Source organism: Xenopus laevis, chromosome 1L, assembly GCF_017654675.1.
Source record: "Xenopus laevis strain J_2021 chromosome 1L, Xenopus_laevis_v10.1, whole genome shotgun sequence".
Taxonomy (NCBI): domain Eukaryota; kingdom Metazoa; phylum Chordata; class Amphibia; order Anura; family Pipidae; genus Xenopus; species Xenopus laevis.
In genome coordinates, this window is record NC_054371.1 from 208,930,375 (window position 1) to 209,074,553 (window position 144,179).

The window sequence follows — 144,179 nt, forward strand, 5'->3', positions numbered from 1 at the left end:
ATCAGTTTTTTATATAGTATCAGTTAAAATATATTTCAAAAGTTCTTAAAAGACTGAATTAATGAAGATGCCAACTCTTTATTTGTCAAGTCAATTATCTGTTCAGCACCTCACAAATCTTAATTTTGACTGACTTAACGGTGCAGTGATGTCAGCCATGTACTTGGAAACATCCCTGAAGCGATACATGTGTTGACATTGAAATTAAGCATTATGCCTTATGATTTATGTTCTTTTAAATAGGATATGCTTGATTTTTGTGTTTCCTTTAAATTATTAAGTTGCTTTATGTCACATGTACATGCTTAATTTTAATGCTTAAAGGAATTGTTCAGTGTAAAAATAAAAACTTGGTAAATAGATATAAAAAATGTTTCTAATATAATTAGTTAGCCAAAAATGTAATGTATAAAGGCTGGAGTGACTGGATGTCTAACATAATAGCCAGTTTTTATTTTCACACTGAACTGTTCCTTTAAGGCTTTTAACTTTGATACTTTTAATGAAAATGTTGGATATGGATGCCTTGCGCGTGCTTTACAATATTGACAACATGAACACAATGACATAACACTGCAGCTGACAATTAATAAGACATAACAAAGAAGCTGAATAAAAGAAAGGTGAAAATGCATATTACAGAGACTAAATGGCTATATTTAATTTTTTAGAGGTAGGTTTTATTGTTTTAAATGGGAACTATTGCGAAAATGGAAATTTAATATAAGCTTCAGCATACTGAAACAAGAAACTTTCTAAATACAATCAATTAAAAATTCTATATTGTTTCTGAAATAATCAAGTTTATCTTCACTATCCCTTTCTCAGCGTCTGTTCTCTTCATTCTGTCTTCATGCAGCAGTTGGGTGTCAGATATTCATTGACAGTTAGATCATATATATCTTATAAGGGGCCTCCTTTTGCCTAGAAGATGTATTAGAGCTCACTCTATTAAAACCACCAGACATCATGTCTCTCTACATGCAGGATTTGTGCAAAAAAATTTTTTTAGATTTTGTTTTTGTTAGATTTTGTTTCTACTGGAATCAGTTACTTGAGTGAGCTCTAATACATCTGCTATGAAAGGAAGCCCCCCTATAAGATATACTGGATCTAACTGTCAATGAATATCTGACACCCAACTGCTGCATGAAGACAGAATGAAGAGAAACAGATGCTGCGAGAGAAATAGTGAACAAAAACTTGATTTTTTCAAAAATGATGCAGAATATTTAATTGATTGTATTTACAAAATGTCTTATTCCAGTATGATGAAGCTTATATTAAATTTCCATTTTGGCGATAATTCCCCTTTAACGAACACAAAACAGAAGATAGCACAGCAGTTGTGAGCCGTTACAATGGTTTAGATTTGGTGCTGGTATAGATATAGTATCTTGCATACAACAAGTTGCTGTGACTGATGGTTGTTGGTGCCTAGGTGGAGCTGGTCACTTGTACTGCAGGAAGTCTGGGTCACACCAATTTGTCTATTGCCCCCGTTTCATACATCAGTTTGATTAGTAGGAGAGCTCAATCTACCAACTGTCTCCAGAAGGGTATGGTGGGGGGGGAGGGTAATGCCTATTCAGTGCATGATCACTGACTTCTCGTCAATCACTCCCAATAGGCAGACCACTGGGTCTATCTGTGATGTACCCATTTCGGTGGCTAAAGTCTCCATTACAGAGGCCCAGAATTCCTTTACAGGGTGGCAGGACTAGATAATGTGGATAAAGCTGGCACCTGGGGATTTAAATCGGGGGCACAAATCATCCTGGCTTTTGCTAAAATTTTTCAGTTTAAGGGGGGTGGGTATATAAACCTGGTGGAGTAAATTGCCAATATTTTTAAACAAATAAAAACATGAATGTGAATTTCAAAAGAGCTCAGGGTGTTTAGTTCCCCTTTATATAAGAGTGGATAGCATAAACTAGATGCAGGATGATGGCATATACAGAAAAAGAGTTAACGTGAGAAAGGTTTAGCAAATGGGCCATGAGGCTTAAAAACTGGGACGGCACGTATGCAGCACTGTACATTTAAACAATATATCAATAAAATAGAAAGACTACAATAAAAAAAATAGAATATAAATAACCACATATTAAATATGCACAATTACTGCAATTTCAAGAACATTCCTGATTAATCCCAATGGCTTTACTTGGCCTGCCTCTAGTTAGCCATCAAATCTTAATTATATTAATATGTCATTGACCAAATATACTGTACTTCACAACTTGTTATCCTTCATTGGCACACCTATGATTTTTAGTAGCTTGGGGGTGGTTCCAAATTGCGCCCCTTTGCCCACTAAGGATTTTTTTTACAGCGTGGGTAACAACTGTAATGTCTGATAGAGTTCTTTGTGCAAGTGTTTTCATCAAAAAACCTTTGCAAGGTCTACAATCCATTTCTGGTTTTAGACATTACCTCAGGAATGTAGAAGCTGAAGTACTCCAGACGAGCAGAAACTAAATTACTTCTCCAAAACTCTTCTGTATTATTATTTATGTCTTACTCTTTTTTTATACAGAGCTAACATCTTTCTCAGCGCTTTAATGAGATGTAAGCCTCCTGCAGAGCTTATACTCGTGTGTAGACACAAGGAGCACATTTTGGTGCAAAAATGCAAAGCTCTGCATTTTTGCACTAAAATCCACTCCAGGTGTCTGCACATAGGTTCACACCATGCCTGTCAGTGCAGATACAGGAAGGAGCATCAGCTTGCCTGCATACAAAACACAGGCAGAGAAAAGCTTAGCCTCAGTGCTGTGCAAATGGCGTAAATACCAGGGGTGTTGCATTGCGGGCAGGGCCGCCATTAGAAATCACAGGGCCCCGTACAATAACAATTTCTGGGACTTCGGCAGGTGAGCTACGGCTTCGGTGCTGCCAAGAGGGGCCTGGCTATTTTGAAAAGTGCAGCACAGCTGAGCCCCCCTGTAGGTCTGGTACAAGAGTACTAGGGATGCACTGAATCCACAATTTTGGATTCGGCCAAACCCCCGAATCCTTCACAAAAGATTCGGCAGAATACCGAACTGAACCCTAATTTGCATATGCAAATTAGGAATGGAAAGGAGAAAACATTTTTTACTTCCTTGTTTTGTGACAAAAAGTCACACGATTTCACTCCCCACCCCCAATTTGCATATACATATGCAAATTAGGATTCGGTGCATCCCTAAAGAGTACCCACTGTGCCCTCCTGATGGCGTACTAGGCAAACAAAATCACTGGCACACGTGGCAATTCAGGTGCCGGGTTACCCCGTGCTCTTTATTGTGCGGACGTGCAACGTTTCGGGGTGACAACCCCTTTATCAAGCAAAATCATGCTTGATAAAGGGGTTGTCACCCCGAAACGTTGCACGTCCGCACAATAAAGAGCACGGGGTAACCCGGCACCTGAATTGCCACGTGTGCCAGTGATTTTGTTTGCCTAGTACGTATTCCTGAGGGTTGCCGTGCCCTCTACACTGTGCACCGGGCTCAAACTATCAAACTGTGAGGAGAGGAGTGTGCGCTGCTTCATCCGAGTCCCTCCTGATGGCGGCCCTGATTGCAAGTGGCAGGGCTGAGAGAATTTTTTAGTCGAGCGGGCTGGAGCTTGATTCTGTGGGGAAGGGGGCCTGGGTGCACATCCTGCACACAGGTCTGTCCCCCGCTAGCAGGGTTGCCACATTGGCGGTTTTTCAGCTAAATTGGGCTACTAATTTAAAGACCACAGTCTCTGTGTATCACCGATCAGCGATGGCCCATTCTCCACAACAGGAATCGCTACACAATATCTTTGAAAAGCGGCTTTTATTTTGGCTCCTTAAATGATAACAGGCAGTGGGTAAGTGGTACAAACTAACGCGTTTCATGCCCTTCCTATATGGCACGTCATCAGAGTTCAAAGTGAGTCATGTGTTAACCCATTTAAATAAACTATCTGGTGCATATGTTATCAAACACATGTGTGTCTAAATTTGCATAAGTCATTCTATTCAATTTGCATCAGACGTTCCATTCAATACGAGTGTGTTCTGAATTGTAATACAAAATGAGTAATATTAATCAAATTCTAAGTGCTTTTTAAAAGGTTATATATAGTAAATATAAAAAGAACAGTGAATATAAAAATAATGAATTTCAGCAGAAATCAAAGGCCAGGGCTGTATCAAGATCCCACTCATGACAAGGAGAGGAAGCTCCAGTCAGTCCTAGTAGCCCCCAAAAAACAATTCTGCAACCATAGTTACAGTACAGTAATGCCACTAGGTAAAAAAATATTATTACAATATCTTCCATCCCATTTACATCCCTGTTTCTTTTATTCCCAGTTACTTAAACGCTAAATACGGGGTTACCCGACCTCAGACAGAATCGCGCCACGCCGCACCCATTACCTCAGCTCGAGCTCCTCTGTTGCTTGTTCACGTGACGCGCGCGCGTGGCCTTATTTGCCGCCACCAGCCCGGCACCCGCCAGTCCCTCAGGCAGTTGGCAGTTGAGCGCTTGTTGTTTCTGTGGGTCACGTTACTGTATTGTTGTCACAGGTAGGAGACCCGCTAATGAGAGCCGTAGGTAGGCGCCTTATTAGTAGTCATGGAAACGAGGGAAAGCTAATACAGAGGAGAAGCCTTTCTGGTCCAGCGGGCCAAATTCAAGCGCCACAAAACTGTACATAATACTGAGATTTCATTTCATCGAATTGAGTCTAAACATGAATCAGGGTTGCAAGGTCTAATGTTAAAAATCAGCCAAAGTCAGCTACGAAACCAGCCCAAAATTTGCCAAGAGGCACTTGAAAAGTACCTCGAAAATAGCACAATAATAATTTGTGCAGGGAAAAAAATGTCTAAAAAAAAGAATATATGTGAAAATATGCCCTTTTCAAATTTTAACTGTTTTGCGAAATTTTTCCATGAAGTAAAATGTGACGGACCACCAGGGGCGTAACTACAAAGGAAGGCCCTAATACATATACAATTTCAATAAATATTGGTAAAACTGGTCAACCTCTAGCTATTTTAGTGGCCAGACGATTTTTGCGCCAAAATTGTCTAAAATTGAGGAAAGTCACCAAAACATGCTAGAATGGCAGCGCTGTTTCTGTGTACATTGCCTCTCCAGTAATGCCGCCCCTTCCCCCAGCCCGATTCCATTTACGGGGGGGAGGCAGCAACGCTAGTGAGGAGATCTCGCCCTAGTAAAGTCGAATTTCCGGTTTAAAATCCGGAAATTAGGCTTTTAAAGGCACCTGAAGTGAACACCCTTAGCTCGCCTCATTGGTGGATCGCCCCTGTAGAATGGGATGGTAAACTGGGGTGCAGAGCTCAAAAACTGGTAACTCCCGACTTCTACAATAGTCAGTACCATTGCATGCTGGGTCTTGTAGTTTTACATTAAACTTGGCAGTTGGTAAATTGTTAAACAAAAACGACGTTACCCAACAGGCTTGGCACATTAGGGCAAAAAAAATCTTTGGCTGGTTTCCAAAGTACAAACCAGCCAAAGGCCCACAAAGTAGCCCAAATCCATACCTAAGCTAATTTGTACTTTCAAAACCCGACTGGGCTTTCAATTAGTAGCCCAATTTGGTTGGAAAACTGCCAACCTGGCAACTCTGGAATACATCAAAAGGTGAACTTCTTCAAAGCGAATAAATATAGCAATTATTTATTATTAGTGCTATTACATTTGTATTTAGATTCTTAAAGCCAGTCGGCGCGTTACAGTGATGCATGTGAGTTATTATGTAGCTATTAGACTACACTGGTGCCTTATTAATCATTGTAATAATAACTATTGATGCACCTAATCCATCATTTTTTGGAATCCAAATTTGCATATCTAAATTTAAAAGGGGAACCATGGCGAAGATGAAACTTCATCATACTAAAATAAGAAATTGTCTAAATAAAATCAATTAAAAATTCTGAACCATTACTGAAATAATTGAACATGTGACACCCGACTCCTGCATGAAGAGAAACAGATGCTGAGAAAGGGATAGTGAAGATAAATTTGATTATTTCAGAAACGGGATAGAATTTTTAATATTTTTCGTTTTAGTTTTAAATTTCGCTATGACAAAGCTTATACTAAATTTTCATTTTTGCAATAGTTCCCTTTTAAGTAAAAATGTTACAAATTGCATCAGTTATAAACTTCCTTCTGAAATGCTTTATAAACATGCAGTGGCTCTTCAGGGGCTGCTGCCGCCTGAGTTGGTTGCCCCGTTGGCGCCTCCCTTCCCACTCCGTGAATGGGCAGGGGTGTTACTTGATGTCCATTGGGTCCCCCCAGCAAAAATGATTTCTGTGTCCCTGTGCATAATTCTTTTGTGATGTGCCTTCCTCTTGTGAATAGAAGGCATAGATTCTGGGGGTCGTTAATTATGCAAATATCTGTGTTTATTCATGCGAGTAGGGTGGTTTTATTTTGACAAGATCCTGTACCAAACTGAAAGAAAAAAGTATTGTAAAATGTTTTCCAGGGGACCACAAATGTAAGAACTGGAAAAGAATAATGCAGCAATAAAAGACAGTGTCATTTCTGGGAAAACGAGGTTCTGTTGTATAAAGCATAATGCTATGAATAATGAATATAGAACTTTTGTCCCTGGGTAATATTCTCCCACTCAATGTGGAATGGGCTGGGCTCATCACTAGGCTGCCATCTCAGAGCCCACCATCACAGAGATAGGGGGGGCCCTTCCTTCCTACCTGCAGCCTCCGGAGGCAGCCACAAGTTTATCCCCCAGTCGTGGTCCAGGGCAGGATGTGGTCCTACATAGTAAGTTAAACAAAAGACATCAAGTTTAACCCTTTATTTCTATATAAAACATACCTAACTGCTAGTTGATCCAGAGGAAGGCAAAAAACTCTTCTGAAGCCTCTCCAATTTGCCTCAGAGGGGGAAAAAATTCCTTCCTGACACCAAAATGGCAATCGGACCAGTCCCTGGACCAACTTGTACTATGAGCTATTTTCCATAACCCTGTACAGGGTCGGACTGGGGGGCCCGGGGCCCACCGGGACTAAAGTCCAGGGCCCCCTCGACCCCCCTGCCTCCCTACTGTGACGCACTGAACATGCTTGAGCGAAGGCCTGCGTGTAGGCGCCGCTTCTCACTGAAAGGTGCCGCGCGCATGCACAAATGGCGCTGCGCGGCACATAGAAAAACATTTTTTTCTTTAAAGTATGATCGGGACGGGGGACTGGCCCGGCGGGGGGGGGCCCATTAGGAGTCGGGGCCCACCGGGTTTTTTCCCGGTATCCCGCCGGGCCAGTCCGACACTGACCCTGTATTTCTTTACTTGCTGAAAAAACATCCAACCCCCTCTTAAAGCTGTCGATTGTATCAGCCTGTACCACTGATTCAAAGCTCTCACTGTAAAAACCCTTTCTGAATATTGTGATGGAACCTCATTTCTTCTAATTCGGAATGGGTGTCCCTGTATAACCTGGAAGGTCCTGAGCCCACAAGGGCCAGGACCCATCATTTTTCTCCTGGCACCTAGTCTAATGCTGTCCCCACCACAAACTTTGTTATAAAATGTCCCAATTTAGTGTATTTTTCAGGATTTTTTCAGAATTTTTCAGTATCATTTCTAAAAGACAATTTTCAACATTTTCTGGCAGGAACCATATGAGGGATGCCAGTATGAGAGCAATGTGCCTTCTCTGGGGAAATTAATTGCATTAAGCAAATGTAATTTGTAAGATGAAAAAATTATTTTTAAGAGGAAAAAATGTGTGGCGCTGACCTTTTGTGAGAGTGGTTTAAATGGGGTGAAGTGAAAAAGGTTGTGGTTATGCTACTCGCTCACTCCTTCGTATGTGTCCACAGATTTTGCTTTGAAATTCTGGCAACCAGAAGATATCTAAATTACTTAATAGAAAGCTCAGCAAAGATGGGTGGCCACTGAGGGTGCCGATTAACCATCACAAGGAGTAGCAGGTAAAGGAAGAAAGTATAAAACATTTAGGTTGCTTTTTTTATTTTACCTTTTATAGCAGGTGTCTGTCACCTATTTATCCAATAGACTCTGTGCTCACAGACTCCAAATTGTGCATACTCTGGGACAGAGTCCTATTTTGTCACTGTTTAAGCTTTCTTCTGAGCCAAGCACACAGGACTCCAGAATAATATGCTTTCTTTGACCAGGCATCCAAGCTCAAACAATGATAAAACACTGCCCTCTGCTGATTACACTGTTATGGAAAAATGTTTAATGTATGTCGTATGTTGTATAGGATCTATTATCCAGAATTCTTGGGACCTGGGGATTTCCGGGTAAGGGTTTCTTTTCTCTTAAATTGGATCGCGATACACTTAAGTCTACTAAAATAAAAACTTTAAATATTTTATCCAATAAAGTTATTTTGCCACTGGTGTGGATTTTTTCTACCTTTGTTTGGATCATGTGTTTTATTATTAAAGAGAAAAAAGAAAATTATTTTTAGAAATAATTATTTGCTTATGGCATATTGCCTTCCTGTAATTTGGAGCTTTCTGGATAATGGGTGTCCCGAATAAGATATCCTATACCTGTGCTCAAAACCTTGCAAGATCTTTATTATTTTCTAAATCGTGAACTAGACTAGAATCGTGTAATTATTTTTTTTACTAAAGTCTTAGATACTGGAAATGAAGAGGGCTAATGATTTCTTACCTGGATTATTAATTTAAGTTTATTTTTTAAAAATAGCACCCTTAATAACACCATTGACATCTCAGGAGGTTCTGTGATAGGCTTCATCCTAAAGTATGACACTGATTCTATATAACCTATGGCCAGCAATACACTATTATTTTAGCATTTGTCCTGCAGCAAGCAAGTATTGCTCAGGTAATGCATTCTGCAGAGATTAAATACAACCTTGGGGCTCATTTACAAACGCGTGGAAAATTTCCACCATGGCAATAACCCATGGCAACCAGTGTTGCTTGCTGGGCCGTCATCAGGAGGGTACATTCGTACCTGGCCTAAAGGGGGGCCCAGCTGTGCTGGTCTTTTTGAAATTAGCCGGGCCCACTTGACAGCACCGAAGTGAATCGCCGAAGTCCTGAAGATCCGAATCGACAAAGACCCGAAGCTTTGAAAGGAGCAGAGGCTACGAAAAGACCCGAAGCCACAAAAAGACCCGAAGTTGAAGTCCTGAAACTTCAAAAAGACCCAAAGCCACGAAAGGAGCCAAAGCTGAAGCCGCAAAAAGACCCAAAGCCACAAAAGGAGCCGAAGCAGAATCCGCAAATAGGCCCAAAGCCACAAAAGCTCCTAAGGTAAGTTTCACTGAACACCAATGTGTTTTAATTTATTAAACCCCTGGCCTCCAATGTATTATTTTAATATTCACAGTGCTGTTCAACTTGCAACCCGTGGTCTCCCACACGAAAATCTGCATGCTGTGTCTACTTACCATGTATAAACTTTAAAAGGTAACACCTGTAACACCTCTATTATTCACACCCTAAAGCTCTTACTTTTCACACCTGAGACTAGGGATGTAGCGAACGTCGGAAAAAAAGTTCGCGAACATATTCGCGAACTTGCGCAAAAATGCGAGCGGTTCGCGAACGGTTCGCGAACCCCATAGACTTCAATGGGAAGGCGAACTTTAACATCTAGAAAAGACATTTCTGGCCAGAAAAATGATTTTAAAGTTGTTTAAAGGGTGCAACGACCTGGACAGTGGCATGCCAGAGGGGGATCAAGGGCAAAAATGTATCTGAAAAATCTGCCTGTGTGTGCTTGGAAGAGATAGTGTAGGGGGAGAGCTGTTAGTGATTTCAGGGACAGATGATAGTAAGTTTGCTGGCTAGTAATCTGCTTGATACTGCTCTGTATTGGAGGGACAGAAGTCTGCAGGGATTTGAGGGACATTTTAGCTTAGGTAGCTTTGCTGGCTAGTAATCTACTGTTCTCTTTAAACAACTGCCATACGTTGACCTTGTAGGCATTGTTTGGTGTTTTTTCTGGAGACGGTAATATTATGGATATTTAGACAGAATGTGAACAAGGTCACACAGCTCGATGGCGGGTTGAAGAAAACAGTGTGCAAATAATGCCTACAAGGCCAACGTATACACTACTACAGCGGTGGATACGGATTACGTAAAATATATGAATGCTGCTTGAAAAAAGTGACTCCGGTGTTTTTTCTGGAGACGGTAATATTATGGATATTTAGACAGAATGGGAACAAGGTCACACAGCTCGATGGCGGGTTGAAGAAAACAGTGTGCAAATAATGCCTACAAGGCCAACGTATACACTACTACAGCGGTGGATACGGATTACGTAAAATATATTATGGCTGCTTGAAAAAAGTGACTCCGGTGTTTTTTCTGGAGACGGTAATATTATGGATATTTAGACAGAATGTGAACAAGGTCACACAGCTCGATGGCGGGTTGAAGAAAACAGTGTGCAAATAATGCCTACAAGGCCAACGTATACACTACTACAGCGGTGGATACGGATTACGTAAAATATATTATGGCTGCTTGAAAAAAGTGACTCCGGTGTTTTTTCTGGAGACGGTAATATTATGGATATTTAGACAGAATGTGAACAAGGTCACACAGCTCGATGGCGGGTTGAAGAAAACAGTGTGCAAATAATGCCTACAGGGCAAATAATGCCTAAAAGGTCAACTTATACACTACTACAGCGGTAGTAAAATAAAAAAAAGTAAAATAAAAAAAAATGAATATTAAAAAAAAAAAATTAAAGTTGGTGCTGCTGAACTACTAGGAGCAGCAGATTAGCACACCAGTCCCACTCCCCAACACTGCTAGACTAATAGCACTGGGCTCTTATAGTAGTAGTAGTAGTAGTAGTAGTAAAACAACAAAAAAATAAATAAAAGCAGTCCTTACAAGGACTACTGTTATTGCAGCAGTCAGCAGATGAGATCAGAAGCAGGACAGCTGCCCACTGCAGCTACATACAGAGCACTGCAGTAGAAGGTAGATTACTAGCCAGCAAAGCTACCTAAGCTTAAATGTCCCTCAAACCCCTGCAGACTTCTGTCCCTCCAATAACAGAGCAGTATCAAAACGATTACTAGCCAGCAAACTTTCAACTGTCCCTGAAATCACTAACAGGCAGCAGCTCTCTCCCTACACTATCTCTTCAGCACACACAGGCAGAGTGAAAAAACGCTGCAGGGCTTCGGTTTTTATAGGGAAGGGGAGTGGTCCAGGGGAGAGCTTCCTGATTGGCTGCCATGTACCTGCTGGTCTGGGGTGAGAGGGCAAAAAAAAGCGCCAACAATGGCGAACCCAAAATGGCGAACGTCGCGCGACGTTCGCGAACTTCCGGCGAGCGCGAACACCCGATGTTCGCGCGAACAAGTTCGCGACATCTCTACCTGAGACCCAGACTGAAACTGGCCACATTGTTCACCTGTTCACCCTCATACACTTATGGGGCACCAGCACTGTGTCACTCTATGTAGTACATCTTAGAGTGGTCTTAGAGGTTTCCCTGTTTTCTGTTCTGCCTGCCCTATGCTCCATGTGTTTGCCATACTCTGCCTGCCATATCCTCACTGTGTGTGCCATACTCTGCCTGCCCTATGCTCCTTGTGTGTGCCATACTCTGCTCCCTGTGTGTGCCATACTCTTCCTGCCCTATGCTCCTTGTGTATGCCATACTCTGCCTACCCTATGCCCCTTGTGTGTGCCATACTCTGCCTGTCCTATTCTCCCTGTGTGTGCCATACTCAGCCTGCCCTATTCTCTGTGTGTGCCATATTCTGCCTGCTCTATGCTCCTTGTGTGTGCCATACTCTGCTCCACGTGTGTGCCTAATTCTGTCTGCCCTATGTTTCCTGTGTGTGCCATACTCTGCCTGACCTATGCTCCCTGTGTGTGCGCAATACTCTGCCTGTCCTATTCTTCCTGTGTGTGCCATACTCAGCCTGTCCTATTCTGTGTGTGTGTGTCATACTCTGCCTGCCCTATGCTCCCTGTGTGTGCCTTAATCTGCCTGTCCTATTCTCCCTGTGTGTGCCATACTCTGCCTGCCCTATGCTCCCTGTGTGTGCCATACTCTGCCTGTCCTATTCTCCATGGGTGCAATACTCTGCCTCCCCTAAGCTCTGTGTGTGCTATACTCTGCCTGTCCTATTCCCAGTGTGCCATACTATTTTCCGTGTGTGCCATACTCTGCTTGCCCTATGTTCCCTGTGTGTACCATACTCTGCAGCCCTGTTTCTTGTCTCTGATGTTCTAACAAGCTATCACATTCAGTACTGTTGCACTGTTTCCATATAGTGGGCCCATTAGTCACAGCACTTTGTGACCAGGGACAAGATTATAATAAAATAATAGATAGTGAAGAATGACATGCTTATTTTAGATATACCACATAATTTTTAACTGATTGTATACGGTCTCTTATTTCCGCAACATGAAGTTTGTGTTATTTTTTTTTATTTTCATGATAGGTCCCCTTAAGCTTCTATGAGGATAGTATGTCATGTTAAAATAATCAGGTTTAAGGAGAGTATGTAATGTTAAATTATTTGTCAATATTTTCTATCCAAGGTAAATTTCTACCTCATGGCAGAAAGAGACCATCAGAAAGGTAAAATTGGGATATTCTAGTCTGCAGCCCTACTTGTCCCAGATACGCCAGTCCTCCATCAAAACTGCATTAAGCCCCATACAATTTTACGTTTTTAAACCCCTCACATTTGCAATATAGTGATACTATAACAAGATGTAGTTTTTGAAGGTGAAATGTAGTTGGTGGAGTTTGGGTAAAATGAAAGTTTCAGGTGATAGGTTGCTAATACCACATGCATTGGAAGAGGGATATTAGTGGATAGTGGGTACGGCTCTGATAATCTGGGAATACAGGTGTCTGTGCACAGTAACACAGGGGCTCTGTCCAGCTGTAACATTTAGGCTACCAGGCCTTTGTCTACAAGATGGTCATATAGTGTCTTCAGAGATCTGAGTACAGTTCCACAACCTTTACCTACTTATTTTTCCCATATGAGTACAGTTACCAGAGAGGTTGCACACTCTTCTTTAAAGAGGTTGTTCAACTTTGAGTTAACTTTTAGTATGACAATATGTTGAGACAAATCTTTTTTTTTATTTTCTGTGCTTTTTTAATTATTTAGCTTTTTATTCAGCAGCCCTCCAGTTTGCCATTTCAGTAATCTGGTTGCTAGGGTCCAAATTATCCTAGCAACCATGCATTACTTTGCATAAAACCATGGAATATGAATAGGAGAGGCCTAAATAAAAAGATGAGTAATAAAAAGTAGCAATTACAATACATTTGAAGCCTAATAGAACATTTGATTTTTTTTTAGTTGAGGTCAGTAGCCGTGATGAGGGGGCGGGACCGTTATGTATAGGGGCGTGGATGTGATGCGGAGGGCAGGGCCCTGCCGTCGAGGGGCGGGGCTATGAGTTGGTGATCGGCCAATTATGGGGAATCCTGCTCGGTTTTCCTTATTTGGAAAACCGGGCAGGAAGTTTTGACCCGGGCAGCCCTTCAAAATACCGGGCTGTCCGGGTCAAAAAAACTGTGAAGAGTTAAAATGGATTATGTTAATTGATTGGACATGTGGTGGGGTTAAATAGCTATTGCACAATATGAACTGTATGCTTGACAAAGGGGTTTTACCCCGAAACGTTGCACCTTCGCAAAATAAAATTAGCACGGGCTTGTCCCTGCTCGTATTAACCTGTGTGCCAGTGAAATTTTCTACTTACAAGTTTGGTGGTTGCCGATGCCTCCTTCACCGAGCACCAAGGATTAGATTTTCGGAGAGCCAGGGAGTGCAAGTGTAGTGATTTTCCAGTACTAGGGATGGGTGAATTTGACCCGTTTCGTTTTGCCAAAAATTCAAATTGTCGCAGACGGGCATTAAAGTCTATGGGCGACAAAAAAATGTTGTCGCGCGGCGAAATTATTTTTTGTAACGCACGCCGCCATACAAGTCTATGTGCGTCATTTTTTCGGCAAAACTAGGCCAAAAAATTCGCCCATCCCTATCCAGTACCCAACAAATTATAATGCATTTCAATTGGTGCATTTCCCTGAATTTAAGTAATGTTTCCCAGATTTTACATCAAGATTTTGCTGTTTGGATGTTTCCAAAAATTACTTTTTTTCCTCTATGAATGTTATCATTTGTGAAATGAAGAGGTTTAAAATACTAACCAGATGTATATTTTGCCATGGTTCTGCCTGTAAATGGTCAATTGCAATTAGTCTGTTCCTTATACAGTCCTGCACCAATCACTTATTGCTTTAGGTTGTGTATGTGACTGACAGAGAGTCTTGCACATAGTGTAACATTAATGCTGCATTACTTAACCCTTGTTAATAACACAGTAAATATATTGTATCTCAAAGTAAAACGGACACCTGTGCTTCTATCCTTTCAGTAATTGATGAAAAAGTTACTTTAACACATTTCCCTGATTTTACAGTTTCCTGGATTTCACTGTCCTGTTTTTTCCTGGTCCCTTTGAAAATGTAAAATGGGGGTTCTACCATACCTCCTGTTTTTAGAGGGACAGTCTCTCTTTTGAGTGCTCAACCTGCAGTCCTTCATTTGTACTGGAAAGTCCCGTTTTTTTTCTGCACTGAACAGCCAGAAAAAGAAATAAAGTTTATAACTTAAGTGGCTTTTGGCAGAGAGCCCAGAACAGCCACAGCAGCAGATAAGATACCTTTGTAATAATTTTGAGATAAGCAAATGAGTAAGATAAGATAACAGGTCCCTTGGGAGAAGTTAGACTCACAGCTTAAAGGAAAATTCACCTTCATTAGCAAAACTGTAATAACTGAAAACAACCACAGAAATATGTTCAAATTTTAATAACCTGTCAAATTTTGGAGTCACAAAAATGGGCGTTCCCCTCTTTTTACTTGCAAAATGTAGGGAGGTACGGTCCTACTGTAATTGAAAAAAAAAACGATAAAAAATGAAGACCAATTGAAAAGTTGCTTAGAATTGGCCATTCTTTAACATACTAAAAAATTAAGTAAATGTGAACCACACCTTTAACATTCCCCCCTTCCCCTTGAGCAGGTGTCCAATGTGGCCCTTGGGCTATCTTCTTACTAATGACCTAGGCACTTTTTTCCCAACTGCCCCCCATGGTTCGTGGTTGAAAGGCAACTTGGCGGTTCTAACAGCGCCAGTCGCCACATGGCAAGCACATAGTAGGCATCCTGTAAGCAAAGGGAGGGGCAGTACGGCATCTCTACCCTATTGACTACAACCCCCACAATTCCCTTCTCAGCAGTGGCCCGCTTGGCCAAAGCGGGAGATTATAAACACAGCCTGGCTCCGGGAATAAGGAATTCCCTGGTAGTGACGTCACGAGCCCGGCATCAGTCTGATGAATGAAGTCGTGTTTCCCGCTGCAGCAGCCGCTCCGCTCGTATCCAGGGACGTGAAACAGGGAATCCTAGTGATGTCACAAGGCCGGCCTCATCCCCTCGTGCTCCCAACTCATTCACCAATCGGATGGCAGCACAGGTGATTCCCGCTACAGCAGCCGCCCGATCTCCACCTTTATATAGAAGAATAGTACCCAGGGGAGCATCACTGAGCGCTGGAGACAAAGGGACTGGCTGCACCGGGCGCACAGAAAGGAAATCCAGCAGGAGCCATGGACTGGAAGTTAGAAAAGATTTCCTCCCGGAGAGTTAGAGGAGAGGAGGACATGATGTGGGTACGTTGTGCCATGTGTATATATATATTAGTTTCATACAGGTGACATCACACCCTTCCCCTTTTAATGCATCCTAAACGTGTCCTGTCTTTCTAGGAGAGTATCATGAAAACACTCGGGAGAGACCTCAAGTGGAGCAGAAAGTACAACATGCAGAAAATGAACAAGGTGAGTAACTTGTCCTACAGCATAGTTTGCCTTCAGCACTCTACATGCTGGAAAACTGCAACTCCCTGCATCCTTACAAGTGAGCTTTGTGGCATGGATGGAGTGTAAGTTTCACCGCTCCACTGATAAAGTTTGTCGCTGGGCACTGCATACACAACTTGCCTACTAATACAGCGTCTTAGAATTCACATCTTATGGGGCCATGGGTGTAAATGTTTAAAAAGCAGTCCTGCAAGTGGGGGGAAAGTGACTGATGAGCAGTTTCGGTACCTGAAAAATATGCAAAGTTTATGGGGCCCTAGAATGACTTAGCTGAACATCCAATAACTTCTAGTTATGCCACCTGCGACCAACTGTAAAATAATTTATTCGCCAAGTATTTGGGGTCCCTATAATAATGTTGCTGTGGGTCCCGATAACTTCTAGTTACACCAGCTGACACAGCGTGATGCATCCAGTCCATCACTTTGCCAGTGTTAAGGTGGCCATAGACGTAGAGATCTCTCTCCCCGATATGCCCACATTGAAGTGGGCATAATTCAACAGAAACAGCAGCACTCTGGTAGTCTGAAAAAAAGTGAAACTTTATTTCTGTTGAATTGTGTCTAAATACCCTGGCATGGGGTACAGCGCGCACCTGGGGCTGAAAAGAGCCTATTCCTACTCTTGAAGCACACATGAATTGAATCGATTGAACACATTGAAGTGGGCGATATTGGGCTGATCCGATCGTTGGGCCCTCAGAATGGATACGATATGGGTGGTCAGATCGCAGGACTGCATAGACGCACAGATGTGGGCGCGATCCGACGGGATTTATTATTTTTTTTATCCGTTTATTTTTTTAACCTGCCCGATCGAGATCTAGCCAACTTTTGGCCAGATATCGATGAGGGAAGCCCTGATCTAAGGTAATGCTTAATGGGAATAATGCACCCCTGTTGTAAATTATATGAGAATATGGGAAATCACAGAGGAGTTGCATGACTTTATATAGGCACAATGCCACGGGCTTAGTACTTTAATACAGATCAAGGAACTTAATGTTTCTTCTGATGTCCTCATATTTTAAAGTAGGTGGTTGTAGTCTGAAACACTGTGCACTACAGCAAATCCTGACAATACCCAATTGCCACATAATATGGTATATAAGATAATTTAAGAATATATATTACTTAACTGCTTCATAATATATATGTCATCCCTAGGGTATTTGCCCTTTCTCCCATGAAAACTGTCCTACCATAGAAGCTTTTTTACCTTACCCTACTCGTACACAGGATGAGGCGCCAACAAGGGCTGCAACCCTCCTCTGGAACTCTCTCCCACGGTCTGTCCGACTTTCTCCCAACCTCTCTGCTTTCAAGAAATCTCTTAAAACGCACTCTGCTTAAGCCTACCCTCACTCTGCTTAAGTACCAAATGCAACACCACATACAGTACCACATTTCTCACCCACTTAATTCGATCTTGCCCACTGTATGTATACTCCTTCCTCACCTTTTGTACCGGTATTGATTGTTATGTATGTAACTACATATGTTCTATGTATATAATTCATGTGATTTAGTTGTATAATCACATTTACTTTACAGTGCTACGCAATATGCTGGCGCTATATAAATACATGTTAATAATAAAAGGGCAAAATTGACTGCTTTTCCACATTGAAAAGTGGACAAGGAAAATTTCAATGGAACTGAGTGAGAATGCAAAGGTTTAGTAACTAGAAATCTGTGCTAGTAATTTTGTATCACTGTTATTTGTGATGTCCAGGGCCAGGGTTATGTCCTTCTGCTTTTATTGTAACAATTCCCAAATAAGTACTTGCTTAATTGTGTACATAATGTGATTTACTATAGGCTGCTTTTAAAATAACTTTTTTTTATCATATTCTGCCTGAACAATGAAGCTACTTCATTGTAATATGAAGTGTTGAAGTAGTAAGAGCACACATCCGAGACAGGTGATAAAAGTTTGGTTGGACCAGTGAGGCAGTGCACTTGCTAGCTGGCTGTTGTGTTCTGGAAACTTACAGTTGTTAGCTGCACTCCACATTGTTTCATTCTGAGCAGCGTTCGGGTGTGAAACAGCACCATCTTGTGGAATAAATAGGTGTTTGTTTTTTTTTTACTGGATATTCCTTTCAAACATTTTGAATTTTGAACAGAAGACGTAAGAGTGCATAGCTAGTTACCTGTTTCGGGTAGGCAGTGTAGTTTAGCTGGCTGCTTGCTATTAAATCCAGCAGTCGCTAATACTCTGCCACTGGCAACAGGGAAAAGCTTCAGCCACTGTATGAAGATGAAATATAATCTTTTCACTAAGGATCTGTGTTTAGAGGGAAGGCAGTGTAATGTTAGCTGGTTGGGAAGTAACAGACACCGGTTAACTTACACCTGCCCCCCTTCTTCACATTCGTTCGTCGGATCATCACTTCTGCCCATTTATTGACTGCTTTATTGAATCAAGAACAGATCTATGGGTTTGCAAGGCTTTACAGATCAATACAGATTGGATGCAGGTCATAACAAAAGTTTATTGCATTGCAAAGTTCCACAGATTTTAAAGGGGAACTATCAAGAAAAGAAAAATGTAATATAAGCTTCAGCATACTGAAATAAGAAACTTTCTAAATACAATCAATTAAATATTCTGTACCTTTTCTGAAATAATCAAGTTCATCTTCACTATACCTCTCTCAGCATCTGTTACTCTTCATTCCCTCTTCATGCAGGAGTTGGGCGTCAGATATTCATTGAGTTAGATCCAATATATCTTATTGGAGGGCACCTTTTGCCTAGATGATGTATTAGAGCTCACTCTATTATAACCAGCAGAAATCCTGTCTCTCTACGTGCATGATTTGTGCAAAAGGCAGTTATTTTGTTTGTACTGGAATCAATTATTTGAGTGAGCTCTAATACACCTACTAGGAAAGGAAGCCTCCCCTATAAGATATATTAGCTCTAACTGTCAATGACTATATGACACCCAACTGCTGCATGAAGACAGAATGAAGAGAAACAGATGCTGAGAGAGGGATAGTGAACATAAACGTGATTATTTCAGAAATGATGCAGAATATTTAATTGATTGTATTTAGAAAGTTTCTTACTTCAGTATGCTGAAGCTTATATTGAATTTTCATTTTCGCGATAGTTCCCCTTTAAAATTATACTGGCTACTAAAGAAGCACTAACGTATAGTGTTTTAACTAATTCTATAGATGTATTATACTCTTTACATAGACTGAAGCCAGTGCAAGAGTTGTACAATACATATAATATGCACTGGGCAGCTACACCAAGTATTCCAGATGATTGGCTTATTGTACGAGGCTGCTGCTCATTCTGATCTGTACAGCTTTTTCCCGTAGAGTGCAGCTAGTTAAAAAAGATAGACATGGGTTAATTTAGGACTTTAGGGTTCTAAAGAAATCATAGTTTATGGTAGGTTTTCAATATTTTGTATTGTGTTGATAATTTGACTTCTTTATTCAGTGTTTCATGTGTGTTGTATCTGTGAGTATCAAATATACTTAAATACCTTCACAGGCAGCCCAGGAAACACAGAATAAACAAAGTTTTGTTTGTGTGGTGATTAGGCAGTGTATTGTTAGTTTGCTGTTGAACTTAAACCAGCAGCTACGTACACTACCACATCAGCACATGACGTGTCATCTTTTTACATCACACTGTTTAGTTGCACATGGTAAAAAATAGCCTTAAAGGGATACTGTCATGGGAAACAGTTTTCACATCAGTTAATAGTGCTGCTCCAGCAGAATTCTGCACTGAAATCATTTTTCAAAAGAGCAAACAGATTTTTTTATATTTCGTTTTGAAATCTGACATGGGGCTGGACATATTGTCCGTTTCCCAGCTGCTCCCAGTCATGTGACTTGTGCTCTGATAAACTTCAGTCACTCTTTACTGCTGTACTGCAAGTTGGAGTGATATCACCCCCTCTCTCACCCCCCCCCCCCCAGCAGCCTAACAACAGAACAATGGGAAGGTAACCAGTTAGCAGCTCCCTGGTAGATCTAAGAAGAGCACTCAATAGTAAAATCCAGGTCCCACTGTGACACATTCAGTTACATTGAGCAAGAGAAACAACAGCCTGCCAGAAAGTAGTTCCATCCTAAAGTGTTGGCTCTTTCTGAAAGCAAATGACCAGGCAAAATGACCTGAGATGCACCTACAAACCAATATACTTGCTGGTTCAGGAATTCAATTTTATATTGGAGAGTGAATTATTTTTAGTGTAAACAGTGTAATTTAGAAATAAAAACTACACCATAAAAATCATGACAGAATCCCTTTAAGGGCATATTTATTATGGATTGAACTGGGGAATCCAGAAGGATCCCCAGCACTCGAAAGTATTTTGAGATTTAACAATACTTTTAAGAACATTTTCTTAACTGCGAGCAAACAAATTGTTACATTTACCAAAGCTGATAGATGTTCTCAGTTTTAGTGTGTTAGTACTCTGTGCCGAACAGCATCAGCACTGCATGCTAACACCTGTTCAAATGATTATTCACCTAATCAAAGCACATGCAGAGATTAACAGTTTGTACAGTTTATTTTAAATTTAAGCCTGATCACCGATTCTTTAACACTGGCAATGAGCTTCATGACCGAATAATTATTTTCCTCATTTTTATTACTGTTGTCTGTTGTAAGAATTATTTTGACAGTATTAAAGGGGACTCATCTTAGATAGCACAGGAATCAGTTTTGGGTCCTGGCCCATAAGTTAAGAGTCTCTGCTCTAGCAATTTGATATGCTACCTCAGCCCTACTCTACTTGCTCTGCGACTGGAAGTATTACCTACATTAATATCTTTGACTGAATAGTAAAGTCTCAAGTAGGGCAGAAGCTGTTACTGCCAGCAACTAAGATGTCAGACTGTAATAGTTTAGAGAGTTGGTGACTAGGCTTACTAAGCTACTACTGGTCATAAAAAGGTATAACACAAAGTTGGAAAAAAAATAGAAAAAAGTAACCATTTGTGGTGTAGTATGTGAAAACAGTATGTTTTGTGAGAGCATACTATCTTTTTGAAGCACAATTAAATGGTAGAAATGCTGTGCCTTTTGCATAGGAGTTACTGTACAAGCACCCTGTAGTACTTAGCATCTGTGCTTTATGATTTGCCACCTAATACAGTAGCTGCATATCAAGTTCTTTTTCTGGAAGTCCCTTATCCAGAGGTTGGTGGCCCTGAATGCTCTCACTGGTTATGATGCTTAAAGGAGAACCCCCCCCCAGCGATGTGAAGCCCCCCTGCACAGTCTTACCCCAGAATTCTGTCCCCTCTTGAAATAGTGATCACAGCAGAGCTTATGGGCACCATCTTCTTCTCTTCTCCTTATCAAAAAATATCAAGGTGAAATCATAATGGTTTATTTGTCTTCTTCACTGCCAAAGGAGTGGTGAAGTAAATGCTGTATCTACTTCTTTGCTTGTTCTTTCCCTTTTATCATTTATCTTTTCCCTTTTATCATTTTATCATTTCTTTGCAAAAGATCCAGTAGCACCAAAAAGGTAAAATGTATCAAGCCAGCAATCCTTATTTCGTACCAGAAAGAATGGTATTTTTCAGATGTGTAGCGACACAAAGGACATTTAACCACTGTTGTCACTTAACTCTTTGTGTGATGCATTTGAGGTTTCGACCTGCTCTTTATATAGTCTTAGTTGGATTGTATATACATCTGGATCACACACCTAACATATTGCTTTCTTGTATTGATGTGGTATTGACTCTTAAGGCCCCCATAGACGCAAAGATTTTTTTTTGATGAAAGATTTTAGTGCAATCTAACCAATCCGTCAAATTATCTTGAGGTTAGTGGGAATCAAACGATTGTGCATCTAACGATTTTTACGTCCTACATCTTTAGAAAATTGATCGGCCAGGTTAAAAAAAATTTCATCGGTGACAGTGAAATCTATCTTTGTTTGCAGGGCCAAGCAGGCAGCTACCCTCAGATTTCCTGGCTTCAACTAGACAACATTGCTTGAAATGGTCTTTTTAGTTGATGGACAAATCATACATTTAAACGATCGTTTCAAGATAAGCTTGGTCTTATGATAGCGAAAAGATCTTTTAAAAATCTTTACATTAAGAGACCACGCTTAAAATTGTGGTATAGACTCTATGGCCAGCTTAAGGGCCATAGAGTCAATACCACAATTTTAAGCGTGGTCTCTTAGTATGAAACTAAATGGGGTGTATAAATGAATACGCGTAAGACAATTTGATCAAAATGTTTTTAACTTTGGGGGGGGACATTATAGGTGAACCATACACTAACCTTTTCTGTGACAAAATAAAAGGTAGATAACTGCCAACATGGAAAATTGTGTGATACATGCACATCCGGCAAGATATACAATTTCTAGATCTGAACATATTTCATAAAGCCTTGTGCTGCCCAATGATGAAATCCGTAAAATGAACCCCTTTTCAAGTTATTGGGCCAGATTCAATTCAAAAAGAAAAAGGTTTATCACGAGAAAAAGTCCTGGACGAGATTCAATTTGAGATGCAATTCAGTTCAGAAAACCTTATCTCACGGCTTATCACATGAAAACTCTATTTAAGTCTATGGGGAAAAAACTGGAACTAAAATTTCTCCTCGAATGGAATCTCATCCATGAGTTTTAACTTGATAAACCATGAGTTAACTTTTTTTCACTGAACTGAATCTAGCCCACAGTTTGGTATGAAATGATGTGCATTTTCTCTCTTCTTCTCTGTTTGCTCTTTTCATACCATGGGCCAGATTCACTTCAGTGAGAAAAGGGTTTGACGTGAAAACTCATGGATGAGGTTCAGTTTATGGGAAAAAAACTGGAAGTGAATTAGATCGAATTGAATGTTGTCCATAAGTTTTCTCGTGATAAACCATGAAACTTTTTTTTCTCACTGAACTGAATCTGGCCTAATTATATATAGCATTCCATCTTCAAGTCAAGGAACTCACTCGAACTGAGCCCAAGATGTGTTGGACTGGAAGTCCTGGGGCGTAGCAGTGTGCCTGACAATCTAATCAAATCTCAAAATCATGAGATGTACAGTATAAACGTTCTAAAACAATCAAGTGGTAAATAACCCTTCAATGGATAGAATAAAAACCCAGGCTTGGGGTTCAAAAAACAAGGAAAGGAGGGGAGCCAAAAGGTAGTCACCCCACAGGGATCATATTCACTAATCCGATACCCCGGTTCTTCTCAGAGAGTGATCTTCTTCTAACGCTTCTTCTTTGTTTGCTACCTCAGGGCTGATGCATGCACAATAAAGTGCTTTTTTGTTAAAACTCCGATTTTACTCTAATCTACTCTACTTCTACGCATGTCCAAGTGAAGAAAAAAAGCTGGAAACCCCCCCAGTGATTTCACCTTTCCTTCTCCTTTAACATAACCTTGCCCTATTGCTAGATGCTTTGCTGGGCAAGTCCATGTAGTGCAATGGGGTCCAACTGCTGCAGGCCCGGATTTGTGGAAAGGCCACCAAGCCCCGGGCCTAGGGCGGCAGCATTTTAGGGGGCGGCATGAAGCCCAACCACACATTGGTTCGGAAGTTCTGGGGCTGATCATGAGATACAATAGTTTTTTAAATTTCCCATGTGCCAATCCCTGAATGCTCCCAAGCTCCTGAGCTGATAATGAAAATTTGTGCATGTGCACAAATGAAGGGAAGGGGACAGGGATGACGAACTGCAGCGGGCCTAGGGGTGCCCGCTATGTAAATCGGGACCTGAACTGCTGTACATGTACATATACATAGCATTTGTATTTAATTTTGGGATTTACTTTACCTATGTAGCCTATAGTATATGCAGTCATCTGTGGAGAATTGGAGCTGTATTGCAGGGAAAACAGTAAGGATGCACCTATTCTTGGATTGGGCCGTATCCTTTGTGAATTGTCAGAAACCCTAATTGCAAATTAGGGAAACAAGGGGGGAAAGAAAGTTAAAAAACATTTTTTACTTTCTTGTTTGTGTGATGAAAAGTCATATGAATTTTTTGCACTCGGATTTGGTTCGGCCATTCACTTGGATTCGTCCGAATCTGAATCGTGCTGAATAAAACCGAATCCCGGATTCGGTGCATCCCTAGAATACAGGGAACATATCAAAGTTTTATGACATTGTACGTCTTGCTTACATGCCCAGTTTAATGGTGCCCACACCATGTCAGTGACATACAATGCACATGCTCTTATCAGAGGGCAGGGCACAGGTACATCTCACATTAAAGAGGGCTGCTGTACTTAGGAAAGATGCACTAGCCCTATGCCCAGAAAAAGTTGAAGACCAACGCATCATGCTGGACATGACTTTCCTGTTTCTAGAATCCGTTCTTGCCCGCCTACTTAAAATAAGATTCTTGAGCATGCCTTCACAGATCTCGTGAAAACAAGTTAATGAAATGTTACATTTGTAAAAAGGCATTTACAATGACAAGTGTTTGGTTGAAAAAAGGATTTACAAACAGTACAAAATTACCACAATTTAACCCGAAGAAATATAAACAAATCTGGGGGGAGCCTAGAACTGAAACAAGTACAATTTTCTTTTAAGAAGAGTCCAGTGCCAATGGCCGCACATTATTTCACAGGTCTTCTTTCTTCTTCATGATTATTTGTCTGACTAAAGAGGCCACTTCAGGCCGGATGCTCTCAGCAGTCTCATCAGGCCTCCAGTATTTCACAACTTGGCCTTGGGGGTCAACCAGATATTTCCAGAAATTCCAACGTGGTTCTTTTTTAGTTGAATCTGAACGAAAGCAAAAATACATAAGTTAGTTTCAATGACCTTGGGTAATTAAAGAGCAATATATTGAGGGGGGGGGGTAGCACTGGTCTAGTCACCTATCTGAAACCAAACAGCTGATTGGACAGATGTTGCACCTTTTATTTAGGGATGCACCGAATCCGCTATTTTGAATTCGGCCAAACCCCCAAATCCTTCGCAAAAGATTTGGGTGGATACCTATCTGAACTCCAATTTGCATATGCAAATTAGGGGTGGGATGGGGAAAATGTTTTTACTTCCTTGTTTTGTTACAAAAAGTCACGCGATTCCCCTCCCTGCCCCAATTTGTATATGCAAATTCAGATTCGGTTCAGCCAGGAAGAAGGATTCGTCCGAATCCTGCTGAAAAAAGCTGAATCCTGGATTCGGTGCATCACTATTTTTATTACATTACCCTTTTGGAGCTTTGACATCTGTCTTAGTGCTCCCTATTTATGAAAAACGGAACTCCGAAAGAGCCCTAGTAACTCTAATGGCTAACCATCTACCCTGGGCTGGTACTCTTATTTAAAGGGAGAATAGAGTGGATTCGACCAGACTGTTCAATCACTTTGGGGCCGATTCATGAAGCTCGAGTGAAGGATTCGAATTGAAAAAACTTCGAATTTCGAAGTGTTTTTTGGGCTACTTCGACCATCGAATGGGCTACTTCGACCTTCGACTACGACTTCGACTACGAATCGAACTAAAAATCGTTCGACTATTCGACCATTCGATAATCGAAGTACTGTCTCTTTAAAAAAAACTTCGACCCCCTACTTCGGCAGCTAAAAGCTACCGAAGTCAATGTTAGCCTATGGGGAAGGTCCCCATAGGCTTGCCTATGTTTTTTTGATCGAAAGATATTCCTTCGATCGTTGGATTAAAATCCTTCGAATCGTTCGATCGAAGGAATAATCCTTCGATCGTTCGATCGTAGGATTTGCGCTAAATCCTTCGACTTCGATATTCGAAGTCGAAGGATTTTAGTTCCTAGTCGAATATCGAGGGTTAATTAACCCTCGATATTCGACCCTTCATACATCTGCCCCTAAGCCTCCGTCCAATGAAGCCAATATCAAATAGAACAAGAAAGTGATGAATTTCAGTCCAACGCAGTGGGTTGCTGCAAAATCAGTGCTTTTATTCAACACAACATGTTTGACAAAGAGCCTAGCTCGAAACATGTTGTGTCGAATAAAGCACTGATTTTGCAGCAACCCACTGCGTTGGACTGAAATTCATCACTTTCTTGTTCTATTTCTTATTTAAAGGGGTGGTTCACCTTTTGGTATGTTATAGAATGGCCAATTCTAAGCATCTTTTCAATTGGCCTTCATGTTTTCTTATTTTTTTCCTACAGTTTTTGAATTATTGGCCTTCTTCTTCTGACCCAGCTTTCAAATGGGGCTCACCAAGCCCAACTAAAAAACAAATGCTCTGTAAGGCTACACATAAATATTTTTTAAAGTTTTTAAATGATTTGCCTTCTTATTCTGACTCTTTTCAGCTTTCAAATGGGGGTCACTGACCCCAGATAAAAACAAATGCTCTGCAAGACTATCAATGTTTGTGTTATTGCTACTTTTTATTACTCATCTTTCTATTCAGACCCTTCCCTATTCATATTCTAGTCCTTTATTCAAATAAACGCAGGGTTGCTGGGGTAATTTGGACCCTAGTAACCAGATTCCTGAAACTGCAAACTTGGAGGGCTGCTTAAAAAAAGCAGAATAACTCAAAAACCACTAATAATATCAATCTCTACATACCAACAGTTAACTCAAAGGTGAACCACCCCTTTAAAGGAGAAGGAAACCCTAAAAATGAATGTGGCTAGTAATATCATATTTTACATAGTGAACATATTGCACTAGCTTGTCAATAGCAGCAATGATCCAGGACTTCAAACTTGTCACAGGGGGTCACCATCTTGGAAAGTGTCTGTGACACTCACATGCTCAGTGGGTTCGGAGCAGCTGTTGAGAAGCTAAGTTTAGGGGTTGCCACAAATAAACAAGCAGAAAATAAGGTTGGTCTGTAATATAAGCTAAAGCTACAGGGCTGATTATTAAAGTCTGATGCTAATTGCACTTGTTTCTGTTCTGCCATGTAGTAATTATCTGTATTAGTTACTAATCAGCCTTATATTGTGACATTTCTATTCTATGTGTACTGTATATTGTACTGTATATTGTGAGTGGGTCCCTAAGCTCAGTAAGTGACAGCAGCACAGAGCATGTGCAGTGAATCAGCAGAAAAGAAGATGGGGAGCTACTGTGGCATCTTTGGAGACACCAATCTTTACTGCTAAAGGGCTGTGGTTGCCTTGGGCTGGTACGGAAGCACAAAACATCATGTACAACATTTCGAGCTACTTCTTTAGTTAGGCTTTAGTTCTCCTTTAAAGACCACACTGGCCTACTCCTTTAGTGTAAAGTGCGCTGCCCCATCTTGCTGCCTGCTGGATACATGGACAGTTGGCACCCAAGAAGTTCTGTACTACCATGCCTACCAAGGGCATCACAGGGGTTACTGGGATGAGTCAGCAAGATGGTGGCAATTTGCCTATGTACCCTGGGCTAGTGCAAGTGTTAGCCTGGGCTTGGAGGTTAGTGCTTAGATTCACTTGTGAGTGTCTAATAAATTGGCACCCCTCGTTATTTGGTGTTTCATGTGATATATCTGACCCCAGCTTTCGTCTCTATATTTTCATTGTACCATTATAAGTCAATGTTCAATATAAAAAAATGTAAATCTTGTCAGGCAATTTGCCATTGACCTTAGTCTTCCTGTTGCTTAGCTGCTGCAAACCTCCACTGGCATAGAGAAAGCAGATATGAAATGGGGTATGTACCAATAATATAAAATACACTTTTAGCATTGTGACATGTCAGAGCATTTACCATATGAATAAGCTGCAGATAAAAGCTTATGGAGCTGTGCACCTCCTCTGCAAACAGTTTTTTATTCATCCTACAAAGTTGCATCACCTAGAAAGCAGATTTAAGCCACCATATGTCAGAGACCCAACGTGTATCCAGGGTTCATTTTTAACATGAAAACCAACACACTGGAAGATTTCAGCAGTAACAAAAGCTCGTCTTGGACTGTAATTATCTTTTTGGGTGTTTAGCACCCATATACAATTACACAGGAATGCTCTAGCCATCTGCCACCTAAAAAAACGAGCATTTGTGGTTAAAAGGTAAATCTAGTTTTGTATGTGGATTCAAAATGTGAACTTTAAAGGCACAGGAGCTCAACACACCAAAAACAAGAAATAAAACCTGTGCATTCCTCTCAATGCAACTTAAAAGAGCCCTCCACCCACAAAATGATATTTGCAGTAATGCAAGAAAATATAATTCTAAGCAAATTTCCAAACATTAATTAATTCATTTATTAATTTTCAATGGTTTAAAGTTATTGATAATTGCATTTCCATTTGAAAGCAGAATCTGTTTATCCCTTTCTGTTCTCTGGGTCTGAAGTTTAAAAAAATGTAACAGGAGTCAAGTCTCTTCTAGGTCTTATAATCAGCTGGCTCGTAGCATTGTTTCTGGACTTAGAGCTGGTGCAGAGTATGTAATTGAAGGGGTTAACTTTTAGTATGATGTAGAGAGCGATATTCTGGTACAATGCTATGCAAAGGTACAATGTAGCTCAAAACATTAATTACATTAATAGCTTTTTAATGTTTTTATAGTAATTTGTAAGTGTAAATCAAACCATTAAACCTACGGTATTTCAATATTTTTGGAATTGGAAAGTTGCTTAGAATGACAGTCATTTTGCAAAAAAATAAATTGATGGGCCCTCAGTAGCAGGCTGTCTCAGGGCAGCCAATAAAAATCCAGCTGTATATGTATAGCTTCTTCTGGGGATGGGGGTAAAAAAGGACATATCATGGGTTGGTAGAAGTGTTTTTATCCCTGCTACCAATAACATTGACACAATGCTGCTTGTGCCATAGCTCTAATGGCAGGAGAAAGCTTATTTACAAAACAAAACTTGCATTGTGTAAAATGCTGCTCACCAGGTGCCTTCAGCTAAAATGTTGGCTGCATCTGCAGTTGCTGCATGAAGTGCAAAATACAGGGTGCAGTAACACAAGGGCCTTTCAGCTAAGTGTTGTATCTGTTTTTATCAGCTAACGTCAGTTCCGGCACCTTACCCACTGAGAGAACAGAGAACAACTTGGCTGAGGCTATGGGCTGGAAGGCTTTGCTTTGAAGCCCGAGCTTTTTTTGCGCCCCATGCTTTGCACCCCTGGGGTGCCTTACTATTATCTGTGAGCACAGCACTAGCGCACTTTACTCTAGCACTTTCAATGCAACACCTTGTTCTTGATCCCCCTTGTGGCACCGGGATGGACACGAATTTTAAAAATCCGGCCATTAGCCTGGGGCTTCTTGTGGTCATGATTTTCATGATTTTTAACTTATTTATTGTCACTAAGGCACTTTTTTCTTTTATACTTTTGGATCTTTGCACTAGACCTCAGGGTCGAAGCACTGATCTGGGGGGGAAGGTGGCCATTAAACTCCTTCCCCCCTAAACTCCCTGACCTGGAAGAGGGAGCAAAGTTACTGAGCCCTACCATTGTTTTTCTGGACCTATTATAGGCCTTTAGGCTTGAGGGAAAAGGAGTAAAGGGCCTCGCTAGCCTTGCAGTAAAGGCGGTTTGAAGACCCTTTCCTCCTGTCTGTGCTGGGGGGTTGGGGATAAAGGGGCTCCCCCTAGATTCAGCGAAGGGGAGTCCGAAGACTTCTCGGTTATTTTTGTGCCTTTTGGTCATGTGACCTTGAGGTTTTAATGGACTTAGCCTTTTTTATTTTATTTTTTGCACTGTGATTTTAAGCATGCTCGGGCTTTAATAAAAAGAAAAGGGACACTTGGAACTAACACCAGCCTTTCAAGGCTCCCTTTGCCTGTTGCATGTTCTTGCACCTAATGGATCACATGCAAACACTGCTTCTGGCCCTTACATGGTTGCTGTACCAGAAATCACTCAGTTTGCACTAAAGCTGATGTCATCAAAATATATCTTGTGCAATATTTAGCATGCTGGCTCACTCACACTGCTGAATCTCACACCATTGCATTAGCAATGGCTCTTACAGACCTTTTTCCTGCATTGTTCTGTAGTGGGTTTTTCATGCGCTCCGCTGCAGGGGAATGCAAAAATGAACACAGCCTGTTCTGTTAAACGACTTTGCACTTATTCTGGCACAGGGAAGCGGTGAACACAGATGAATAGTGATTTGAAGCATGCTGAGCAGTAGGTGCATGAAGTGCTGCTCTTATGTCACAGCTCAATTCAGGTGTAGTGTGACCAAGTGTGGGCGGTCATATCTTTCTAGGCAAGGTGATGGCAGCATTTTGACAGGGAACACACAAAATGTGGCGCACAGTAAGCACCACACAGCAGATTAGCTTTTGAGATGTCTCCCAACAATTGCCATTAAACATCTTAAATGACATTCTAGAAACATGAGTACGGGTTGAGTGCTGATTTATAATATTTATAAATATTATAATATTTATAAATTTAAAAAATTTAAATTTAACATAAGAAATAAGAAACTTTCTAAATACAATCAATTAAATATTCGGCATCATTTCTGAAATAATCAAGATTTTGTGTTCCCTATATCTCAGCATTTGTGTCTCTTCATTCTGTCTTCATGCAGCAGTTGGGTGTGAGAAATTCAGTTAGATCCAATATATCTTATAGGGGGGCTTCCTTTCCTAACAGATGAATTAGAGCTCACTCAAATAAACGATTCCAATACAAAGAAAATCTAACAAAATAACTGCCTTTAGCACAAATCCTTCATGTAGAGAGACATAATAGAGTGAGCCAGTAGTGAAACAAGATGTTACTGGGCCCCACTATTATGGGTATATATATATATGTGTATATATATATATATATATATATATATATATATATATATATATATATATATATATATATATATATATATATGTGTATATATGTGTATATGTGTATATGTGTGTATATGTGTATATGTGTATATATATATATATATATATATATATATATATATATATATATATATATATATATATATATATATATATATATATATATATATATATATATATATATATATAAAATCAAAGAGGTAAATAAACCGCACTGCCAGGACTTCCATAAAGTGTGAAAAAGCAAAAATTATTTTATTTTCTGAAAATAAAATAATTTTTGCTTTTTCACACTTTATGGAAGTCCTGGCAGTGCGGTTTATTTACCTCTTTGATTATTTATAATTTAACCAGCACCTAGGCAGTGACGATCACTTGGGAGTGCTCCAGATTGCGACTATATATATATATATATATATATACCTCATGGTGCCTCATGGTGCCCCCTGTACCTCCTGGAGTGAGCTCTCATACATCTTCTAGGCAAAAGGAGCCCCCTATAAGATATTTTGGATCATTCATCTGACACTGAACTGCTGCATGAAGTCAGAATGATGAAGAGAAACACATGCAGAGAGAGGAATAGTGAAGATGAACTTGATTATTTCACAAACAGTACATAATATTGCTACAGGCAATCAGATGAATTCTCCCAGTACATAATATTTAATTGATTGTATTTAGAAAGTTTCTGATTACAGTACGCTGAAGCTTATATTAAACTTTCATTTTCACGATAGTTCCCCTTTAATAATACATTGCTATAGTCTCAATGTACGTTGGGTACTTACCAACAAGGAACCTATAGGCCGGCTCTGCTTCCGAACCCAGGATCTTTATTTTGCTGAACACAGGGAAAGTCACTCCATAATTCCTTTTGGCCATAGCCTCGATCTCCTTGTTAGTGCCGGGCTCCGACTCGCCAAACTGATTGCAAGGGAAAGCTAAAACGGTGAAATGGGAAGGGCCAAACTCCCTGTGCAACTCCTGCAGAGATCTGTAGTTTGCCTCGGTGTGCGGGCAGCCACTGGCCACGTTTACAACCAGAGATGCCTGCAGGACACAAAGCAATGAGATTTAGAAAGAGCAATAGGATTTAGTAAGAGCAGTGAGATTTAGTAAGAGCAATGGGATTTAGTAAAAGCAATGGGATTTAGTAAAAGTATTTATTAAAAGCAATTTTCTCTTCTCATAGGGAAGAGCAGCCGTTGCACACTGGAAACAAGGGCACTAGAGCCCTGTGTTGCGACTGCTTCCCTATTCCATAACATGCAACAGATGCAAATGGTTTTGTAAATAAAAGCTAATAATCAACTCAATAAGGATATAGAACATACATAAGGGTTACATGATAATGGGGCTGCTAAAGGAACCAGCCAGTGCAAGAGATTACATAGAAATAGCATAGCTGTGGCACTACAACTCCCACAATCCCCTGACAGCCTTTGGCAATACAACATGCTCTGACACCACCCTGCTGTTGCAGCTGAACTCAATAGTTACATGTGATATGTATAGAACTCCCTGCATCCAGATGTACAGCCCAATCTACCAGCCACCCCCCTACTTTGCGCCAGTTTGCTTTGCTAGGGGTGTGTGGGCATGCTGGGAAATGCAGGGTTCAGATGATGCCCTTATTACTGTGACTGAACCAAAGTTTATTCAGAGGGAGTAGTAAATCGTATCTGCCATATAGACTTCCCCAGTGATACACAGTGAGGCCCAGTAAGTACTTACTTTGCCTCTGTACTTGGATAGGGCCACAGTCCTCCCCTTGGCATCAGTCACCTCGTACGAGTAGAAGTCTCCCCCTTTGGCCCTGAGGAACTTGAGCTGCAGGACACACAGGATCCCCGTGCACAGAACCATGGAGAAGAAGACGAGGAAGACTTTGGCTTTGGGGGAAGAGCACTTTAAGGGGTAGGGAGAGAGCGGCTCCATGTTGGAAGACTTAGCGGGGCCGGGGAAGCCTGAGCAAGTCCCAGGAATGCGGTTGGGAGGAGCAGCCTGGGAGCTCTGTGTGGCTCAGCCAGTGACACGCAGGGGAACAATGATCAGCTGGGGATCTTGGGAGTGATGAAGTAGGTGTCCCTGCTGCAGCCTGCGGGCGGGGACCACTTCACTTCTTTTGTCAATCCAGCGGTTAGACTACAAGTCCCAGCATTCCCCGACAAACTAGTGTATTGCTCCTGAACAAACGAGACTGTTCCACTTAAAGTTCCAGTGTAGGGGGGGGGGCGGGATGCTGGGATCGGAACTTGGGCAGCTGAGCAGCAGCTGGGGGACTCCGAGCTACAGACACGTCCTCTGCGACGGGCTTGTCCGATGTTTGCCGATTCCATAAACCGGGCAGGCAAGGGTTAAATAGGATGTGGCATGTCGTGGCGGCGACTGGCCCAGCTCATCCTATCTATTTCTCATTTCCCATAATTCCTTATTAAAGTTGAATTCTGAAACATGGAGCCCCTCTCTCTCAGCCAATAAAACAGTCATGACTGAATTTAACTTGTCTATCGCCTAAACAACTGGTGTGTGATCCAGCAGAGCCTGCACTTTGGGATGGCAACAACAATAGTATTTTTAAGAAAAGACCCATATTGAGCACTTCCAGTGCTAGAGGTCATAGTGAGGCCCACATATGCACATAATATATTGCCCCAGCTCTGCACATACTTGTGAGGAAGCAGAAGGGTTTGTGTTGCACCAGCCAATCAGCATCACACATATTCCCATAATGAGCACTTGTATATTATGTGCACACATGGGCTTCAACCTCCTGGTGTCAGTCAGTACCAGACAAAGCTTTTCTTAAACAGATACTATTTTTTCCTCCATCTGGAGGGTGGACTCAGTTAGTCTGCACTTCCACTTTGGGAAAAAATTTTATACACAATTTTTTACATACACAGGCCGACCCTACACATTATCCGTCTGACCAGCCTGGCCATTAGATGTGAACTGGCATGACTTTTTCTTCAGTCATCCTATTTGTGATTGGAGCCTGACCAGGGATGCAATGGCATGTGGCCAAAACGGACATGAAAACAAGATCCAGCGAAGCACCACAGCTCCGCTTTTGTTGTTCCGAGCCATTGTGCTCTTTGCCCAAATGATTGGAACAACAGAAGGGCAGCCATTTTGAATGTGACCCTCACACACTCTCAGTCTTTACACATAAGCAACAATAACAGGACATTTTGTTGGTGCTGTTTCCAGGATAGATCCTCTGGGGCAGGGTTAGGTTAATCTCATCAAATTAAAGGAAAACCATGCATGTAAATAAATCATTTTAATAATAATATCATTTTTAGTAGTATGTGCCATTGGGTAGTCCTAAATAGAAAATTGCCATTTTAAAAAATAAGGCCGCCCCTTGGGATCGTAGGATTCACGATGCACAGAAACCAAACAAACCATACATGTTAGGTCACACGAGCCAATTAAAAGACAGACTTAGGATTGTTACAGCAGGAAGAGTTGGGGTTATTTGTGCTAGAAAGAATTGATGTAGGTCCCAGTACTTGGGCAGGTTTGAAAGGAAACCTGCATGCAAATATGCAAAATGTTACAATGGGGGGCACATCAATGTTCCTGGTAACTTTAACTATTTTAATTGTTTTTTTAACTGTTTGGCTTTTCTTGTGCAGGGAGTGCAATTGTATTTCAATAGATTCACTATACACTGCTGTTCATATTGTGTTGTTTGGCATTCAGTTTCTGACACTATTCCTTTTTTTTTCAGTTTCAAAATGTTTCAAAAAAGCAACATACGATACTGTGCAATTTAGCACAGTTTTGTGAAAAAACATTAATTTAAAAGAAAAAGTTTTTACGAATTATTATCTTCAAAGCTGTTTAGAGTTTATTCAGTGGTATAGTTTTTAGATTCTGTAATCTGCCACTAGGTGGGGCTGGCTTCCATAGAAATTGCACTGCTGAAAAGGTTTTTAGAAATAATTGAAACCAGCATTTACATATCTCCCTTCCAGATAAAATAATTGTGGAGCAGATTACCCCCATAGCCAGAATAAAGCAAAAAACAAAGCAAAAAGAACCCCGTGTACATTTATAAATTGCTTATTTACACAAGGCCACACCTACACTCAAACTAGACAATATTATTTATTGCAGCTTTTTACCTCTTCTCTGTACTAATTAAACAGTAATGACTTGTACTTGATGTTAGGACTTCCACTGGGGGGGGGGGGGGTATTTGCATAGATCTGGGGTAGGGTTGGGTGAGTGGGAGGCACAAGACACACAGCAGCATCAGTTACTCCTGTCTGGTGTTGACCCGGACAGCCCAGTATTTTGAATAGCTGCCTGGGTCAAAACTTGCTGCCCGGTTTTTAAATACGGAAAACCGGGCAGGATTCCCCATGATTGACACGGCGATTGTTTCATCATAGCCCCGCCCCTGATGTCATGGCCCCACCCCTCTACAGCACTGACCGCCCCTCCACATCACAGCCCCACCCCCCTGCCTGGTCTCCACCAGTTGGAAAGGTGGCAACCCCAGGTTGTTTATATCTTCTGCACTTTGACCTGGGGACATTTACATTCAATTTAGCAAAGTAAGTGAAATAGAGAAGAGGGTAATTAAAAAGGCCATGATCAGAACGGGCAAGAGCACTAAGGGACACTAGGCAGCACAGTCCTTAGCCCGTGCCATAGGGCAGGTGGTGAATACAGGGCTCCGTTGCACCCTATACCTCCTGGCACTTGCATATATAAATGACACCTAAGTACCTTAGCTGTACCTTTCATAATATTTGATAATAGCTGAAATGTACTTTTCTTTAGACACCTGATGGAAGAAGCTCATATTCAAGATTCAAAAGAAGCATCATGAAGCGACGTGCTTGCCATGTTCCTTTTGCTAGTAGCCCTGTTTCCACAAAATGGTGCCAAAACATGGATCAAATGCAGAGAACGGGCATTTCTTCCTCACCATCTGAGGAGTATTGCCAGATACCTGACCCACTGGTTCTACTTCCATGTAAGTATATGGGGCTTTCACTCAAGTCTTAGACCTTTACCTGTAAAATTTAAGTCTACCTAATACTTGATATTCAAGGTATTGGAAGGTGACCGAGCCAGTGAAAAGCCTTTCTAAGGATGGGATCTGGAGTGATGCTGAGTTAATTTAGTCCCATTTCAGAGCTGGATTGAAATATATTGTTATGGGATTTCTTTTTCAGAACTCATTATAAAGAAAGCTCTGAATTACGGGAAGGCTGACTCCTACATTATCCCACATAGTCTATTATAAAAAAAACCAACTAATTTTTAAAAATGATTTCCGTTTTCTCTGTAATAATCAGACAGTACCTTATACTTGATGGTAACTATGCTGCATGACTCCATATTGGTGGCAAAACAATCCTATTAAGTTTATTTAATGTTTGAAGGGATAGAGAGTGATAGTTTGAAACAATTTGAAATTGGTTTTCATTTTTTATTATTTGTGGTTTTTGAGTTATTTAGCTTTTTATTGATCAGCTGTCCAGTTTGCAGTTTCATCTGGTTGCTAGGGTCCAACCATGCAGTGATTAGAATAAATATGAATAGGAGAGGGCCTGAATAGAAAGATGAGTAATAAAAAGTTCCAATAACAATACATTTGTAGCCTTAGAGAACATTTGTTTTGTAGATGGGATCATTGACCCCTATTTGAAAACTGGAAGAAAAAGGCGAATAAATTAAAAACTATAAAAAAGAAAAAAATGAAGACCAATTGTAAAGGTGCTTAGAATTTTACAGAATACTAAAAGTTAAGTTAAAGGTGAACCAACCCTTTAAATGATTTTTAGTAGACATGGTATGGAGATATAAAATAAACCTCAATCATTCTAACTAATAGATCCTGTACCTGTATTTGATTAAATGACTGGGTAATTGAGGGCATTATAGAACCTAGGTAGACATAAATTAATTTATCCATTGTCACCTGTTTGAGAGCCAATGTCAGTGGGTCCACCAATTGCCAAATACCCACAAGATGCTGAAAAATACTGCTTAGGTGCTGATCCACCGATCATAATTCTATGTCTCACCAAAAAAATAGAGTAGCCAATATAGTATTATAGAGGATGGGCTTCTCCTTCCTGGGACAGTAGGTATCTTCTCTTTTGTCTGTTACAGCTGTGGTGTCATTCTGCTTAGCAGTCTCAGATTGCTGAAGGACAGGGAAGGAGAATCCGATCCAAAGAAAGGTAGTGATTTTACATGGCGACTGAAAGACAAAAATGACAGTCTTAGCTAGAACAATTATTTTATTGCTTTAAAGAAGGACTAAAACTTAACAAAGGTGTTGGATAGAAATGCAGCAGCTTATGTTATGGACATGTGTGCCAACCTTAGGCCACCACAGCCCATAAGCAGTCTATTATAGAACTGCTGAACCTCTATGGCATTTCTAGACATATTTCTTTTAAGGGTTTAATTCTCCTTTAAATGCTTTACCAGCGGCTTGGAGAAATTAGAATATTACTTTATTTTGGCTTTTGAGATAGCCGTACTGTTCCATGTTTGTGTTGTGCATAGTATAAGTAATAACCTTATGATGCAATTGCATGTTATATGTATAGATCTGACAGAAATCCCTGTTGTGGCCATCCGTGACTGTGATCAGAAGCTGGACAGTTTGAAGGACATCTCTACACCAAAACGTACACAGAAAGTGTTGAAGAAACTGCTAAGTAAGACCAGGCTAAGGTTTCTTCAGGAGCAGGTATGTTAGTCCATGCAATGCCAGTAGTAAGTTGAAGACTTATATAAATGATAAATACAATGCAGACATTGCAGGCTAGTCCAAACGAGAAGATGAGTAAGTGGCCACTGTCTAATAAATATGGATCCCTACATGGTTCCCCTATCTGAATGCATTGTAACCATTATCTTCAATTAGCTTGTTTTAAATCCCTTAAAGGAGTTGTTCACCTTCCAACACATGTTTCAGTTCAGTTGGTTTCATATAGTTCACCAGAAATAAATAATTACTTCAGTTGCTGTTTTTCAAATTTTAAAGTTTAATTTTTCACCTTCTTACGTGTTTCTAAACCAGCTGTGGGAGGGTGGGGTGCCTGAATCTGTAACTTTTTTAAATTGATACGTGAGTTTAAAAGTTTTCTTATTTTTGTCCGTGCTGAGCAGAATCACTGAGTTTCATTAAAATAGTTTCCCCAAGCAGCACTCAGGTTGGGGGAAACAATAGTTTTACAAAAATGCCCCCGCCAGCCCTAAGCAACCAACACCAGAAGGGAGCTTCCAGTGCGAGCTGCCATATTGTTTAGAGTGCATGTGTGTAATGAGTGTCTGATGTAGGATCAACACTTGCTCATTATGCGCATGTTTGTGCCCCAACATGGCCGCCTGCACTTGGAGCTCCCTCTCGGTGTAGGTGGCCTAGTACTGGCGCGGCAATTAAAAAAACTAAAAACTATTGTTAAACTAAACTTCACTTTTGGAGAAACAGTAAAATATAAAAAATGGAAAGGAATTTCAAAGAGTCTTTATTTCCGATGAACAATGTGAAAACAACTCAACTGAAAAAAGTTTTGGAGGGTGACCAAAAGGGTCACAACAAAAGGGACCAATCTGTCATAACAAAAGTCATATCAAAAGGGACCAATCATGTCAGTAACATTATTGGTAGCCCTTTTCACATATACTGTATGTAGTTCAACTACAACTCAATACAGACTGGGCTTATGAGGCATATTGACACCCCTTTAAAGACCATGCTGTACCTGCTGCCACTTGTCTGAGATGCAGCACCTCCTAAACTTGATTACTTTACTTTCCAAAGCTTGCGGTGTGTGTAGTGCACCCCCCCCTCCCTAGTTTCTGAAATACAAATACAGAGACATAATAGTTTAACTGGATATATTACAGAACATCCTACAAACCGTGGAAGAGCACAAACCTGGTCCGTCTATTAGGTGTGACAACAACATGCAGATCTGTGAAAAGGACACATGTACATGGAAAGGTACTAGCAAATAATATGCTACAGAATTACCTCTCTTGTAAAATATAAGGATGCTATAAATAACCAAGGAGTTCCATGAGCATATAAAAGCATGAGGCTGAAGGCTGAGTGTTTGTATAGAGGTCATGGAACTCCGAGGTAACTTGTAATATCCTCATATTTTGTGACAGGGGGTACTTTATTTATTATAATACATACGTTTCAGTCGAGTCATGTGACAGAAATGACATCACTAAACTCCGATTATAACCGAAGACATCACTAAGCAGCGATTATAAGGATATAACTTACAGGATATTCATGGCTCTTGTGTGTATATATATATATATATATATATATATATATATATATATATATATATATATATATATATATATTGTGAGACACCAGCTGGAAAAGTTATAAATGGTGTCTATATTTCACCTAGGTTTCTTACCTATACATGGTGAGGGGCTCCAGGGAATAGATATAGGGAGAAAACCAGCTTATGGGTTTTCTCCGAGTTGTTTTGAATCTCTGGTCTGGGTCCTGGAGTCCAGAGGCTTTGTAGAGCATTGGGTGGGATGAAGCTTCCATTCCTAGGTCCATTACGGATTTTGTGCCAGGAGCATGTTCAGCTGACTGAATGGTAAAAGGTGTGTTACAATTCAGAACAGTGAGAAGGGGTAAGCACTGAAAGGAGAGATCAGGCTCCCTAAAACCAAGCCAGCCACACTCATTGGGAGAGGTACTGGGGCTTGTAAGGAGGCATTCGAAGTTCCTGACTGTTTGGATTTATGCCATGCTGAAGTAAGCTGTTTTCATTTTACACTTGAACTGTGTTATTTTGCTGAATAAACGAGCAGGCCCAGTCCTGTTTACAAACTCCACTTGCTGATCCCTTCATGTTAAGCAAGCACTGCAGCCACCAATTGAGCAAATTCCCACAATATATAGCGAATAAAGTACCCCCTCTTGTAAAATATAAGGATATTATAAGTTACCGAGGAGTTTTATGACCATATAAAAACACAAAGCTGAGGTAACTTCTAATATCCTCATATTTTGCAACTGGGGGTACTTTATTTATTAAAATACACAAGTTTCAGTCATGTGACAGAAATGACATCAGAACTCACCGTTTATAACTGATGACATCAGAACTCACTCTTTATAAGGATATAATTTATAAGATATTCATGGCTTTTGTGTATATATAAATATATATTTCACACAAAAGCCATGATTATAAACGGTGAGTTCTGATGTCACATGACTCACTGAAACTTGTGTATAATAATAAATAAAGTACACCCAGTTGCAAAATAGGAGGATATTAGAAATTACAGAGGAGTTCCATGACCTGTAAAAAAAAAAAACCCGGCCTTCGGCCTCGTGTTTTTATATATCTCTTTTATTTTTCAAAAACAGAAGCATAGACAGAGAATAATGCACACAACATTTTCAGTACAAAATAGTTCAACTGGTTTACATCAGTACAACTTCATCTAGTATAACATACATCAAGGTACCGTTTCAATCAAGATTGTAGAAACACATTCCATGGGGCCCAAATTTGTGTGTGTTTCTCCACCCTGTCTGCTAATAAAGCCGTTAAATACAACAGATTCTGCGTCTGGGTAATTCTTGCATGTACAGCATGAACATCTATAGTATTCTGCAGCCAATGTCTCGCTAAATTGGTTAGTGCGGCAGCTAAGATTTGCGCCATTAAGGTATTCTGGAGCTTCGTGAGGACTTTGGATGGGCAGGCTAAAAGAGTCGTAGTGGCCTCAGGGACTATAGGTGTATGAAATACTCGCTCAAGTAAGTTATAAACTTCTGTCCAATATTGCTTAGCCACAGGACATGTCCACCAGATATGTAGATAATCCCCAACTGCTGTACAGCCCCTGAAGCAAGAATTGGGAGTGGAAGGGTCAAAGCGATGTTTCCTTGCTGGTGTGAGGTGCCAACGCATCAGTACTTTATATGTAGATTCTTTAATGGCCGTATTAGGGGATATTTTGGAAATAGAGTTCCAGATGAGTGACCATTCTTGCTGAGATATAGAACGCCCCAAATCTTTCTCCCAATCTAGCATATATTTAAGGGGCTTTTCCACATCAGCGGAGACTAAATATTTATATAACAAAGAAACAGTACCTTTCTGTTTCCCAGCCCGTTGAGAACAGGTTTCCAACAGAGTTGGAGGTCTAGACTTGAAGGATGGGTCAATAGAATGAAGGAAGTGCAGTAGCTGCGAATATCTATAGGTTTCGCCCTCTGGCAAAGATTTTACAAATTGTAAATACTGAAATGACTTAATACCTATAGTCAATAACATATCTTGTATTCTATTGATGCCATTTACTTTCCACCATTGAAACGCCGGAGTAGCGTAGCTAGGGAGAAAAAGCGGGTTATTATGTAATGGAGTGAGAATACTATGAGATCCGGCCGTTTGGAATTTCCCTCGACTGTCATGCCATATCTTAATGGTATGTTTCAGCACAGAACTAAGTACGGGGACAGACTGAAGTTGTGTCTTGTCTGCCCATAAATAGAATGATAGGTCCGTGGGATGAGCTAAAAGTGTCTCCAACTGGACCCATCTGTTCTCATGAGGTGGTAGATGCCATTGTGTGGTCTGGGAGATCCTCGCAGCCTTATAATATAGCAATAAATTAGGTAAGCCCAGGCCGCCTTGTAGTGGAGGCCTGTACATAGTCCTCCTGTTTATACGTGGCGGTTTGTGGGCCCAAATGAATTTGTTAATTTTAGTTTGAAGGAAATTAATATCTTTTATCTTAATCGCCACTGGCAATGCGCGAAACCGATACAAAATTTTGGGTACTAAAGTCATTTTCACTGAGTGGATTCTCCCAAACCACGATATAGCGTAGCGAGACCACTCTTCAAGGTCTTTAGTTAATTTCTTAATTAGGTTGGGATAATTACATTTGTAGAGTGACGTATATACCGGCGTAATATTAACCCCTAAGTACTCAATGAAGGAATGCCTCCAGATAAATGGGAAGTTGAGTTCCAACAGTTTAATTACATGTTTAGGGGTATGTAAAGGTAACGCCTGGGATTTAGAAATGTTCACTTGTAAACCTGATACACAAGAGAATTTGTCCAGTAATAGAAATAAATTGGGTAGAGAAGTTTGGGGTTTGGTAATCGTAAGACATATATCATCCGCATAGAGGCTAACTTTAAATTCTGTATTTTTAATTCTAATACCCCCAATATTTTGGTCTTGCCTAATCAACTGGGCTAGCGGCTCTACTGCTAGAGCAAATATCAACGGGGAAAGGGGACAACCCTGGCGTGTACCTCGCAGGATTGGAAAAGTGGAAGAAAGGAGTCCCATACACTTAATTTTAGCTGTGGGAGTGGAATAGAGAACCCTGATCATGTTAATAAAGTTACCTTTAATGCCGAATAGTCGAAAGACATGAAAGATGTGTGACCAATGTACCGAATCAAAAGCTTTTTTCAGATCCAGTAGTAAGATTATGCTTTGTAAAGCTTGGGAGTTAGCATAATCTATTGTACTAATGAGTCTCCTAATGTTGTCTGGGGTCTGTCTCTGCAAAATAAAGCCAGACTGATCCGGGTGAAACAGTTTTGGCATGTAATTGTTCAGACGGCCTCGTGTTTTTATATGGTCATGAAACTCCTCTGTAACTTATAATATTCTTATAATTTACAAGAGATGTTACTTTATTCACTATATATATATATATACACACACACATATATATTATTAACCTGTAATACAGAAATACTAAACAGGAGTACAGCAAATGTTTAGACTTCCTGGGGCTGATTTACAGACATAATTTACACAAAGGCAGTTACCGATAGCAACCATTAATTTTGCAGAGTCTACTACAATGCAGAAAACTAAAGCAATTATCTGACTGGCTGCTATTGTCCACTCCTGCTGTGCATGTTAGCATCTATATGCCCTCTTATGTTCTAGGTTTTCTTAACTAACTCACACCATTTCATAGCCTATACAGAGGAATAACCATAAAGCAATGCTGGCATAGTTATTGTCTTATATTAAGCAGGAACATTTAGAATGCTCTAGAACAGTGCTGTCCAACTGGAGACCCACGGGCTTCCCCCTATGTGTGGCCCCCACATAAAGTCTGCCTGCTGTGTCTGCTAACCATGTGTAAGCTTTAAAAGGTATCACTTCAGAGATTAACTGACCCCTGCATTGTTTACACCTCAAATTTTGACTACAAATTCCTGTTTTCTTCACAAATGTGAATATTTTATTCACACCCTAAAGCCCTGTCCTCTTCACATCTCAGACCCAGACTGAAACTGCCCACATTGTTCACCAGTTCACACCTCACACAAAATGCTAAAGGGGCAAAAGCATTGTGTCACTGTATGTAGTAAATGTAGAGTGGTCCTGAAATGCGACCCTGTCTCCTGCTCTGTTCTGCCTGCCCTATGCTCCCTGTGTGTGCCATACTCTGCTTGCCCTATGCTCCCTGTGTGTGCCATAATCTGCCTGCCCTATGCTCCCTGTGTTTGCCATACTCTGACTGCCCTATGCTCTCTGTGTGTGCCATACTCTGCCTGCCGTAAGCTCCCTTGGTGTGCCATACTCTGCCTGCCCTATGCTCCCTGTATGTGCCATACTCTGCCTGCCCGATGCTTCCTGTGTTTGCCATACTCTGACTGCCCTATGCTCCCTGTGTTTGCCATACTCTGACTGCCCTATGCTCTCTGTGTGTGCCATACTCTGCCTGCCGTAAGCTCCCTTGGTGTGCCATACTCTGCCTGCCCTATGCTCCCTGTATGTGCCATACTCTGCCTGCCCGATGCTTCCTGTGTTTGCCATACTCTGACTGCCCTATGCTCCCTGTGTGTGTCATACTCTGCCTGCCCTATGCTCTCTGTGTGTGCCATACTCTGCCTGCCGTAAGCTCCCTGGGTGTGCCATACTCTGCCTGCCCTATGCTCCCTGTGTGTGCCATAATCTGCCTGCCCTATGCTCCCTGTGTTTGCCATACTCTGACTGCCCTATGCTCCCTGTGTGTGTCATACTCTGCCTGCCCTATGCTCTCTGTGTGTGCCCTACTCTGCCTGCCGTAAGGTCCCTGGGTGTGCCATACTCTGCCTGCCCTATGCTCCCCGAGTGTGCCATACTCTGCTTGCCCTATGCTCCCTGTATGTGCCATACTCTGCCTGCCCGATGCTTCCTGTGCGTGCCATACTCTGCCTACCCTATGCTCCCTTTGTGTGTTATACTCTGTCTGCCCTATGGGTCAATAATCTGCTGACCCGGTCTAGAAAGTTTTTAAATTGGCATCTTTTATCTGGCTGTGTATTATCAGCTTTAGAGGCAACTTCAAATAACCACAGACAATAACATGAATATTCTTGCTTTCTGAATACCCACAAGCTCTTTGTTTCCTGCCACACAGGAACAGCATTGCTATTTTGATATTTGACAGAGAAGTGTTGTGTGAAGTTGAGGTAAAAGGTGGGATGTTCTTCACTAGCTGCTTAGATAGGTGAGAACAGAAGCCGTTAGTGTAGGGAGAATGTAGTTAAAATTTGAAGATACATAAATATGGATCTGAATTTACAGGGGCATTCCGTTGCTATCTGTGGGAACCCAAAGTTTCAGTCTTCAACATTTAGATAGCGGGATCTAAGATTCTGCAATCAGTACAATGTTTGCATAGTTTAGGTCCAACATTTATTAATGACCCCCTTAACTAATCACAATATTATAGATGTCTTAACCCTCTCTTGTAACAACAGGTCTGACATAATTTCCAGAATACAACATACTCTAGACCCAAACCACTTCAACCTTGGCATACTGCTCAAACAAAAGCGCTCCAAAGACACTCACGTGCACTTGAGCGTCGCTGGCGCAAATCCCGTTCAGAATCAGACTTTTGGAGCTACAAATCTGCCCTGCGCTCCTTTAACACCAGCCTCTTCCAAGCCAAACAAACATACTTTACTTCACTCATTAACTCCCTTTCTAAAAAAACAGCAAAACTTTTCTCCACCTTTAACCATCTCCTTTCCCCTTCTCCACCCCCTCCATGCACATCTGTCTCTGCTCAAGATATTGCTGAGCACTTCAAAAACAAAATTGACACTATCAGAAGGGACATTACACTACTCAACCCCCCTAGACTTCCACCACCCTCCCTCCACACTCCCCAGTCCCTCCTGTGCTCCTTCACCCCTGTCACTGATGAGGAAGTCTCAAAGCTTCTGGCCTCTTCTCACCTTACCACCTGCCCGCTTGATCCAATTCCCTCAAAACTTCTCCGCAATACCAATCCTTGTCTAATCAAAGCCTTAACTCACCTATTTAATCTTTCCCTCTCAACTGGACTGTTTCCTTCTCAACTAAAACATGCTCTTGTCACCCCCATTCTGAAAAAACCCTCTCTTGATCCCTCCAATCTTGACAACCTCCGACCTATCTCTCTGCTACCTTTCATCTCTAAACTACTTGAGCGCCTAGTCTACAACCGACTAACCTCATTCCTCTCTGACAATAACCTGCTGGACCCCCTACAATCTGGTTTTAAGCCACAACACTCCACGGAAACTGCCCTGACTCGACTGACTAATGACCTTTTAACCGCTAAAGCCAACAATCACTTCTCACTACTAATACTGCTTGATCTCTCAGCCGCATTTGACACTGTAGATCACCCTCTCCTCCTCCAGTCCCTCCTGTCACTTGGCCTTCGTGACACAGCCCTGTCCTGGTTCTCTTCTTACATCACCAATCGTTCCTTCAGTGTCTCCTACAATGGAGTAGCATCTTCTCCCCTACCTCTTTCTGTTGGAGTTCCCCAAGGCTCTGTCCTGGGACCATTACTATTCTCCCTCTATACTTCCTCTCTTGGCAAATTAATAAATTCTTATGGTTTCCACTACCACCTCTATGCTGACGATACTCAGATCTATCTCTCATCTCCTGATCTCAACCCAGAACTCCTAATTGGCGTCTCCTCCTGCCTGTCCGCTATCTCTACCTGGATGTCACAACGCTACCTTAAATTAAACCTCTCTAAAACTGAAATGGTTCTCTTTCCTCCAACTAACACCAGTAGCATCCCCGAAGTATCCATCATAGTTAACAATTCCACTATCACCCCCTCTCCCCAGGCCCGGTGCCTTGGGGTTATCCTAGATTCTGCCCTGTCATTCACTCCTCATATCCAGTCACTTATTAAATCTTGTCACTTCCACCTAAGGAACATATCCAAAATACGATCATTTATCACCCAAGACGCTGCCAAAATTCTTATTCACTCTCTCATCATATCGCGTCTAGACTACTGTAACTCTCTTTTAATTGGCCTCCCCCTCCAGAGACTGTCACCTCTCCAGTCCATAATGAACACTGCTGCGAGGCTCATACACCTCAGCAACCGCTCCTCCTCTGACTCGCCATTCTGTCAATCCCTGCACTGGCTTCCGTTACCTTTCAGAATCAAATTCAAATTAATGACACTGACTTTCAAAGCACTTCATAACTCTGCCCCACCCTACATCTCTGAACTCATCTCTATATACTCACCCACTCGCTTACTACGCTCCTCTACCGACCTTCTACTCAACTCTTCTCTCATTACCTCCTCACATGCTCGCATTCAAGACTTTACAAGGGCTGCACCCCTCCTCTGGAACGCTCTCCCACGGTCTGTCCGACTTTCTCCCAACCTTTCTACTTTCAAGAAATCTCTGAAAACGCACTTCTTTCGAGAAGCCTACCCTCACTCTGCTTAACTACCAAACGCAATACCACATTTCTCACCCACTTAATTCGATCTTGCCCACTCCCACACCTTGTGTATTACTCCCTTCCCTTTAGACTGTATGCCTATGCATAGGGCCTTCCTCACCTTTTTGTACCTGTATTGATTGTGATGTTTGTTACTCCATATATTCTATGTATGTAATTCATGTGATGTAGTTGTATAATCACATTTACTTTACAGTGCTACCCAATATGTTGGTGCTATATAAATACATGTTAATAATAATACTTTATCACTGTAAATCTCACTTCAGTAGTGCCAGGTTAGGGGTTCCTTGGAGAGTAAATAGGCATTCTCTAAACATTTCTTCCTACTGGCCCTTTAATCTGCCCCATCAGCAACTGCTTAAGCCCTATTCTAGTGGGCAGTCCAACAGTTTTGGAACTACAAGTCTATGGGATGAGGCATTGTGTCATTTCCAGTTCAAAATGAAACTTTTAAATAAGGTGTAGCATATGGTGGCTCATAGCTAATTATTTGCACAGGTGTTTGTGTGTTGAAAAGTATACTATAAGCTTCTGTGGGACAGGGACTAATGTGAATGACGAACAATTTCTGCAAAGTGCAGAAGTAAAATATTGACTCCCTATAAAAAATAATATTAATTTAGGTAACTCTGTCTAGCCCACTGGCAGCTTTGGGACTACGGTAAATATATTTATTTTACAGTTTTGTATTTATAAACAGAATGTCTACAAATGAAAAAAAAGAAAAGCTTGGTCCAGAAAACCCAGAAGGACAACATCTGCTCCCGTGCAGTCTTACAGCCAGAGATTCAACTCCATATCAGTGGCCTTCATAATGACTACTGTAAGTTACAAGTATGATACTAAGCAGACATTTATACATCTTACAGTAAAAGTAACATGCAGCCAGGGCAGCCTTCAGAATTTGCGAGCGCCATGTACGACAACATTTTCTGGGCCCACCTACAAGTAAAAAATATTGGTGGCCAGGCCCCCCTACAAGCTAAAAAAAACTCATTGGTCGTAAGGCCCCCTCACAAGTTAAAAAAAATTGGTGGGCAGGGTCACCCAAGTTAATAAAAAAAGATCAGTGGCCAGGGCCCTTCCAATAAATGTTTTTAAAAAACATTGGTGGCCAGGGTTCCCCACTGAAAGTTAAAAAAAAAACCAGGGTTTAAAAAAAATAACAAACACCATTGGTGTTCAGTGGAACTTACCTTTCTTCTTCCTTGGCTCCTTTCGTCGGCTCCTACTTCATCGGCGGTGGCTTTGGCTCCTACTTCATCGTGGGACGGCTCCTACTTCGTGCAGCTCTGTTCGAGTGCGGCTCAACTCCTACTTCTGCAGCATCTTCGACTCCTACTTCGGCATCGGCTCAGCGGTTGCTTCAGTGACTCATGGTGGCCCAGTTAATAAGGGAAACACAGCATGGATGGCTCCCCTTAACATTTAGAAGCCACTGGGACGATTGTCCCCCAGTGTTACCCCTGATGGCAGCCCTGCATGCAGCCTTAAACATAAACTGCATCTTGCTGAGCCAGTATCTCTTGGGAGCTGAGTAAATGAGAAGGAATTGCCACATCAAATTCCAAACCTGTTTCAGTTTGTCAGAATGGCTTTGATTGCTTTAATCAGTCAAGCACCATTTTGGTTTATGTTTTATCACACGTCCAAATCCTGCCACTCTAATGCATATTTTGCGGGAGCAGAAAGGATTAGGATAATTATTTTTACCTGTAAATTAATTATTAAATGTGATGACACTGTAAAATTAGAGAGGATTGGGAAAATTAATTTCTGTGCAGAAAATAAATTGTTCATCATTGTAATTGTGAGTGGTTTTGTAAAGTTTTACAGAGCCTTTATAAATCAGGCCCTTAATTTCTATCCAAGAGTATTTCAAAGAGAAGGAGAGAGTTAATTAAGGGGGAGGGATGTCAGATGTTAGGCACCCCCAGTAATTATAATCATTTATCTGATACCCCAGGCCGGAGCTCCTATCAATCAGCAAAAAACTGTACCTAACTGGGGTACCTCTCAGTGAGCAGCGGCCCAAGGTATCAGGTATGTGATTATTATCACTAGGGGTTGTCTAGCATTTGCCCCTCCCCCCATGATTCTTTCCTTCTCTTTTAATGGGTGATGGGTGCCCTGATTCCTTGAACCCTCTGCAGCACTTTGTGTCTTATATAAAGTGAAAAATGTCAATAATAATCACCTATCCCTAAATATATAAATAGGTATGGGATCTATTATCCATAATACTTGGGACCTGTGTTTTTAAGTATAAGAGGTATTTATGTTGTATGGAATATGGAATGTAATAACTTAAAGCTAATAATAACTTTCATGTTAAAAAGTAATAATACCATTGTTTTGCCAGCAACATTTAGTCTAAGGACTTTTAGTTGTGGTGCTATGGAAAAAAGTGTTAGCAGTTGATAAAACATTCATGTTTTCACTGTTACCCCTTTTTTAGATCTAAATCTGCTTGACTGGAATTCAGAAAATCTTGTTGCCATTGGGCTAAAGTCAACAGCATACATATTCAGTGGGGATAACAGGACTGTAACTCAAAAAATATATTTACCCAGCCCAGCGACATATGTATCATCGGTATCCTGGATTAGCAATGGAACGTGCCTGGCAATAGGAACTAGCAGTGGAGAAGTACAGGTAAGTATTAGAGTCAAACAAGTTAGCAGGACAGTTAGGGGCCGATTTACTAACTTTGAGTGAAGGATTCGAAGTTAAAAAACGTCGAATTTCGAAGTTTTTTTTGGGCTACTTCGACCATCGAATGGGCTACTTCGACCTTTCGACTACGACTTCGAATTGAAGGATTCGAAGTAAAAATCGTTCGACCATTCGATAGTCGAAGTACTGTCTCTTTAAAAAAAACTTCGACCCCCTAGTTCGCCATCTAAAAGCTACCAAAGTCAATGTTAGCCTATGGGGAAGGTCCCCATAGGCTTGGCTAACTTTTTTGATCGAAGGATATTCCTTCGATCGTTGGATTTAAATCGTTCGATTCGAAGGATTTAATCGTTCGATCGAAGGAATTATCCTTCGATCGTTCGATCGAACTATCTGCGCTAAATCCTTCGACTTCGATATTCGAAGTCGTAGGATTTTAATTCCTAGTCGAATATCGAGGGTTAATTAACCCTCGATATTCGACCCTTAGTGAATCGGCCCCTTAATGTAAGATAATACTCTTATCAACCCATCAGTTTAACATCACGATCTTTACACTGGTAAAGTGCAGTACTAAGGGGGTAGGAGGAGGATATTTGAATTCTAAAACTCTAGAGCATAGACTACATGGCCTGACTTGGGTGACAGTATTTCTTGTTTAAATCTTAACCTCAATCCTGTATCATATGAGCTTTCAGATTGGGGTTGCTACAGTTCAACTTTGGTTTTAGTCATTGTAATGGCAATAAACTGGATCCCAACCTTGTATAAACTGTATTTTTATGCTGGGGTTTTCCGAATAACAAATCTTACACACACAAAGCTGTATAATACAAGTCCTTTTCAAATTAAACAGGAAATCCAATTTTTATTTTTTATTAAAGCATTCATAGCTTTTGTAAGCTCATTTAAAAATCTCAGCTGTCAATCAAATATTGTCTGCCCCTCCTTTATGACTTAGGCATAGAAGCGGGGCAGACAATTACTTTCACTTTCCATTCAGCACTTCCTAGATGTCTCTCCAGACATTCCCCTCTCTCTTCACTGTTTAATTGTGTAGCCAGGGCATGGGGATCGACATCAGGTCCCCTATTCTGGTGCACAAACAATATTCTGAGATGATGCAAGGCTTGTCTTAATAACAGTGTACATATAATAACAGTAACTATAATTATGAATTCCCAAAGTGAAGGAAACAAGATTCAAATAATTTATATCATGTAATTCAAGTTCATTCTGCTTGACTAATGTGATAAAATAGGATTTTGAATAATTTTTTTGGGTGATGGGTCCCTTTTAAATCTACTAGAAAATAATTTAAATATTAAATAAACCCAATAGGCTGGTTTTGCTTCCAATAAGGATTAATTATATGTTAGTTGGGATCAAGTACAAGGTACTGTTTTATTATTCCAGCAAAAAAGACATCATTAATAAAATAATTTGGATAAAATGGAGTCTACGAGAGACAGCTGTTCGGTAAGTTGGAGCTTTCTGAATAACAGGTTTCTGGATAACAGATCCCATACCTGTAGTTAGAATTCAGTAGTAATAAAAGAAACGTTGTAACTTGTTTTTTATTCATTTTTTTAACATTTAAATTTGCATTCCGCTGCTTCTTTTGGAGCACTCAGACTACTGTCTGTGCTTGGGTAACCGATTAAAGCAGCCAGGTAAAATGTAATTTAAAAACCAGTTGATTCCAACTGTACTGTTTTGTTTCTTGTTGAGCCTCCGTCTGTAGTTCTGCCCCAACAATATATAAACCATAAGTTATAAAGTAGCTGATCTAAAGATAACACTCCCAATAATTAATTTATTTTAAAGCTGTGGGACATTGAAACACAAAAGAGACTGAGAAATATGCTGGGACATATGTCAGTCGTGGGAGCCTTAAACTGGAATCATCACATACTTAGCAGGTAAGGGTGACATTACAGTTTAAAGAACAGGAAAACTCAGTCTGATGTTTTTTAATAATGGGTGACCAGACACTGGTGTAACATTCACAGGTTTAAAGTGTCAGAAGTTGCACTAACCAATCCTAGTAAGTCAGTGAAAAGAACTAAACCACAATAAAAGGATATAGTGCAGACATTTAATATATACTGTAAAACTTAAAGTGATTATTTACCATTGCATTAACTTTTAGTATGATGTAGTTGGTGCTACTCTGAGCCAATTTGCATCTGGTTTTATTTTTTTATTATTTGTAGTTTTTGAGTTATTTAGAGTTTTATTCAGCAACTCTCCAGTTGCAATTGCATCAATCTGGTTGCTAGGATCTAAATTACCCTATCAACCATGCATTCATTTGAATAAGAGACTGGAATATGAATAGGCGAGGGCCTGAATAGAAAGATACACAATAAAAGCAGCAATAACAATACATTTGTAGTCTTACAGAGCATTTGTTTTTTAGATGGGGTCAGTGACCCCATTTGAAAGCTGGGAAAAGGCAGAAGAAGAAGGCAAATAATTAAAAAGAAACTACAAAAATAAATAATGAAGACCAAATAAAAGTTGCTTAGAACTGACTATTCTATAACAAACTAAAAGTTAACTGAGAGGTCAACGACCCCTTTAACCCACCACCAAATATTGACACCCCAGTGAAAACAAAATAGCAGCGTGTCATAAAAATTTGATCTGTATGGATTATATTATAGTAATATCTGATTTATATATATTATATAATATCTGATTAGATTGTACTATTATTTACCACTTAGAATGTGATTGTTATTCGGATATTTATACTTTTATGTTCTGATGAATAAGTGAACTTGTAATAAAACCAGTTTTGTCTTGCAATTCAGTGGGTCACGGCTTGGGCATATACATCACCATGATGTTCGAATAGCTGAGCACCATGTTGGAACATTGCAGCACAAGCAAGGCATCTGCAGTTTGAAATGGTCGCCATGTGGCAGCAAATTAGCTAGCGGGTCAAGTGATGGGGACCTCAATATCTGGCCCTGTGATCCAGCAGGGGAGACCAAACCTTTGCTAAATATGCCTCACCCCACTGCTGTAAAGGTAAGAGCCGTGCTCTGTCTCTTTAAGTGGAGAAAATATATTTAAATATATATTGATATCCTTATAACCTCACAGTTTTCTTTTCTGTCAATATCCAGGCTATGAATTGGTGCCCGTGGCTTTCTGACACACTTGGCGTCGGTGGAGGTATGAAAGACGGACTCATACGTATCTGGGACACAAAATGCGGAAAGAATATTCATTCTGCAAATACAAACTCCCAGGTAAACAAAGCTGTACATTTCAAAAGGGTTCAGAACAGCAACATTTAAGGGAGAATGTATATTTTTGGGGAGTATTCCCTTAACTTTTCATTTGTTTTTTTGCATTTTTACTTCTATTTAATGTGGTAGATCTGCTCCCTGCTTTGGCTGCCTCAGACTAAAGAACTGCTTACTGGCCACGGACCCAGCAGAAATCAGATGACTATCTGGCAATATCCTTCTTTGTTAAAAATGAATGATTATTACGGTGAGTAGAAATGGCTTCTCCCTTAAAATGACGTATGCCAACTTTCTGGGATACAGGTAGCCCGTCAAGTAGTTACACTGAGCTCCATATGTTCAGATAGTTCCCTGCTAGTTAGAAGCAGTATGAAAGCTGTTCCATGCTCCAGATTCATGGATTCTTGCTCTCAATCTCTTATTTAGCAAAATACACTCTACACCAGTGATCCCCAACCAGTAGCTCGTGAGCAACATATTGCTCTCCAACTTCTTGGATGTTGCTCCCAGTGACCTCAAAGCAGGTGCTTAGTTTTGAATTCCAGGCTTGGAGGCAAGTTTTGGTTGCATAAAAACCAGGTTCACTGCCAAAACAGAGATTGACAAATGTAGATTGACAATCCACATAGGGGCTACCAAATGTCCAATCACAGCACTTATTTGGCAACCCAAGAACATTTTTCAAGCTTGTGTTGCTCCCCAATTTGTTTTACTCCTGAATGTTGCTCACGGGTTCAAATGGTTGGGGATCCCTGCTCTGCACCTGCAGGAAGTAAATGACCATTCTTATATATAAGAATTTCACAAGCCACTTGGTAAATTTATTCCTAGGGCACAAAGGAAGAGTCCTTCATCTTGCGTTAAGTCCAGATCAAAGGAGGATCTTTTCAGCTGCAGCAAATGGAACAGCCAATATATGGAAATACGGCAACTGAGAGGAAACAAGAACCCTGAGAGTTTGTTAAACGAGACATACAGAGAACAGGCTTCTTTCTTTGATATACTTATGCTGATATAGAAATACTTTTCTGATGCTTTTATAGCAGCCTTACAAAGGTCTGTAGCAACTTCCTCATCAGTAGAAGAGGAAATCAAGTACTGTACCTATTTATAACTAGATAAACAGTATTATAAGTAATTTCTTTAACCTGTTCAAGAGAAAAAGAGTGTATGGTATTTGCAGGGGTCATTTACATTTCCCAAGTTGCAAGCGCTAGAGCATTAAGGGGTGCAAGTGTGCAAGGCACACGGTTTACGTGCTTCCCCTGCCTGGCCCTCTTAAATAAAGCTCTGCTTTTAGATTGAAAGATCTTGGGAGCAGGACCCTCTGATGAAATTTTTATTCTGTAACCCTTGTTTGTTAAATTATTGTAAGTTTCCTGTTATAAATTAATGTAAAGTACTGTGTAACTAGCTGGAGCTCGCTCTATTTAAATTGATGCTCTGAAAGGGAATACAGACGGCTATGTTCATTCTGGAACAGCAAAAATGCCCATTTAAGGACTTTTTTTGCACTTTGCACACTGTGTTCTGCTGCATAAACAACCCCTATAATCTCCTAAACACATGACCTATGTGGTCATAGGCAAGGGGGCACATTTACTAAAGTGTGAATTGTCTCTTCACCTAACTTCACCACGTTTCGCCTCACTTCACCAGGTGTATTTTCACAGCGCATCTCCACATTTACTAAAAATAGTAATTTCACTATAGAATTGTGGTAAATGTTCTCCAGTATATTTCCCCATACAATAGTAGTAGTAGGGAAAACTCTTTAGAGAATTTTCTCTGACAAATTTTCACCATGGAGAAAAGTAGCATGGAAAGGGCAATGTTGATTGTGATTTAAAAGTGGCTGCTAAATCTTTATAATGGGATTTCGCCATCCTGAACCTGGTGAAATACACTTTCGCACATGACCAGATTTTCGCTAGAGAATTTTGTTGCGAAACAGTGCGAATGTTCTTAAGCTCTGAGGTTTTTTTTGCTTGCGAATTGTCCTCTTAGCCATTTAGTAAATAGGCGATGTGGCAAATTGTCTTTTTGGAGAATTTTCTCTAAACATCGACAGTTCGTTCACCCTTTAGTAAATGTGCCCCAAGAACTACATTCAGTGGCAGGTGCATGCATTATAAAGGCTGATATCTGTGGCATCTCTAAAACTTTTATCTATCTCACACTGGGCATTTAAACCAAAAGATGTTTCATAGACTAATCACGAAGAGGCTAGTCACTCAGTTTCTGACCTTTTATTCTTAAAGAGTATCTAAACCAAAACAATGAATTGATCTGAACTTTTGGAATTAACATACATTTTCTAAATTTAGTAGTTTCTCAGCTTTATACCGTTTTAGACTGCTAATAGCTGAACTTTGGCTTGACAGACTTCTTTAAAGTCAGAGTGTCAGCGACCCTATCTATGCACTTTCTATAAGCTTCCGTTATAGCCAGTTAACTAGGCTTGCTGTCCAGAGAGACATGTTGAGCTAAAACTTGGTATTAACAGTTTAAACCTGCTATTAACTCTGATGTGGCTAATAATTGGCTAATAATAAAAAAAACAAATTTGCCCAGAGAAAAGTAATTTTTCATCAGTCACAATTTTGGTTTACATCCCCTTTAAGGTGCAATTGAATCACTACAATCTCTATGCTACAGAATAGGGATGCACCAAATCTACTATTTGGGATTCGGCCGAATCCGTGAATACTTCATGAATGATTCGCAGATTACCGAACTGAATCCGAATCCTAATTTTCTTATGCAAATAAGGGGCTGGACAGAGAAAAAGTGGAAAAAACTGTTTTAACTTCCTTGTTTTGTGACAAAAAGTTAAGATTTCTCTGCCCGCCCCTAATTTGCATATACCAATTTGGATTTGGTTCAGCCAAGCACAAGAATTCTGGCGAATCCTGCTGAAAAAGGCCGAACCCAGGCTGAATTACAAACTGAATCCTGGATTTGGTGCATCCCTACTAAAGAACTCCAAATTCATTAATAAAAATACATAAAAATATGTGAAATCCATATTTAATTATGTCCAGATACAAGTGCAAGAGCACTTATGGTCACTCATTCACTTAGCACTTGCATCTAGGGCATAGCTATGGTGTGCACTTGTGTAAGAGTTAGTACAGGGCTCTGCTGTATCTTGTGCCCCCCCAGTGCTCCATCACTTTCAGGACTTGCCCGGGGTGCACAGTGCAGCTATGCCCTGAATACAGGGTGCAAAGTGTGGGGCAGGTTGTCTGGCTGTCTGTATGGAGAGCTATACATTTGCTGGTGTAATGTATGTGAAATTGTAGGCATTCTTTCTAGTTGGGCAAAGTGTTTGCAGGATGTCAGATTTACTATGTATTAACTGTATTTAAATTTATTTATGTCTTAATTTATATTATGTGGAATGTGTTATTGTTAATTACTATTTGTCTTGTATTATTTATTCGTTTTTAAGTCAGTGGATATTCCTGTATTGATGTTAAGTACTTGTAACCTTATAGTGAATTAAAATGGCTGCAGTATTCTTGACCCATATTAAGTTTCACCTATGAAAACGCTACTGTTGGCAGGTAGCGGAAAGTAGTATAGAGCTGATGGTGGAGAAAAGTTATTTGTGCCACAGGCCTTAATTTGTAAGCTCCAGTAGGGCAGCTGATGTGACAGAGCTGCTAAACATGTCATATTAAAAAAATTCATCCATTTTGGAATTTCATCCTTGGAAAGAAAGTTACTGGTAAATTGTAGTACCTGTGAAAAATGTGTTTTGTTTCAAGAGGAGGGCATTTATCTGTATTTTTATACACAAATGATCTTAATATCCTTGATATATTGATACTATGTGAATGCAGAAGATTTCTTGTCTTTGCCTGTATGAATTTTGTGGTCAAAACTTTATTGCCCCATGCAATGAAACAGAGACACATTCAGCAAGTAGTCCAGCTTTCTCCATGTGAAACATGCCTAAATTCTTAGGGGCAAATTCTCTGTGCTCCGAAGCGCCTAACGCTAGCGTCAATTCGCTAGTGTTGGGCATTTTCGTTACTTCGCAAAAATGAACTCTGGCGTAAATTCGCTAGTGTTACTTCGCACCCTTACGCCTGGCGAATTTGTGCAACGGACGTAAACTACGCAAATTCACTAACACGTGCATTGTTCTGAACGCTACCTTTTACGCTAGACTTCCTTCGCCACCTCAGACCAGGCGAAGCGCAATAGAGTAGATAGGGATTGCTTCAAAAAAAGTTCAAATTTTTTCTAAGTCCCAAAAAATGCTGGCGTATTTTCTATATTATGGGTGATAGGCTGAAAAAGATCAAAACATTTTTTGGGGCTCCCCTCCTTCCCCCCTACATTTCCTAACTCATGGCAACTTAACTATACAGTGGGCACATGTGTAGGGCAAAATAAAAATTTTATTTGATGTTTTGAAGGTTTCCCAGGCATTTGTAGTGATTCTACGTATTCCTCCATTGAAATTTGAATTTGGCGCCTTATGCAAATTAACCATCGCTAGCGTAACTTCGCTTCGCTTAGCGAATCAACGCTAGCGCAACTTCGCAACCTTACGCTACCCCTGAGCGCAACTTCGGATTTTAGTGAATTTGCGGAGCGCTGGCGAAAATACGCCTGGCGAAGTGCGGCAAAGTTACGCCTGGCGCAACTACGAATCTTAGTGAATGTCCCACTTGGTGCGGAAGGCAAAAAAAAAAAGATAAAAATTCCCTCCTAAATCAATGGGATCAAACTCTGAACCAGCTTTGTACTAAGAATAAATATTAGCAACCTTTTATTGTCCACTTGCTAAAAATTGGTTCCCTTATATATGTATGCATAGTTATGATATCCCCTGTTAAGAGCATTTGTTTTTAGATGGGATCAGTGACCCCCATTTGAAAGCTGGAAAGAGTCAGAAGAAGAAGGCAAATCATTTAGAAACTATAAAAAATAAATAAGGAAGACCAATTGAAAAGTTGCTTAGAATTGGACATTCTATAACATATTAAAAGTTAACTTAAAGGTGAACCAATCCTTTAAGTAAAAAATATAAAGAAGGAAGTGGATGAGTTTGGAAATTTGTAGAATATCACTTTTAATTTTGTTGCTTTAACTGGTATAGGAAGCCATAATGGCAATTTACATTGGGGGTGCCAAAAGTAAATTGCAAGTGTCACACTAGGGGGCACATTTACTAAGCTCGAGTGAAGGATGCGAATGAAAAAAACATCGAATTTCGAAGTATTTTTTTGGGTACTTCGACCAGCGAAATAGGCTACTACGACCTTCGACTTTGATTCAAACTAAAAACCATTCGATAGTCGAAGTACTGTCTTTTTAAAAAATACTTTGACTATATACTTCGGCAGCTTAAACCTACCGAGGTACAAGAAGAAAAATCCTTCGATCGATCGCTTAAATCGTTCGAATCGAACGGTTTTTACTTCGATCGATCAATCGAAGGATTTGCGCTAAATCTTTCGAATTCGATATACGTATTCGAAGGATTTAACTTCGAGGGTTTATTAACCCTCAAAATTCGACCCTTGAAATATGTGCCTCCCCATGTGACGAGCATACACTACAACTACTGTTCTAATCAATATATTTTTTAACACTAGAGATATAACATAAACTTGCATTAAACTTGTTTTATATATTTCTTGGCGGATATTGACTTCAACAATATCTCAAGAGACTAAAAAAGATGAGGTATTTTACTGGTGAATGCAATACTACCTACATTTAGAAGCCAAAGGGAACACGCTACACGGGATTCCATGACCCGGAGACAAGATGGTGAGGAATCAACAGCGGTTGCTGATGGCTATTCCACGCTGGTCATGTGATGTAACAGGAAAAATCATCAAGGCACACTTGTAGCAGGATCCATAAGAAGAGTTTTTAGATTAAAATCCAAATTTATTTAGGTACTTCACTAAAATCATTACACAAATGACTATTCGTTTGAGCAGGCAGGGGAGCACACGGCTACCTACATTTAGCAATGAAACATTCAAAGAGGGCAGGTGTTGTCAGGGTCGGAACTAGGGGTAGGCAGGGTAGGCAACAGCCTAGGGCGCAGTAACTGGGGGGGCGCACTTCTCAGGGGGGATTTTTATTTTTTTTGTCTTTATTAAAATGTAATTCTCATGGCTGACCTTTAATATAAAAGCATATTTATAAAAAAAAAAAAAACACATGCCCCCAAGGGCCCCAACAAGCCCTCTAGTATTATACCGCAGGGATTCGCAGCGCTCCCCCACCCTGATAGCGTGACATGATGGTGCCTTCCTCTGTGATGCGCTGGCGCGATGACACGCTGGCGCGCATTGGGCTGCGGCGCAAGACGTTACTCACGTCACTCAAGGAAGAATCGGTTTAGTTGGGTGCAGGAGAGAGAGGACCTGCAAACTATGCGTGCCGAGAGGGAGCAGTAACTCAGCGCTGAAGACTGTTTGTACTGCTGGCTGGGGCCCCAGTGGCTGCTGTAGTTCCTTGAAGTCACTTACTGGGCTGCTGGTACAGGTACAGATGGGGGGCTGCTGGTACATATGCTAATATGGGGGGCGCTGATTGGAACCCTTGCCTAGGGTGCCAAACTACCTTGGTCCGGCTCTGGGTGTTGTACAGTTCCCTACACAGCTTGCGTGCCTAGCAAATCACATGCTCATATTCTTTTTTGTTCATCTGTCTTTGTTATTAGTTCCAGGCTCCATCTGACAGAGGAGCTTATATTAAAGCAATAGCTATTCTATATATTCTACTCATTAGAAAGTTGCCAGTTTGGCCTAATAAACAGGTAGAACCCATTGAAATCATGCATTCCTTTCATCATACATACACCATAGCAAAGAGGATAAACCAATATTGGTCTTGATATTTTATTGATACTTAAAATGAAATCAGAAAAATATATATATATATATTGTCACATTAATATAAATTTGAAGACATGGCAGTAATTATTTTATTAATCCAGCGCATGAGAATAAAAACAATATTGGTATTTTATTGATAGTAAAAATGAAATCAGAAAGAAAAAAAAATAGAAAAAAAAATATATATATATATATATATATATATATTGTCACATTAAAATAAGTTTGAAGACACGCCAGTAATTATTTTTTTAATCCAGAGGACGATCTTCCTGTTGAGTTTCGTGTATACACTTGCATCCCCAGGAGTAGCGCACTCCAGGTTGCCAAAAGATGTGAGTCCTGTTAAAGCTCCATTACAAATCAAAGGTCCCCCAGAATCTCCCTGAAATTAAAATATAAATGTTAATCGCACAGAGATAAGGAATTCTCTTATCTATTTGCACTGTGTGTAGAAAAAGCTCATAATGTAGTATGTACATCACAGCACGACCCCCAAATTTAATCCATTCTGTCAGAGGTTTTGTTCTGGGCTTTCATTATTGGCACTGTGAAATTCCACTGAGCAGGTACACTCTGTCCCTTAGTGCCCACTACATCCCTCCAATGGTATTTCCTTACACAGAACAATGCCTGTGGAATACTACAGCACAATGTTTTGTCTGATTTAAAGGTTCTTTGTCTCCTGTTCTGGAGTATATAACTGGAGTAATTTCCAAGTCCATCAGGACATCATTAGATGTGATTTTGATTCTTTGCAAAGTCAACCCAGCTAGTTTTATTACACAAGCATGCTAAAATGCATGTGTTGCAAATATATTTATGACTGGAGACCTGTCAACTCCAGAGTGTGGGTTAGACCGAGCCCTGGCACAAGGGTGGTCCTAGCCGCTGGTCAATGCCGCAGCTTGGGTTAGACCAAGCGCTGGCGATCTCTGTCTGTGTTTTGTGTACAAATTGTAGACAAATATTACTTATATCTGCCATTCAGCCTTTGGAATAAGAAACTACTTACAGGGTATATTGATTAGCTGGGACTTAAAAACTCCTTTTTTGCTCACTAGAGCTGGTGACACAATTACGTTGCGTATTAATAATCAGTATGGCTATATTTTGCATGTAAATTGCTTTTCCACTTGTTTTTTTTTCTTCACAAAAGTTTACTAAAATTCTTACGAGTGGAAATGTGGCGAATAAGGAAAAACAGAAATGCACGTTGGGAAAAGAACACTACAGGCTGAAAATCGCATATTATCACGCTTGTGTGATTTCATTGGCGTATTTACACTCGACATTTGACCTTGTACGTAGAATGTTAATAGGCAGGGTATAACTCCCGTTAAATCCGTGACATGGCACATGAACTTACATATTTTGGTCAAGATTGCGCTGGCAATCTTTCACCTAAATATCAGATACCATCCTCAAATGTGTAAAACTCCCTGAAACAATTTTATTAATATAATAAAGGAATTAAACAGCGCCAGTGTAGCTCCACAATACTCACAACACACGTCCCCTTCACTTCTGACTTCTCGCTGGTACAGATCATATTCCTGGTTATATTGATAAGAGATTTCCATTTTTCAATGCATGGTTTTCTAGCCATTATTGTTACATTGACTTCCATTAGTTTATCTGAAATTAGGTTCTGGTCATTAGTGGTTGTTCCCCATCCCGCTGTTTCACACACAGTCCCGGGTTTCAGCAGCTTACACTTTGCTGGTAATGGTAAAACACTGACATCGGTTCCAAGCACTGCATCTTTAGACAACTGAAATTAACAGTAATACAGTTTCATTACTATTTGAAAACAATCATTATTACAGTATTCCACAGAACCTAGTGGTTCTGTTTAGTGGCTAAATAGCACCACTTCAAGGGGGAGTACCTCGCTAGCTAGTAGTTATAAAATTTTAATAAAATATATGAGGATATATTAATATATATTTTCAGGGGTGTAACTTCATGGGCCTTGTCCTCACAACAACAACAACAAAAATTCTGTGGGACCTGCAATTCACCTACTCCTTGCACAACCTAAGGTTGTGCACCCATTGACACAGGGAAACCTTGGTAGTAATTCCAAAGGTACTTCTGCAGGCTGTATTAGTGAGATTATATCCAATTCATCAATATGTGCATGCCCCTCTCAGCTGCAATTAAAGGGGTTGTTCACCTTTGAGTTAATTTTTAGTAAGATGTAGTGAGTGATGTTCTTAGACAATTTGCAATTGGTTTTCATTTTTTATTATATGTGGTTTATGCATTATTTAGCTTTTTATTCAGCAGCTCTCCAGTTTGCAATTTCAGCAATCTGGTTGCTAGGGTCCAAATTCCCCTAGCAACAATGCATTGATTTGAATGAGAAACTGGCATATGAATAGGAAAGGGCCTGGATAGAAAGATAGGTAAGATAGAAAGATAAGTAATAAAAAAGTAGCAATGGCAATAAATGTATAGCATTGCAGGGCATTTGTTTTTTAATTAGGGTCAGTGAGCCCCATTTGAAAGCTGGGTCAGAAGAAGACAAATAATTCAAAAACTATAAGAAAAAAAATAAAAAATTAAGGCCAATTGAAAAGTTGCTAAGAATTAGCCATTCTATAACATACTTAGGGGCAGATTTATCAAGGGCCGAATTTCGAAGTGTAAAATACTTCAAAATTCGACCATCGAATTAAAATACTTTGAATATCGAAGTCGAAGTATCTTTCATCGAATTTGGCAATCGAACGATCGATCGTACGATTTCAGCGATCGATCTAAGGATTTTAATTCGACCTATAAAGACTAAGAAAAGAAGGTCCCCATAGTCTATCATAGAACTTCGGCAGGTTTAATTTGGCGAAGTATTGAAGTCGAAGTTTTTTTAAAGAGACAGTACTTTGATTATCGAATGGTCGAATATTCGAATGATTTTACTTCGAATCGAAGTCGAAGTAAATTCGAACTTGTAGTATCCTATTCGATGGTAGAAGTATCCAAAATATTACTTTGAAATTCAAATTTTTTACTTCGAAAATTCCCTCGAATTCACTTCGACCCTTGATAAATCTGCCCCTTAAAGTTAATGTAGAGGTGAACCAGCCCTTTAAGCAAAGGACCCCCTTGGGGCCCGCAGGCGGTGCAATGGCATCTTATCGCAGACAAATATGCGGAGAAATTTGTGCATCCTTGTGTCAAAAGAATATTGGGGTACACTTCTGGAGAGGAAGGGGCCCAGTGGGGGGCTGGTGTACATCCAACATCTGGGCCCATTGTATAGTAGTTACGCCACTGGAACAATGGCTGTATTGCATCTGAAATTACACTTTCACATTACACTTGCATTCGGAAATGACCCCTAAAAATTTGTGACCATTTGTGTATGCAGTGCTGGTAAATAAACCCAATAATGTATTTGTAAAACCTTAACCCCCCCCACACACACACGCACACACATAAGGCATTGGGTGTAGGATTTTTTTTAACGGGCTGTAAAGCTGCAAACTCTACTCCCTGTGGCTTTTCACCTTAATGACTAGGATACTCTGTGGCCTGCTATAGAGGGCACCCTCTCTAATGTTAGCAGTACTGCATAGCAATGGACATGAAAGAAACCTTTCTTAATAGGATTCTGTCGTGTCAAACCGCATCCGTTAATAGTGCTGCTCCAGCAGATTTCTGCACTAAAATCCATTTTTCAAAAGAGCAAATTGATTCTTTTATATTTAGCTTTGAAATCTAACAGGGAGTGGTGTAATTTCCACCCCCTTCCCCCCCAGCAACCGATCAACAGAACAATGGGAATATAACAAGATAACATCTCCCTGACTCAAGATATCAGCTCCCAGGTAAATAAAAAAATAGCACTCGATAGTAAAAATCCAAGTCCCACTGTGACTCCAGTTACACTGAGCAGGAGAAATAATAGCCTGTCAGAAAGTTCTATCATGAAGTGCTGGCTCTTTCTGAAAGCACATGTCCACGCAAAACTACCAGAGATGTCTGCCTTCATGCTGCTATTACAATTAAATTGTCAAATGTATATTTTATCCAATGCTCAGTGTAGAGTGCAGTGCATGGAGGGGTGTAAGTGCTTCAGGAATGAGTGCGCTCCTGCTCTTGCACTTGAGCCCCCCAGGGGCCAAGAATGACCCCTTATATCTGAGTTGCCCAATTTGTTGCACTTCAATTTTTTAAAGTGCAATCCCAGCACTCATAAGGCTGTTCAGAGGGTTTAGAAACTGTTCAACAACTGTACCACTGTAGAGCTGTGGGACCACTTTTTAGACAAATGCAGTGCATTGATGTTTAGTAACCTTACCTGTAATAGCTGAACATCATAATCAAATGTCTCTCTCCTGAAGTTCTTATGCTGGAATTTCCTGATCATGTGGACTATCTGCTTCTGGCTTTCCCTGGCGGAAAGTGAGTGGGCACCAACAATGATCTTAGTGTTATTTGTTCTACAAGAATTAAACACAGGGAACATGAAAGTGTTTTGCACTTTTTTCAAGCTAGATGCGAAATAGACAATCTATGGCATCGTAGTGTTGGCAGGAAAAACAGTTAATATTGCTCAAGAGCCATGAATATCCTCTAAATTATTTACTTATGAATGGTGCTTAGTGATGTCATCAGTTATAATCAAATGGAAAGATAGTGAAAATGTTGGGGGAGCACCTCCCATCAATAATTGAGAACAATAGATGCAATAGGTGTGCAGGGTCAAGTAAACAATTATATATACAAAGAAAAGAGAAAGAACTGACCTATCTTGCTGCACCCTCCCATCTGTTACATCATATAGAATGGTATATATAGAATGGTAATTAAAACATAACCTTTAATTAACAAATTAATAAAAGAAATTTGTCCAGAAATCAGCAATTAAAAACAAGATTAACCACAGGGAGACGTTTTGACCAGAGGCAATAGGTAGGTCGTAAATGTGGACTGTTGCGACTTATCTGGGGAAATTGTATAACCTGCCTGATGCAGTAAATTAAATAGCAGTCACAGGCATATCGCCGGTGATGGTTGTATGTTTTACACAATCAAATCCTTAGCCTCTTCAGGAGCAAAACCACCACCAATATCGGTGGTAGTACCTGGGGCTAATTTAGTGTCTGCGGCACATTGTACTTAGAGTCTGGCTTCATCTAAGTGCCTGCGACACAATCTAGTATAACAGTCTATACATGGATATCATATGGCAATATGCTTATCCACGTGGTGCGTGAAGGAGATGGCTGTGGCAATAGATCTTTAGGCAGCGTTGTTGAATTTGACAAGTGCCTGTGGCACAATATAATCAGAGCAAGAGATTAAATAGACACTACGTGTCGCTCTGCTTTTTGCAATCTGGGAGGGAATCTCATGCGGGTGAAGGGGTTGGTGGTGGTTTGTGCCTGAAGAAGCGAAGGATTTGCTTGTGTAAACCATTCAACCATCACCGGCGATATGCCTCTGACTACTATTTAATTTACTGCATCAGGCAGGTTATACAATTCCCCCATGTAAGTCGTAACCGTCCACACTTACGACCAACCTATTGCCTCTGGTCAAAACGTCTCCCTGTGGGTAACCTTGTTTTTAATTGCTGATTTCTGGACAAATTTTTTATTATTAATTTGTTGATTAAAGGTTATGTTTTAATTACCATTCTATATGAGACTTCAGATGTAACATATGGGAGGGTGCAGCAAGATGGGTCAGTTCTTTCTCTTTTTTTTGTATATACAATTATAATCAGAGTTTAGTGATGTCATTTCTGTCACATGACTCATTGAAACTTGTGTATTATAGTAAATTACCCCCTGTTGCAAGTCACCTTGGAGATCCATGACATGTTTAAAAACACAATGCCTTCGATCATGGAACTCCTCGGTAACTTGTAATATCCTTATATTTTACAAGAGGGGGTACTTTATTCACAATTTAAACCTAGCTTCTTCCTTAAAGTTATATCATTTACTATTTTACCTATTAGCTCTTTGAGTGCTGATCACTACAGTGAGATAGGGGCCAGGAGTTGACCAGAAAGAAATGATGTTGACAATCGGGTACTTGAGAATGATAACTCTAGCCTCAGTGGAACTCAAACTGCAACTATGCACTTAAACAACACCCGCATAAGGCTAGCAAAATGCTTTTTGCCCTTCTCTCTTGGTTTAACCCAACTCTATGGTTTGTGTCCATTCACCCATCAAATTCAGAGGTGGAGAGCAGGAAAGACATTATCTCCTGTTGACCCTTCCACCATAGAAAGATGTTGGTCTGACATACATGGCATTACATTGAGTACCTCCCACAGAAGAAGCCCACATTACCTGTGGGTCAGTATTGAGCTATTTAACTCTGTTTACAGTATATATCAGAGAATATTACCATCTCTTCCCATATCTATCTTGCCCAAATAATGTAATGCAAGAACCAGGAGGATCCTCCAAAATGGTTCAAATTGGGCCCTGCAATTCTTAGGTTGGCCCTGAGTTCAAGTGCTAAGCAGGCTTAGAGAAATCTAGTTATCCTCCTAATCCTGAAAGTCTAAATGTGGTAACCCTAATTTAGGAGTGTTTGGGGTTTTAGAACTGCTGTATGGTGACCAACCATTGTACTAGCAGATAGAGGCCAGGCATCAGCTATGTGAGAAACTCTGTAAAGTGGCCTGTTATCCTCATTGGTGGGATATGGGGTATGAGTGGGCTGCTAAATGAGCTATGCTTTAAAAAAATAAATGAAAATGTACTTTCCATTAAAAACCTTTAAGGCACAGTAATTTATAACCTGCAAAATACTAAACATTTATTCTAGGTGAATGTTTCTTAGCAGCAACATTTTTTGCGGAACATGCAGTGCTTAGCACTGTTTCATTGTTTTTCATAAAGTTCTGCAAAGGGACATATTAATAAAGGGACTGTATGATGTGATAGTGATGAATTTGTACCAAAGAGAGGAAGCATCATTTTGTAAACAATTTTCTTCTCTTTTCTTAAACTTGAATAACTGAAAATATTACAAGACCACCACATAAAATTGCAGATTTTTGAAGTGCTCTAAATAATTCTGTTTAGATGTGAGTGGTTAGTGTGCACTTTGGTGTGTTATGTTATTTTTGCCATTCGATTGAAACATGCAATAACTCAGCATAATGTGAGAAAATGTATGCAAAAACATAAAATAAATTGAACCCCAGTATGTTCGATCCCCAAAGATGTCAACTAACTTCATGTTAATAAGGATATCATGATCCACTCCAGACCTTAGGTCATGTTAACATTAAGGGGCAAATTCATCAAGGGTCGAATATCGAGGGTTAATTAACCCTCGATATTCGACTGGGAATTTAAATCCTTCGAATTCGAATATCGAATTCGAAGGATTTAGCGCAAATCCTGCGATCGAACGATCGAAGGATTTCAATTCAACGATCGAAGGAATATCCTTCGATCAAAAAAACATTAGAAAGCCTATGGGGACCTTCCCCATAGGCTAACATTGACTTCGGTAGCTTTTAGCTGCCGAAGTAGGGGGTCGAATTTTTTTTTAAAGAGACAGTACTTCGACTATCGAATGGTCGAATAGTTGAACGATTTTTAGTTCGAATCGTTCGTTTCGAAGTCGAATTAGTAGTCGAAGGTCGAAGTAGCCCATTCGATGGTCGAAGTAGCCCAAAAAATTCTTCGAAATTCGAAGTTTTTTTAATTCGAATCCTTCACTCGAGCTTTGTAAATCTGCCCCTAAGTGTAAAGAGGAATCAGGATTTATAAATTCAGGACATGGGCATCCACAGATAGGGACAAGGCACTTGCCACCCCTGGACTTGTACTTTATAATAAAGGATAATCTCCTTCCATATGTATATATATATTATTTTGTTCTTTTTTATATGAACACATTTCTTAAAATTACTATTAAGAATGTGCAATAAGCTTATAAAAGGCTTACATCTTATGGTCAGCACCCTTTCAAATAACAGACCATCCCAATGCCTTTTCTACTGCACAGAGCAGCAGTCCGGATTTAGCTTCGCCCCTTCCCTATGTGAGACGCTTCCAGCACCTCAACTGTGTGAGGAATGAGAGAATCAGAGTATCTTCTTCCTGATGAAGCAGCTTCTTTCCCAGGGCAGATGAGTTTGAATCTGTTGTGTTAAGCTTAGAGTGTCAATGCCAGTGTATTTGTGTGTGTCTGTGTGTAAAATGAACTGTTAGTGTTAATGAGTGTAAGGGCAACTGTGTGTAAGAAGGTCTGACAGACTGTGTGTGTGTGAGTTATAGAGACTAAATGAACCTGTGTATAGCTGTGTAACTACATTTATTATTGAATCTTATAGGTACCTGTGGGTTTTGCCTTCAACCATTTTCTCAGTGCATTTGCCACAAAGCACATTAACCCCTACAGTCAGGGGCGCGCAGCCAATGAGGCGAGCTGAGACGCTCGCCTCAGGTGGCAACTCCGAAGCGGTTTCCAGGGGCGGCAAAAAGCCGCTCCTGCACCTTTAAGAGCCGAATTTCCGGTTTTTAAACCGGAAATTCGGCTTTACTAATGCGAGAGAGCGCAATTGCGCTCTCCGCATTAGTGTTCCTGCCTCCCCTCCCGACAAGTAAGTCGGCGAGGGGGGGCGGCATTGCAGGAGCCGCCTCAGGCGGCGCTTAGGTCCGAATCGGCGCTGCCTACAGTTCCTTGTCCTGCTGCTCCATTGTATCCCCCACCTATCCATAGCCTCACTCTATTCACTCTCCTCTTTTACCCTTTCCCTTCTCATTCTGCTGAGTTACCCCTACACTCACCTCACCATCTCTAATAACCCTCTGCCTCACTCTATATAACTGTATTGATAGAAATATCTATAATATTACAATACATATTTTTGTACCTCACCCCCTCTCCTGCTCCTGTCCTGTATCCACATTTCTTTTTGAATGACTCTTTAAACCCTTCTGCCACTCTGGGAACAAAGCAGCTTTCCCCTAGACTGAAATAGAATGTATAAACATAGATTCTATACTAGCGATATGTTGTTGTGCACAACCTCTTCCTGTTGTTGTTACTCTACTTTATGTACAGTAGAACCCCCATTTTACAAAAATAAAAATGGTGTAAAGTCAGGGAAATGTATTGTACATTATATATTGGTGGGACCATAAAAAGTGGTATAACATTTGGAAAAACTTAAAATTAGGGTCTCTAACTAGAACTCTTGAGGGAATAACATTCTACAAACTGCTGGCTAGTAATGTGCTAATAGGGTTGCCATCTTTTTGAAAAATCTTTACCGGCCAGGGAAGGGGGCGGGTCCACGAGGTGGAGGATCGTTCTAAAAATGGGCGGGGCTGTGATGTCACGGGGTGACAAAGCGCTGTCACTGGGGGCGTGGCCATGAAGTCAAGGGACGGGCCAGGGTCGAGGATCATGGAATAGGTAAGTATTTTTTAGCTATAGAGGGAAGAAAAGGGTGGGTTGAGGGTGCATTGGAGGCAGGCTGGGAGCAGTGTGAATGGTGATCACAAATTTACCGGCAGCTACACTGCCGGTAAATTTGTAATACCGACCCCGGCCTGGGCTGGTATTTTACCGGCTAGGCCGGTGAAATACCGGCCAGATGGCAATCTTATGTGCTAAGAAATAGAAAATACCAATGGCAGTGCTATACATGTGCAACAGTCACTTCTTTATACATTTATAGAAAAGTTGTTGTTAGGTTTGTGTGGAAACCAAAATATGGGTACAAGTAATTTGTGTAATATGTTTTCTTGCCCCCCCTCCTGGAAAATTTTCTGCAGACACCCATGATTCAGGAGTTTGTGATTACCTCCCTCTTCATTCGTGGTTAGCTGACATCTCTGGATCCTGTAGGTACAGACCCACAAGGCATATAGAATTCAATACTTTTCTTGCATTTTCTTGCATGGCAACTAGGGTTGTCACCTTCTTTTCTTTCCTTTACTGGCCAAAATATAAGGAGCATGGCCTTGAGTCTAAACATTCCGGGAAAACAGTTGTTATGTTACTGTGGTGAAGTTGTAATGTTTGGGACAGATCTGTGCCATAAATGGGCGAAGCAGGTCAGATTTCTTCAGTAGGCAGGGTTTGAGGCCATAGATGTGGTGCAAAGAGGGGGGATTGTGGGCTAAACAATTTGGGATTACTAATTTACTGGCAAATACTTACATTTCACAGTGAGCTGCGGTTAATACCCAGCTGGGTTTTATCAAAACTCCACCACATATGGTTTTAATTTTTTTTTGCTTTAGGTATAGAGCAACCATGTATGGTCTTGAATGCGCAATAGCTTCTCTTCCACCAATAATCTCTGTGCACTCACCTGAAGATAAAGAAAACAATGCCAATAGTCCAAAGTACAAAGGAAGAATCAATGTATGTGTGAAGCAAATGGAGCAGTGATAGGTGGAAAATATCTTATTGGTTGCTATGGGTTACTGCTCCTGGGCAAACAGTGCCTTTTATTACATATGGGGGTAGGTGCATTAAGCTACTACAAAATGCCCTCCCCTTTAAAAAAAACAAACAAAAAAAAACATGGATTGTTTGTCCTTATATTTCATTATATTCAAGTTGGCCAACTACGTCAAAGTAATCTCTGGTCTGGCCAGTGTTACACTCACTTTAACCTGATTCTACTGCTTCGTTATACATTTTACACAGCAAAAAGGGGAAATTAAGCTCACCACTAACTACTAAACCATTAGGCAAGGGTGCAATGAGGCTGTGAATATTCAGAAAAAAACAAGATGTGCTCTGCACTCATATTGTAATCAATATGTTAAGGACATTAAGACAGGCATACTGAAAATCTGTATAAAATAATTCAAATACAGTAACTCAAAAAAGACCAGCTATGTGGACTTCCATTTTAAAGGGTTTATTAAAATGTAAAGCGTAAAAGTGGGAGTAGGAACTAGGTTGTACTTTTATAGACAGTGAATTGTTATCAGTCATGGAGAAATCATATAAAGCAGTTATGTTCACCAGAATTTTAAGATACACTCCTAGTGGTATAGGGTCCCAAGCAGAATGTCCAAAATGTACACTGATTTTTCCAGACAACTGCTGGAAATGCGGACAACAGGCAGCAATCTCACCTCATTATGTGGAGCTTCCCCAAGATACATCCATACTGGGTTAAAATGAAGCAGCTCCTGCCTAAGTTTACAGACATGCCAATAACAGACGTAACTTTTATTCTTGCTACACATGAACGAGATGATGATGATGAAAAAGCTGTAATTCCAGTACTGCTACATGTGTGGCTAAGGAATGTGGAAATATAGCCCTCTTCCTACAATTGAAGACTGGGCACTTGAAGTTTAAAAAAGCTTGATAAATGCAAAGTGGACTTAAGTAAACCAACACAACAAACCATTTCTCATGGGATTGAATCTTGCCCATTGTGACCCAACGCCGGACCCACTTTTGTTTTAAGTGTAGAATTTGGTGTGATACCATGGCAGAAAGTTGTTTTTTCTTTCTCAATGAATAGCTGCTGGATTCTCATTTTCCTTTTTTGTTTGAACTTACTAGCTCCCTTTGATATGCTAATGTGTTCTTTAAAGTTATTTATTTGGATGATTAGCTTTGTACCACTGTATTATGCTTGCTACAAAAAAAATCAAACTTTTGAAATAAGTGCATAGCATTATGAAAATACCTACAGATACTGTACTGATGCTTACATATGTACTATGTACTAGGCCAAAGCAGAGTAAAATCTCACTCTCTCTCTCTCTCTCTATGATATACCCAGACCCATTTTCGTTTATAATAAATTGTATGGCCCTCCTTTTGAGTTTGAATTCCTATTCATGTTACCAGACCACCCCCCCCTACCAAGAACCATCTTGAAAGTTTTTCTTTGTCAGTTCTTGGAATCCCCCGACATACCACAATTTATCAGTAAGTAGGAACAAGAATTTGGGAAGTCAATTCAAGAATTGCTGATGCACAAAATGTCTACAGTTATTAAATACCGTCATTCTTGCCAGATAGTACAGATGCCACTGATGCTACATATGTTATTCCCAAATGTTCCTGACACTTGTAGTTGCTGTGGACTAAGCTACACATATGTTGGTCCTTTCCATTAGGTATCTAACAACCTAGTGACTATACTAGCCTATTGTGAAGCCAGCAGGATTAGACTGGCCTGCTAGACTATAAAAAAATATCCCAGTGGGCACACACCCTAATGGTCCTCAGCCTAGGTCCTATAGTCCTTCCTTATTGGGTTACATGAGGATGGACCCAAGCATTAAGAATCCGACTGAGGTGTAAAGATACTCCCAGACATTATAGATCAGATTTAAGTGTGGACGCTCTGAATGTTCTTGCTCAGGCCACTCAATACATAAACGACAGTAGGACTGGACAGCAGGTGGGTCTTGAATTTACTGTAAAATTTATGAAATGTCTCGTGTTTGTTTTGCACGCCCTATAACCTTGTTGCATTAGCACCCTTTGCTGCATACCCCATAACACCCTTTATCATCCCTAAGTGAAAAGAATATATAAACGCTACAGTATCTGATTCATAGCATGTATATATGATACCATCCAGAATGAAAATATGTGTATGTGTTACAATCATAATATATATAGACATGTACTTACATTGCCAAATGACCAGAAAAAAAACAGCAGCTGAAAAGAGAAAGCCCGTAGTAAATATCTTTGTATCAGCCATGGCTGGCTATGGTCTTCTTGTGTGTTATGGTCTTCCTGTGTGTTTATGGTGTTATTAACAGTGTTATATACTCAACAGGAAACACTGGAGTTTAGGCTACTCTAGCTTCATCCTAATATGGTATAAAAGGAGAAATGAAATTGTCCTCGAGTCATTTGTAAATAGATGAATTATGTGGGTTTATGTTTACTGAGAGGCAGAAACATTAAAGGAACACGGTACTAAAATACTGCTTGTATTTGTACCAAGACAGCATTTGTTTTGTATAGTGGAATGCTGAACTAGAAAGAAAATCACCTTTTGTGCTTGCATACCAATGCCCCCCTCAAGCCAGGTATCAAACAGGTGGTTCACCTTTAAGTAGGGATGCACCGAAAACATGATTCGGTTTGGGATTTGGCCAGGATTCGGATTCGGCCGAATCCTTCTGCCCTGCCGAATTGAATCCAAATCCTAATTTGCATATGCAAATTAGGGGTGGAGAGGGATAACGCATTACTTTTTGCCACAAAACAAGGAAGTAAAAAATGTTTTCCCCTTCCCACCCCTAATTTGCATATGCAAATTTGGATTCGGTTTGGTATTCTTCCGAATCTTTCGCAAAGGTTTCGGGGGTTCAGCCTAATCCAAAATAGTGTATTCGGTGCATTTAAGTTAACTTTTAGTATGTTATAGAATGGACAATTCTAAGCAATTCTTCAATAGGTCTTCATTATTTATTTTTTTAAATAGTTTTTGAATTATTTGAATTTCTTCTGACTCTCTCCAGCTTTCAAATGGGGGTCACTGACCCCATCTACAAATAAATGCTCTGTAAGGCTACAAATTTAGTGTTATTGCTACTTTTTATTACTCATACTCCAGTCTCTTATTCAAGTCAATGCACGGTTGCTAGGGTAATTTGGACCCTAGCAACCAGATTGCTGGAACTGCAAACAGGAGAGCTGCTGAATAAAAAGCTAAATAACTTAAAAACCACAAATAATTAAAAATGAAAGCCAAATTGTCTCAGAATATTACTCTCTACATCATACTAAAAGTTAACTCAAAGGTGAACAACCCCTTTAATTCTAGGTTTTCCATGTACCTTGTACTTTGCACCTTATTCAGAATAGTATGAAACTGCGGTTTAATGGTTGCACGTGTGCCCTTTGCACTGCAACTAGATTTACAGAAACTTTTAACTTTCGTGGGAACACCAAGCACTTGTGGTGCTTATCTACAGTTTCCCTATAATCCAACTGCTGCAATGTAGTTTGTAGATTTTGGCCAACAAAAAGTTTGGTTGCATAGTCTGGGCAAAATATGCCCACTTGAAGAAGCAGCGTTGCTGTAATGAGTGTCCCTGTGCCTACCCGGCCATGCTTCCAATTCCAACTGCCTAGCCCTGATCCCAATCCTTACAAATCCCATACATATCAAAGTGGTTTATATAAAGAACAAGAAAAGGAAGATACTGAGCATATACACAAACCTGGTGTATTTTACAGAGAGACTGCAGCAGTGAGTAGTATGTTTTGCGCCCAAATATTGTGATTGTGTTGGGACATGTCTGTGCACATGGAAGGGAAGAGGAGGCAAAACCAAACACCAGTACCCTTGATGATTTTCCTTTCCATCTTTGAGACCTGGATTCTCCATCAGGGGATGTTATAGATGGCAAAGATGGCTGTATTGTCGCAGACCTTCTGCCGCACTACATTACAATTACAATGTAAATATAGACAGGAAACCAGTTCAGCAGCATCACTTAACATGGTGTTTGGCACACGGGAGCTGACGATTTGGTACACCTCAGGAGCGAATGTATAACTAGTACAGTGATGGAAGCACATTTTGTGAGTATGACCATTGCATGGGAAAACATGTAATTTATTAAAAGAGGGTAAATTTGCAGTTGGGCAGTAACCTATAGCAATCAATCAGTAATTAGCTAACTGCAGGAAGAATAACGAAAATATGTGTTTATCCCTTCCTCCTGAAAAAGTCAGTTCTCCTCCAGGTCTTTTGATCAGCTGACTTCCGCTACAGGGCTTCAGGTGTCAGATTCAGGAGTGCATAGCATGTAAACAGTCAAACAGATAAAGCTTTTAAAACGTTACCACTTGATTTTAATTCATATTGGAAAGCTGCATATAATTACATTTCCGTTCATTATGCAAAAACAGTATTTAGGTGAAGGATCCCTTTAAATCCTACGCTCTGCAGAAGTGGTCCTCTTAATTGTCTCTGCTGTACTTAGCGATCAGTCTATTGTGTAATATAATCTATAAAAAGTGGGGAAGTTCCCAACTTTGCACTAGTATGGAAACTGATTGTACACATTCAGACATTTGCTTTCATATTGCCAACTGCACTAGACCATAGCTAATTCATCCTTGGAATCTGAGGTTTAGAATAATATAACATGATATCCACTGTTTCTCCAATGAATATCTCCCCCAAAATGGGACTCCTCCTGCTGGCTTTTTGAAAAGGGGTCATACCACTGTGAGCTACTGTATGAGAGTTAAACAGGTGGTTCACTTTTAAGTTAGTGTTTAGTATGTTATAGAATGGCTCATTTTAAGTAACTTTTCCATTGGTCTTTCATTTTTTCTTTTTCATAGTTTTATTAATTATTTGCCTTCATATTCTGACTCTTTTCAGCATTTCTACTGCTACTTTTTATTACTCATCTTTCTATTAAGTCCCTTTGCTATTCATATTGCAGTCTCTCAAATCAATGCACGGTTTCTAGGGTAATTTGGAGCCTAGCAACCAGATTGCTGAAATATCGAACTGCAGAACTGCAGAATAAAAAGCTAAATAGCTCAAAAGTCACAAATAATAAAAATTATAAAAAATGAAAACCAATTGCATTTTTTTTTCTCTGAATATCACTCGCTACAGCACACTACAAGTTAAATTAAAGATGAACAACCCCTTTAATCAAAAAGCTTGTGGACAGACAGAATGAAACCATAGACTTTAGGCAACATTGAAACTGCAAAGTTATGTTATGTGAGTGACAGCTTCATCAATACAAAGGAAAAAGGGGACATTTTATATTTAGCTATTTTTATTTCCAGAGGACAAAAACAAAGTAACATTAAAAAAAAAGAATTAATTGTGGCATACAAATGGCTTATGTTATACATCTTTATGACCTTGTCATAAGTATAAATTTACTAGCTCCATAGAATCTGTGGGTTATTTGGAATTATATTCTATTAGTTTCTTTTTTAATCCATTTAATGTAATCACTAGTTAGACGTGTGTAGACATTGGCTCCATTTTCCATACCACAAATTAAGGGTCCAAATGAAACGACACCAGTGAATATGCGGTTGCAGATGAGAGGTCCTCCACTATCACCCTGGAAGAATAAATAAAGTGATATGTTGGTATGATCTGACTTTGTTGTTTTTGTAAGTGTCATGTCTAAAGAACAAAAAACAAGTGGTTAAAAGGCACATTAGTACAGGAAAATGTACTTCCTTCTTTGCAAATACAGTGACAACCACTTCTTCAGAAGTATGGTTTTCCTTCAGATTACACCTCCCTGCTCTTACATAGTTACAGACATCTATCATGTTCAACCTTTACAAATCACCCTAGCGCATATACTTGCTAATAGCTTTTAATGTCATATATATATATATATATATATATATATATATATATATATATATATACATACACACACCTTTATGCAGTATCAGTACACACACAGCATATCAGTACATATACTAAACTAAAGTTATGGTAATTTGTCACAGATACTTTACTTACATTACAGAAGCCCCTTTTTTCTTTGTCACTGGTGCATATCATGTCTTTTGTTACTTTGATTTTAGTCTTCCACTGGTCTTTACATTTCATTCTGTCCAATACAGTTAAACTGACTTCCATCAGTTTGTCAGATCGTTGCTTTCCATTATAGGCAGTAATACCCCATCCGGCTGTTTGACATACAGTCCCAGGCTTGATATCCTTATATTTCGATATTTCGAACTAACTAGATCTTGAGATCACTATAGCTTTGGATATTGTGCTTGTGCAAGAAATTGTTTTATCCACTCTTAATAGTGTTCACCATCACATCACCCAGCAGGCTATTTCATAACTCCACTGCCTTTGCCATAATGAACAATTTGCCCTGCTTCACATCAAAGCTCAGTTCCTCACGTCTAAAGGCCTATTGTACTTTGTTCTAAGGGAAAACAGATCCCTTTACAAGCGCCTCTTCTCTAGAGAAACAACCATAAGATTCATAGTCTATCCTCATAGTTGAAATCTTCCATTCCTTTTACCAGTTTAGTTGCATGTCTCTTCACTCTCTATAATATCCTTCTTAAGTCCTAGAGCTCTAAACTGCACTGCATACTCAAGGTGAGGCCTTACTAAGGAGCGACAAAGGTGCAAAATACTTTTATCCCTCAAATGAATGTCCTTTATTGTCTCTGAAAGACACTGCCTCTAGTTACATAGTTTGTTATCCACAAGAATCCCCAAATCCTTTTCAATTAAGAGGCCTGTAACACTTTACCATTCAGTGCATTACTCGCATTTGTTATTGCTAATGAAGTGCATTAAACCCCATGTTTTACTTTACCAGTTTCGCAATTTAGTGAAAGCGCTCTACTAGGAAGAAGCATCCTGCACGGAACTTATCGTTTTGTACAATTTAGTAGTACAGTATTGGGAAAAAAAGATATAGTACTTTTAATCTCCAAGTCAAGGTTGTTAATAATGGAATTCAAGAGTACCACAGTGTTATGGGTATGGGATAGGTATGGGATCCGTTATCCGGAAACCCATTATCCAGAAAGCTCAATTTGAAGCAAAGCAAGCCTATTGGGGATTTTTTAGTAGACTTGAGGTATGATCCAAATAACAGAAAGATCCGTTATCATGAAAACCCCAGGTTTGGAGCATTTTGAATAACAGGTCCCATACCTGTTATCTCTAACTTGAGCTTCTGAAGTGGTAATTTGCTCACATCCCCCGCTGAGGTACTGTAAGCAGGAATCCTGTTCCAATCTAGAACATTTCAGACAATGAAACACTTTCTGAAATATGTACTAAGACATAGACATTCAATCGACAATATATAAAATTGTTTCTAACAGATCAGTTTGTGTTGCAGAGAGCACTGGTACCGAATAAGGTTCAGTTAAACAAGGCATAAAATTATGAGGAACTTTGGAGTTTAACTCATTGTTGTTTAATCTAGTCTGGTTTGTCGATCCTGTTCCAAGGATTGGATCCCAAGTCATTACCCCATTGCCCAATCAAAGGGTAAATGGGGTAATAACTCTTAATGACATTAAAAGCTATAAGCAAGTTATGGTAATTTGTCACAGATTCTTTACTTACATTACAGAAGCCCCTTTTTCCTTTGTCACTGGTGCATATCATGTCTTTTGTTACTTTGATTTTCGACTTCCACTGGTCTTTACATTTCATTCTGTCCAATACAGTTAAACTGACTTCCATCAGTTTGTCAGATCGTTGCTTTCCATTATAGGCAGTAATACCCCATCCGGCTGTTTGACATACAGTCCCAGGCTTGATATCCTTATATTTCGATGGCAATGGTAGAACATTCACAGCATAACTAAAATTTGCTTTGCCAGACAACTGCAACAACAAAGGTTTTAATATTTATCATCGATCACCTTGCTCATTATTTCCTAAAAACACATTTGAACATCTTAGAATCTTGAACAGTATTATTGTCAAGACATGTACTGTAAATACTCATCGATTTATCAGGGTTGGTGCTAAATATTGTCCAGAGCCTACTGGTGCCCAGACTCTTAGGGGCATATTTACTAAAGAGTGAAATTAGAGCTCATCTTAGTACATCAAAGTGAAATTTCACAGCTTTCTATTGATTTATATAGGATTTTTGGGAGCATTGGGTAAAAGTAAGAGATCACCATGATAAAAACACCTCTAACAAATCCCATAGAAATGTACACAGAGAAATGCAGAATTTCACTCTGGCAAACTGTGATGAGCTGTAGTCTCACACTTTGATTAATATGCCCCATGGTCGCTAAAGGATGGTCCTGTATTGTCTAGAGCTTTAAGGTAAATGCTTTCGATATTCACTTACTGCAACTGAAAGCGTAACTCACTATTTATTTTAAACTCAGGACAAGTAGTTCTGCCTTTCTTAAGATGTGGATATCACTAATGGCACCATTCTAGCACCGTTTGGCAGTGGTGATATCATTACAGTCATGAGGACCTGCTAAGGTCCGGTGGTATAACAATAGTGCACGAAGCCCCCCTGCAAAAAAATCTTTGGAGGAGACCTCCGCACACCTACTCGCACCTCTCTTCAGCTGCCTGGCCACCCGCTCATGTCTGGACTTGAAACTGGAAATTAGTGGCATAACTGGATGTTACTGGGGCCCACAGCAAAATAATTTTAGAGACCCCAAAATCCAGAAGTTGTACTTTTTTACCAATATATATTAAAATTACTCATTAGTTAGGGCCTCATGGAGCCCCCGATACCTTCTGGGCCCCCCTGCAGCCGCAGGGTCTGCTTCCTCTGTAGTTACGCCCATGCTGGAAATCTATCTGAACTGGACATAACCTTTATTAGCTGGACACTTCTCAACATGTGCATCTCCATTGTCCAGGTTCAAACTGCCAAATGGTGCAGGAGGTGTAATTGCAGTAGGTCCGTGCAATCTACCCGACTTTTTCTAATAGACAGATGCCCAAAAATATTTTTTTGAGTTTTGCTGGAACCCTCCAATTACTTGCTCCACCATGGTGCCCTGTTACATGAAGACATTTTATAAAAGGTACAAAGTTTTACCAGGTCTAGTAACCAATAGCAAACAATCAGAGGTTTGCTTACAACCGGGACCAATAAATGGTTGCAGACAGTGGATAGACCATTAAAGGAACAGGAACGTCAAAAAATGTGTTTTAAAGTAATGAAAATATAATGCAGTGTTGCCCTGCACTGGTAAAACTGCTGTGTTTGCTTAAGAAACACTACTATTGTTTATATAAATAAGCTGCTGTGTAGCAATGGGGGCAGCCATTCAAAGGAGAAAAGGCTCAGGTTACACAGCAGATAACAGATAAACTCTGTAGAACATAATGGTGTTATCTGTTATCCACTATTTAACCTGTGCCATATAGCCGTTTTTCAATTTCTGCCATTGCTCCACAGCAGCTTGTTTATATGAACTATAGTAGTGTTTCTGAAGCAAACACATCAGTTTTACCAGTGCAGGGCAACAGTACATGATCTTTTCATTACTTTAAAACACTTACATTATTTGGTGTTACTGTTCCTTTAAGATGTGATTCACCTTTTACTTCATTACCCCATTAGACTTCATAAATGACTGATGACCTAATGGTAGGAAATGATTGTGAAAGGGGAGATATCACGAAAATGAAAAATTTAATATTAGCTTCACCATACTGAAATAAGAAACTTTCTAAACAAAATCAAATAGAATTTTGTACAGATATGGGACCAGCTATCCAGAATGCTCGGGACCTGGAGTTTTCTGGATAATGGATCTTTCTGTAATTTGGATCTTCATACCTTAAGTCTACTAGAAAATCGTGTAAACATTAAATAAACCCAATGGTTTTGCTTCAAACAAGGATTCATTGTATAGTAGCTGGGATCAAGTACAAGCTACTGTTTTATTGTAACAAAGAAAAAAAATCTTTTTAAAAATTTGGATTATTTGGATAAAATGGAGTTTACAGGTGATGGCCTTTCCGTAATTCGGAGCTTTCTGGATAATGGGTTTTCGGATTAGGGATCCCATACCTGTACTTGAAATAATAAAGTTTATCTTTGCTATCCCTTTCTCTGCATCTTTCTCTTCATTCTGTCTTCATGCAGGAGTATGGTGTCAGATTTTCATTGTGAATAGTGATGGATGAATTTGCGGCGCCTAAAAATTAGCGAATTTCCCGCAAATTCGCGAAACGGCGAAAAATTCGCAAAACGGCACTGGGGTCTCGTTTTTTTGACACCAGCGAATTTTTGTGGCGGTTTCGCGAATTTTCTCGCCGGCAAATCGCAGAAATTCACAGTGAATTCCCGCCTGGCGAATAAAACCCATCACTAATTGTGAATAATAAAACTGTATGCACTTCCTGTTAGCTAAATTTCACCCAAATCATTAGCGTCTCACTTGGACTAGAAAGTCTTTTTCATTGACAGTTAAATACTATACAGCTTTTGGGGAGTCCCTCTCCTAGCAGATGTATAACAGCTGAGCTCACTCAAATTTCAGTAGAAACAAAATATAACATGTGCATGTAGAGAGACATGATTTCTGGTGATTTCAATAGAGTGAGCTCTAACACATCCTCTAGCAAAATGCAGCCCCCTATAAGAGAGAATCAAGAGATACAGTGAAGAGTAACTTGATTATTTTAGAAACAGTTCAGAATATTAAATTGATTACACATAGAAAGTTTATTATTTCCCTCGAAACTTAGTTCTGTGATATTACCTGTAATAGTTGGAGGTTATTGGCGTATGAGCGTGGGTCAAACTTCTGGTGTGGGGCCGATCGTACAACCTTAAACTGCTGTCTCAGCTTATTCATTGTTTTTATTGAATGGACACCAAGATCAACTGTAGTAGTTTTGTCACTATAACAACAAACAAATTGTAATTGTAAAATATCTCTGCTTGAATAAAGTGTCAACAGGTGTAACATGAGGGAACTTGCATTACATTTATACTATTGCTTCTAATTGGTAACAAACTAAAAACAGGGGGTTAACCATGGAAACAGAACTCCCAGGGGTACATAATTACAGTTTAAAGCGGTGGTTCATCTTTAAGTTAACTTTTAGTATGTTATAGAATTGATAATTCTAAGAAATTTTTCAATTGTCTTTCCTTCTTCAATTTTTGAATTATTTGCCTTCTTCTTCTTCAGATGCTTTCCAGTTTTCAAAATTCTCTGTAAGGCTACACATTTATTTTTATTGCCACTTTTTATTACTCACCTTTCTATTCAGGCCCTCGGCTATTCATATTCCAATCTCTTTCAAATCAGTGCATGGTTGCTAGGATAATCTGAACCTTAGCAACCAGATTACTATACTACTAAAGTACTTCCTAGGCCAACATGCTGGCCTGCTTACTGTTATTTACAGGTGCGGTGGTTCTATCTTGCCTGTTGTCCCAGGTGTTCAATGCAGAATGCCGGGGAATCACTCTCAATGTTATGTCTCCTGCCTACAGTTCTTCAGTGTAGTCAGGGGTGTAACTACAGAGGGAGCAGACCCTGAAATCTATGCGAGATAGCCCTTCCATAATTTGGAGCTTTCTGGATAACAGGTTACCAGGTAATTGATCACATACCTGTACAGATCCAACCCATGTCTCTGCAGTCAGATTAAATTATTGATGTGAGATAAATTTGAGCTGTTTGCCATAAAGCAGAGAACATTGCTGTATCTTTGCTCGAAACATTGTAGGAGCACAAGAAATTGTAGGAGTACCAAGTCATATACTTTCCTATATCACAATTGCTTCTCTTTATATGTAAGCAACAAGGCAATAACAACTGAAGGTTTAACTAGGAATGTTACTTACACTTTACAAGCAGCTGCTGTCAACACCCAGTTGTCTTTAATCAAAGTTCCTCCACAAAGGCTTGGACCTGTTCTCACTAGAGCCATGTATCGCCTTGCATGAGGAACGGCTTCTTTGCCTCCTGTGATCCCCACACCTGCACCTGTGCAGTATTAAATAAGTGTAAGTGGGATGGCATTTTTTAATTTTGGCACTCTATTTATTAGGAAATATATATATATATATATATATATATATATATATATATATATATATATATATATATATATATATATATATATATATATATATATATATATATATATACACTATTTATAGGATATGTAAACTTTTAAAAATAGAAATATGTAAAAGTATTCATCTATTAAGCTATTTAATAAATACTAAGTAAAAGTGCCACCTGCTGGTCAGGTCCTCTAACTGCATAGTTGAAGAAATAGGAGAGAGATAAGATCAGAAGGAAAACAGAGGCTTGTTCTGATGTTGCTGTGCTCAGGAAAGAGATGGAAAAGGACACTTAAGGCTTTGGATCTTTCTCTTAAGCAGAGTAATATCAGAATAGTTCTCTGCTTTGCTTCTGACTGTATAGCTCCCCAACTGTACAGTACAGGAACTAACTAGCAGGAGATGCTGTTGTTATAAAAGTTATTACATTTGCAGTTAATAAATGGCTTAATAACTTTTTAAATTGAAAAAAAGAAAAAAATTAATGTCAATTGCAAAAGTTATAAGTAAAGCACCCTGAGCAAATTTGCAATCTTTACATCCTTTTCATCCTTCATGGGTAGGTTTGTTCTTTCTATCTCTAAAAAAATCATTAAAGGATGTCAACCCCAAAAATAATTTCTTTCCTATTAAAAGAAAACACAATTCTGAGCAACTTTCCCATATACATTCATTACACATTGTCTATGGTTTTCAAGATATATCTATATGCATTGCTATTGAAAGCAGTGTTTGTCTGTCCCTGCCTATTCTTGTGTTTAAACATTTTATTCAGTTTTGCCATAAACATGAATTATACAACATGACAGAATCCAATCGACAATCACAAAAAGTTTTGTCTAAGACACATTAGAAAGCTTTTCCTATGAACAAATAAAACAAATAAATACATAAGTAATCAAATGAATCCAATCAACCAGTAGGTGTAAAGGAACAGAAAGGAAAAAAAAAAAGAAATAGCCATTGTTTACATGGAATTTTATTCTACCAGTATTATATCACATACGGAGAAACCTAAAAACGTGATCTTTGTTACTAGGATCAAAGACATCAAAAATAAAAAGACCATGTAAGTTTAATAGATTCTTGAGATTTGTCTTTAATTGATTTCATTTTCAAAGCTTTCTGCCAACAAAGCTGATTTATATATCTAGTAATAACGGATATTGGAGGTGTCTCCTTCTTTAGCCAGTAGTTTTTTGGAGGCAGCCATAAACAAAGTTATCAATGTCTTAGTTTTATGGGGGATAAAGTCTAAGTTATGTTAGAAGTTATGTAGATATATCCTGCCTATTCTCTGCCCTGGTGTCTGAGACTGTTGATACAATGTAAGACAAGGCAGTTGATTAACAGACCTGTCTTTGCTGGGGAACCAAGACTTTTGCAAAATTGGGCAGAGAATAGGCAGGGACAGATAAACACTGCTTTCAATAGCAATACACATACAAATAACTTAAAAACCATAGGAAATTTGTAATGAATGTACATGGGAAAGTTGCGTGTTTTCTTTTATTAGGCAAAAACATATTTTTGGGGTTGACTTATCCTTTAAAGCAGTAAAACATTTACCGTTGTGCCTGTAATTGTGATGAAGTATAGTGCTGGAGAAAATGAGTTAATTAAATGGCTCATATCAGTGATGCCCAACTGGCCCATTTATGCTCAGCTCGGCACCCACACTAGGGGACCTCTAGTAAGTCTTTGTCCATTGCCTGCCCCAATTTTATGGGAAAGGGTGATAGGTATGATATAGACTCAGCCTACATTTGTAAATATAACTGCTAGTGAAAGCGGTATTTGTCTGTCCCTTTCTGTTCTGACTCTTGAAACAATGTAAAGGAAGACAGGACTAAGTAGGACTAAGCAGTTAAAACCCACAATACAAAGATGCACAGGGAAAACACAAGGTGATAGAAGTTCAGATGTTCATAGTTAGGGTATTGCCTCTCCTGAACAAATGGCAGCTTTCCTAGCTCTGGCATCTTCCTTCCTTATTAATAAGATTTGCATTGAATATAATGTTTACCTGCCAGGGTAGTAGAATTCTGGCACCCTGTTCATATTCCAGAGGACCCAGACCTGGACAGGGATTCAAGTACACACAGAGGCCAATACAGAACCCCCATCAGCCCAATAAATAGCATTTATGGCAATTTACAGCAGCCCCTCTGGTATTTGCCCAAATCCACAGATTGCCAGTCTGGGCCTGAGGGGACCTGTGCCTTAAGCACAGCCTGTGGTACCGTGTAGACTGTGATTATCGAAATAAAGCTACAAACATTCCAGCCAAACATAAGCATGAGATGAAATCAGTGCTGTAGCCGAGTACTTACATATTGGGCTGTGCAGAAGGAGCATGAAGAGAGACAGGATACAGAAGAACATTATTCTTGCTCAGTTCAGATCTTCACACCTTGTGCTGTCTCCTGCACCTTCTTTTTATATTGATAGTTACACCGGCAGGTGTTAACTGGTTACTGCTGAAATGCTGCAACTGCCATGGCACATAACTGTCATTTATTTTGATGTGGTTACATCTCTTGTACAAAACATATGCACTGCGTGGGTTTCAGGGTATGTGACTGTATTGAGTTTCTCCTTGTTATTAGGCTGGGGATATAATAGCACAGGATGTGTAAAGATCATCAATCATTTCTCTATAACTTTAGCTTTTAATAAGATCTAAAACACCCCAGGCGGGCATCAGCCATGTGATGGTGTCTTAAATTGATTTCCCACAGTTCCAAATCTTGGTCATCTCCTCACCCTGCTGTCAGTGACACTGCACATGCTTGTTATGCTCTGGGCTGCTGCAGGTGATACTGAACATGCTCAGGACTGAACAGTATTTAGGTATGGGACCTGTTATCCAGCATACTGGGGACCTGGAGTTTTCCGGATAAGGGTTCTTTCCATAATTTGGATCTCTATACCTTAAGTCTACTAAAAATAATTTAAACATTAAATAAACCTATTAGGATTGCTTTGCCGCCAATAAGGATTTATTATATCTTAGTTTGGACCCATTACAAGGTACTGTTTTATTTTTAAAGAGTTTCCGGATAACGGATCCCATACCTATACCGTATGTATCTGCCCAGTGGTGTCACTAGTTGGACAAAAACTGGAAAATGATCCCTCTGTCTCCTCAGGTGAGTCTTTAAAAACCTACCTGGCTCAGTACGGATTTATTTTTTATTTCTGCTGTCTGGGGAACAACAATAACAAACAACTGTATTCTGGGTTGTTTGGGATTAAATCTGTGTGTGCTGTTCTAACAAATCTTTTTTGCTGTGTTATTGATCTTGATATCTTTGTTGCCACAGCTGAGATTGGCATCTTAGACAGAAACCACAAATATATATATAGGAGTATTTTGGGGACATATATAGACTCTGTGTTATACTACCTGTAATTCAGTAATTTCCAATAACAAAGTTACAGGTATAGGACCTGTTATCCAGAATGCTAGGACATGGGGTTTTCCGGATAGGGGTCTTTCCATAATTTGGATCTCCATACCTTAAGTCTACTAAAAATCATTTAAACATTAAATAAACCCAAAAGGATTGTTTTGGCTCCAGTAAGTATTAATTATATCTTAGTTGGGATCAAATACTGTTTTATTATTACAAAGAAAAATGAAATGTTTTAAAATTTTTAATTATGTGAGCGAAAAAGAGTCTATGGGAGCTGGCCTTCCCGTTATTTAGAGCTTTCTGGATAACGGGTTTCAGGATAAAGAGTTATTTAATTATTTATTTTATAGTTTTTTTAAATTATTTGCCTTTTTATTCTGACTCTTTACAGTTTTCAAATAGGGATCACAATCCCCATCTAAAAACAAATGCTCTGTAAGGCTACAAATGTATTGTTATTGCTACTTTTTATTACTCATATTGCAATTCAGACCCTCCCTTAATTATATACCAGTCTCTTAATCAAATTATTGCATGGTTGCTATAAGAATTTGGACCCTAGCGACTAGATTGGAGATATTGCAAACTGGAGAGCTGCTGAATAAAAAGCTAAATAACTCCAAAACCACAAATAATAAAACATGAAAAGCAGTTGCAAACTATTGCAGAATATCACTCTCTACATTATACTAAAAGTTAACTCAAAGTTGAACAATCCCCTTAACTGTATGTTAAAGTTGAACTCGTTGAATATTCACTAAAAAGTATGTAGATGTATAAGCCTCCCTCATGGCCACCACAGAAGGTTTACATACCTCTAAAGAGATGCTTTTTGCTTACAAAAATACACTTTTGGTTTTATGGTCCTAAATCCTATGTAAAAGAGACTATAAAAATAAAATATATGTGTTCCATGGGCTTTAGACAATAAAACAAACACTAGTCTATTACCCTGTCAGTTTTTGATTTGGACACTAGATGGCAGGCTAGTCAAATATAAATTTTGGCAACTGAGAAACTTGGAGAATGGAGAGTGGAAAGGTGGTGTTTACATGTAACCCTTTCACTGCTGGATGCAGTGATAGATTCTGGAAATGTTGAATCTAAGGCACCTGTCACATTTGAGTGTCTGGCAGAGACTATGTTGCTGAATGGGAAAACTCTGCATACTGCCATGTGTGCAGGGGGGGCTAGTAACAAAATGCTGATTTTCCCTTCTTAAATTGTTAAAAAGTTGATGTTTTTTTTCTATTCCATCAACCCAGCAATCTAAAGTATTGCTGCTAGGCCTAGAGGTTTAGGGATGCATTATTTATTCTTTCTTTAAAAAGAATACTCCTGCTAAAAAAGTCTGAGAACCTCTGTTCTAAGGTCCATTGGAGAAGCTTCCTACATAGATAATTAACCCATGAGCAGCTTTCCTTTAAATTTTGCGTGAGACGGCATACAAAATATTTTGGAACCTTTGAAGTTCAAGTAAACCCTGATAATGAGGGAGCAGAATTCCTTTTGAAGTTTGGTGCCCACAATGAGATAATAAAACTATAATGATATTGTGATCAGACCTTTTCCCAATATCCCAGGGATGCTATTTTGCACTTTTTTCAAGGTCAAAATTCTTTGAACCACTTACTAATACGCACAATAAGTATTTGTACTACTGTGTCCAAAAGGTTCCAATGTTCTGAAGTGATTCCTCGAATTTCAGGGGGGAAAATTCCTGGTATCCTGGGAGTCAGGTCCTGAGGCTTGTGTCGGTATTGCTGTAATCGGAAATGTTCCATTTTATGGTAACCTGTATGCAAGGGATTTTTTTTTAACTTTCCTACATTCTATCACAGATTGCAATATAATAGAAAATAAAGTAACAGGCTTTTTTTGCATGTTTAGTCTAGATTTCAAATAAAAACTGATATTTTATGAAATCTGTATTGGGTTAATTGTACAGAATCTCAAGGGGCAAACAGAAATTATTTAAACAGATATTTAGGGCGTTATTTACTAAACCTCATTTTTTCTGGTTGGGGTTTTTGGGGTATATTATACCCCAATGCTGTAAAAAGGCCGAATCCAAAAACCCGGCATCTCAAACCTGTCGAGTTCATGTATAACATTTACAGTACAGGAAACAGTTTACAACCATGAAAACTACTATGAAAAACAGGGCTCCCCAACATGAAAGTCTGCCTGCTGTGACTGCTTACCATGTGTAAACTTTAAAATGTCTCAGTACCAAGATTAACTATAAACTGCATTGTTCACAAATGAAATCCCCCTGCATTGTTCACACCTGGGACACCAGTGGCGTAACTACAGAGGAAGCAGACCCTGCAGCTGCAGGGAGCCCAGGAGGTATAGGGGGCCCATGAGGCCCTAATTAATGAGAAATTACAACATACATTGGTAAAACAGGACAAACTTTGGGTATGTTGGGGGCCCTAAAATTAATTTTCCGTGGGGCCCAGTAACATCTAGTGACATCTCTATTATTCACACCCTGTACTGTTCACACCTGAGACCCGGACTGAAACTACCCACATTATTCACCTGTTCACATCTTATAAAAAATGCTAAATGGGGCACAAGCACTGTGTCACTGTATGTAGTACATCTTAGAGTAGTCCTGATAGGTTTCCCTGTCTCCAGCTCTGTTCTGCCTGCCCTATGCTCCCTGTGTGTGCCATAATCTTTGACTGTCCTACCCTGCATTTGTATGTGTCATACTCTGCCTTCCCTATGCTCCCGGTGTGTGCCATATTCTGCCTGCCCCATGTTTGCTGTAACATAGTAAGTTAGGTTGAAAAAAGACACACATCTATTAAATTCAACCGTTCAACTATTTTAAATTCCTTCCTGACTCCAAAATGGCAATCGGAATAGTCCCTGGATCAACTGTGTGCCATACTCTGTGCGTGTCATACACTGTGTGTGTCATACTCTGCCTGCCCTATGTTCCCAGTATGTGTCATACTCTGCCTGCCCTATGCTCTCTGTGTGTGTCATACTCTGCCTGCCCTATGCTCCCTGTGTGTGCCATACTTTGCCTGTCCTATGCTCCCAGTGAGTGTCATACTCTGCCTGTGGAAAATAAGACTGGTAGGGGTTTGTTCTGGAGGTTAGTTAGCATTTGAAAATTGTTGTTAGGGGCCCCTAAGGTGTTTAATCGTGTGCTGGGGGTGCTGTGTTGTCGAGAGGGGAGGAGGAGGCATATGGATTTAAGGGTATGTCTTAATATGACTTAACTTTTTTCACATATGAGTGATGAATGATATCCCTGCAGTAAGTGCCAATCATTTTCGTTTTTTTGGTGTGCTACCACCATTAACGGTCTTGTGGTAACATGGGTGTGGTTTAAAGTGGCTGAGTTTAAAACAGGGAGTGGCTAACACTAGCTTCCATTATATGAAAAATTCCGGCCCTCTCGTTACCACAGAAGTTGGAAAGCACTGATGTATACTATGCAATAATAGAAGCAGCTGCCCAACTTTGTGTTAAACCACTTACTGAATCCATTTAGACCACTTGACTCTTCACTTCTTGCTGATGTGGCTGCTTCTGATACCACAAGGGACTCAGTTAGGCTTCTTGCTTTCCGAATTCTCTACAAGCTAGCACAATAGCAATGTTAACCAGACTCTATATTCAGATATGTCAGTGCAAAGGGGGTGGAGAATCATAGAGGCAGATCTTCCTTGTCTCATCCAGCTAGTGTAAAATATCATAAAGAAATATGTCCAGTTCACTCCAGTTTGTAATGCATCCACTGGGTACTTTGGCCTCTCTAAGGGATTAGAGGCTGAGTTCATTGGTCTATAAACATGTCCCTGACAAATGGAGGAAATGGGGCACCCATTCCAATTAGAAGAAAGGAGGTTCCAGCTAAATATTCAGAAGGGATTTTTTACAGTGAGAGCTGTGAAGATGTGGAATTCTCTCCGTACTGGCTGATACATTAGATAGCTTTAAGAAGGGGTTGGATGGTGTTTAGCAAGTGAGGGAATACAGGGTTATGGGAAATAGCTCATAGTACAAGTTGATCAAGGGACTAGTCCGATTGCCATCTTGGAGTCAGGAAGGAATTTTTTCCCCCTTTGAGGCAAATTGGAGAGGCTTCAGATGGGTTTTTGCCTTCCTCTGGATCAACAAAGCTAATCTACTATGTTACTGTACTACCTCCCTGAAACATTAATGGAACACTGGTGTACTTGAAATAAATGGGGGAAGCTTCCCTTTGCAATATATATGTATATGGCATCTGTTTTACATACTACTTTTGTATATGACTTTAAAAGGATGAGCTAATGACAGGATCCCTCAAAATTCCCATTAATAACACATGCTATAAATGCATCTTGCAGATCCAGGCTGAAATCCATGCAAGTTCAGTTCTGCATGTGCACCAACGAGTGCATGGGATGATGCCTGGTAAGTTGGTACCTGATTGTCATTAACCCAGAGGCAAAATGTTGGCAGCCTATATGATATATACAACACAGTAATGCATATATTTTGTGATACCGCTCACCTACGTAACCAAGGCACCAGGTATGAAATGGAAGGACACTTTTCTTTGAAAGTAAAATTTTGCTTTATTGGACAATGGTTATGTAAGCAATCTGTTGTTAACTGTAGGGTCTCATTTAGCAAACAATCAATGATCTTTAGGTAATGCATATGAGGGGCAATTTTCTAACGAAACACCAGAGACACGAACATTAGACTTTAAACTTCAATTTTGGGAAAATGTCAAAAAGGGGGATGAAAAACGATTGAAAAAAAGTCTTTATTTCTGGTGAACAATCTGAAAACAACTGAATTGATAGAAAGTGTTTGGAAGGTGAACAGCCCCTTTAAAATGACATGACATTATGGGTTCAGATAAGGTTTGGCCGAGTTCAAATCTTGCAAAATGTGTTTGGACACAGCTGAATTCTGGATTTGGTGCATCCCATCAGAGCCAGCACATTTGCAGGTTTTGCTTTAGTACAAAGTATCTTGTCACACGCCCCTGGCATCCATTAGCCTATTTCACATACACATACCCATAACCTTTGTATTAGTTTAAGCCCTTTCTGTTTCAAGTGGGAGGCTGGCCACTTTTTTTTTTATTTCTTTATTGTGGTTACTATGCATTGTGCTTCTTCATACAACCCTCAAACCACATTTTTCTTTTTTGTCATTTTTAAGAAACCACGTCTGCCACCTCCCTTAAGGGCAGATTAGACCGATTCGGCAGTTTATCTGCCCATGTGTGGCGGCTCCCGACGGGTCCTCCCGATCTATATCAGGCCAAAAATCGGCCAGATATCGATTGGTCAAGTTTGATCTTTTGTACGATCCAGGACCACATCGGCTAGTTGATGTGGTCCTGCGACCCGTCGGAGCCCATTCGTAGCATCGTAATCCGATCAATTGGCCCCAGGGCCGAACGCTCGCATTCATCTGTAGTGGGCATATCGGGTTAAAATCCGTTGTTTGGCGACCTTGCCAAACGAGCGGATCTTATATTGTATGGCCACCTTCCAGCAATCTTTTTACCTCCAGTAGGTTGTGAAGCTCCAAAGGGCCATTGAAGCAATTTCTAAACTGAAACTAATTACAATTCTGGGTGACAGTTACGTTATGTGGGTACTGGGGCCAAATGGTCTCAGTGACAGCCCTTCATTCTTCAACTTTACCCCCTTATTAAAGGATCTCTTAGGTGTTTTGGTGACATATCTGCACTTATGAATAAAGAGCTGAAAGGTGTTACTGGAATTACTGGATGCTTGATATATTTATGTTCCTGGAAGAGAGCATTTAGCTGAAAACAGTTAGGTGTAGGACAGTTTTAGGTTGTTCTTACTGATATTTATATGCTGTGGTGAATAGTATGACGTGCAATCAAACCCACCACACAGGAAGCGGAGACCCTCACTGTCGTTGTCTCGCTGCCATCATATGGGTGGTTTCTTGGTCATAATCTACTGAATCATAAAGCAGCTCCTGAATGCAAAGAAAAGGAAATGCAGAACATTAAGAAGAGACACATCTAAGAAAGTCTGTGAGGGGAGGGCTGCAGTTTTGCAAAAGGTACAAATGAGAAATCTAACTAATGCAATGCAATGCTAACTAAATGTGTCATTTTTTACTATATCACAGGTAGGCAAGTGCAGGATGATGACATACAGGGTTTCATGTTGTATTTGAGTTGTAATTAAAAAACAGTCAAAGGGCCAAAGGTCAGACCGTCTACATTATTAAAATAATGGAGCCCAGCAAAGTCTAAAGCCCTCACACTACCAAAGACAGCCCTGACCCGCACTAGTTAAAATGACCATACATCAGCTTATGGCAATTCCATATTTCTAGCTTTTAGAAAGAGGATCCAGAGTGCATGTCTGGCGTGAAACTAACAATGTAAAAACAATCAAACAATCCCACACAGCTCTATATGGATACTAGAAAAGCTCTACTTAAAGCAGCCCCCACCTGGCATTTTCCCACAGTCTTCAGATCCACAGCTACAGTAGGAGTAGTCTTTGTACTAATAAATGGCAGTTTTAAAGGGATGATCATATAATGCACTGTTGCCCTGCACTGCTAAAACTGGTGTGTTTGCTTCAGAAACACTACTATAGTTTATATAAACAAGCTACTGTGTAGCCATGGGGGCAGCCATTCAAGTACAGGATACACAGTGGATAACAGATACAGATAAAGAATCCCATTGTATGGTACAGAGCTTTTCTGTTATCTGCTGTGTATCCTGTGCCTTTTCTCCTTTTTCAGCTTCGAATGGCTGCCTCCATGGCTACACAGCAGCTTGTTTATATAAAATATTTCTGAAGCAAACGTACCAGTTGTACCAAGGCAGCACAGCAGTACATTATATTTTCATTGAATGAGAATATAATTTTTTGGTGTTACTGTTCCTTTAACACAATGCCCAAATTTGAAAACGTGTGGGTTTAGAAGCACTATAGCATTAACCTGCATTTGTACACATTAAAGAAATCTTTTTCTGATGCTTTCGTTGTCAGGGGAGTAAAGGTGGCCATAGACGCACAGATAATAATGTACGAAACAAATTTTCTTCCGATATTCCATGTGTGTATGGTGGAAAAAGAGCCGACCGATATCGGCAGAAGACTTGGATATCGGTCGGCTCGTCAATCGGGCTGGACAGAAAATTTTGATCGGGTGCCTTTGAAGGGACCCAGGAATTCCCATAGGGAGGAAGCACACCAAACAATTGGCTTTGCCTTTTAAAACATTTATTCAGCAGAGTTGGCACAAGCTTTCGGGGTCAACCCCTTCCTCAGGTGCAATAAAAATCAAAATGTATGTTGGTATATTTGAAGGGACCCAAACATCGGCCATTGTTAGTGCTGAATCGTCAGATACAGGTAGAATTCTATTGTTTCTTCCTGTATATCTACCTGTATATCTGACGATTCAGCTCTACACGTGTGTATTGAAATTGTATTGAAAGATCGTAATTGTTACGTCTATGGCCACCCTAACAGCAGAGGAAGCAGACCTTGAGGCTGCAGGGGGGCCCAGGAGGTATAGGGGCCCCATGAGGTCTTAATTCATGCACAGTTTCAATAAATATTGGTAAAAGAGGTCGACCTCTAGTCAGTTTGGGGACCTGAAAAATATTTTCTAGTAATGTATCTAGTTACACCACTGATCATTTTCTTTCAAACAGTCTGATACAAATGCTTATTCCCCTTGGGCAGGTCAATTCAGGGCTTTTGTGGCAAATATTTCAATATAAATAATTTTCCTGGCAACTGTTCATGGTATACTTTACTTAGAAGAGTAACCACCAGGTGTGGCATTGTCCATTCTCATGTGCAAATGTTAGTGACAACTATTAATTTCCTTTCAAGATGTAATGTTTAACTCACACCTTGACCACTCACTTATTTATCAGTAGGTAGTAGCATTTGGGGTTTCCTGGAACAGATATGTCTTTAGGCATCTATTCACACTGTGGTTCACCTGAAATGCACACAAATAAATGATGACATGCACATAAAGGAACTAGAACATGTCACATGACCTACACAAGAAGCAATGTGCTAATTTTCGGTTTTAGATTTTACTGGACATCAAACCAATGGGCTTAAACAGAAAATAATGTACCACCAGTTATAAAACATGAGGATAGTAGAACACAAGGAGTTCCTTGACTCCATAGGCTATGGACACACAGGCTGAAGGCTCCAGCTGTTGTTGGCTGCGTATTTTTGCAGACTGAGAGAAGCTCCGATGTGTGTGACCGCACACAGGCTGATCAAATACAAATCAATGGAGCAGGGACAGGGAGCAGATCTGCTTCTCTCAGCCTGCAAAAATACGCAGCCTGAAAACAACTGGATCTTTCAGTCAGTATGCCCATAGCTGTAAACCACAACAATGAAGGCTGAGTGCTTTTATACAGGACATTCAATTCAGAAGAAACATTTAATATCCTCACATTTTACAACAGGAGGTAAATTCTTCTTTTTTTTTTTTTTTATAAAACACAAGTTTCATTGAGTCATGTGATTCAAGTAACATGACTAAGCACTGATAAAAAACTCCCTAGGCATTTTTTATAGAGATATATTTTACAAGATATTTGTGGTTTCTGTATATTACATTTTTATACTTGTAATTTTTTTACTTTTTTAATCACTGGGCCTGGTGCGCATTTGCAATCGTTTAAAAAGCTTGCTTTTCTTCATTTCTAAAGGCCCCCATACACGGGCCATTAAAAGCTGCCAACAGACCGAGTCGGCAGCTTATTGGCCCATGTGTGGGGCCATCCGACGGGCTTCCCTGATCGATATCAATCTGGCAGGCTAAAAAATCCCGTCGCCCATTTCGGATGCATTATGGCCTTAGGGCCCACGATCGGATATGCCAACTTTAATGTGGGCATATCGGGGAGAGATCTGCTCAGGCGGCATTGTCAAACAATTGGATCGCTACGTCTATGGCCACCTTAAGTTTCTTTTTTGCACATATGCACCTGGGCTGTTGAGAGGATCCAGGAAAAACAAAGAAGATGGCGGCATGGCACTCCTACAGTAGGACCCCTGGTCAGTGAACAGGAGCATCGTCCTGGGGTCTTACATAAATTTTTATTATTATCACTGTGGGGTGACTAACATTTTGGCATCCCTTGTTATTCTACCTTTCTTTATCCTTTAATTGAAGATACTTGTCTAATATTAAAAGGCAAAAGTCTGAAACAGTATTGTCAAACTTTTTCCACGCAGCAGCTAGATGTAACATATCACATATTATATTAAAATGATGATTTCATGCAAAGAAATCTTTGGAAATAATTTGGGGAAAATTCTGCCTGATTATACGTCCCACAGACTTCCAGCTGGACGACCATAGTGGCCCCTGAACAACATGTTGCTCTCCAACCCCTTGGCTATTGCTCCCAGTGGCCTCAAAGCATGCTTATTTTTGAATTCCTGGCTTGAGGCAAGTTTTGGTTGCATACTACCAAATAGAATCTCCCGTAGTCTGCCAGTCCACATAGGGCTACCAAATAGGCAATCACAGCACTTATTTTTCAGGAACATTTTTCATGCTTGTGTTGCTCCCCAACTTTTTTTTACATGCGAATGTTACTCATGGTTAAAATTTGGGGACCCCGAGTCTACAGTATATACTACAGTAAGGCTAAGCAAAAGAGAAGTCATGGTACAGGTTCAACTTTGTCCAAGCATATTATCTCATATCAGCCAAAGGTAATTGCTTATTGCTTGCTATGGGATACTGCACTGGAGAAAAACTTAAACTATATAATTTAAAGGAGAACTAAACCATAAAAATGAATATGGCTAAAAATGCCACGTTTTATATACTGAACTTATTGCACTGGTCTAAAGTTTCAGCTTGTCAATAGCAGCAATGATCCAGGACTTCAAACTTGTCACAGGGGGGTCACCATCTTGGAAAGTGTCTGTGACACTCACATGCTCAGTGGGCTCTGAGAAGCTGTTGAGAAGCTAAGCTTAGGGGTTGTCGCAAATAATCAAGCAGAAAATGCTGTCTGTAATATAAGCTGATGCTACAGGGCTGATGATTAAATTCTGTTTCTGGTTTCTGTGCTGCCATAATTATCTGTATTAATTACTAATCAGCCTTATATTGTGACATTTCTATTCTATGTGTACTATATATTGTGAGTGGGTCCCTAAGCTCAGTAAGTGACAGCAGCACAGAGCATGTGCAGTGAATCAGCAGAAAAGAAGATGGGGAGCTACTGGGGCATCTTTGGAGAAACAGATCTTCCCTGCCCTTGCCTTGGGCAGGTACAGAAGTCCAAAACACAATGTACAACATTTCTAGCCTACTTCTTTAGTTTAACTTTCCTTGTCCTTTAACAGAGAATAAGGAAGACATTACCATTTGAACATCCCCCAAGAATCAATATGTCATTTGTTGTCATTTTTTCTTTGCTTCCATGAACCTTGGTTATGTAGAAAGTATGGGGCAGGAGTTCCAGGTGATAGAAACAAATCATAGATGGGGTTACAAGGTCTCTTAGGTGCTCAGGTACCATATGGTTAAGCCAGGACAGGTAGCGCTCCAGTAATTTGCCAATATGTAAAGGGCATTTTGGAGTACTGATTCTGTTGGGGACCTTGGAATGTCATATGATATGGCTTGTATGTTTGATTGGGAATGAAGACCTCTGGCTGTTTTTTTGCATATTGTGTTCCTGTTTTATTGGAGTTCATAGATGTTCATTCACAGAACATCCTTCTAAGTTGGTTCCCTGCTTTGTAGAGAAGAATAACAAAATAGGTAGCTAGACATGTACATTCTACATAGTGATATGTTTCTCAAAATATCATAACCTCCATGAAATTATAACATTTTTTTTAAAAAAAATTATTTCACATGAGTGACATAGGAACATTTGGTCAGCAAACACAGAGCTGCTAATATGTCTTTCCTTTCAAGTATATTAAAACAGAAAGACAGACAGGTCTTTCCTACCCACATTAGAAGAAGACCACAGTTTGCAGCAGAGCACGTTCTCGTGTGACTTCTGAGAAATCAAACAAACCACATTGTCTGAGTGGCTCTATATAAATACAGCAGCACCGGACTAAACCAATGCGCTGGAGCCAAACATCTCCAAGAATGGGACTTTTTGGCTTCTGCTTGCTTTCTAGCATTCTTCTTCTCATACGCATCAATGGAAGTAAGTTCTGCCCTGTTTATTTGCCCTGTACTTACAGTACAATGTACTGAATTATTTTTTAAATGTAACGCTATCCAAGGTAATTGTATACAATAGAATATCATAATTGTATTTATATTATTTTAAACATATTAAAATCAATATTGACCCCATATGAATAGCCTAACATGTTTTATGCTTCCCCAGCCTATGATAAAGTGCTAGGTAAGCATGAAATGCATAAGGCTATTCATATGGGGTCAATATCAATTTTAATAAGTTCGGATTAATAAAGACTATCTTTTAGACTTTAAGTTGTGCAGCGGATGTATTTTGTTATATTTATTACCCATTTTGGTCACTAGTGGAACTTATTTCACAAATCGATTTATTTAAATTGTGGGACTCTCTGCAGTCATTATGTGAATTATATTTTTATTTTATTTCATGCATTCAAAAAAATGGATGGTCTGCACTAGTGATCACTTACTTTCCAACGCCCTGATCTGTAGATAACAGGGATTGTGTTTAGTAAACTGGGGATATTTGTGCCGTGGGACAAGGTGGCCTTAGGTGGCACTTCACTGATAATGACAAAATCTGGCGCTTATTAAGTTTAAATAAAGAGTTTCTATTTTTTTAAAAAAAATCTGCAGACTCTTCTTTTTTAAGTGTGGGGCAGCATATCTGTGCTTTCTGAATGCTACTCAACTACTTATGTCTGCTGCAGCATATCTGCTCATCTTTACATTAACTTTTAGTATGTTATAGAATGGCTAATTCTAAGCAACTTTTTAACTGCCCTCAAGTTTTCGGATTATTTGCCTTCTTCGTCTGACACTTTCCATCTTTCAAATGGGGGTCACTGACCCCATCTAAAAAATAAATGCTTTTTAAGGTTACACATATATTGTTATTGCTCCTTTGTATCTCTCATCTTTGCATTCTGCCCTTTCCTATTCATATTCTAGACTTTTATTCAAATCAATGCATGATTGCTAGGGGAATTTTGAACCCTGGCAACCAGATTGCAAACCGGAGAGCTGCTGAATAAAAAGCTAAATAACTAAAAACCCACAAATAATAAAAAATGAAAGCCAATTGTCTCAGAATATCCCTCTCTACATCATTCTAAAAGTTAATTTAAATGTGAACAACTCGTTTAAAGGGAAATAGGTCCGAATATTCTCCTGATGCTGCACCTTCCCACTAGTCTACCAAAATCTGTATATATATATATTTATATGTATATATATATATATATATATATATATATATATATATATATATATATATATATATATATAGACAAATACAAGATTCCTCTGCACTCAACCCATTATCAATATATTTAAGACAGAGACATTTTGTGCATACTGCTACTGAAAAATGCCTTACCCTTTACACAAAACAGGGATTGTTTGTCCATATATTGCAATATATTTAAGCTGGCCAACTACGTCATAGTACGTAATAAACAAATAGCAGAGTTCTAATGTCTTATCCTTAATCTTGTGTATAGATAACTGCATGGATATTATCAATGGCAATGAGGCAGCTCCACATTCCAGACCGTACATGGCATTTATACATAGTAGCACTGGCGGCTATTGTGGAGGGACTCTCATTAAACAAAACTGGGTGCTAACTGCAGCCCACTGCATTGTGTAAGTACATCTCACAATAATCTTTCATAAGGGAGTCGTGTAATTAAACATGCAGAGTGTGCTACAGGTCTAGTCACCTATAACAACTGACCAATATGCAAGTAGCATTTACTGGTTACCTATGTAAAGCTAATATCTTATTGGTAACTAGGGGTTATCATATATAGGGGGAGTGTTAGGAACCAATAAGCCTTGGCAATTACTAGGCATTTCTTTCAAGGCAAACAGTTCATCGATTGCAAGGGGTACACTTTGAATAGTAATTCTCTGAGTTTGGGAAGATCAGATCAGGTCAACAAAAAAATAGGTATTAAGTCTTATAGCACAGGGTCAATTTACCATGACTCTGACACAATTTCTAGAGGACACCGATTCACACCCCTTAAAGGAGACCTGTCACCCCAAGAAATAATTCCAAATTATTTTCTATTGTGTTTCTTAAGCAAATTAATCTTCACTTACTCTATATACATTTTTGGAATTATACAATCACAGCAAGCAGGCAGGTGCCATTTTCTTGACACTGTTATTAAGGCAAGCTTTGCATTGCTCCAAAATGTTCTTTATGTGCCAGAATGGGGCACCTGATGCCCCTGCCCGTGCATTGACTACTACACAATTAGATGGTGAGGAGGGAGGGGGGATGTGAGAATTGCAGTGACATCTAGGAAGTGCAGAATGGAAAATTAAAGTAACTATTTGGCCCGCTTCTATGCCTGAAGGCATGGAGGTTGGACAGACAATATATGATTGACAGTTAAGGAGATTTCTAAATACCTTTATATTGGATGTGTTTATTAAAAAAAAGGATTTCATGTTAAATTTGAGAAGCACTTTTATTATACAGCTTTTTTATGTCCCCTTTCGTACTCTTTTAAGTAGCACTTGCTCCTGATACCTGCCTTAGATGGCATAAAGCTAATGCTCCTTGATTTACAAGTAAATAATGATTTCATAAATCGATGCATAAAGTACCTTTTCCTAAGCCCTTCCTAAATGTGCAGAGAACAGGGTGCACTGGTGAAAGGGAGGGGGCATCCTTTGCATGCTGAACCTGCACATGCATCTAAATTGCACCTAATGAATCACATGCTAACACCATTTACAACCTAATTTTTGCCTGCACCAGTAAATATGATGCAAGTTGCTACACACAGTAGTTAGTGGGCACGCATATCCATTGCCAACATTTCGGTTTAATATTGTGTTGTAGGCATAAAACCTTGTTTGTTGGGGCCAATTTCTTCTTTTGCATATCGCACTTGTATTAGTGAACTCATGTATGAGTACTATATGAGCACTTTCTTCTTTTCAGTAATAAATCAAATGTAACACTTGGGGCTCATAACTGGAGAAATAAAGAAAAAGAGCAGCAGACATTCAGCATTGCCAGAGCAGTTCCACACCCGTGCTTCGATAAGGATCGAAAGATCCATGACATTCAGCTTCTACAGGTAAGGCCAGTTCTCATGTGTTATGTGCCGCTTTATTTTTATATGCTTCATTATAACATTGAGCCCAAATATCAGTGTCTCCTAAGCATCATCAGGTAAAAACATAGAATTAATAGCTGTTAAAGAAGACAGAGCTCAAAAATCAAAATGAAGCAGTTTCCTTAATTCAGAGACAAGCAGTCAGTTAGTAATTCCGTCTTGTTGACAGATGGATAGTGACAAGGTCTTATTTTGGAAGACCTTGGACCCAAGTGCAAGAGCACATAGTTTAGTGCTTATTCAATAAGAATGGGATGTTGCTGCACATTGCACTGCGTTACGAACTAAAAATCTGGTGCATGTTGCAGTGTTTGCTCTTCATAAATTGGACTTTTGCATGGCACACATGTAAGGGGATGGGTATGAGGCTGGAAGTGGGGTGCCAACCCCCAAGGCAGCATTTTATTCATGGAGGGAGCACAGATCCATGACATCCACTCTAGGGTGCAAGGACCTGTTTCTACAGGTGCTGACAGCAGGGCAGGGTGCAAATTATGACAAATTTGGAGACTTTTCAACCATCCCTTAATTAAATTCTCTACATCAGAGAATCAGAAGAGACTGCACTATCCCTCAAAGGATGATTTTATTGAAAGAATACTGTAGAAAGACTTGCCGCAGTGCCGTAATTGTAATTTTCTCAAACTTGGCATGTTGTGATCACCTAAGAAATATAGATATTTGTTAGCCCCCTTATATAAGTCTATAAGAATCATAATGAAAATATAGCAATTATAATGAAAGCAATTTTGCTGGGTAACCAATAAAATTGTGAATTAGATGTCAAAATAGAGCCCTAGGCTCACAGTGTGAAACCAGCATGCAACAAAGTAGAAAATGTGAAAACGAGTTTGAATTCCTGGCCTTTTCGCCAGTAATTACAAATTTAAATACATCCGTTTTTCTGATTGTGTTCCTTTTTGCACTGCAATAAATATATTTGATATATTTGATTTTATTTCAAGGGAAACGATAACTTTTATTTACAAGTGAAACTATTAGGGCTCTCTTTGACTAACTATTTGGGCCAAGCAAATCTGTACATTGTTTAACAAGAGCTGGAAAGCAGTAATGGATGCTAATAAGAAACCAGAAATAGTTACACCTGATTTGTCTCTGTAATTGTAATCAGATTCAACACTAAGCAGAAGTATTTCTTTTTTACAGCTCAAAGGAGCAGCAAAGTCCACCAAATTTGTCTCAGTACTAAATGTGCCAACCAAAGACGAAGATGTGAAGCCTGAAAGTATTTGTAGCATTGCAGGTTGGGGAATCACCAAAGTTAATGGCAAATCATCAGATGTCCTGCGGGAAGCTAATGTCACTGTTGTAGGCAGAGACAAATGCAACAAAATCTATAAGAAGCTTAAAATTACTGAAATAACCAGCAATATGCTATGCGCAGGCCCAGCTAAAAGACGAAATGACGATACCTGTCAGGTAAGACGTTCTTAACTGCGAGAGGTCTACTTTGTTTCATATCCCATCGCTGAAAACTCTTTATACTGTACATAAATGTCACACACTAAGGGGCATCATTATAAAAATGTCAATTAAAGGGCACTGAAATACGCCAGCATGGTCACGTTAACACCATGAAACATAGGTATCTGTTATAAATGAATGTTATAGGGAAACCCTTTTGAAATAAAAAATAACAAAGTGGTATAAAGGTGGTACCTTTATTGGCTAACTAATAAATAGCTATGATTATATCAGTTGGCCAATAAAGGTATCACCTTTATACCACTTTGTTATTTTTTATTTCAAAAGGTTTTACTGGCTAACACGGTACTGCATTTTTACTTGCAATTATAAATATATATATATATATAATTTTTTTACAGGTTAAAAAAAAAGTCTGTGGTTGTGTAAAATAATGGTGTAATTTTAGGCATTTGTCTTAAAAAATGTACACACCTTTATAAATATGCCATTTAGCTCTCTGTAATGGCTGATTTTCATGATAAATGATCTGTGTCTTTCATTTGCACATAAGGACTATGATTTGGCAAATATGCACCATATAAGGGGGTATAGGGGATACATGTGGCTGATTAAAGGGAAACTATTACGAAAATGAAAATTTAATATAGATCTCATCATACTGAAATAAGAAACTTTCTAAATATAATAAATTACCGATTCTTTACTGTTTCTAAAATAATCAAGTTTATCTTCAGTCTCAGAATTTGTTTCTCTTCATTCTGTCTTCTTGCAAGAATTGGGTGTCAGGTTTTGAGCAGATCCAATATATCTTTTAGGGAGGAATCAGATGTGTTAGAGCTCACTCAAATAATGGACTCCAGCACAAACACAATCTAACAAAATAACTGACTGACACATATCCTGCAAATAGAGCGAGAGTATTTCTGGTGATTTTAGAAGAGTGAGCTCTAATACATCTTCTAGGCAAAAAAGAGCCCACCCCAAAGGCTGCATTGGATTTGTCATTCAAAATCAGTCTCCCAACTCCTGCATGAATAAAGAATGAAGACAGGAATAGGGACAGCAAAGATTAACTTGGTTATTTCAGAAACAGGACATCATTTGTAACTGATTATATTTAGAATATTTCTAATATTAATATGATTTTCATTTTGGTGATAGTTCCCCTTTAATATTGACCTGGGGAATCCTAAAGCATTTCCAGCAGTTTGACATTTTTCCCCATATATTAAAACCTTTCTAAGTATATAAAGTCAAAAGCCTTATTATTTATAGTGATCTAAAATTAATTTAACCTCTCTTTTTTTAGGGCGATTCTGGTGGACCCCTGGTTTGTGATAAAAAATTCAGTGCAATAGTTTCATTTGGATACAAGTGTGGAAATCCTAAATACCCTGGTGTTTACACACGACTGACAGCAAAGTACCTGCAGTGGATAAAGGATATCACAGGAGGGGCTGACTGATAATATATGGAAATCCAAACCAGCTCAACTTTATCATTCGCTGGATGGAATAAATTACGAAGGGGCAGATATGTTGCCATTAGCACTTGTAGAAAGCATTATTACTCTTCAGATTTAACAACTTTTCAAGCCCATGGGTTATTAGGGGTACAGTAGCAAGTTTATGAATGTTTTTTTTTCATGTATTTGAATTTATGTTTTTATAAATGTCTGTTTCCAGCATTAAGTAAAAATGAACAATTTCCTGTGATTTCAAAGGAATGTTTTAAATAAATGTACATGCACAATAAGCGTGTTTTTTTCAGCACCTATCTTTAATCATACCACTTTCAGCTTGGGTCTTTTCTCCTTTTTTTAAAGGATAAGTAAACCTTTAAAATAAGTGAATGTAAAATTAATTAGGGTGCTATTCTAGGAACTTTTGCAATGTACAGTCATTTTGTTAAATGTCAAGATATTAAAGGATACGTGTACTAACATCAATTACTTTTGCTACAACGCCACCTGCTGGTCAGTTTCTACCTATTCTGACCACTGGTCAAGGAAGTTGTCAGGAGAAAGAAAGAGGCTGCTCTGATGTTCTTCTGGTTAAGCAAAAGTTAGAAACCTTTCTCAAATCTTTCCAAAGCACATCCCTTTCATTTGAGAATTGAATACTTGCCCTTCACTACCTCTAAACTCATACCAATAGTTGCACAGCTCATGCCCTGAACATTTATCTTCCATTCAAGTTCCATAATAATGATGCTTGTTTACAATGTGCAAAGCATTAGATTGCATGTTCTTTTACAAGTGCTTAAAAACGTGGTAACCAATCAAATGCTTGCTTTCATCGTTTTACTTGCAGCAGGATCAATAATGCTAATCACTGACTGGTTACAGTCTAAGCACAAATTTGTCTGGTTACACAGGGTCCCCAGAATTAAATGACACAGTGGTCACAGTTATATTTTTAGTCTCCCCAGCATTTTGCAGTGGTACTATCAAGTCTGAATATGTCCCAGTGACCCCAGTATTTTATAACCCAGTGGACTCAGCAATCCATATTAATGGATCCAGCATTTCACTATACAGTGATCCCATTGTAGCGCTATAGTAAACTGCTTTATGAGAGGGCAGTTTACGCTACTTTCCTTTGTGGGCTGAGACCACAGATGAGCTCTCTTTCTCAGCGGTAAGCCCTCGCAGCGGGGTGGAGGCAGGGTGTAGTGTAACTGTAACTGTGTGCGATGCACAAGAAATTGGGCGCCAGTAGTTTTATTTGCTTGAACAATGAACGGAGTTTATTAACCAAAACTAGAGTTCACCATGGAGCATGGAACATAGAATAATGAGATTAATCAAGGTAACAAGGCATACTCAAGGTAACAAGGCATACTCACTGTATTAATATAGAACAACTCTCTGAAGAGTAAAGAGTACATGTAGAAAACAATGCAGCTTGTTGGAAGGTATTTCCCCAATCTTCAGGATTACCTTAAGTGGAACTCAGAAACTCATACTTCCCTGAGCTTAACACTTAGGCCCTACTATGGGGTCAGTAATACCCGGGATCTTAATCCCTCTAATATCCTCGTCGGAGCTTTGAGCTGCTCAACTACATACCCTATCTATCACTCCTATAACTATCACTTCACTATTCTCAGGCTGAGTTCCACCACCCCTAACCTCTGTGGCCTGACAGAGGAAAGGTTCAGCAGCAATGGCCTCTACCTCATGGCTTTCAAGCCCTTTTATATTATACCACAGTGCCATCTAGCATCCACTGTGAGAACTGCAGGGATGACATAAGCACAAGGTCCCCATAAGGACCCACTGAGGTGTCCATATTACTAGGGGTGTGCCTTTCTGTAATGTGTAAGGGTGTCTAAGATTTTCACATCCCTACACCATCAATATATGTCACAGTGACCACAGTATTCTATAACACAGTTGTCATGATAAATGGCTACAGCATTTCAGGATGCAATGATCCAAACCTTATATGACACACAGTAGCCCCAATACTCTCACGGCCTCTGCTTACACCTCTCTGTGTGTCCCTGGACAGAGTGGAGCGTGTTATCAAAAATTTCCCAGTCGAATTGTATGCCCCCCTCTGTCCATTGACAGGAATGACATGTGGAGATAAACCTCCAGCTCTGGAATTCAAAATCATAAGGTGGTAGGATTGAATCCCACTGCATCCTGCCCCTATCATGTGTTCATATTTACGCTATAACCGCTGATTTCTGGGTCGGACTGGGCCGGCAGGACACCGGCATAACAGAAACCCCTGTGGGCACCAGGACCTTCAGTCTGACCCTGGCTTCATTTTCCACCATTTTTTTGTGGTCCTACCCAGGGCTGCCATCAGGGGAGCACAGGGGGTACTCCTGTACCGGGCCCGAGCCTGAAGGAGGGTCCAGCTGTGCTGCGCTTTTCGAAAGAGCCGGGCCATCCTTGACAGTGCCGAAGCCATGCCGCCCTTACAAAGTCTCGAACAGCCGAAGTCCCTAATTGTCGAAAAGCCCCGAAGTCACGAAAATAGTAGAATATTTTATTGTATGGGGCCCCGTGATTTCTAATGGCGGCCCTGGGCTACGACGGGTTGCAGGACCGCATCAACTAGCCAATGCGGTCCTGGATTGTAGGAAAAATCAAACCAATCGATATCAATCAGGAGGACCCGTCGGACCCGTCGGACCTGTCGGCTTATCTACCCATGGGCAGATAAGCTGCCGAATCGGTCTAAAGGACCGTTATCGGCATTTAATGATGCCCTTTTATTTTGGCTTTCCTGCCATATTAAAACATCTTTTCATGATTAGATGAAAAAGATGTAGGGCTGCGACTGATGTGTTGTAAGTTTCTGTGTGTGTGTGTGTAAAGCCCCAGCCACTTTGATAAGAGAGATACTTATCAGTAGTTTTGTTTTCTCCCAGACATCCTTAGCTATGCGAGATAGAGAGGCTTTTTTAGTGCTCACAAAACAACTATCTAAACATAACAAATGACATCAGCTAAGGTTTTTGTGAGTTCCTGGATGGCAGCAGCCGACTGATCCAACCTCCATCCTGAATTCCACACACACACCAAAACAAGGGAGGCTGGCAGTAGCACAGGACTGGCCGATTGAGGAAGCTGACGACTGACAAGCATGTGGGAAGACAATGTATAAAGCTCCGAAATTTGAACACTGATGCTCAGCTACTACATTGGACTCATTCCTGTTCTGAACAGAAGACTGCAAGCTCAGCCCTGCACTTGGACATTAAAAAAAAGTGAATATTTTTGCAGGAAGACATGAAGTGCTGTCTCTTTGTCGCCTCTCTCCTCATTAACGTGCACCTAGGCGCAGCTCGCAGAGCGCAGTATGCAGTGGATTGCCCTGACCGATGCGACAGCTACGACTGCAGAAGCCCCACGCGTTGCAAGCGGACTGTCCTGGACGACTGTGGTTGCTGCAGAGTCTGCGCAGCTGCCGCCGGGGAGACATGTTATCGCACAGTCTCTGGGATGGATGGTGTTAAATGCGGACCTGGTCTGAGGTGCCAGTTCTTTACAGAAGAGGACGACTTTGGAGATGAGTTTGGTATCTGCAGAGGTAAAATAAGCCTTTATTTTAAAGGGAAAATCAACCCCAAAATAAAAAAATGTGCTAATAAAAAAAATATAATTCTAAGCAACTTTCCTATATACATTTAATAAAAATTTTCAGTGCTTTTAAAGTTATCAGTAAAAACAATTGCTATTGGTAGCAGCATTTGCTTAACTCCTGGTTGTTACTTTTTAAACAATGTTGCAAAAGTCTTGGTTCCCCAGCAAAGACAGGTCTGTTAATGAGCTGCCTTGTCTTACGTAGTATCAATAGCCTTAGACATCAGGGCAGAGAATAGAAAGGGACAGACAAACACTGCTTTCAATAGCAATATATAAATATACAAATAAATTAAAAACCATAAGTAATTTGTAATTGCAAAGTTGCTTAGAATTATGTTTTCTTTTATCATCAGTCAAAAAAAATAAAAATAAAATTGCGGTTGACAATGTAATAATAATAATAATAATAATAATAATAATAATAATAATAATAATAACAAGATCATTTAATAATAATATTTATTTTAATAATGGCATTTCTGCTTGTTGCAGATTTAGTATAGACACTGTGACAAATGGTTTTGTCTATACTTCCCTAAATGATACAGAATTTCAGCATGACTTGATGGCTCCTTTAGGTTCTTTTGTTCTTTCCAGACCCTGGCAGGTTTATAAAACATCATAACTGTACAGAAGGATCAGGTTTCCCTACTGTAACTGCACAGTGGTAATAATATTGTGTTTTAATTGTTATATAACAAATATTAGATTGTTTTCACTTTGCAGTGGGAGCACTTTTAGCCAGGGATCACTGGTGGTTCAGGTTTAAATATATTTAAAATAGTAAAAATATTTTGTGTGTAACTTATGCAGTTGTGTTCAGTTGTATGCACAAAATCATTATAATTAACCTCTGAATGAAAAGCAAATGTCTTTTAAAATGAAATGTTTTTTTATAAAAAAACCCATCATGTAAGAAGCAGGTACCAGCTATAGGGAGCAGACCCTGCCACTCCAACAATATACCCTATTGGTCAACTAAGAATAAAATAATATCAGAATTCGTTATTTTAGCCGTAGGTAGCAAAAGTAAAGGATTGCGGGTATAGTATGACACAATGACAACAGTAGGAAAAGTTGGTTATATTAACAGATTATATCACTACTGACCAACCTGCAGTTTATTTGTTGGCACTGAAGTACAACTAATATCACCTACTAAGAGATAACGGCTGTCAGGATTTAATCATCAACAATTGAAGTGTCATAGACTAGCCATTTTTATAGGAAACCAGAGGTCCCTATCCCCACTAAAGACTGTCCTGATTATACAGACCAAGTTTTTGTCCAAAAAGAGCCTTACCACCTGAATTTATCTTTTACTCACCCTACGCAATGATGTTTCTGCTAATTAACACTATAGTGTTAATAAAATTAAAGCCAAGAACAGATGATAGAACTTCCAGAATGAACTGGCATGTAAGATTGTTAGCCTTTAAGCCCAAATGCACCACAATAAAGGCAGCCAAATGCTTTTAACTTTTTTAAAAAGTATTACTTTGCATGAGTATAGACCATTAGCATCTATATAACATCACCAGTAGCATATTGATGCAGGTGAAAAAGTGACCTCAAGTCAGGATATGATATTTGTTTGTTTTGCTAGGTCAACATCGTTCTTTAATTTGTTTCATCATCATCATTTTGTTCAGGCAGGTCATAGACTGTTTATTTGTTGAGAAAAAATAACTATACTTACATATATTAGATATGCTTGGTATGTACAGGTTATCCAGGATTTCCTATTTGGTCTCAGGGAGAGGCAGTATGGCAGCTCCTATGCACATCTCTTTCTCTCTCTCTCTCTCTCTCTCTCTCTCTCTCTCTCTCTCTCTCTCTCTCTCTCTCTCTCTCTCTCTCTCTCTCTCTATATATATACCTATTTCTCTCTCTCTATCTCTATTTATCTCTATCCATCTATCTATCATCTATTATCTATCTATCTATCTATCTATTTATTTATTTCTATCTATCTATCTATCTATCTATCTATCTATCTATCTATCTATCTATCTATCTATCTATATCCCTCTATTTCTCTCTCTCTATATCTATCTATTTCTCTATCATCTATCTATCCATCTCATCTATCTATCTATCTATCTATCTATCTATCTATCTATCTATCTATCTATCTATCTATCTATCTATCTATCTATCTATCTATCTATCTATCTATCTATCTATCCATCTCATCTATCTATCTATCTATCTATCTATCCACTAATAAACAAAACTTACATGCCACATATTTTTATAAAAGAGTGTTAAGGCTTGCCAAAGCTGAAATGGAAATTGATGTGGTAATAGTTCCAAGAATAATCATGATTAATAACCTATTAATAAACTGATTTCACTTAATTAATCAAACATACAAGCATAAAATGTGCCTGTTGATATTGTAAGACAATTTGTGATTAGTTTGCATGGTGTGTGTTTCTTTATGTGAGTTTCATTCTATTTCTTTCCTGCCTGCAATTCTAATTGCTAACAGGTTGCTTGAGCCACTGACACCAGTAATAAGACTAAATTCTAATATTGACTTTACCAAATCCGAATCCCAAATCCTTTCTGAAAGATTTGGGTGAATACAAACCAAATCTGAACCCTCATTTACATATGTAAATTAGGGGAAAGAGAATTGCATGTGCAGTGCACGGTTAAAACATTTTTTACTTTGACGAACAGAAATGTCATTCTTTTGGATTCGATTTGGGCGAGCCCTGCTGAAAAAGGACTATTCTTGGCCAGATCCCGAACCGGAACCTGGATTTGGTGCATCCCTAGTAATTTTCCAGTCTCTCATTCATACCAATGTCTTGTTGCTGGGGTAGGTCAAACAGCAACCAGATGATTTAAATTCCAATCTAGAAAGCTGCAGAACAAACAGTTATGTTTTTATAAAATTCAAAGAAAATTAATGAAGACCAATTGCATATCATCATTAGAAGACCACTACACCAATACCACATAGCTAATACCATCTACATCATATTAAATGCTTATTTTAAAATAAAATGCACCTTAAAAATAGATCAGTATTTCCTAACAAGGAATGGTACGAATCTCACCTAAAAACTAGTGAGATGTCAAGATTTAAAATATTTTTGTTGCCACAATCCTTGATGAACCTGCTTCTATAGGTTTACTGAATATTTATCAACACACAGATAAGAAATATTGTGTTTCATTTGACCCTTAAAGAGCAAACACGTCATATAACCTGTGGCAGCAAGCTCTGTCATGCTAAATGCTTGGAGTGGGTTTAAACTGTTTTCCCATCTGTAACAGAGTCAAGAATGAGCACCTGTTTCATATCTGTTTAATAAATAGGGATTACATTTGATCAAAGGTCAGTAGCTGGACGTGTAGTCATTTCTTTATCGTTGCCAAGGGAAAAGAGGATTACCAATAGCGGTCTCAGCCAACCAATCCAGACAGAGCTCTCATAAAACTGGAGTTGGAGAATACAAACAAAAGCAATTTTTTTCCCTTGTTCCCTCAACTCCCTCAAAGGGGGATTTTCTGTGATTCAGCCAATCACTGGGACTGAAGCATGTCTCTTGGCCCTATTACTGCACAAATAGTTGGAATCATCTGAGGAGTCATAATTGAATGAATTCTCTAGTTAATTTTGGCTACATATGATATGTATACTCTAGGCTAATGTGCAACAGGGCCCTTGCAGGGATTATTTAAATCCATCCTATGGCCATACAGATTTTTTTTGAACTACAACTCTATGTACCCTTTCTGCATTTTGCTGTCAGTGAGTGCTGGATATTGAACCTCACAGATTTGGCAGAAGAGACATGTACAGTCATACTGTTGTCCTACTCTTACAGCCTTGTCCTTTATACCTGCTATCTTTCACTCTTCCTACATAAAATACTGCTCTGTGGGACCCATTTTCTGTAGGGCACAGGGCACTCACCCCTATTTGCAAATGCTAATTACATTACATGTAATTCCAATTACATTACATTATATTGAAATTAGACATTATTGCAGCAACAAAATCTTGCCTTATAGGTCCTTCCAAGCTACCACACGTTCTGCTGGCCCATGTCCACCCATGCTGATTTGTTGCACTTTGTTGTACTAAAATGCTTGGGACCTAGAGTTTTCCAAATAAGGGGTCTTACCTTAATTTGGATCTCCATACCTTAATTCAGGATTCGGCCAGGATTCAGCCGTTTTCAGCAGGATTCTTATTCGGCCGAATTCTTCTGCCCAGCAGAACGGAATCCGGATCCTAATTTGCATATGCAAATTAGGGGCGCGGAGTTAGTTTTTGTCAAATAACAAGGAAGTAAAAAATGTTTTCCCCTTCCCACCCCTAATTTGCATATGCAAATTAGGATTTGGTTCGGTATTCGGCTGAATCTTTCACGAAGGATTTGGGGGTTCAGCCGAATCCAAAATAATCGATTCGTTGCATCCCTACTTTTAATCTAGAAAAACACTATGCAGATTATGGGACCTGTTGCCGAAACTGCTAGTCAGCAGAAAAACTCCTGGTGGGCCCAGGTGTCAGTGGGCCCTTGTGCTGCTAAACATTTGGCCTTTTTCATGGCCATTCCCTGTTTCTATGAGAACGAAGTGGCTAAACAGATGGAATAATAGATCATAATATGCATAGAAAAGAGACAAAGAGAATAGAGGTTGAGTGAGCAGAGGAAGAATAAAAGTACTATGAGTGGGCCCCTGGTCTAAATTGTCTTGGCGGGCCCCTGGTCTAAGGTTTTTGGATGGACCTCTGGTGTCCCAGTCCAACACTGCTGCTAGTAACATGGGGTTTTCCGGATAGGGGGTCTTTCTGTAATTTGGATCACCATGCTTCAAATCTACTAAATAAATATATAACCCGATAGGCTGGTTTTGCTTCCAGGATTAATTATATCTTAGTTTGGATCAAGTAAAAAGTACTGTTTTATTATTACAGAGAAATAGGAAATCATAATTAAAAATATCAATTTCTTATGGGAGATGGCCTTCCTGTAATTTGAAACTTTCTGGATAAGGGGTTTCTGGATAAGGGTTCCCATACCTGTACCATTTATTGAGCCATGGAAAGAATAATTTCTGATATAGTTTGTGCAAGTAGAGTTTGAGACCTTTACGAGGTGGCCTGATGACATTTTGAGGACAGAAAGGCAGATTTCCCCTTTAGAGCCAAACCAGAGACGTCTTTAGATTAGGGTTTTGACTTCATCTTAATCAACCAGAAATATAGAAAAATTGAGTTGAAAGAGTTGACCAACGTGTCTTTTTCACTCTCAATTACTGTTATACCCCCTCCCCATATATATTTGTATCAGCAATCAGTTCATGTGAAATCTCAGAGGAGGAGGGTAAAGAAATAGAACAGTTTGCTGTTTATTAATGTGTGCAGTTACTTGTCCTTCTAATTTACAAGCTGATATATTTTGTAGGTATCACACTATTAAAATCCACACGGATCCCCGGGGGAGCCGTACTTTTAACTGAAATAAACCTTTCTTCCAAAGCAGATGTTGAAGTGGATTTATTTATTTGGCACTTGTCTTGCAATCCAAAGTAACTTTATTTAGTGAAGCATTAGAGGCAGAAATGTCTTTCAATTACAATGAGCGTCTCAGACAAAATGGAACCAGAAACAGTTTTGTAACGTGTGATTGATGATACGCGTTTCGCTTCCTTTGGCCTTTATACAATATTTTATTCATTTTTTGGCACTCAATTTGTTCTGGCATTTTTGAAACCATGACATAACTCTCTCTATATTACTTGGATCTGAGTTCCACATGTTTTACAGTTGAAGACCAGGATGAGTTTCAAGTTATCCGTTCTCCATGAAACTCCCCCAAAGTTCCAAATATCTGTGAGGATTAGCCCTTGCTCTGTTTTAGGGTCTTTAGGTCAGAAACATTATGGCTTCCATAAATCTTTTACTAAGAGAAATCTCTCCCAGGTCAATGCTAATTAATGATGCTTATTTTGGAAGTGTGAGGAATAGTAAGGCATTTAAAAGACTTTTCAAGACTTAACACTTCGGGGGTTATTTCTCAAAGTCCGATTTTATCTCAACATTTTCTGCTACAAACTCTGATCAAATCTGCTCTGGTTTTTTATGCTTATTTATTATTACATTTTCCAGAAAATTTGCTTTGCGGGAAAAAAAAATCAGATTTTCACCATTTTGGGTTTTTTCACTGAAAACTCTGATTTCTTATGCTTTTTAGCCCGAAAACTCAGAAGATTTTGGGGTATTGCACAAAACCCAGCGCACCGCCAAAAATCATTGGGACTTCTCCCATTGACTTATATGCAACCTCGACAGGTCTGAGATGCCGGATTTTCCGATTCAGACTTTTCCATCCTCTGGGTTTAATGAATTCCGAAAATTTGTGATTTTTTAAAAGTCAGATTTTATAAAAAAATAAAAATTACATAAGTTTAATAAATAACCCCCTATGAGTGGAGAACCTGGTCAGTTCAATTTTCTTTCAGTTCTAAAAATCTCTTCGTTTTGGAATGTTCATTAATTTATAATGGGAAATTTTGGCTTCCTACATAGCAAAGAAAATAGGAACCTTACATCTTCACATATTTGAAAAGAAAAAAAAATATTTATTCAAAGACTTTATTAGATTTATTAAAAAGCTAAAAAGATGCTTTAAACTAAAGTAATATAATATAATCTTTATAGGGTTACAGCTTAAATGTTTTCGAATTCCTGAATCAATCCTTAAAACATATTTACATAAATCTCTCGTAGATTAGGGTTCTTGCAGGGCTTCATTACTATGGCCATTAAGCTGTTTTTGAACAAAACCTCCTACAGACCTTTGCTGCCAGTAAGTGCTACATGTTGAACAGCAACTGAAGGTAGTAGAGATATGTACAGGTATGGGATCTGTTATCTGGAATCCTGGAATTACGGGATAGCTAGCTTCCATAGACTCCATTTAAATCAAAATCTAAATTAGATTTTTTAAATGTTTTCCTTTTTTCTCTAGAAATACTGCACACTATACAGGTATGGGATCCATTATCCGGAAATCCGTTATCCAGAAAGTTCTGAATTACTGAAAGGCTGTCTCCCATATATAGACTCCATTATAATCTAATATACAAAATTTTTTAAAATGATTTCCTTTTTCTCTGTAATTATAAAACAGTAGCTTGTACTTGATCCCAACTAAGATATATTAATCCTTTTTGAAGGCAAAACAATCCTATTGGGTTTATTTCAAGGCACATTTATCAATGGTTGAATTTCGAAATATTTAAAACTCACCCAAACTCGCATAAATTTGAAATTCAACTTACCGAAATGTATTAATAAAATCTGATTTTTTTAACTTAATTTTAATGACTCGAAATTAGATCAAACCCTAATCGAGTTTTTTCTCCGAAAAAAACTTGAATGTCAGGAAGGCTGCAAACATCTCCAAATTGATCCCTGGAACTCTCCCATTGACTTAAACAGTAATTCAACAGGTTTTAGGTAGCAAATAGTCGAATTCAAATTCTAAAGGGCCAAAGTACGATAAATCTCGAAAATTCAAATTATTAAAAAAACTTGAATCTAATATGGATAACTGCCTATTCCAATTTGACAGTTTTGACCATAGAAATTAAGTTGAAAATTCCAACTCGACCCTTAATAAATCTGCCCCTTTGACTTAAACAGTAATTCGCAGGTTTTAGGTAGCGAATAGTCTAATTCAAATTCTTAAAGGGCCAGAGTATGATAAATCTCGGAAATTTGAATTTTTAAAAAATCAAATTTGGATGACTCCCTAGTTTTGACCATAAAAAAATTAGAAAATTCGAATTCGACCCTTAATAAATCAAACAAGATTTTTTACCCTGCTCGATCGACATCTTGACTTGACTTTTGGCCAGTTATCAATCGAGGATGCCCGTCAGATAGCCCCATACACGGGCCAATAAGCTGCTGACTCGGTCTGTGGGCAGCTTTTATTGGCCCCTGTATGGGGGCCTTAAAGGAGAAGGAAAGGCTTGGTGTACTTCGGGGTGCCAAATGTTAGGCACCCCAAGTGATTGTATCGACTTACCTGAAACCCTGGGCTGGTGCTCCTATCAGCAGAAAACTGCACTGGTCCGGGGTTATAACAGTGAACACCACGGAGAGATCCTCTTCTGGCTTCTTCTTTCTTCGAGCGCCTGCGTATGCACAGTAGAACGAAAATCTGAACTTTAACTAAAAAGTAGGCTATTTCATTCAACTGCCCATTCGTTTGCCCCGGGAAATTTGAAGAAAGAAGAAGACGGAAGTGGATGGCTCCATGGTGCTCACTGGTATAACCCCGGGCCGGTGCAGTTTTCTGCATTTCACCGGGTTTCAGGTAAGTCAATACAATCACTTGGGGGTGCCTAACATTTGGCAACAAGAGTATGCCCTTTACACTGGTGCAGAACAATATTCTGCCACTTTATATTTGTCTTTCTTCTTTTTCTAGATTGTCCCTATGGAACTTATGGAATGGAGTGCAGACGAACTTGTAACTGCCAGTCTGGAATATGTGACCGGGTGACTGGAAAATGCTTGAAATTCCCATTTTTCCAGTTAACTGGAGGCAAAACAGCAAACAAACGGAAAGGTGTGTCCAGTTCTGGTAAGCGTTTTTCAAACCAATATTACGTTTTTATATATGTATAAACAAGACAAACTGAATTATGTTTTATTGTTTTCTTTTTTGTCATAAAGGGAGACAAAGCGGTGAACTTGAAATCATGAATGTTCAATTATCAGCTTCACAGCTAGAGTTAATCTATTGCTTACTGGACAGCTAGACACATTAGAAAAATTACCTATTGCAATAATAGTAATATAATACACTAGAGCCATGAATATCCTGTAAGTTATATCCTTATAAACGGTGCTTAGTGATGTCATCGGCTACAATCAGAGCTTAGTGATGTCATTTCTGTCACATGACTCATTGAATCTTGTGTATTACATTAAATAAAGTACCTCCTGTTTCACAACATGAGGATATTAGTAGTCACCTCGGAGTTCCATGACCTGTATAAAAATGGCCTTGGTTGGCCTTGTCCCTTTATACAACACCTCGCTAACTTATAATATCCTTATATTTTACAAGAGGGGGTACTTTATTTATTATTATTTGTATACATTATTATGTGCATATATTCTTATTCTTATTTGTATTCATATTTCACCTAGAAAGTATTATCTAAAGGGGTTGATCACCTTTATATTCACTTTTAGTATGTTATAGAAGACGATCTGCAATTGTTTTTTATTTTTTATTATTTGTGTTTTTTGAGTTAATTAGCTTGTTATTCAGCAGCTCTCCAGTTTGCAGTTTCAGCAATCTGGTTGCAAGGGTACAAATTACCCTAGCAACCATGCATTGATTTGAATGAGAAAGTGGAATATAAATAGGAGAGGGCCTGAATAGAAAGATGAGTAATAAAACAATAACAGTAAATGAGTAGCCTTACAGAGATTTGATCTTTTAGATGAGGTCAGTGACCCCATTTGAAAGTAGAAAAAGGCAAATAATGAAAACTATAAAAAAGAATACATGAAGACCAACTGAAAAGTTGCTTAGAATTGGCCATTCTATAATAAACTAAAAGTTAAAGTAAAGGTGAACTCCTTTAAGGTTGCCCGCATTCTAAAATATTTTAAATATTTTAATACTATATAGACATATTAAAGCACTTAACTAATCTTATATGATTTCATTTTCTTTCATTTAACCTGGCCAGCTGGCAGCCAATTGCAGATATTCAAAGCGCCCATTGTCTTTCTCTAGTGATAAAGGATCTTGACTAAGGGCAGGGGCACACGGGCAAATTTGGGGAGATTTCGCCTCTTCTTCGGAGTGACAATCTCCCCGAACTGCCTTCCCCCTGCCTTCCGCCTGCTAAAATGAGAAATCGTCTGCGGCAATGCACTTGCAGGGCTTCGATTTCGGAAGTCGCCCAAAGTTTCCCCGTGAGACGACTTCGGAAATCAAAGCCCTGCCAGTGCCATTGCACTGGCGTTTTCTCATTATCGCAGGCGGAAGGCAGTTCGGGGAGATTGTCGCCCCGAAGATGAAGCGATTAGTCGGCAAGCGACTAAATCTCCCCAAATTTGCCCGTGTGCCGCTGCCCTAAAGGTGGCCGTAGACGTTAAGATGAGGTTAGTGGACACCAAACGATTGCGTATCTAAAGATTTCTAAGAAAATCAACCTTAGAAAATTTTCATTGGTCAAAGTGAATTTTGTCCATTTTCCAATTGTTTGCAGGACCAAGCAGGCTGCTATCCACAGTTTCCTAGCTTGAACTAGACGATATCGCTTGAAATGGTCATTTTTGTTGATGGACAAATCATACATTTAAACATCTATAGCCACCTTATTGGGGAGGTTCACCTTCATGTAAACTTTTACTATGTTATAGAATGGCCAGTTCTAAGCAACTTTTCAACTCGTCTCCATTGTTTATTTTTTATCCACTTTTAATTATTTCCCTTCTTCTTCTGACTCTTTCCAGTTTTTAAATGGGGGTCACTGACCCCATCCAAAATCAAATGCTCTGTAAGGCTACTAATCATTATTATTGCTACATTATATTACTGATCTCTCTTTTCAGGCCTCTCCTATTCATATTCCAGTCTTTTATCCAAATCAGTGCATGGTTGTAAGGGTAACCTGGACCCTAGCAACCAGATTGCTGAAAATGCAATCTCCTAAAGTGGAGAGCTGCTGAATGAAAAGCTAAATAACTCAAAACTACAAATAATAAAAAATGAAAACCAATTGCAAATTGTCACAGAATATCACTTACTACATCATACTAATGGGCAGATTTATCAAGGGTTGGATTGAAAAATCAAATTTTAAATTCGAATTTCAAGCTAATTTAAGGGGCAGATTTATCAAGGGTCGAAGTGAATTCGAGGGAATTTTCGAAGTAAAAAAATTCGAAATTCAAAGTAATTTTTTGGATACTTCGACCACCGAATAGGATACTACGACTTCGACTTCGAATTCGATTTGAATAAAAATAGTTTGAATATTCGACCATTCGATAATCAAAGTCTCTTTAAAAAAACTTTGACTTCAATACTTCGCTAAATTAAACCTGCCGAAGTGCTATGTTAGCCTATGGAGACCTTCTAGAGCAGTTTTCTAAGTTTTTTGAAGGATTTAATCGTTCGATTTTACTTCGACTGCAAAACGGTCAAATTCTGTGAAAAAAACTTTGACTTCGATATTCGAAGTCAAAGTAAAGCCATTCGATGGTCGAATTTCGAAGTATTTATCACTTTGAACTTCGACCCTTGATAAATCTGCCCCTTACTGTACTTTGATTGAAAAAATAAAAAAATTTGAATATCATGTTTTAAAGATTTGACTTTGACTATTCTAAAACCTGCCAAATTGGTGTTTTAGCCTATGGGGGACCTCCTATTTGGAGTCATTTGGTGGACTTTTTTTTAAAAAAAATACTTTGAATCGAATTAAATCGAATATGATCTGAATTCGATTCGAACTATCGAATGCAGCCTATTTACTCGAAGTTAAAAAATTTGATTTTTTTGTAATAAATTTGGTTGGTCTTTTTTTATTAGAATTTCCGAGTTGATGGGAGTTTTAAAAAACTCCCATCACCTCTAATTTCGACCCTTGCTAAATCTGCCCCTAAATGTTAACTTAAAGGTGAACAACCCCCTTAAGACACTGTAGGAAGGGCTACGAGAGCAATTGGAAACAACTGTTGTAACCCTGATACTTTTATTTGTTGACTCCACTGAATTTCCCAATTCAGCAATTCCTCGTTGAAAACGATTCTTTTTGCTTTTCCCGTTTCTGTGTAGATCCTGACATGCCATCAGGAGATGGCCACAGTGACAGAGAAGAGAACTTAAAAGACAAAAATGGCCGCTCCTCAGGAATAAAATGGTTAAATCCCCGCTGACGCTAAAATGATAGAAAAAAAACAGTGGACTTTAAAGAGAAATCTGACGTCATTAATTGCTAAACCGTTTAGCAGAGAGATCCAAGTAGTGGAACTGCTGAGTGTCTCTGAGAATGTCAACTTCATGCATCACTTTATACATTTAACAGTGAATTGTTCACGTTGCACATTGTTTTTTCTGCAAAGCAAATTCTATTTGGTTGAAACTTTTTTAATGTATAATAATATAAAATTTATTTTGAACAATTTTAAACTGAATGGCAATCATTTGTATTTAAAAAAAAATACCTTATAAATGTTTAATGTTATATTAAATATTATTAATGATTCAGGGGTTGGGCCGAATCCAAAATAGTGGATTCGGTGCATCCCTAGTTTTTATACAAACATTTAAATTGTTTACATAAACATGTTTATTACAGTACTATTTTTTATCACTATTATATTTGATAAATTACTTTTTCTCTTCACTTACAGAAACATTTTGAAATGCTGTTATGCCATTCTCAAGGCTCATTATTCTGGAATAGCCTTTCATTTTAAAGGGGGTGGTTCACTTTTAGTATGTTATAGAATGGCTAATTCTAAGCAAATTTTCAATTGGTCTTCATTATTTATTTTTTTATATTATTTTAATTATTTGCCCTTTTCTGCTGACTCTTTCCTGCTTTCAAATGGTGGTCACTGACCCCATCTAAAAAACAAATACAGGTATGGGATTAATTTTCCGAAAACCTGTTATCCATAAAGTTCCGAATTATGGACTCCATTTTATCCAAATAATCCAATTTTTTAAAAATGATTTCCTTTTTCTCTGTAATAATAAACCAGTAGCTTGTACTTGATCCCAACTAAGATATAATGAATCCTTTGGAAACAAACCAGTGCAATTGGGTTTCTTTCATATTTACATGGTTTTCTAGTAGACTTAAGGTATGAAGATCCAAATTACACAAAGATCCATTATCCTGAAAGCCCCTGGTCCCGAGCATTCTGGATAACAGGTCCCATACATGTACTCTGTAAAACTATCCGTTTATAATTATTGCTACCTTTTTATTACTCCTCTTTCTGTTCAGGTCCTCTCCTATTCATATTCCAGTCTTTTATTCAATAATTTGATCTCTACAAACCAGAATGTTGAAATTGTAAACTGCAGAACTGCTGAATAAAAAGATAAATAACTCAAAAACCACAAAAAATAAAAAAAATTAAAGCCAATTGTAAATTGTCTCAGAATATCACTCTCCACATCATACTAAAAGTTAGCTGAAAGGTGATCAACCCTTTTAAAAAAAACAAATCACCATTTCTGGGTGGTATCATAGATCAAACTCCTTAATCAGACACTTAAAACAAACCTCACAACTGTCCCGTTTTCAGAGGGACAGTCTCTTTTTTGACAGCTCAATCCACAGTCCCTTGTTTGTACTGGAAAGTCCTGATTTTCTCTGCACTTAACAGGCAGAAAAAGAAACAATGTTTCTAACGTATTTGGCTTTTGGCAGAGAGCCCAGAACAGCCACAGCAGCAGATAAGATACCTTTGTAACAATTTTGAGATAAGCAAATGAGTAAGATAAGATAACAGGTCCCTTGGGAGAAGTTAGACTCACAGCTTAAAGGGCAATTCACCTTCATTAGCAAAACTGTAATAACTGGAAACAACCACAGAATATGTTCAAATTTTTATTACCTGCCAAATTTTGTAAAATTAACATGGTAATTAGGGGGTGTGGCCACACAAATGGGCATGGTCAAAAATATTTTGTTGGGAGGTATACCTAAAGGAGCATGTTCCCCTCCCAAAAAAAGACAGGAACCCTAAAGACGTGGGCTTCAAAATTGCCCTGAGTGGAAATCTCTAGATTCTGGCAAATGCCAGATGGGCTGCTATAAGATGCCATAGACAGTCACTATTTATTGGGCTGGTGGGGGGCTGTTTGGGCCCCTGTGTAATTGAAATGCTAGGGCCTATTTAGAATCCCAGTCCAAGCCTGGTTGTTGGACCTTTAGGGTCTGGCCACAAGGGCAGATCCGGGGAGATAATAGTCGCCAGGCGACAAATCTCCTCTTCTTCGCAGCGACAAATCTCTCTTCACAGTGACTAATCTGCCCGATCTGCCTTCCCCTGCCTTCAGCTGGCTAAAATGTAAATCGCCTGGGGGCAGGCACACGGAACGATTCATTTTCCGATGTCGCCAGTAATTGCCTCACAAGGAAACTTCGGGCAACTTCAGAAAATGAAGTGTTTCGTGTGCCTTTTAGCCAGCGCAAGGCAGGGGAAGGCAGATCGGGGAGATTAGTCGCCGCGAAGAAGAGGAGATTTGTCGTCTGTTGACTAATCTCCCTGAATCTGCCAGACCCTTAAATAATGCTGTCCTAGGAAACTGGGTCCTGGGAATAATAAAGCAGTTTTCTTTGATTGTGAAGTGTTTACTGAGGAAGTGGATAGTTGTGGTGGATAGTGGTGTTACCCACTAACTCAAACCACTTCCCAGTCAACGAAAACCATCAGAGTTTTTTCCTTCAGTTATGCTTCTATTTGACCCTTTGCCGACTTTCACTGTACTATTCACTTGCTGGGATCCTCTTAGCAATGTCTATCTTAAACCCCCTCACAAACCCCAGGATTGGCTTCTATTCTTTAAAATAAGGGCCATGTAAGTGTGTAATTCTGAGTGCTGGGGACCTATGGTAAAACCCCCCTACTCAGTTGAAAAGAAACCTTGGAATGTCTTCTGCATATTGTATGCTGTTTATTCTGTGCAGTATCGTTGAAAAGAAAATGAAAAATAATCTCTTTAAGAACTGTAGCAAAATAATCTTACACAGGACTTGGATGGACATGAAAACGAGGTATAGATTTGCCAATCTGAAACGATTAAAAGCTGAAGGCACTTGAGAGGCGCTGGCTCTTTACTGTTATCATTAGAATGATTCAGCCAGTCGTTTATCATGGAATAAAATTGAACCATTGCATGTATGCCTGAGGAATGCAGCCAATGGAAAACAGATTCAGTGGCATTACTATGGGGTCTTGTCAGAAAGGATCATAAAGAATGATGGTGTTATTGTCAGATAGACAGAAGGGAATGTTGCTTCATCTAATTTACCTTCTTTGGGGCAAATTTACTAAAGAGCGAAGTGACTAACGCTGGCGAAAATTCGAAGCGAAGGAGATAGACTCTAGCGCTACTTCGCACTCGTAGGCCAGGTGAAAGTTTTGCAAATTCACTAAGATGCGGATTTTACTGAACGTTAGCTCTTGCGCCAGACTTGCCTTCAGACTAGCCACTTCAGACCAGGCAAAATGCAATAGAGTAGATAGGAGTTCCTCAAAAAATAGTTGAACATTTTTCTAAGTCCCAAAAAATGCTGGCGACTTTTCATTTTTCAGGGGGATAGGCTGCAAAAGATGGTAAATTTGTTTGGGGTAACCGGGTTCCCCCCTACATTTCCTAACATATGGCACATAAACTATACACTGGGCTCATGTGTAGGGCAATATAACAACTTTATTTGCTTTTATTAAGGTTTCCCTGGGCTTGTGTAACGTAATGTATTTGCTGCAATGGCTAATTCTAAGCAACTTTTCAATTGGCCTTCACTTTTTCTTTTTTATAGTTTTTGAAATATTTGCCTTCTTCTTCTGACTCGTCCCAGCTTTCAAAAGCTACACATGTACTGTTATTGCTACTTTTTGTTACTCATCTTTACTCTGCTATTCATATTGCAGCCGCTTATTCAAATCAGTTCTTGGTTGCTAGGGTAATTTGGACCCTAGCAACCAAATTGCTGAAATTGCAAACCGGAGAGAGCTGCTGAATGAAAAGCAAAAAACTCGAAAACCACAATAAATAAAAAATTAAAACCAATAGCAAATTGGCTGAGAATATCACTACATCATACTAAAAGTTTATTTAAAGGTAAACATCCTCTTTAAATTGACTCAATCTTTGTACGCATTGATGATGTTCACTAAAAGTACCAAACAGGACACAACCCTGGAGCTACCGTCGCCTTAGACATGGTAGTAATTCCAAGATTCCAACTATGGGTCGCACCTTAAGAATCACACACAAACATAATATAAACAGGTCTGATACTATTCCCTGAATTACCCACGAGTCCCAATATCTTTGTAACCCTTAATTATCTAGAAGGCCACTTACTCACTGACCCTGAATTATCCACAAAGCCAAATGACTCTGAATATATTTGCCAAAAATGGCCTAATCTTCTTGTTCAGTTATTGAGAGGTACTTGTCATTTTTCTCTTGAACACAATTGCCATTATAATCTTTGTGCATTTATGCAGGAAACATTCAGTGAAGGAGAAGGATAAACTGGAAGGCAATTTTCCAAAGCCATCTCTTTCCTCCTAACTGTAAGCAAGTAAGGGGAAGGCCAGGCGTGCCGTTTTTACGTTGCGTTTTAAAAAAAAAATCAGTCGGGCATAAATACGCATAAACTGCACCACCACTGAAATTCTCGCGAGATAAATGATGCATATACGTTTTTACAGCGTATTAGGCCGGTGATGTAAATACATTACGTATTGACGATAATTTCTGCTCCATTTTGCATGTAAATAGCTTTTCTATTTTTAGCCAGTGGAATTATAGGGAACGAGAACAATGAGAAGTGCATGCTGGGAAAAGAAACCTACGTACTGAAAAACGCATGTTGACGTCACGTGTGGTTTCAGTGGTGTATTTAAGCTCGACCAAGCGTTTTTTTAAAACGCAATGTAAAAACGCCATGTGTGACCTTGCCCTAAGTCCCTATTTCTCAGCACTGAACAGCCAAAAGAGATACAGGGGCAAATTCACTAAGATTCGTAGTTGCGCCAGGCGCAACTTCGCCGCGCTTCGCCAGGCGTAGTTTCGCCAGCGCTCCGCAAATTCACTAAAATCTGAAGTTGCGCACAGGGGTAGCGTAAGGTTGCAAAGTTGCGCTAGCATTGATTCGCTAAGTGAAGTTACACTAGCGAAGGTTAATTTGCATACGGCGCCAAATTCAAATTTCAATGGAGGAATACGTAGAATCACTACAAATGCCTGGGAAACCTTCAAAACATCAAATAAAATTTTTATTTTGCCCTACACATGTGCCCACTGTATAGTTAAGTTGCCATGAGTTAGGAAATGTAGGGGGGAAGGAGGGGAGCCCCAAAACTTTTTTCGATCTTTTTCAGCCTATCACCCATAATATAGAAAACACGCCAGCGTTTTTTGGGACTTAGAAAAAATTTGAACTTTTTTGGAAGCAATCCCTATCTACTCTATTGCGCTTCGCCTGGTCTGAGATGGCGAAGGAAGTCTAGCGTAAAAGGTAGCGTTCAGTACACTGTGCGCGTTAGTGAATTTGCTTAGTTACGTCCGTAGTGAAAATTCGCCAGGCGTAAGGGTGCGAAGTAACACTAGCGAATCTACGCCAGCGTTCGTTAGTGAATTTGTGAAGTAACGAAAATGCCCAACGCTAGCGAATTGACGCTAGCGTTCGGTGCTTCGGCGCTTAGTGAATTTGCCCCACAATGTTTCTAACTTAATTGGCTCTTGGCCCAGAATAGATACTTGATACATTTGTAACAGTTTTGTCCCTTGGGAGAATTAGACTCACATCTTAAAGGGCAATTCACCTTCATTAGTAAAACTGTAATAACATAAAAACTACAGGTAATGTGTACAAATAACCTGGCAAATTCTGTAAAATGGGCATGGTAATTAGGGGGTGTGGGTTAATCGATGGGTACTAATTCAAAATTTCTGGATTTTTCTTGAGAAATGTTCACGTGTAGGAAAATGTACAACTTTTATTTTCGGTCTTGGGTACTTATCATTTTCCGCTCGATATTGATTTCCATTTTGAAAACAAACAAGAAAATATTTCTTATCTTGTTCGAGGTTCCCATAAACTTTAAAGCTCAAGCAACTTGAAAAAATCTAAATAAATCTGGAGAATTTTTAAGGGCGAGTTCATTTAGTTGGGTTTATGTAGAAAAGGTCCATGAACACTGGCATACCTGAATCCATAGATTTAAGAGACGAAGAAGCCATAATACTCTGAAGAACTATTTCCCAACATACTTTAGGCCACTGACATAAGAGGAGATTAGTCACCCCAAAATTAGGGATTTATTTATAATAATTTCCAAAATATTTCGTGAAAGCTACTTGACCAAATCCACACAGGTTTCTCCCCTTATTTATTAATATGAACATTTTTTGAAAATTTCCCCCAAAATCTTCAGACTATTACACAAAACCCATGGCAGATCAGGATATCTTCGGGACTTCTCCCATTGACTTATATACAACCTCGCTAGGTCTGAGATGTCGGATTTTTGGATTTCCACAATTTTAGAATTCATTTTAGAATCCCGTATCCTTTGTGAAAGACTACCTAACTGATTACAAACCCTAATTTGCATATGTAAATTATGTAAAGAAGGAGAAAAGAGAACTGCAGTTAAAAAATGTTTTACTTTGTGTTACGAAAAATCATAATTTTTTGGATTCAGATTCGGTTCCGCCAGGCACTTGGATTGGGCCGAATCTAAATCTTGATGAAACAGGCAGAATCTTACCTGATTTCCAAACCAAATCCCTATTTTTATATATAAATACTGTATATTCAGCATTCAGAGGAGATTAGTCACCCATGCTAATGGAAGTGAAAAGCAGGGCGACTAATCTCTCCATGTGTCAGGGCCTTTAGGGTCATAGTGTAATGAAACCCCTCCTTCCCCTTGCACCATCATTGGGCCATATTTATATATAGGCCCACAAGGGCCTGTGCCTAGGGCAGCATAGTTTTGGGGGCGGCCCTAGGGGTGCCTGTTTTTTTTCATTTTTTTTTTTAAAAACCCTCCCCACCCTCCACCACGGATTACCATAGGAAATCCGGTGACCGAGCTGAGGGGGCAGTTCCAAAAAAAAACTCGAGGGCATATTTATCAAAGGTCGAAGTTAAAAAAATTTTGAACTTCGAATTCATTAAGACCAATCGAATGGTGGTTGAAGTTTTTTGGGGTCGAAGTGGGCTGAATTTGGCTTACTTCGAATCGTACGATCGGCCTTGTGTTTCTATATGGTCATGAAACTCCTCTGTAACATATAATATCCTTATATTTTACAAGAGGGGGTACTTTATTCACTATATAATACAGAGTTTAAAAGGGGGAAAACCCTGAATGTTTTGCATTGAAGTTGCTGAACGGTGTTTTCTGTTGCCTTTTGTTGGGAATGCCTAGTGCCTAATAAACCTGTGTTCTGTCCGAAGCCTTGGTGCCCGTTTCTAAGATCCAAATCCTATGCTTACCTGCCTACCAAACGCTAATTACCACAAAAAGTGCAAGTGCAGGCAAGTGGCATGGCAATATATATATATTTCTGAAAGTGTTTATGCAACCTTTTTTATAAGCCCAACTAAATGAGCTATTGTCAAAATGGGGGTATATTTTCCAATTCAAACCAGTGGGGCCATGCCCTTTCGTTTTGAATGGATCCTAGCAGGTTTGAACTCATTGAACACATTTTTTCTTTAAAACGTGCCATCAAAAACATATAATTGAGAAATAGAATAAATTAACCATTTTTTTCTTCAATAACAAAACATTTTGTTGTATTTTGTTGTATTTCAGACAACACCGTACCATGCAAAATCTGTGGGCACAGGAACAAATATGACTTAATAAATTGAATAATATCTCAACTGCACAATTAATAAACAATATAGAAGATATAATTGCCTGTCCTATAACCCTTTATTTTACACACTGTAGCCAAAAAACACATTATAAGGAAATATTAATAACACCTGCATACTCTCTGTATATCATATCAAGCTCTTGAGGTCACCAGATTGTTCTAAGGATATATCCTGACAGTTGCAAAGCCAGTAAATATTTCCTGTTTTTTGTTGTGTCTACAACAAACAGGAATTTTCCCATTTGAAAGGAGCTGCTCTCACATCATCTCTCGTGCCATTTTGACAGCAGTTTCCTTCATTGTTTTGAATGAGTATTTTTCCTGCAAAAATAAATTATAGAAGATATTAACCAACTCATGATTTCTGCAAGAGTTATTTATTAATGAAAGTGGTTTGTAAGTACATGCAAGTTTGTTGAAGAAAATAGAAAACTGTAGGCAAAAAAGGAAGTATTTCCTATGAATTCAGGGAAAGCAAGGCTAGAAGACTTATTGCCGAAGATTCTAACATACAAGCACCATAACAGAATTGTAACAGAATTGTAATAATCTTGCTAAATAAGGTCACATTCTCTATATATAATAAAACTACAGCAAATTCTACCAGTAGGCAAAATATTTTCATATACATCTATAATAACCTTGGCCAGCAGACATGCTATCTTTATATATATATAAACCCCAGGTCCCGAGCATTCTGGATAACAGGTCCCATACCTGTATTTACTGTATATATATAGTCAATTTGGTGAGCGCACTCTTACCAGATTTCTTTCAAGGTGGGTGCGTTGGTCAAGGTTTCTAGTACATAATAGTAAATGGACCCGCACTCCAATGTTTTTGTGAAAAAATGAATTTTATTCACAGATGCATATCCAACGTTTTGGTCCACAATGGGACCTTTCTCATCCTTGAGAAAGGTCCCATTGTGGACCGAAACGTTGGATATGCATCTGTGAATAAAATTCATCACTTTTTTTCACAAAAACATTGGACATTTACGATAGGATTGCCCTAAATTAATATCATAGTTCCCATAAATCTATGGATTAATTCAGGCATGTCCAAAATCAGGCCCGGGGGCCAAATGTGGCCCGTTTTCTAATTTACAGCGCCCCTCAGCCTCCATCATGAAATAAATAATTATGCGGCCCGCTAACACATTCAGGACACATTTTTACCTCACCAAATCTAGCCCTTGTTGCAAAAAGTTTGGACACCCCTGGATTAATTGTTTTTTATTGTCAGCCAATGTTCCCAGGTTTTGGGATAGAACTATTAATATTCAATATAACAGTTTTGGCTGAATTAATGGTATAACCCAAAAAAGAACTATAATTGAAGAATTTTAAAAATTTTATAATCGACAAGATAGGATTTATTTCAACTAGCAGAAGATCATCAGGGTAAGCTAATGTTTTAATACGTATACCTGCTATTTCCAAACCTTAAAAAAGATTTGTTTAAATAACAATGGAGAAAGAGGACAACCTTGTTGAGTGCCTCTAAAAAGGTCAAATGTCTCGGATTGTTCTCCCACTACAACAATTCTTCCTCTAGGATTAGAGTAGATCTGTTTTAGCAGAGCGATGAATAAATCTTCCCAAAATATATTGTCTGTATCTAGACTCAATAGTGAACATGAAAAGCCAGTACTCTTAGCTTTATAGATTACGTTTAATAAAGTCTGAATTTTTCTCACACCTGACCTGTTCTTCAAGAACCTATTATATATATATATATATATATATATATATATATATATATATATATATATATATATATATAGAGCGAGATACGGAACGCACACCCCCAGCAGAAATTACAGATCGGGTGCCAGTCGAAAAAAAGCTTCAATAGGTAATGTGGGGTGACGGCACACCAAACAAATACAGCAACACGTTTCTAGAAGAAAAATAGGAGGTTTATTGGACTGAACCAACGTTTCAGTTCCTCACAGGAACTTTCATCAGGGAGTGAAAAGCTAAGTGCACAGTGAGACGCTTATATATTCACAATTTAAGCGTCTCACTGTGCACTTAGCTTTTCACTCCCTGATGAAAGTTCCTGTGAGGAACTGAAACGTTGGTTCAGTCCAATAAACCTCCTATTTTTCTTCTAGAAACGTGTTGCTGTATTTGTTTGGTGTGCCGTCACCCCACATTACCTATATATATATATATATATATATATATATATAGGAATACATAGAAGTTGCTCTCACAGGTCTTAAAAAAAATAAAAAACTTTTTATTGTGGGCACAATAAAAAAAAAATTACTTTTAGTTTGGTGTACAGAGTGTGGTTCTGAGACAAATTGCAATTGGCTTCTATTTTTTATTATTTGTGGCTTTTGAGTTATTTAGCTTTTTTTTCAGCAGCTCTCCACTTTGCAATTTCAGCAATCTGTTTGCTAGGGTTCAAATTACCCTAGCAACCATGCATTGATTTGAATAAGTGACTGAAATATGAAGAGGAGAGGCCTGAATAAAAACATAAGTAATAAAAAGTAGCAACAAAAATAAGGGGCATATTTACTACAGTTTTTTATTCCAGCTCTCCAGTTTGCAATTTTAGCAATCTGGTTGCTAGGGTCCAAATAAAACTAGCAACCATGCTTTGATTTCAATAAGAGACTGGAATATGAATAGGAGAGGACCTGATTAAAAACATGAGTAATAAAGCATAGCAATAACAATAGATTTGTAGCCTTAGCAAGCATTTGTTTTTTAGATGGGGTCAGTGACCCCTAGAAAGAGTATGAAGAAGAAGGCAATTAATAAACGAAACAAAATAAAAAATGAAAACCAATTGAAAAGTTGCTTAGAATTGGCCATTCTATAACATTCTAAAATTGAACTTCAAGGTGAACCACCCCTTCAATAGCCATCCTGACGGTCAAGTTTTTTTCAAAAAACGGGATGTTAACATTCCATCGAATTTCAGACATTCGAGTTTTTTCATAAATATGCTCCCATTCGAATAAATTTGAGTAAAAAATATTCAGATAACTCTAAACTCTCTAAAAATTCACATAATTCTAAAATGTGTAGCCTTACAGAAGATTTGTTTTTTTAGATGGGGTCAGTGACTGGTAACAGTCAGAAGAAAAAGGCAAATCATTAAAAAATTATAAGAAATAAATAGTGAAGATCAATTGAAAAGTTGCTTAGAACTGGTCATTCTATAACATACAAAAAGTTAACTTAAAGGTGAACCAACCCTTTAAACATTTTGCATTATCTTTATAGATCTATAGCAATTGTCAGGTTTATTATTTGATGTCTAGTGCTTATTCCATGTGCATAGGGATCACTTTGCAGTCTGCATGTCAAATTAAGGTTTGGGGGGCTCCACCAATATTTATACTCACCCTTTACAAATATGCCCCACTGGTTATAACTGCTAAATAACAGCACATCTTTTGTGGAAAGCTATAAAATGTCACATTTTGTATTCAAACCCTTTTTTCTACAATATTCATTATTTTTATGCATTTTAATATTTCTATAGTTTTAAAAATCCCTTTACAACAGTACCCTGTAGCAGACTTCCCTGTTATAGGATTGACTCGAGACAAAAACAGTGAAATCTGAGACCCAGATAGAACGTGCTATATTTAGGTTTCCATTCTAGGGTCCTATTTTTGGTTGTTCTTGCTTTCCTCTGCAGTTTCCTTAACTCTATTTTTCTTTCTTCAGCAAATGTAAGGCTGGTTACATAGGAAGTGCAAGGAATCTTACAGGAACTAATGTTTTTCTTGGCACTAACAGGAATCCTGAGTTGATAAGAGCCTCTAGGAAATATGGGGTCATAATTTATGGCTTCCTCCACAGCACCAAAGGAGCATGAAAGCAAAGCACTAATGGAGCATGAAAGCAATTTACAAAGTAATAAATATAATATACAGCGGATGAGTCTTTGGCCGTAATTTAGCTCAGCTATTAGATTTCTGTGCAATATTCAATATATGGACTATAATTATTATTGTATCTGTTTGTTTTTCAGTTTCTCTCTCTCTATCCATCAGACATGAGAAAATGTTTAATCCCACACCCAGGACCGCCATCAGAAATCACAGGGCCCCATACGACAAAATTTCCTGGGCCCCCTGGGCTGCTCCCACCGCAAGCCCCACCTACTGGTCCACCCTCCCCACCCCACAGGTCCGCCCCCCACCACACAGTAAAAAAACTAAAAAAATATTGGTGGCTAGGGTTCCCACATGTTAATAAAAAATAAAAAGATATAGGTGGTCAGGGCCCCCCCATAAAAAAACATTTGTGGCCAGGGCCCTCCCATTAAAAAAATTGGTGGCCAAAATTGGTGGCCAGGGACCCCACCCCCACATTATAAGAAAATTGGTGGCCAGGGCCCCTTAAACATCCATACCTTCCCGAAGTCAGCAGCTCTCAGAAAGATGGGGGGCCCGGCTAATCAAGTAAGCGTGGTGTGGCAGGGCCCCCCTTACCCTTGGGGCCCCCTACAACTCTCCCCCCTGTCCCCCCCTGATGGCTGCCCTGCCCACACCATTAGGGTAATGGCACATGGGGAGATTTGTCATCCCATGTGTCACCCCAAAGTTGCCTCGCAAGAGATTTAGGGTGTAAATATGGCCACATAAACAAACAGGATAGAAATCTGAGGTTTGCTTCAAACTCATAAGGTGTCTTTTACAAAGACTAGGGAAAGAAATGCAAGTTCAAAAGGTGCTCTTAGTTTTCATTCAGGCAAGAAAATAAAACAAATTTGAGACAAAACCTCTTCCCCCGGGTTTGTACTTTGCGCTGGATTTTCTGGGTGCAGGTCCGTCCTGTCCCCAGACCAAAATAGGCACAACCTGCCATATATTTTTTAGACTTGTGTCCTGAAGAAAAGAATTGTTCCAAAAAAATTTCCCTAAATGGTGCACAGAGACTTACATTTGCCAGATGGATAAAACACTGCCTGCAGTCGTCAGTGCTGTATTCATGGGCGGGTGGATGGGGTACAACACTTTCAGATGTGCTTGCTCACATTGTAGTACTGTACTGTACTGCATGGCAAAAAGCGAAAAACACAGTCAGATCCTTGACACAAGTTCTTTTTAAAAGAGCTTGAAGGGGTGAGCACTTGCACCCCTTTAGTCCTCTTACTCTTGAATCTGGGGTCTTAGCAAATGACCCCTTATTACTTGCCTTGCAAGTCAGAATTTACCCACAATAATAATAGGAAAAAACACACCAAGAAGACACAACACTCTATGAGACATGACACATGATTGCATAGTTAATTCTTTTTTATAATGTTTCTATTGACAACATAATATAACATCACAATGCAGACAGTCTCTGTGTCTTGATTAATTAGCAAAGTCTCCAGTGCAGACTGGTGAATGGTAAATATGCAATTTCAATCTGTTTTATGTGAGCAGACAACTAAGGCCCTGGTTCACTTCAATCGCTATGCTTCTAATGGCATGTAGGCATGACTTGTTTCACCTGTTGCCAATGTGGCCACAGGTGATATGTATAAGCCATTAGTCTGGCTATAAAACCCCCTACTCTGCATTGACTCATTGCCCAAAAAAGGTCTATTTCCTAGTAGTTCCTGGGTGTGATTTCAAGTCTGTTTAGTCTGTTCCTGACTTTGCCTGTCCCTGACCTTCCAAAGCTTGCTGCCTGTCCTGACCCTTGCCTGTTTCTGACCATTCTCTTGGATCTCACTTCTGTACTGTGCTTCTGGTGTGTTTGACCCTGGCCTGTGACATTGACTACAGTACTGGTTCCTGATTCTGTCTGATTGGTACTGACCCAACCTGTTCCACAACTGCGCTCTCTGTTTCCCGTCCTTCCTGTATACGTTATGGTTCCATTGCCTGCCCAGAACTACCCCCTTGGTCCTCTCACGTTAAGACCAGGCAGCATCTGAGTACCTGAGGGCTCCTCCCGAAATGAAAGACGGTTGTTAGAGGCAGAAGTTTCAGCTGAGAACGGGATCTTGGGGTTTTTTTGGGTTTGGGATACCATACGTTCAGGGGCGATCCTGGCCCCTCCGCCACCTGAGGCAGCAGCAGTTGCTGCTGCCCCCCCTCCCCCGGAGGGAGCCCCTGGTACCTAGTGGGGCTCTGCCGCCTGAGGTGACAGCCTCATTTTGCCTCATTGGCGAAGCACACCTGCATATGTTATAGTTAATTTGGCTAAAATTAAAGTAGCATGAAATAAAAATGTTAAAAGGCAATACATTATTATTATTATTATTATTATTATTATTAACATGTATTTATATAGCGCCAACATATTGCGTAGCACTGTGCATTTTGTAAAAGACAAAACAGGAAATGTGCATCAGGCAGCACATACCCTTATAAACAAGCACCTTGGGACTTAAATGCATTTCAATAAATATATTAAATATTAATGGAAATATTTACAGGAACATTGCAAAGGGAGATGTTGTCGTTGTAAAAAACATAAAAATGTTTAATTACCTTTAAAATTGTAGATCTCACCTCAAAAGCAGCAGTTTGTTGATAGAGTAGGATAACAAATACAGTTTAATCATATAGTACAGTAAATATACTTTATGTTAAAGGACAAGGAAAGGCTCAAACACTTGTCAATTGGTGACAGCAAAAGTAAGTATAAGCAGGGGGGAGGGGCTGACGATGGGTGAGTTGTGGGTGGGCAGTGGGGGCCCCAGAAAGGGTGTGGGGGTCCCTGGGGTAGCAGCCCCGGTGGGCCTCATACACTCCAGTAATATAAGAATGGCAACTTCCAAAGACTACTAATTGACCTCAACAGCTTTTACTTGGCAAAATTAAAATTGCCCGTAATTTTTTATGGATTTGAAAAAATTAAGCTATTATAAAAAAATATGATTGTTTACGCTAGAATATCCGCATCAGAGAAAAAAAAAGTTTACAAATGTAAGAAAGTAGGCCCCTAAGAGTTGAACAAGCAATACTTTGCTCAACCAGGAAGGTGCATCTGCATTAATATACCCCTGGCTGGCTTAAGAAGAGAAGCACTGGTCCATGTAAAGATGTTGCAGTTATTGTCACTAGGGAGTGCCAAACAAACTGAAACCACCCGTGCTTTTCCTTGTCCTTTAAAGTAATAAATATGAATAGGATAAGTAAAACTGCATTTTTTTTTGTTACAAATCATCCAAATGAATCATCTTGCTAAAAAAATATTCGCTTCACATACATCATAATCTATTTCATGTAGATTTTATTTGGACATAAACTTGGAAAGGGACCACAAATATTTATTACAAAAAAGTCTCTTACTGACAGAAAAAGACAAGGAACATTTTCAGTATTTATCTTGTATACAAGAGAAATGTAATGCAATATTTTAGATTTGTGATGTGCTAGCTATTTGTGGATTGTCTCCAAACACAGATTATGTGGGATTGTTAAAGTAGATATTGCGAATCTCATATATAAATTGTGAAGTGTGAGCCAACAGGATCAGATCGTGAGGTCAGGGAAGGTAAGGAAACACATGTAAAAGGTCAGTGGGTCAGTTTGTATAAAGCAGCAAAGAGGTAATTTAACTACTTGCATGCACATTGCTGTTTATTTATCAGCACTGTTATCACATATTTATAAAGCTTTAGAACATTTTCAGAGGAGCCAGTTCATCAGAGGAGCCAGTTCATCAGTGAAGCAGGATTGAAGGTTTCCATCAGGGTGATTGTATTTTAATATGACTATAGCGATGGGACAATCCTTTCGTCTGCTAGATTTTGCTCATTACAGTAATATTATCCTGCCAACCACAATAGCCCAGGTATGGGGCCTGTTATCCAAAATGGTCAGGACCTGGGGCTTTCTGAATAAAGGGTCTTTCCATAATTTGGAAAAGTCTACTTAAAAATAATTTAAACATTAAATAAACCCAATAGGATTGTTTTGTCGCTGTTATATCTTAGTTTGGACTATGTACAAGGCACTATTTTATTATTACAGAGAAAAAGAAAACATGGTTAAAATTAATAAATAGTAATTCAGAGACTTTTAGATAGTGGTTTTGGGATAACAAATCCCATTTTTGCATCTCTACTATGTACGGCATGTGAAGAAGTTGTGAAAATGCTCCCATAGTAGCGAAAATATAATTAAAAATCCAATATATTCCATAGGATAGATTTGATTAATGTCACAAAGAAACATTCTGACGACTTTGCAAATTCATAAAAGGGCAAATTTCTTTCTGCAAAGGAGTCTCCACACTTCGTCACGTGCAAATTAAATACAACTACGCTAATTCACTAAAATGTGAAGTTGCACCTCAGCAGCCAAACGCTGGCGTAGTTTCACTAGCATTAATTCGTCAGCGCAAGCATTTCATAGTGGACTTTCGCTAAAGTTCATTTCTGCCTAGCGAAACTTAATTAGTACTCTTATGCTTAGGTCAATTTGAATAGGGCAGGTACATATATATATATATATGTGTGTCTTTATTGGAAATGTTGGTGCAAGTGCTTTAAGTGATCACTTATTATTACAAATGTCCAAGGAAGCAAAATAAAGACAAAAGAGATCCTCTAATGCCCTAGACATGAGCCCACCCTAAAAAAAATGTGGCATGACCCTCAAATGGTTGAAGAAACCAAAAATCTTTAATAGTTAGGACTTTTGAAGGTAATCCTGCTTTAAAATATGAATAAACACCAGTGTTTTTTAGATATTTGGCATACAGGATATGATGTCACTGAGAAAGGAGGATGTAGCTTCATCTTGTCAGTTCTCCAGGTCTAAAGGTCCCCATTTATCTTTGGTGAATGACCGATTTCAGTGCAGTCTGACTAATCCGTCAAATTATCGTGTGGTTAGTGGGATTCGAACGATCGTACCTCTTATGATTTTTCAACCATCTGTCAGAAAATTGATCGGCCAGGTTTAAAAATCTTTATCGGTACCAGTGCAATGTATTTATGTCTGCAGGGACAAGCAGGCAGCTCCCCTTCAGTTTTGCTGGCAATATCGCCTGAAATGGTCTTTTTGGTTGATGGACACACCGTACATTTAAACGATCGTTTCGAGATAATCGTGGTCTCTCAATAACGATTGAATCTTTTAAAAATCTTTACATCTATGGCCAGCTTAATGGCAAAGGAAACTCTGTGAAAGAGGTAACGTTCTGTAAAATTCTCACCTGAGAAAATTCGCCTGGTGATAGGGCGCGAAACGACGCTTGTGATGTACAATTTCAGTAGCAAATTGTCCTCTATGCCTGTTAGTAAATTGGCAATGTCCCTGAGGATGAGGTTTCTGACGAATTTTCTAAAGCGACGGCAACTTAGCCCTTTAGTAAATCTGCCCCTTGGTCTCTCACTTTTTGAAACTATTCATGACAATGCTCTAGTTATTAACACCAACTTCCCTTTATGGGAGTGTATATTGCTACATGGGGCCAAGGATGGAAACCTCTCTCAAAGATATTCCATTTGAAATTTGTTTTTTTTGTCAGAAGCAGGTTTCGTGCTGAGGTGTGAAAGCCTTTGAAGTTCAGTTGCATTGTTTGTCCCGTCGTCCGGTGAAATCTGTAAAAATAACTCCGGGCATAGTTTTGTTAATAGGTCAGAGGAATAAACAAAACCAGTCATATTTCACAGTGAGAAAAGAAGGCAAATCAAGGTTTCAGAGTTGTAATAACAATACACCACACAAAAATAGAAGCCTTGGAATGCGGTGTATAGTTTATACAGGCAGTTTCCTATGACTTCAGAAATAGTTTTTCGTTTCTCATACTATATATTGGTACAAAATAATGAGAATTAATGTAGACGTGTGTATGCAGTCATTGGTCAACCTGATTCACTGGACCCCTTGGGACCATAAGTCCCAATATGTGACATGTCTGACTGTTCAGATATTGGGTCCTGTATTTGTTTCAAAAAGCTTACCATCCATTGCAACTGCTTAAATTAAAGGGTTTGCCATTTTTGGAAAATGTTGCAAAGAAACACAAGGGAATACAGGGGATCCATTATCCAGAAAGCAATGAATTACGGGAAGATCTTCTGTAGACTCCATTTTAATCAAATAATTCACATTTTTAAAAATGATTTCCTTTTTCTCTGTAATAACAAACAAGTACTTTATTCTTTATCCCAACTAATATATAATTACTCCTTATCGGATGATTGTTAGCAGACTAAACGGGTAATGTAATATGCTTTGTTGTCACAAAAAACTTTAGTAAAAACTCTTGCACCCGTTTGCATCATTTTTGTCTGATTAAGACCTCAATGACTTCCTCGCAAAGTTAGCGACCAAACTGCTTTTTTTAACCGTTTGCACTTTATTTAATAAAACTTTGCAATCGCAAACTGTTTTATGTGACAAAATATTTAACGAAACTCCAGAGCAGGTGATAAAGGTTCGGAATGTGCAATTAAGGTTCGCAATGCAATAAAAGCCTAATGAATAATATTACATTTCGACAGGCAAAGTTTTGCTCTTTGCAAATTTTATTACATCCCCCTTAAGGTATGAAGATCCAAAGTACGGAAAGATCCCTTATCTGGAAAACCCCAGGTCCGAAGCATTCTGGATAACAGGGTCCCATATCTGTAATGCATTTGTTATGGGCTCATTATCTAAAATTGCACAGACAGAAAAAATTATTCGCACAATCGCTCATTGGTGACCAATTGAATTACAATCAAATTTTACTTAAGAAGATTCATGAATGGATTTATCCCAATTAAGTTAATTCGCAGACAATAATCTATTTGGTTTTCACAGCTTGCTACATGCCGTGCATTTTCAAGTCATGTCATGAATTAGAAGGCATCTTGATTAATGATTAATTTATAGGATGTCTCGGTAGATCTGAGCTGATGTGATTCAACTTCTGACCATTGCAAGTTCATACTATTATACTATGGAAAATTGCAGACTGCACAACAGTGAACACTCTAATTACAGGTGAGGCTTTCAGAAATTAGCTTGCAGTAAAATGTGAGATTTTGCAACAGACCATTAATTAAATCTAGTTCAATGCGTCAGATAAATAGAATAAGCCTTGTTTGCCACATGCTGAAATGAAAGCAAAACTGAGTGTGCAGTGAAGCCTTACATACAAGGTACATCCATTTATGAAGACTTGTGGGGCGCACCAAAACACCTGCCCAGTAGCTAACTTGGCAGTAGTTTTAGGGTTCTACTGGAGGGTTCAGCCCATAGTTGCTACTGACTTGAGCAAATATATTGGAGCCTAATGATGTTATTAACACCTCACATTTTATAAATGTTTGTTATTCGCATACGCTATGTATATATACTGGAACAATGCCAAAAGCCAACTCTGAGTTTGTAAGCCCCCCCCCTCCAAACCCAACAACGTTCCTCTTGCTTCCTCTATTATTTCCCTCTCATACTCACAGTCACACAGGGATATATTTATATCTTGTGCTGCTAGACACTAATATTTGCTAGACCAAAATGTCTCCCATTTTTATTGATTTTATGAATCATGCATCCTGCCAAGTCATTAAAGGGGTTGTTCTCCTTTAAATGAACTTTTATCATGATGGAATGATATTCTGAGACAATTTGTTAGGGATCTGAACAATTCTATTATTCATTCTTTATAGAAAATGTTTAATGTTTCAGCCCAATAAGATCTTGCAAAAAATGAGGTCCATGATCTCCTGACCTCAACACTACTAAACACTAGTGGGATGAAGCTGAACACCAACTATAAGCCAGGCTCCAAACTCAACATCAGCTCCAGATTTCACTAATGCTCTTGTGGCTGAATGGAAGCAAATCCCACCAAGAATGTTCCAATATCTAGTGAAAAGTCTTCCTAGAAGGCTGTTAAAGCAGCAAAGGGAGGTCCAAATTCATATTAATCCATTTGGTCTGGGAATGAGATGTTGGGTAGGCAGGTGTCTGAATACTTTTTTACATTTCAATTAGGTCACGGAACACCACAAAAGGAGAATATTAAGGGACAGATTTATCAAGGGTCGAATTTCGAGTTTATGGGAGTTTCTAAAAACTCCCATCAACTCCCATCAACTCAAAATTCAAAAAAAACCCCAGATCAATCAAAATGAATTTTCTAAAAACGGGTGAATAGAATTAAGCTGCAAACTTGAATGGAATGAGTTTTTTACCAAAAAAAAACCATTTTATTTTTTCAAAAGTCTACCAAACGACTCCAGATTGATTGTAGGAGGTCCCCCATAGGCTAAAACACAAATGCAGCAGGTTTTAGATGGTGGATAGTCGAATATGAAATCATAAAGAGACAGTACATGATAAAATTCAAATTTCGAATTTTTGTTAAATTCGAATCGATATTTGGACTATTCCATAGTCGAATTACACTAAAACTCAAAATTGGAATTATAAAATTTGAATTTTCAATTCGACCCTTGATAAATCTGCCCCTAAGTGAAAATGTAAAAATCCAATCTTTTATTCATCCATTAAAAACAAGACTCAAATAGTTGAAACCAGAACCATTTGCTTCATGCGTTTTGTGGCTCTCCAGACACTTCCTCAAAAGCTTTGGTTTTTTGGATTTTTAATTGGTCCTTATTGGATTGTACTGAATTTGGATGCTTTTCGGGGCAGTATCTAATGCTGAAGCCCGCAAAGGTTTGGCAGTTTCCAGTGTGCTCCCAGGTACATTTACTTTGGGCCATAAAGTGGCATTTTTTTTAGTTCTAGAAATATAATTTTCAGAATGAATTAGTTCCCACGTTTTTCAGATAATAATTACTGGTCACATAAGAACTATTAATAGATGTGCACACAGAGTAACCATTCAGTGAGGTCTGGCCAAGTATCCTAAAGAGAGATCTAAAAACAATAGCAGGAGAAAGGTGTTTTTCAACCAATTCTATTTAGTGCAAATGTCTTCCTTAAAAACACTGGAATAGTTTCCTCATGAGAAAATTACATTTCTTTCTTTTAAATAGCTTTGAACGGGAAATATATCTCCTCTTTCCCCATAAAGCAATTAAAAACAAAACAACACATTGCAGCCCTTTGGTAAACATCCAGCCCGGCATACCTGTGACATTCCAAATGGAATTATTTGAAGCATTCCCAGTACAGCCTAAGAGTCTTCGTCTATGCCAGATGATTGCCTGTTTTCCTTGAAAAACACAAAGGGTGAAAAAAATGACAACTAAACAAAAGCACGTAAGAAAACAGGAAACTGTTGGTGAGAAATACCCCGATCTTCCTGTAAATTCGCGTCATAGGAATCCTTGGAGACAAAGGTGCGCGAACAGCATGATAAATAATTCTAATTTAATAGGAGACCTCATGACATTGTTTACTGTATAACAAAAAGGAATTGTTCCAAATAAGCAAATAATAGAAGGACATATTGATATAATCAGGAAGTGATGTTGTGTCTGTGGTACAAAAATGCTTCTATTGGCAATGTTTACCATTCAGCAGTCATGTTTTGACTTTATCGTCTTTTTTATTGCACTGCTCCATTTGAATTTTTATTACATGGACGCCGTGCATTATAATCAAAGTTACAGGATTTTAAGAGTTGTATTACATGTATGTCATTTAATATACTGTCTTTCTGCTGTCTCCTCCTGGATGTCACAGCGCCACCTGAAACTGAACCTTTCTAAAACAGAACTCATCATATTTCCTCCAAGATCTTCCCCTGTCCCTCAGATATCACTCACCGTAAACAACACCACCTTTCATTCCACCACACAGGCACGCTGCCTAGAAGTTATCTTAGACTCTCATCTGTCTTTTTCACCACACATTCAAACACTTGCAAAATCTTGCCGTATTCAACTGCGCAACATTGCTCGAATACGACCCTATCTCAGTTCAGAATCAACTAAAACACTGATTCAGTCTCTCATCATCTCCCGCCTTGATTACTGCAACTTACTCCTCACAGGTATTCCAACAAGTCACCTTTCACAACTCCAATCTGTTCTAAACGCGGCCGCTAGACTCATTCATCTAGCTCGCCACTCAACATCAGCTGCTCCCATTTGTATGTCCCTTCACTGGCTCCCAATCTCTTCTAGAATCAAATTCAAATTACTTACACTCACATTCAAGGCCCTTAATAATGAAACCCCTCCCTATATTTCATCTCTAATCTCCAAATACACTCCTTCACGAAACCTACGCTCTGCTTCTGATCTTCGCCTCACTTCTCCTCTGGTCACTTCTGCCCATTCTCGTCTACAAGACTTCTCTCGGGCTTCTGCTTTTCTCTGGAACTCTCTGCCACAAGCTGTCAGACTTTCTCCTTCCTTCCAAACTTTCAAGCGCTCCTTAAAGACCCATCTGTTTAAAGAGGCCTATTCGTTGTACCTTAATTAATCATTGCTGTATCAAAAATGACAAAGTGTTTATATAATCCTAATGTCTCAATTGTACCCTAACCTTTTAGTTTGTAAACCCCATTGTACTCTGTAATCCTTGTCTGTTAGCCACCATTTATTCCCTGTTTGCTATAACTGCAGTAAAGCACTGCGTATCTTGACAGCGCTATATAAATAAATGATGATGATGATGATGATGATATTTTCCCTGTATAAAATCAAGAAGGGCAAATCAGATAATAAGTTGGTTATATGAAGTTGGCTTCATGGATATACACTTTACCACTATGGGAGCTGGTTGCTGGCTCTGTTAGTCATTGAATCCTAAATATTTGAATACTCTTACTTGGATCTTGCTCTAATTGCTCTAATTGTCTACAGGTTGTTTCTGGCCCTGGTCACTGGCTGTAGGGTGGGAGCATCAATAGCCACATACTACAAAGTGGCCAGAGTCAGGACCAACCTGTAGCCAACTGTTAAGGGCAATAACACACCGTTGCCCTAAAGTAGGGGTCCCCAAACTTTTTAACCATGAGCCACATTCAAATGTTAAGAGTTGGGGTGCAACACGAGCATGAAAAAGTGTGCCAAATCATTGCTATGATTGGCTATTTGGTAGCCTTATGTAGATTGGCAGCCTACAGGAAGCTTTGCTTGGCCATAAACTTGGTATTTATGCAACTAAAACTTGCCTCCAATCCAAGGAACTGAAAAATAAGCACCTGCTTTGAAGCCACTGGGAGCAACATCCAAGGGGTTGGTGAGCAACATGTTGCTTGTGAGACACTGGTTGGGAACCACTGTCCTAGAGATTAACCATGAAGCATTCATGATTAATCATAGTGAACAACTTTAGAATGGAAGACATATATATTTCCGGCAGAGCTGTTACCCTTTGTCATTTCTTTCTTGTAGGCAGTTGCATGAGACAGATTCTAAATAATGCCCCAGTACTGTGTGAGGGCAATGATACACTGGATGTTTTGTCACCCGCGATTAGGGTTGCCACCTGTCTGGTATTTTACCAGCATGTCTGGTAAAAATGATGGTTGATCCCAATTTTATTAATAGGGAAAAAAGATAAATATATAGGAAGGCCGATATTTTTTTCCAGAAAAGGTGGTACCAGCGATTAATCTCGGCTATTACAGGTGACAAAACATCTCTTGTATCACAAGATATCCCCACGAGGAAACTTCAGGCAACTTTGCACCGTGTCTGCAGAGAATGGCATGTTAGCTGCAGGGGAACCTTTTTGTCACCTGCTGTAACTGAGATTAATCATGACAAAACATCTGCATGTAGTTACCCTTATGTAAATACTCCATTGTGTAATCCATTTGGAATTTATTTGGTATGAGGACCAGGTATACTCTTCCTCCAGTTTCGTGTCATTTTTATAATCTTTGGAGTAATTGTACATATATTTTTATTTTTTGTATTTTGTACCCTCTGATTGCTCTAGTGTCTTCTATCTATTATTTAAAGTGCACCACACTGCATATACAACTGCTACTTAAATAAATGTATGCATACATATAACAATTACATGTATTAATCTAAAATGTAATACAGTTAATTTTTTTAACATCTTAGTTGTGTAGTCTGTTGCCACTTTTGCATTGGGGTTGCTACAAGAAATGCGTTTGCTGAATGGAATGCAAACACTTTCCTTCTTACCATAGTTTCAACACATTCTTTCATTCTGCAGGTTGGTCTTTCTACATAGAGGAGTTCACTTTGCCAGTCAGATGATAAATTATAGATAATCTGCAAGTTGTACTCTGCTCTTAAATCGTCTCCCTGTGAAGCTACTGTATGTCCAACTTGACCAATTTCTATTATTATTATTAAATGTTATTATGTATATATGTCAACACTGAACATATTGACTGCAACAACCTTTCCATTCCACGCCCCACTTTCAGAAAGATGCCTTTGCTTTGTGCTTCAATAGTATCTGAAGAGTTGAACAGTTGCTAACCCCAAAGACCCACAATGGCCAATGAAAGTTTGCAATGGCACTAGAACTGAGTATTCCAAAATCAATAGCAACTTCTAAAATCACCTACAGATCAACCTTCAGTTTATACCACCAACTAGTTTTTTTTTATCCAGCTGTAGGGGGCTAAGTGTTCCTGCATCGCACTGAGCTATGTCTTCTCTTCTCCTGTTGACAACTCTCAAAAGTAAATAAAGCACATAAAAATGTCTGTGGTCTGTTATTGTTGGTGGTGTTGGTGGTTGGGGGCTGACATTATTGGGTCCCATCAGTTTTAACAGAATGTTTTACATATATGCTGCCAAGGTTTTAAGACAGCCGTTAGCCTCAAAACATGCTGATATTTCTATAGACAAAATAGGGATAACTCATATATTCTGTTATTTGTGTCCCAAGCTTCATCTCTAACAGGTGCATTATCAGCTTTCTGGACTGGAGAATTATTTTATCTCCTATGCAAAACCCCTGTATTTAGACAAGAAGAAAGTTGGAATATGATACCATCAGAGGCCCACTCTCCCACTATAGGGAAGATTAAACAAATAAATTCCTAAATCCCCCATATTCATTATCTAAACTTAGATATAAAACAGGCCTCAAAATATGATTAAAAATGAAAAAAGAAATAAAATCATGGGAAATTAAAAAAAGTCTGTAGCAACATGAAGGGGGCTCACTAACAATTACAAAGTGTACTTGAACCCTCATTTTTAGTTGTTACTTCCTCCTGAAACTTTTCAGCCACCATACTCACCCCCAAAATATCACTGGGCAAAGTAGTTTGTTGGTCATCAAACAGAGAGAAGCCTGCATGAGTAAGGAGTTGAATTCATTTGCCATTAGTCCTCTAGTATTTGTGGGTCTATAAAAATGCATATTGCCTTCTGTAACAATTAGAAGATATTCTGAATATGGTATATGCATGGGATTTATTCAACCTGAGCTGCAAATCCCAGCTCAGTATAGTATTATTATCCCCTTCTCTGCAAGGGGGTGTATGCTGCAGTTATTGCTAAACCAAGTTCAGGTTCCCTTAGGTCTTTAAAAACACAGTATTGGCTTCACATTAAACTCTGGAATAACGTAACCAATATTTCTTAATAACCCAGCGAGCGGGTTATTTATCAAAGGTCGAGTTTGTGAGGTTTTTTTATACCTTTAATAAACTCACAACTCGAACGTTTTCTGATTTATGAAATAACTCAATGGGAAAAACTCAAGTTCGGGGGGAAAAACTTTCTTGGGGTGCTACAAGGTAACAGGTTTGCTGAATGGAAGGCAAACACTTTCCTTCTTACCATGGATTCAACACATTCTTTCATTCTCCAGGTTGGTCTTTCTACATAGAGGAGTTCCCATTGCCGGTCAGATTATAAATTATAGAGAATCTGCAAATTGTACTCTGATCTTAAATTCTCAAATACTCGAATTTATAGAGTTTTCGTTGAAAAACATTCAAATTGCTTGAATTAATAGAGTTTTTGAGTGAAACCCATTGAAAAAACCCCCCAAACATCATGAAGGCTGCAAACATCTTCAAATAGTTGAAGGGACCTCTGCCATTGACTTCTACAGTATATGACCATGACGGGTTTTAGCTGGAGTATTTTCGGATTCCAGTTATTTCCAGCTTCAGGGTATAATAAATTTCTAAAGATTTGAGGGTTTTTTTTAACCAGACAATTCGAATTTTGCCGGAAAAATAGCAATGAAAACTAACATTTTTTGGATACAAAACAACTAAACCTTTAATAAATAACCCTGTGAATGATCCCAATGAGGAATAGCTATAGCCAAATAAAAGGCCGTAATGAACTAGATTGTATGGGCTTGCACAGACACTTGCTCAGAACTAGAGTAGCTTCCCTCTAACTATGTTGAATGTGGGGGCATTTCCATCAGTGGCTGTGGGGGCTTTTACTTTTACCATTAGTTCAGAAGAGGGCCCTGTAGTGCTATATATCCGGCTACAGCTAAAATAATCATTTTGGTTGTAATCTTATATTATGACTGCTGAGTAGTAGGCAATACACATCCTGCCACATTTTATTATCTCTTAGCTCAATCCATTTAAAATCTTCCATGTCAA

The 144,179-nt window shown here is 39.1% G+C and overlaps 6 protein-coding genes across 6 annotated transcripts; 3 read left to right on the top strand and 3 right to left on the bottom strand.

Moving 5' to 3' along the window:
• The first annotated feature begins 15,231 nt into the window (after positions 1-15,231).
• cdc20b.L (cell division cycle 20B L homeolog) lies at positions 15,232-55,246 on the top strand. Its single transcript, XM_018266135.2, has 12 exons — positions 15,232-15,719; positions 15,816-15,887; positions 35,461-35,656; positions 37,248-37,390; positions 38,554-38,650; positions 47,152-47,274; positions 48,910-49,106; positions 50,955-51,049; positions 51,947-52,166; positions 52,265-52,390; positions 52,520-52,637; positions 53,222-55,246. Exons 1-12 carry the CDS (start codon positions 15,657-15,659, stop codon positions 53,323-53,325), a joined length of 1,554 nt encoding a protein of 517 aa, XP_018121624.1. The 5' UTR covers positions 15,232-15,656; the 3' UTR covers positions 53,326-55,246.
• On the bottom strand, positions 24,376-32,867 carry gpx8.L (glutathione peroxidase 8 (putative) L homeolog). The gene is made up of 3 exons (NM_001095005.1): positions 32,395-32,867; positions 31,449-31,710; positions 24,376-24,684 (listed from the first exon to the last, which is right to left on the bottom strand). Exons 1-3 carry the CDS (start codon positions 32,596-32,598, stop codon positions 24,521-24,523), a joined length of 630 nt encoding a protein of 209 aa, NP_001088474.1. The 5' UTR covers positions 32,599-32,867; the 3' UTR covers positions 24,376-24,520.
• A 4,056-nt stretch (positions 55,247-59,302) lies between the features above and the next one.
• On the bottom strand, positions 59,303-72,029 carry gzmak.L (granzyme AK L homeolog). The gene is made up of 5 exons (XM_018266140.2): positions 71,884-72,029; positions 69,427-69,580; positions 63,575-63,716; positions 60,773-61,039; positions 59,303-59,650 (listed from the first exon to the last, which is right to left on the bottom strand). The coding sequence occupies exons 1-5, from the start codon at positions 71,954-71,956 to the stop codon at positions 59,480-59,482; spliced, it is 807 nt and encodes a 268-aa protein (XP_018121629.1). The 5' UTR covers positions 71,957-72,029; the 3' UTR covers positions 59,303-59,479.
• Positions 72,030-74,997: 2,968 nt separating this feature from the next.
• Positions 74,998-84,179, bottom strand: XB5962685.L (provisional ortholog of granzyme A L homeolog). The gene is given in 5 exon segments (NM_001097652.1): positions 74,998-75,314; positions 77,318-77,581; positions 80,455-80,596; positions 81,552-81,693; positions 84,110-84,179. Coding segments are annotated over 4 exon segments (648 nt in total). The 5' UTR covers positions 81,638-81,693; positions 84,110-84,179; the 3' UTR covers positions 74,998-75,158.
• A 12,133-nt stretch (positions 84,180-96,312) lies between these two features.
• Positions 96,313-102,569, top strand: gzma.L (granzyme A L homeolog). The gene is made up of 5 exons (XM_018226876.2): positions 96,313-96,401; positions 97,903-98,047; positions 99,363-99,501; positions 100,708-100,980; positions 102,299-102,569. The coding sequence occupies exons 1-5, from the start codon at positions 96,314-96,316 to the stop codon at positions 102,452-102,454; spliced, it is 801 nt and encodes a 266-aa protein (XP_018082365.1). The 5' UTR covers position 96,313; the 3' UTR covers positions 102,455-102,569.
• Positions 102,570-105,489: 2,920 nt separating this feature from the next.
• Positions 105,490-118,470, top strand: esm1.L (endothelial cell-specific molecule 1 L homeolog). The gene is made up of 3 exons (XM_018226887.2): positions 105,490-106,040; positions 114,568-114,723; positions 117,946-118,470. The coding sequence occupies exons 1-3, from the start codon at positions 105,740-105,742 to the stop codon at positions 118,044-118,046; spliced, it is 558 nt and encodes a 185-aa protein (XP_018082376.1). The 5' UTR covers positions 105,490-105,739; the 3' UTR covers positions 118,047-118,470.
• The last annotated feature ends 25,709 nt before the right edge of the window (positions 118,471-144,179 follow it).

Coding starts and splice junctions, on each gene's coding strand:
- cdc20b.L (XM_018266135.2), top strand. CDS start 15,657: ATGGACTGGAAGTTAGAAAAGATTTCCTCCCGGAGAGTTAGAGGAGAG. Junction 51,050..51,946: donor AATCATCACATACTTAGCAG/GTAAGGGTGACA, acceptor CTTGCAATTCAG/TGGGTCACGGCTTGGGCATA. Junction 52,638..53,221: donor AAAAATGAATGATTATTACG/GTGAGTAGAAAT, acceptor ATTTATTCCTAG/GGCACAAAGGAAGAGTCCTT.
- gpx8.L (NM_001095005.1), bottom strand. CDS start 32,598: ATGGAGCCGCTCTCTCCCTACCCCTTAAAGTGCTCTTCCCCCAAAGCC. Junction 31,711..32,394: donor TATCCAAGTACAGAGGCAAA/GTAAGTACTTAC, acceptor TGTGTCCTGCAG/GCATCTCTGGTTGTAAACGT. Junction 24,685..31,448: donor GGCCTATAGGTTCCTTGTTG/GTAAGTACCCAA, acceptor GCTTTCGTTCAG/ATTCAACTAAAAAAGAACCA.
- gzmak.L (XM_018266140.2), bottom strand. CDS start 71,956: ATGGCTGATACAAAGATATTTACTACGGGCTTTCTCTTTTCAGCTGCT. Junction 69,581..71,883: donor TTTTCTGGTCATTTGGCAAT/GTAAGTACATGT, acceptor CTTTATCTTCAG/GTGAGTGCACAGAGATTATT. Junction 63,717..69,426: donor ACCGCAGCTCACTGTGAAAT/GTAAGTATTTGC, acceptor TAATTCTTGTAG/AACAAATAACACTAAGATCA.
- gzma.L (XM_018226876.2), top strand. CDS start 96,314: ATGCGCTGGAGCCAAACATCTCCAAGAATGGGACTTTTTGGCTTCTGC. Junction 99,502..100,707: donor ATGACATTCAGCTTCTACAG/GTAAGGCCAGTT, acceptor TCTTTTTTACAG/CTCAAAGGAGCAGCAAAGTC. Junction 100,981..102,298: donor GAAATGACGATACCTGTCAG/GTAAGACGTTCT, acceptor CTCTTTTTTTAG/GGCGATTCTGGTGGACCCCT.
- esm1.L (XM_018226887.2), top strand. CDS start 105,740: ATGAAGTGCTGTCTCTTTGTCGCCTCTCTCCTCATTAACGTGCACCTA. Junction 106,041..114,567: donor TGAGTTTGGTATCTGCAGAG/GTAAAATAAGCC, acceptor TTCTTTTTCTAG/ATTGTCCCTATGGAACTTAT. Junction 114,724..117,945: donor GAAAGGTGTGTCCAGTTCTG/GTAAGCGTTTTT, acceptor GTTTCTGTGTAG/ATCCTGACATGCCATCAGGA.